The following is a 144,179-nucleotide window of genomic DNA, read 5'->3' on the forward strand; positions in this document are numbered from 1 at the left end:
TAATCTTCAGTAAATTTTTTGCTTTAGTTGTTTATTCATGGACAAAAAACTCCTCTGTCTTTCCCTTTAAAAGTTTCTGCTCAACTTGCCAAACATCTTCAAAATCTTCATCACCAAAATACTTAGCCCTACCTGCCACTCTAAATGACCTAAGAAGGTCAGGAGGACAGTGAAAATGGAAAGGAGAAATTAAAGATAACTGTCTTTTAAGGCAAAACAGGTAACATTTAGCCTGGGAAACTGGAGTCCATTTTTCTATCAGTCTAGATATTCTCTGAATCTCAAGAAGAAAAGCAGGACCTGGTACTCCTGGCTCCATTTTAACTTGCTCCATTGCACTTTCTGAAAGAATACTGATTTTGAATAGTTCCAGTGATAAAAGTATAAAACACATGCAGACCAAGGGTCAGGATTTCTGACCCAAATGATGCATCTGAACAAAAGATAAATTTAAACACCAGTAAGGACTTTATGTTGCAAAAATACAACTGCTAAAATATAGCTCATTCTGAGACATTATTAATGGTCCTCCTCTTAGCTGCTACCTATGTTAAATATTGCAATGAAAAATTAGAGTATGCAAAAGATATGGGATAATAAATCTGAGGGTAAAAAACCAACACTGTTAGAGAGATGATTCTTATTTCCTTCATTTCTCTCAATAGTCTTCAGTCTGATCTGCACAAAGCTGCCATGTGTGCATCCCTAGTCCTAAGGAGAAAATCATAGAATGGTTTGGCTTAGAATGGACTTCTAAAGGTCAGCTAGTTCAATCCCTGTGCCATGAGCAGGGACATCTTCAATTAGGTCAGGTGCATCTAAATGATCTATCCAACCTGACCTTGAATTTTTCCAGGGATGGGACATCTACCACCTCTCTGGGCAACCTGCTCCAGTGATTCATGACCATCACAGTAAAAACTTCTTCCTTATATCCAGTCTAAACCAAATCTCTTTTAGTTTATCACAATGGGCTCTGGTAAGAAGTCTGTCTCTCTGGGAATCCACAAAATCAGTGGATTTCAAAAGGCAGGCCCCAGAGGCAGTAGAACTGTGATTAGAGCAAAGCAGCAGCCATGAGATTGGTCAGCAGAAAAATTATTTAAAAAGTAGAAAAGCAAGGACAAATAGAACAATGGTCTGTGTATTAACGCTTGTCTAGAATAACTCCCTAAGCTACAGAAAAGTTTATCTAGCAAGATATTAGGAAGTTTGAAGCTTAATAATGGAGATCTGTGCATTGTGTTTTAAGGCTTACAAGCAGGTATTGTATTTGAAATAAGCAAGCATTGTTTAACCAAAGGTACGTGTGCTTATAGTGGTTGGATAGAACTACTGTCAATGTGCTTTTGCTTTGTGTGACTGGTCAAAAACCTTTTAAAGCAAGTTGTAACATTAAGTTCTTTGTCTGCTGCCTGGGATGTGAGCTGCTGGCATCTTCCCATTGTCAAACCATGTAATGAGACTGATGCTGGAAAATAAAACAGTTCAAGGCACGTTACACAGCAGTCCTGTCCCGTTTGTGATTTGTACACAGACTCCGGCCAGCGATGCATCTGCACCCTTATTATAAGCTGCCATTAAGTATTAAAAGGCAGCAAGAGTATTCTTCAGGCTGAGCAAATATTTTTCACAGCAAGAGGTGCTCCATCCCTCCAACCAGAGGGCCATCTTTGTGGCCTCCTCTGGAGTCACTCCAACAGCTCCATGTCCTTCCTGTGCTGGGAGCCCAGAGCTGGATGCAGCAATGCAGGTGGGCTCTCAGCAGAGCAGAGGAGAGAAGAGGGACAGAATCCCTCCCTCCCCTGCTGCCCACGGTGCTCTAGATGCAGCCCAGGACACATTTGGCTCTCTGGGCTGTGAGTGCACATTGCTGGGTCATGTCCAGCCTCTCTTCCACCAGCACTCCCAAGTCCTTCTGGGCAGGGCTGTCCTCAATCTGTTCATCCCCAGCCTGGATTGATACTGGGGGTTGCACCAACCCCATCCAATAAACACTGCTGTCACCTTTCCTGCTGAGACACCACCCCAGAAGCAGCACGAAGCACCTCAGAACGGCAAGAACAGAGATTCCTTCCACAAAACAAACCAAAAAAGAAAAAATAAAATAAATAAATAACATAATTTTTTAAAAAAAGGGCAAATCCCATGGCTGGAGGAGCTGGAATTCGGAGCTGGGCTGACACTACCATCTAGTGGGGATCGCTGGGAGAGTCAAAGCAGGGAGGCAGCACAAAGCAGCTGAGGCAAATCCAGTATCCTCCCAGCTCTCTAATGCGCCTGCAATTCGACTGGAACCACGCTAAAGGCTAAAAAGTAGCCTTTAAGCCTATTACCCCTTCTCCTGTGGCAAACAGTCGGGTGTTTTCCTCAAAAAAATAGCACATTACCAAAAGAACACTGGTTTATAAAATATTGACTACTAGTGTTGCCTGTTGCCTTATTGGTTTTGATTTTTACAAAAAAGTAAGTTACAAATTACAAGTTACCAAGTCTCACAGTGTGTGATGCTTTTCAGGGGGGTCCCAAACGAAGCAGGAAGACTTGATGGAAAATATTTTATTTGAGAAAAAAAAAAAATCAGGACTCTTTAAAAGGCTGTCATGCACAGGGAGCAAAGGATGATCCATGCACTGTTTCTAGGCTATGAGAAACAGCCCATATCTGGTAAAAAAACTCAGTATTTCTTATTATTGAGTCTCCCACTGAATTATTATCACTACAATTGCAAATGAAAAAAGCAGAAAATTACTTTATTGATATTTTTAATTGGGGTTTTTTTCCTTTTTCTTTCTTTTTTCCCCTTTCCCTTCTGGGTTGGTTTGGGTTTTTTGGGTTTTTTTGTTGGGGAATTTTTGCTTATTTGTTGTTGTGGAGTTTTGGGGTTTTTTTCTAATTGGGTGTTTTCAATGTAAATAAATAAAACCAGAATGTCTTTTTCCTTTTTTTCCTGAAGTTCTGTTAAACTTCAGGAGGATTTCTGTTCTAGAAGAAATATCTTCAGGCTTCCTGGTCCCTTCCAGTACTAGGATTTAGCACACAAGGAGAAGACATTTTTATAGACAAAATACACAAAATACTACGCTGGTGGGGACCTTCTTAGTCGGTAGCCTGTGCATATGTGGCTGCTACAAGCCATAAATGTAGGAAAATTATGTTGCTCCTCATGGTGGTATAGGATAATGAAAGTGTTCAAACTAGAAAAACATGATATAGGTGTACAAGTGTCCTTGGAGTCTGAAGACATCATAAACTACTCATGTTTTTATCTTTTTACTACCAGAACCCCATAATGCCTACATAGGGCTTTCCCATCAGTTTTTCCTCAGTTGGCCTTTTATATGTAATAGATAAAAAACCTCTCATAGCTACGGCTGTAATATTCATCCATGTAGTACCAGTAAGCAAGAAAGTCTGATTTTATTTCTTCTTCAGGAAAACTGGTGGCTTTTAATCCTTGTTACTCTTTGGCACACATGAATGAGAAGTTAATATTCCTTTCAACAAACAAAAAAATTTTAGGTAAACCAAATAGCTACTAGAATAAATCTTGAAGGATTTCCCCCTGACATGATGATGAATATTCCAAAGAACCAAGTTCTATATGAGTACAGGAATTTTACAGCCATTCAACAATGTAAGTGTAAAACCACTGCAAAATGAAGGCCAAAGAAACTTTGTATATATTTACTTATCATACTTCTAAATATTTTTGCCTCTTTTATGCTGTTGTCTTCTTTTTCTTGTTATTATTTTCTTGTTGTTTCTGTATTTGGTTCCTGCCACTAAAGCATCTCCTGTTTGTTTTCTAGGACATATTTTCAGTCTGGAGTAACATATGCAACTTATATTTAGGTATTCTGATAATGATTCTTGCTTTGGATTTGGGGTTTTATTTCCTTACTTGCTCAATGGTTTCTTTATAGCATTATATGTCAAAACATGCCAGAATCTGATTTTACTAATAGATCATCTTGTTTGCAATTATATGGGTGCATGATACAATATTCTTCATCTTCCATTCCAGGAGAATTAAAAAGCTTTTGGTTTAATGGAGTTTTGGTTTGGATTCTCAGAGGATTATGTAAAACATTCCTCTAATCTGAATGTGATATCCTGGAATTTTATTGTTCACAAGCACATAAAAGGTCTGACCCAAGCGAAACTCTATCTGAACTTGAGTTTATTCTGAAGTCACATCACCTCTATCCAAACTTTTTTTTTATTTTTCTAGATACAGAATTTTAAACCAAGTGAAATTCAATTCACATTCAACCTACCGTCAGTGCAGTCACCTGAAATGTTTGAGAAGCTTAGAATGGTGGAACAAGCACTTATATTTGTGAGCTTTAAGGTAACTTAAATACCATGCAAAAATAAGTCCCATGGCTCTGGAACATTTCACATTCCAAAAGTCTGAACCACCACAGCTGAAGCATCACTTCAATTTACATGTTTCCATTTGTTTGCAAACAGATCACAGTGCTTTTCTGTTAAACCCACCCAGGAGTGGGAATATGGACACATTAAGAGCCCCCAGTTCCTGCTTATGAGAATCAGCTGATGTCAGTGGAATTGGGTAATTTACACTGTTTGAAAATCTGGCCCTCTGGAATTTTCCATCAAATAGAGCTAGAGTAACAGTTAAATGGCTAAGCATAAACTAACTGATAGTGAGCATAAATAAAACAGTTGTCCATTTTGTAATTGGCAAAGTAAGAAATAGATTTTTCCGATAAGACTTAGTTCTTCATCTTGCACAAAAGTGCATTCATCTGAAATTTAGATGCTGAAAATACTTGACTATAACTTGCCTTAACATGCAGAACAACTTTAGGCTGGATACACACAGACCTCCCCAGCACTTAAACCATGACAAAGCCCCTGCAGTGTTCACCAGCCAGTGTTTCCCTCACCACTCAGGGATATGCTGAATTTCTCCTGCTGAAGTGGCTCTGCTTGCAAAAAGGGATTCAGTGTTAAATCAGAGAGGAACCCAGCTCAGAGAGATAATATCTCTCTCTCTTTCTCAGTAGTGGTAGAAACCAAAATCCCCTCAAGCCCCCTGAAAGCTTAGCCTGACACTGATAACCTCTCCAAGTGAGTCCAGAGGAGACCCAGGATTGTGATCATAGACCTGGAATATCTCTCTTGTGAAGAGAGGCAGGGAGAGCTGGGGGTGTTCTCCCTAGAGATAAAAGCACACCAGGGGGACCTTAAATTACCTTCCAGTACCTAAAGTGACCTACAAAAGTCTGGAGAGGGACATTTTACAAGGGCAGGTAGTGATAGGAAAAGGAGGAAGGGCTTCAAACTGAAAGAGGGCAGATTTATATCGGATATTAGGTAGAAATTATTTACTGTGAGGATGATTAGGCATTGGAAGAGGTTGCCCAGAGAAGTTGTGGATGCCCCATCCCCAAAAGTGTTCAAGGCTAGGCTGGATGGAGCTCTGAACAATCAGTCTATTGAAAGCTATCCCTGCCATTCTGTGATGCTTTGATTCATAGGATTTTTCTGCTTGTATGCTTTTTCAGAGCAGGGAGGGGTTGGCCAGCTTTCACAGCTGTGCATCCTGAACACACACAGAGACATTTCCCTCTCATTTCTGAGTAAGGTATCTAAACATTTCTCTTGCTTTCTGCTGGGCAGGCTAAACAGCTTCTTACTCAACATGCTGGTTTTTATCAGCCCCAGTCTTGGGCTTTTAAGAGATGTTTCCAAATCCAGGTGGTGCTATTCAAGGCAACACAGGTAGCAAAAGGGCTCTGGCTGTGTTAGCCGAGTCCACTGATGACTTGGCTGGGCGGTGTGTGCCCAGGGAGGCTGTGGATCCAACATAGCCATGCTACACCCAGTGCTCTGAGACAGAGTAGAAATTCTCCAGAGTAGCAATCCATTTTGATTTAGGTGAAATGTACATCTTTGAGTCTGTAGTTAAAAAAAACAACCCAGCCATCTGAGCAAAGGAAACTGGCTCTCCCTGCGCATCATCTCCCTGCATTGAAGCACTAATCCACTAATTGTGACCATGTTCACAGGGGTGTCAGATTGAGGGAAGAGATGAGGATCTGACTCCATGTTTCAGAAGGCTTGATTTATTAATTTATAATATATATTTTATATTAAAACTATACGAAAAGAATAGAAGAAAGGATTTCCTCAGAAAGCTAGCTAAGAATAGAATAGGAAAGAATGATAACAAAAGTTTCTGTTTTGGACAGAGAGTCCGAGCCAGCTGACTGTGATTGGCCATTAATTACAAACAACCAACATGGGCCAATCACAGATCCACCTGTTGCATTCCACAGCAGCAGATAATCATTATTTACATTTTGTTCCTGAGGCCTCTCAGCTTCTCAGGAGGAAAAATCCTAAGGAAAGGATTTTTCATAAAAGATGTCTGCGACAACTAATCTTAGTTTTTTTCTATGGCTAGAAAAGGTTAATTTGCATCCTGATGAGGCAATGAATTAAACTGGATTTTTTTTTTCTTTTGGGGGGATCTGAATCCAGACATAAAAATCTTTCTCATGCTCCTATCACCCCCTAAAATTTGTTCCATGTGTCTTCTGAAGCAGTTTTTCTCTGCTTCAATCATCACACCCAAATAATACAGTCATCTCCCAAGTGCCAGCCGCTGCCATCTTCTCAGCAGGAAAAAAGGGATCTTTGATCTGAGCTAATTATTCATCTTGCCGCACACCTACTACTACTGTTAAAACACATAACACATCAGAAGTAGATTGTGCTATATTTCATGAACATTCACTGCTGGCACTAAGGGACATGCCCATCTGTTATTTGCTCTTAACTTCACTTACTGATAAAACAGGAAAGACAGAATGCTGATGGGCTCTTTGAAGCAAAAGCCTTCACTCTTTTACAATTAAAGTCTATAAATTATTTTTTTTCAGTAGACAGCATGCAACCTTGCTCAAATCAAAATTACTTCTACTAAATTAAAACTAAGTACTCTGTACTTTTTTTTTTCTGTATCATGTAACTTTGAGTGATGGAAACTTACACCAGTGTGACTTTCTTTAAATTGTATTGGACTTTCTCCCAGCACAATCTGCCTTTCTGTTATCTGGATTTCAAACATATGCTCTAGTCTGTGTTTCAGCTGTGTCTTTGTAGAAAAATCTGTGAGGGGATTTGTGCATTCTGGCTCAGGGACCCAAGGAGGGAATCAAGGGCAGAAGGCAGAGGGCAGATAGGCAATGCAAATATCTGTAGGATGGAGGCTTTGACAGATTCTGTCCTTTCAGGGGTTCTTTCTGCTAATTTTTATGGCCATCACAGATCCCAAGAACTTCCCAGCACAGAGGACAGACAGCCTATAACACACCAGGAGGGAGTCACAACCCACTGGTAGCAGACATATATAGCAGGTGTTTGTTATAAATTTTCACCAGGCTGAACAAAGACACCAGACACGCGTCAGGAGGTCTTCTGTTTTCTTGTATATTGTCGCAGACATCCTTTATGAAAAATCCTTTCCTTAGGATTTTTCCTCCTGAGAAGCTGAGAGGGAGGCCTCAGGAACAAAATTTAAACAATGGTAATCTGCTGCTGTGGAATGCAACAGGTGGATCTGTGATTGGCCCATGTTGGTTGTTCCTAACTAATGGCCAATCACAGTCAGCTGGCTCGGACTCTCTGTCCAAGACAGCAGCCTTTGTTATCATTCTTTCCTATTCTATTCTTAGCTAGCCTTCTGATGAAATCCTTTCTTCTTTTCATATAGTTTTAATATAAAATATATATTATAAATTAATAAGTCAAGCCTTCTGAAACATGGAGTCAGATCCTCATCTCTTCCCTCAACCTGAGACCCCTGTGAACACGGCCACAGTACATCACACTCCAGTAAGTTTTCAACTCCCACCCACAAACTCCTGAAAGGTGCTGACTCACAAGCCACAACACACCTCCAGCATCTTAACAGGGATGGTTTTCACCTCCTGGAACATGCAGTAGGGGATAGAGCACAGGTTTTGTACAGGTAAATTGTGTTTTCAGAGCATGAGTCGCTCCCTCCTTTTTGTCACTCAGAGCAGTCACCACACTCCCAACCTCCATCCATCTGTGTATCAGCTCAGATTTAATCCCAAAAGTATTAAAAGTTACCCAGGAAGATTTCCAGTTTTCCCAGACACATAATGTGGCAGCAGCTCATCTAATACATGTTACCTGTGTCACCCCTCGTGCCCTAGCAGTGGATCTCTGGCCAGCCCTGGAGTCTTCATTCAGCACAGGAACACTAGGCAGCGACCTCTCTGAGGATCAGAAATACTCAATGTCACTCACATCAGTGACAGGGGACATAGACTTTCTCTTGTTATACATCTCAAAGCAATATTTAAAGCTTTTTGGAGGAAAGTTAATTTTATGATAATAATTAAACTTTCTGCATGCTGTTATTCTACAGGCAGGAAGTACAGGAAGAGCCATCCTCTGTGATTCACAGTCAGTGAGTTCTGAGCTTCCAGGATTCAGATGCACTATCCAATAAAGTGCAACAGTTAACAGCACCTTCTGTGTGCTTCTCACGATATTTGAAAAAAAGTAATTGTTCTGGCAAGGTCATTTCTACTTCTTGAACCAATTAAACTGCTTAAGGAGAAAAAAAATAGCCTGCTAAGCACAGAAAATTCAGCTCTAGGTTCAAAGTACCTGAATAGTTCTGAGTAAATAACCTTGTAACTTTGGGACAAATTTGCTAACACAAACGTCTCTGCACAACCACTGTCATTTTGCTCAATGGGATCAACATATAGAACACCTACAATATAGCCTTGTGGGTATGCACCTTCCATATGAGATACCCAAATAACTAGAACAGCAAAATTTTGCTGTCCTTCTTCGCCACATATTGCCCTATTGTCTACAGTAATCTACAACAGGACCAAAATCTGAGGCGGTCTGTTGACTGCTGAATTCTTACTGCTTTGGGAGGCTGAAGGTCTTTATGAACTGAGTCACTGAGCCACAGACATCATACTAAAATATCCTAGGAGAACACTTCATGGAAAAACATCAATGCTCCCTGATTATATTATTATTCTATCTTTCCCATACCAACAAGCCTTCAGAGAAGACTGATGATTCTGTCTTACTGTCATGACTTAACTCCATCCAGCAACTAAGTACCACTTAGTGAGCAGATGCTCACTCACTCCTTCCCCACTGTGAGATGGGGAGGGGAATCAGAAAAAGAGAAAAAACCCTCATGGATTAAGGTAAGAGTTTAATAATAGAAAAAAAATTAAATAAATAAAATAAAAATAACAAAAACCATTATAGTGATGAGGGGGAAAAAAAGAGAAAGAAATAAAATCCATGACAGACAAGTTGCACATGATAAAATTGCTTACCACTGACCAATAGGCAGCTCATTCCCAAACTGTGATTGCCCTTTTTTTGGGTAACCCTCTCCAGTTTATACTGACCGTGACATTCTAAGATATGGAATAGCCTTTTGGCCAGTTCAGTTGTCCCAGCCATGGTCCCTCCCAGATGCTCATGCACCTTCTCACTGCAGAGCCTGGAGCTGGAGCACTGAAAAGTGCTTTATTTAGGGTAAGCCCTACTGAACAACAGCCAAAACATCAGTGTGTTATCCATGCTATTCTCATACTAAATCCAAGCCACAGCATTGTACCAGCTGTTAAGAGGAACATGAACTCTGTCCCAGCGTGAGTAACAACTGCTCACATTGAAAATGTAAAAAAGTCTATTAAACCTTGACAAAAATACAACAAAGGACTACATAATGAAAAATTCCTCAGTGCTAGGAACTACCCTTGTGGATGCCACATGACCAGTTCATCTTCAGGATGGATGCTCAGTCTTTTATAGCCCTGGGGGTTGCATCAGCCAGCCATGGCCCCTCCCAAAGTCTGTCAGTCAGCTCTTTGCCATTTATCAGTGGAGACTGCTTTGTAACTGGGTTGGAGCTCAGGAGTTGCCATGCCTCACCCCCTAAGCAACCCCCTAAGCTTTTCCATTCCCAACTGCCCCAGGTAAGGACACATTTCTTTTTAACCTGTTCTAGACAACCCAGGCTGTCTGATGGTCACAATACAGGGGAGAAAGGGAACCATGGGGAGAACAGAGGACATCTAAGCTACAATAACATAACTATACATCACTAAAGCTTTTATTAATATTCACACAATAATTATCCCTTAATTGCAAGAGCAAATCATCTCATTATCCATCTATAACACCAGCCTGAACTAGGACACTTACCAGCACCAGGGGAGTGTTTTGAGATCCTCAAAGAAAAGCATGGCTGAAGTGCAAGCAGCAAGAGGTTTGGGCCAGCAGAGGAGCTGAGCAAGCCCAGCTCAGGCAGCTGGAGCCTGCCAAGGAGCTTTACTGTTCTTCATGGAGGGATAGGCCTCACAGCTGCAGTTAGCAGCTTCATCTGGTTGATCCCTAAAAAGTTAAGTTGGAAAGCAGCTGAAGGTAAATGCCATGCCAAGTGCAATCAGCCCCTTATGTGCCTCTGGCTGAAGGACTTGGTCTGCCTGAACACACTACTGATGGGTCAGCTGGACTTATCTGGACTTGGGGCGGGGGGGGGGGGGGGGGGCGGTACATTGGTACAAAGTCAGGATAACCTCACAGTGCAAAAATCTCAACTGCATTACTGCTTTGCCCGCAGCAATCGTTGTTATCTCCTCTGTAGGTATATCTGTCATTGTTGCAGCTGGACATAATTACATAGCAATTTGTCAACACTTTGGAAAACAATGCATAGTTTGCAATAGTGTGACCTCACTCTCACAGAGTGCTCTGACTCCATTGTTCTTCTCCATGCAGCATGCTTGTCACAGTTTTCTTCCTCTTGGGCAGAATAAACAAAAAAGGATACACAAAAAAACCTTTCCTCCTCCAGGCAATGGGTAGCCTCCTCTGGGCACTGTGCTTGTGGTGCACAGTTCCTCTCCCTAGAGGCAGAAAGGGCCACCTCTCTCTGCCAGTCCTGCAGCATTTCCGAGCCACTACAACAGAAAAAGGGATTTGGTAGCATCAGGTCATGAACTTTGTGTCATATGGAAAGGGCAAGTTCCTCTGCCCCTTCCCCTGCCTAAGAAAATTAACAAAAGGAAACAAGGGAAATCATGCACAACAGAAGTAAAAAAAATGCTGGTAAAAAGTAGGCAGGAATACCTATGTCTGTGCATTATTTTCAATGGGTTAACCAATGGTTTTCATCTCTAATCATCTAATACATCTTTTCTTGAAATACCCCTATATCCATGTCCATCTACACAGATACATATAACCTGGTAAAATTAGTTATGTTTTTAGCCTGCTTTCATGCCAAAAGACAGCTGGGAGAAATATTGGGACATTATTCTGAACTTATCAGTAGTCTGAACTTATCATTTCTTCCTTTCAAACAAGTATGGATTATTTATCCATTCCCTTCAAGTGTGAACACATTCTGTCATTCATTATTGTATGAACATCCTTAGGGACAACATCCTGCAATTAGAACGCCTTCTGTCACCTTCCTGCTAAGCCCGGAGATAATGCACTATCCAAACATCACCTGATACATAACTCGTTCATTTAATTCCCTGCAGTACACTCACTCCTCACCCTTCTTTGCACTTCCTAAAGCATTTAAATACCATCTTCAAACTATTGTTATGAGACTAGCCCACAAAACAGCACACAGGAATTAGATCAGTTTTTTGGAGATGCTGTAAAGACGACTTTTCTCTGACCCATAACAGTGTTTTTCATGGTCTTCTGGCAGCTCAGTCCTTTGAGAAAAGAAGGCTCAAAACCAAGCCCTTCCTAAAAGAGAGCTGCAGCTTTTTGCTTTCTCTGCTGCGTTTCAGTTGTTTCCAGGGCTTTACTGAGCATCCTGGGTCGTATGATTTCCTTTTGCTCAAGTGTGTCAACAGCATATCAGCTCTGTTCTGGTGGTGCTGCACTCAGCATACAAAGAGTACAGGCAATGAATTGCAAAACAGAAATGCTGGGAGCTACAGAGAATATTCTTAGTGTGACGATGTTCACAGGGGTCTCAGGTTGAGGGAAGAGATGAGGATCTGACTCCATGTTTCAGAAGGCTTGATTTATTATTTTATCATATATTACATTAAAACTATACTAAAAGAATAGAAGAAAGGATTTCCTTAGAAGGCTAGCTAAGAATAGACTAGGAAGCAATGATAACAAAGGTTTGTGGCTCAGCTCTCTGTCCAAGCCAGCTGACTGTGATTGGCCATTAATTACAAACAACCAACATGGGCCAATCACAGATCCACCTGTTGCATTCCACAGCAGCAGATAATCAATGTTTACATTTTGTTCCTGAGGCCTCTCAGCTTCTCAGGAAGAAAAATCCTAAGGAAAGGATTTTCCATAAAAGATGTCTGCAACATTCTTAGTTTTTTGAAGCATTGCCACAATGCTCAAACTTTGAGCACCTGCAATGAAACATCTGTTTGGAAAAGAAAGTTTATAATTTATAACAGCAAGAGTTTCTATTGTAAAACAAACAAAACAAAACAAAATCCCAAAAATAATCAAACGTCTGAGGGAGCAAAATATCAAGGAAATATCAATTCCTCCTCAAGCAACCTTCTGGAGAAATCAGCTATTTCCTTACAAGAGATGCCATTTAGGAGAGAAGCATTCTCCACTTTTCCTTCTCAAATGAATTTTGTGTTCAATAAAAGCACAAGCATGTGATGACATTACTCTTCTAACCCTTGCCAGTGCCTGGCTATAGTTAGTCTGCTTCCAAAGCCTGTCAGGTGATCCTATTTTCTCTGTTGTTAAATAGACTGTTTTGTGCAGTTTCTTCCCTCTGCACAATAATGAGTAGACTGGTGTGTGTCACTCCAGCACTGTCATTAACAGCAGGCTGGAATGAGGCCATGCTTTGCTGGAGCAGAGCCAGACCAGAGAAGTGTCTTCATAAATCCCAACACTTTTCTGAGAGAATACCCCAAACAAAGCAAGCCAGGAAAATTCCAGAAAAATATGTTTTCATCGAAATGTATGGGATTTTCCAAACATCAAATATTGGGTTTTATTAATTTTTATTAATTAACTTTTTTTAAAAAAAGCAAAATCTTGATTTTGGCGAGAGGGGCCTGAAGAAGTACAACTGGTTTCTTGTCAGATGAAGCAACCCTCAGGAGCCTAGGGTCTGTTCTGAAAATGTCATTGCTGATGAAAGCCCAGCAATTATTCTCTGATTCACAGCCAAGGAGCAGGTTCCACTTGCTGGCTGCCACATGTAAGAGCCTATACAAGTTTCTCAAAGAGGTTTTTTCCTCCTACTTTTCCCTAGGTTTTTTGGGTTTTTTTTTTCCTCAGGTTTATCACACATACTTCCCCTTCCCCCCCCCCCCCCCCCCCCGCCATTCCCCCCAGAAATAAAACAAAACAAAACAAATATCTCCAAAGCCCCAGGGCTTCTGAATTCCTCAAAACTGCAAAAAGAAATCTCTGTTTTCTGCTCACTCTGCTCTCCAACATTGACATCTCCAGAGAGTTCACAGTAAGTATGAAATGCAGGTCTACACAACACAACACCCAGGGTGACCATGCAGTTAAAAATGAAATTTCTTTGGTGTCTCTACAAGCAAAAGAAAACCCCAACAGTAATTGAGCAATGTTGCCTGCTCTTAGGTATTTCTCTCATTTGTTTCTCTTTTGGTGGAATACACTATACTTTAAATATTTCACTGGAGTCATCAGCAACACTGTACTGCCTCATATGGAATGAATTAGGCTCCTTGGAGAGTTAGTTTGGATTTAATGCTGGGTTTAATGGTCTAGCTAGTGTGGTTCTCTGAATAACCTGAGTGTCATTAAAACTCGCTCTGTGTGAAAAGATATAAAGATCCAAACCAGATGAATCAGTGCTACATCTGCAAAATTAGTGCAGTGTTGAATTCTGATCCTCAAAGAGTGCAATGCAGAGCAACCGCAGGGGTGACTTATGAGGCAATTTTTCTGTATTAATTTAGATGACATACTCTGCCCTGCAAACATAACTCAGGCATTCTTCTGTCCATGTCACAAGTGCAATCCGCTGAGTCAGCTCTTAGTGGCTCTTGATTTCAATGCCATAAATTTCAGCAGCTGGTGACAAAACACATACTTGTTCTTGTTCTTGTTCTTGCTGGCTAGAGCCAGAAGTTAGTTTTACTTTTCCCTAAACCTGGAGCTGGGTTTGGTATTACAGTGGTGCCTGGAGGTATAAGTAATTGTTCCTGTCCAAAAATTTTCCATAAAAACCATTCACCTTTTATATTTATAAATTTACAAGTGTCTGTGTTTAAAAAAAAAAATCAAAAGGTTTTAGACAACTGAAAATTCAAGAGATGTGAAAATCTGCTTTATAGTTGGTATGAGTGGGCTGTACTGACAGGCCTATTTAAAACTGTGGTCTCTTTCTGTTTTAAACCCCAATATTTTTGCCTTAAGCATTCCTTCAGCAGTGGCACCTATTTAATACAATCACAGAATCACTTTGGTTGAAAAAGTCCTCTAAAACTATGAGTCCAACTGCTAACCGAGTACTGCCATTGAAAAACCTTGTCCTTAAGCACCACATCTACTCATCTTTAAATATCTCTGAGGATGGTGACTTAAGGACTTTCCTGGGCAGTCTATTCCAGTGCTTGGTAACTCTTTCCTTGAAGACCTTTTTTCCTAATATCTAATCTAAACCGGCCCCAGTGCAACTTGAAGACGTTTCATCTTGTCCTATTTGTTGTTACTTGGGAGAAAGGACTTATGTCATTTATATATGTCAAATTCTAAAAGTAATTTTTTTTTTATTTTACTCTTAGTCTAATAGGAGCTTTGGTTGCTCTTTCTGCCATTTTAATGCTTTTATTTGCTGGCACCTTGTGTGCTGTCATGCCATGGCATGAGAGAAGTTTGCTTTCTTTTTGAGAAACCATAAACACTGCCTAAAGGTTCAGAGACCTTTACTGGTAATAATGTCCAATATCCCCAGTTCCCTCTGTCCTACTCACACACTTAGTATCAGCCGGTAAGCCAGACTCCAGGATGGACTGGAGCCCATCCAGTCCATCCATCCCAAATAATCTGTTGAGGTCCCTTCCAACCCAATTCTTCTCATTTGATTCTTGTATGCAAATATAAAAGTCCTACAAAGAAATGAAGCAACATACAAAACAACAAGAAGTGGTATAAATAAAGGGAAGAAACCAGGGCAATTTTAATCCTGAGATTAATTCCTCTACCATTTGAGATGGTTAAGTACTTCACAAACATCACTAGGAAAATGTCCAGTTCCTAAGGCTCATTTATAAAACGCACTAACTTTGAGAGAAGTCTTCCAGGATTAAATTCTTCCTCTCCTCACAAAATGTGCTCAGATTTTTTGATGATATTTCACAGAGGGACAGCCAGCCCTAGAAGAGCTGATTAATTGCACTTCCTGTTCAATGGGATAGGTGAAATGTTGGAATGCAGCCATCTGGCCTAGCAATACCAATTAGGATTGTAAAATGACTAATGAGATGAGTAATGGCTTAAAATTTCACCTTTCCCAGAAATGAAAAGTGGAGGGAGTTAGTTGCATTTATGTGCTAATTCTTCCTACACAGAGACCAGGTGGCTTTTAGAACTTGTTCCATTGATTTTCTCTATTTTTCCCAAGTTTTATTTATTGACATTCCAGCAAGAGAATTCTTCATTCATAGCAGCCACATAACTTATCTTTGCAGAGTTTTACATTTCTTTCTTCCCTCCCTTTTTCCTGATCATTTTTTTTTATAACTCAGAAGCCAATTTTGCAAAGTTTAACTGTAACAGCAGTGTAATGTTGTTCTTTTGCTTAACCTCGTTTTCACTTATAATAAACAAAAATTTGGCCCTCAGAACAGAGGTTGCCTGCAGGAGATAAATGATGGCTCTGCACAGCAAGTTGAAATCAGGAACAAAATGTAAACATTGATTATCCGCTGCTGTGGAATGCAACAGGGGAATCTGTGATTGGTCTCATAGAGTTGTTTGTAATTAATGGCCAATCACAGCCCAGCTGGCTTGGGCTCTCTGTCCGAGCCACAAGCCTTTGTTATCATTCCTTTCTATTCTTAGCTATTCTGCAGGTGAGTCCCATAGCTGTAACTCAATTCTATCCTGTCTCTTCCCACAGGAGTGCTGGGATTGACCACAGGGAGTCACCTCCTGAGTCACTAAGAAACTTTTGAGGTTTTACATATTGGGTCGGGTATTCCATTTCCAACAGTCTTCTTTTGCTGCAGTTGAAACCATAAATGTGATCAGTTGTTAATTCACAGTGAACAAGTGGGTGGAGGGGGCCAGTTGCCTTTAGTAGGCGACTCAGAGTCTTCAGATCTCTGGACAAGTGGTCTACCTCTCAGTTTGGAAGAGGTTTTAATGTTTTCAATTTATCATTCTGAATTCTTTTCAGTTGAAAGACAGATAGTCTGTTTAATGACTTGAATTTATAGCCTTCTGTTAATAACTTCATCTGATTATGGGGTGCAAATAACAATGGTAAAGACAGACAGTAGGCTTATAGCAAAATACCCTCTGAAAAATTGAGTTCAGTATATACTACTATAGCTATAAATAAAAGAACTAGTCTATGACATCTTTACAGAGGAAAAATACTTCAGCAGAGCTTCTTCTTATCACCTTTCTTACTGTTCCTTTTGTGATTGTTCAATGACTTCATGCATTTCAGAGAAGAAGTGCAGCAATGCCTACTTCCCACGTCAGTACTGAAAAAAAACGTTTCACATTCACCATGAGTAGTGTCTTGCCTGTACAATTTTTTTTCTCCTGGTACTGTCAGCCACAGAAGGCACAGTCCTGATCCATGCATTGCCAATGGGAAATGGGGAGTATTTGCCTCATATGAGAGGAAGATGTAAACCCTCAGGTGGGATAAGATCCCGTTTCTATTCCACACCTCCAGGAGCTATTTATGTTTCCACAGGTGGAAGGCAGACCAAAAACCACTGGCAGATACACTGGAGAAAGGGGGGTTTCTCACAGTCCTTCCCTCCCTATTCCCCTCCACTTATGGGCATTGCCTAAAAGACCTGAAAAAATCCTAGAATTTGGGGTTTCATTTGGAAGGGAACTTTAAAGATCATCTAGTCCAACTTTAAAGATCATCTAGTCCTCTACAATGAACAGGGACATCTTTAATTATATCAGATTGCAAAGAGCCCCGTCCTTCAGGCCTTGGATGTTTCCAGGGATGGAGCTCTTCCACCTCTCTGGAAACTTGTTTTACCACTCTTAGTGTAAAAATTTTCTTCCTTATATCTAATCTAAACAGAACCTGTTTTAATTTAAAACCATTACTCCTTGCCCTGTTGCTATAGGCCCTACTAAAATGTATTATGATGTAAATCACATTGTTTTGAAAAATAAAAATTTCCTGTGACTATTCAACTAAATAGTGTCCATAGGTAATGCCCTTAATTATGAATAGAACTAATCAAACCTTCTTGAAAGCAACAGTTCTCCTCATTCTGGACAAAGTCTTCAAAGTCTGTCCCATCTTTCTTACAAGCTTATTGTAAATACTGAAAGGCCACAATCAGGTTTCTCAAGAGCTTTCTTTTGTGCTGAACAATCTGATTTAGTTTATCCTCACAGCAGAGATGCTACATCCCTCTATTTTTTTTTTACAGAGAAGAACAAAGAAGCCTCCTCCATAACAGTGAGCTATTGCAGTTGATATTTATCCAGGGTCTAGACCTCACACCTGTCTCCTTCTTCAGCACCCTTGGTCTTCTTTTGGATACAAAGCATTTCCCTTGTACAACGCTTTCTGACTTGCAAATGGAACTTTGACTGCAGTTGAATTGTTGCCCAATGTTGCCCATTGAATTGTTCTTCCCATAGTAATACTGCAGTTCAGACACCAAAGTCTAACCCAAATACACCATCAGGAACTGAGGAACCAAGAGGGGTCCATTCCAAAGCATCACACAGGCACCTCTGCTACGCAAATATCTGGGTGTCTGTGTTTGCATGCACCTGTGGGAGAGTGCATGCATCCCCCAGTTGCTAAGTTACACTTTCTTCATAACTTCAGTCTGAGACAAATGAAATTGCCCCCCAAAAAATGCTGAAAGTCAAAATTATGTTCTAAGTGGATCAAAACAAGCTTAACTGAAATAGATGTGGGAGTTTATCAGACCTGATGTAGTAAAACACTAATAAGATCACTCCCAATTCATACATATAAGACTGAATTTTCAGCACAGATTGATCGTATTGCTAGGGTTTAATGGGAATTTTTAGTAACAGATTAGGGCTGCAAAACATTCTTTTTCTTGTCGCAGACATCTTTTATGAAAAATCCTTTCCTTAGGATTTTTCCTCCTGAGAAGCTGAGAGGCCTCAGGAACAAAATGTAAACATTGATTATCTGCTGCTGTGGAATGCAACAGGTGGATCTTTGATTGGTCCATGTTGGTTGTTTCTAATTAATGGCCAATCACAGTGAGCCGGCTCAGATAGAGAGCCCGAGCCACAAACCTTTGTTATCATTGCTTCCTATTCTATTCTTGGCTAGCCTTCTGAGGAAATCCTTTCTTCTATTCTTTTAGTATAGTTTTAATGTAATATATATGATAAAATAATAAATCAAGCCTTTTGAAACATAGAGTCAGATCCTCGTCTCTTCCCTCATCCTCGGACCCCTGTGAACACCATCACGTTTTCTAAGGAATAGTAGATTTTCCTCTTACTGCTAGCAAGTTCTTAATGCTTTTCTTTTGATCAGAACACTAGATGCTCTCTGAAGTGCTTATTTGTTTCAGGAAATAAACCATCAGTTCATTGTCTGCAGCATTTTGAACTGAATGGGACCAGAGAGAAAGAGTATGGGAGCAGAAAATCCTTTCTAGCCATGACTGTTAAAGCATTCCTCTTTTTGCTCCCTCTGCCTGCATTTATCACATAAGGGTTTGGATGAACTGAAGCAGCCTCGGGAAGGGATGGAGAGTCCCCAGCAACACTTCAGGGGTGGGAAGACCTGAACTGAAGGCCCCCATCACTGGCACTGACCACTGTATATTTGGCACCTTCTCCTTCAAAATTTGTGTTCGAGGTTTACTGGAAAAAAAAAAAAGAAAAAGAAAAGAAAAATAAAAAAATTAAAACCTCTTTTCCCTTAACTCCATGGCTATAAAACCAGCAAAATGTAGGTCACTCCATCTGCCCCAGTGACAGACACCAACATAACGTTTTGGAGAGGGACTGAAGCAACCTTTGTTCTGCATTCTCCCCAAATGTTTTCTTCCCTCTGCACATTATCCTGGCTTCTTACTCAGGCATGTGCACTGCTAATTGGATGGATAGTCTTGGGTTGGGTTTATCAATATTGCTTCAAAGAGTAGGATTTATTTCTCCTAAATTCTCAGTTGCCTTGGCATCTGATGTGTGACTTAGGCTCTTCTAATAATCTGAGTGTTCTTCGTGATCAGTGGGGAAAAACCAGAGTGCTCCAGCGGGGGTGAAGAGAAAACCCACCATTCTCAAAATGCTGTGAGCTGAGATGCGTCAAAGGGTGTGAAAAGCAGCCAAGTCCAACAGTGCTGGAGAGACAAAAATGTACAACTCCACTACAAGCAAAAGGCAGACAGAAAAATTCATCCTTCATAGAGCAGAATAGCTCACATTGCCTCCTGGGAGGACCAGTTTGTCTCCAGTGACCACAGAGACCTTCAGTCTTGTACTAAGTACTGAGTTTTCAGTTGGTTAGAGGCAAGTGAAATGAATATAAATATAAACATCTATATAAATATATATATATTATATTTAATTAATATAATATAATATAATATAATATAATATAATATAATATAATATAATATAAATATAATATAAATATAATATAATGTAATATAATATATAAATATAAAATAATCATCTTCAAAGATCCAGCTTCCACAGCTCTGAAGTTAGCTCTTCATCTGCTCTTATTTTTTTCTGGAAGGCTGTTCATGCAGATTTTTGCTGCAGTTTGATCTACTTAAGGGAGGGGAAAAAAGGAACAAAGAAAAGTATTGTCCTGGCCATTTACATATATATGTGTAAATAAATGTATCCAAAAGGAGACAGTCCTTACAGAGCTTTGCCTTTCTTTGTGTGACTCCTAAAATACAAAGAAAACAGAAGGAATTGCCAAAAGAAATCTTGTCCTTTGGACATGGGGAGAAAAAATAAGACTATAAAGTTATTATAACTATAACTTTATTTATAGACTAAAAAGAAAACTATAAGGTTTGCAGATGAAAAAATCCATGTTTTGACTATGTAAAAATTTGTTAATGTGGGGAGGTACTTTGTGTACCATTACACAAAGGTTACAGTTTTTTGTAACCGAGGCTGACGCTGGTGCATAATCTTTGAAGAGATGCCTATTATTTTGATACAGAGACATTCAGTAAGGAATTTAGTGTGTTCTGGGATTACAGCTACCAGAACACTTTTGGCACCAGAGTGAAGAGAGCTGAATATTCATATTCCAATCTATAACATTCGGAAGAATGTTGCTCTGACTTTTTAAGATTTTCTAAGCCTTCTGAAGTTTACATTCTTGTAACAAACTTTCTCACACACTTTCTGTAAATAACTTATTGTTTTGCTTTCTTTTATAGAAGAAGAGAAAATTGATGGACTGTTGGTTTGTCCAGTGTCATTGGAGAGGTGGCACTTCACCCTCCATTCCACTGTCACTTTTGGAAAACTATAAATGTTAGAGTCAGAAAATAAACTTCCCTTTTCTTCACCTTGAGAGCAGCAGTTGTTTCATGTTGTTTCATATCCTATAGCGACAGAACAAGAAATAGAAAAGCTTGAGATGAAATTATAACACAGCACAATTACAGGTCTTTCCTAATGTTTTTTGTAAAGCAATATTTAACAGGGTCGCTTCTGCTTTTTAGGTGCAGAACCAACCATAGATCATCAAGAAAATGGAATTCCTACACATTTGCATTTATAAAAGTATTCTGCTGAGGTACTCATAGATTCATAGACTGATTTGGGTTTGAAAGGGACCTCAAAGATCATGTATTTTCAACCCCTCTTCCACAGGCAAGGATGCATCCCCCTAGAAGGGTGCCCAGAACCCTATCCAACCTGGCCTTGAACACTTTCAGAAATGGGGTTTAGAAAGTGTGTTGCTGATGTGGCAACATGGGGTAGGTCACATAGTGAGAATTACCATGTAAGGAAATACTGTGCCTTGAAAAAGTGTATAAAACCAGCTCATTTCATTGGATAAATGATTCAGATTCCCTGATGGTCCTTGCCTCGGTCCTTCACAATGGGGCATCCCCAGCTTCCCTGGGCAACCTGTGCCAGGGCCTCACCACCCTCACAAGAAAGAATTTCTAACTAATATCTATTGTAAACCTACCCTCTTTCAGCTGTAATCCATTTCCCTTTGTCCTATCAATAGTCTGTTTGTAAGGAAATCCTGTAGTTGTTTACAAGAGCAAACACTGAGTACCAAGGACAGCAGAATGATGCTGAAGGTTTTGGCAGAAAAACAAAAAAAACTGCAGACTGAAATGCAGGACTCTGAGAATTACCAATTATTAGAAATAAACTTAATGAAAACCAGAAAGAAAATATGAAAGATAAGATTTTCTGGACTAAAACTTCTAAACATAAATTGTTGTCTTAAAAAAAGCATAGTGAAAATGTCATATAATAGATAGGAAAACTAACTGGAGTCACAATCAATTTTTGTAAAAACAGAAGCATGAATAAAAAAGCAGCAGTATCATGATACTCATCCAACCTGTATTTTGGTAATGAAGAATAAAGGATTTCTGCAAAACAGGCTGTTAATGTAAAATCCACAAATCTGCCTAGACTTCAGATAGCTGCTTCTGGAATGATAGCTCCTGGTCTGCTCCTAGCATTGCCAAGAATGCAATAATATGAACTGTGTAGAAAATAAAAGCAAAGCATTTTTTTTTAATCAACAAAATCTTTTAGGAATGGACTTGAACTGCAAGCAAAAATTTCAAAGTGCTTTTGGAGCCCCATGAGCAATATGAACTCAGTTAAGAGGAAAAAAGATATTACCTTTCCAAAAAGAGTCTACAACTTCTAAATTATGGCTCTGAAGGTTCCTCTTAAATTTGAATACTCAGTTACTCAGTTTAAAATACATCAAATTAGATGTTTCAAAAGAAATCCAAAATCTGTGGCTGTCTTTTAATTTATTATTTTATTACTTCAAAAGTGTAATTGTAACTGAAGCTTCTTCCTGTTATCCTTTGAGCATAAATGTTTGGAATTGAATCATAAAATAGTTTGGGCTGGCAAAGATCTTAAGGATCACCTTATTTCGACCCCCTTGCCATAAGCAGGGTCACCTTTCATCAGATCAGGTTGCTCAAAGCCCCATCAAACCTGGCCTTGAACGTTTCCGGGTATGAGACATCCACAACATCAATAGGTGCCTTAGGAGAAAAGAAACAATATTATGTGCCTGTCTCAATCAATCAATCACAATTTTTTATGGATATAATTCCTCAGTTGTAGACTAAAGATTTCAAAACAATATTTCTCAAATACTGTTGAATATGAGTTGACTGTCAAGAAACCACAGTTTGTCAATTAGTACAATGTCACCCACACTCAAAAGCATTTGTTGCCTGAATGTAAAATGGGGAAAAACATGGAAGGCAAATCAGATATTTTTAAATGTTTATATGAACATTCATTCTCTATTCATACAAACAAATCCCACAACAGCTTGGGCCTCTTTTCAGCTCAGTCCTGGTCTTATCCCAGGCAGTTCTTACCTGCCCCCAGGTTTCATACAGCAGCCACTCATTTCTTCTGGAAAAACACATAGGTCTGTATCTCTGGCATCCCCCTTTAAGGGGAATTTAAGTCTGTAGTTTCCTCTTCAAGACACCAGGACTTGAAATTCATAGGGAGAAAACTCTGCCCATTCTCTCCTAGAGGTGATGACTGTTGGCACCCTGTCCTGATCCTCTCAATTCAGCCTGTCTCCCTACTGTTACCTTTCTCCTTTTCTCCAGCCTCCTAAAATAACCCAGCTTTCCCTACTGCCCTCATGAGCTGAGGCTTCTTTTTTTATTTTGTATTTCCTGAGATGTGTTTAGCTCTCCAGGGAGCTGAATTACTTATCCCCCATGGAGACAGCAGCACAATACTGACAGCACCTCTATGTTCACTTTGGAGCTAAATTCCTTTTACACAGTCTGTTGGAGCTCGATATAAAAGACTTCCTGGTTTTAGAGCTTCCAGTAACTTACATTTGTCACAAACATGGGCTTCTGGGTAGGTTCTCAAAAGCCACCTATTTTTTCCTAGACTGTTCTCACTATATTTCACAGTCCCACTGGGTATGGGGCCGCCTCTCCATGGGGGCTGATGACTTTCCCAGGTACATTGCACCTTTTCCACCACCCAGACAGGAAAAACCACTCCAGCCAAATTTCTTCACAGTGGCAGCACCTGAAAGACTGATGCTGGAAGTGCCTGGGAGAAGAGACAGGAATATCAGAGTCCCAAAGTTTTGGCAGCACAACTCCCCTCCTGAAGCACTCATGCCTCCCCAGAGTTTCAGGATTAGTACACAGAACATTGCTCTTATGTGTTCTTCCACTGCAATGCTTTATTTCTTCTCTCATGCACACGTATTTGTCTGCTTTTATTTGAGAACAAAATATTTTATGTAAGTGTGGAGAAATTGTTGGGTTTTTGTTTCTTAAATATTTGCAGTAGTACTTCTGAAGCATCCCATCATCTGACAAAAAAGGAGAATTTAATGCAAACCCATATTTCCATCTCTCTCCCAATATTGCTGCTTCCTCCACAGAAATTGTTTTACTGACTCTGATTTTTTTTAAATTAATTTGGTATTCATGAAAGAGCACAGATTGATAGACTAGAAAGTGATGGCCAGATTTCTGCACAGAACTCAGATAAGCAAAACTATCTCAGTTTTAAAAAGCGTTCTGGTGGGATTTTAGTTCTAATCCACAGGGAAACATTTCACCCCTGTGCACAACATGATGGAAGGCAGTGTCCCCACTTCTTCCCAGGTTCATTTTAAAGGCTTGTTGCCTGTTTGGAGTGCTGTAAGATAGCAGACAGATAGCAGACCCTACCTGGTGACTTTGGGAGGCAGCTTAATGAGAGATAGCGGCCAATAATGTGGTCAAACAGTGATTTAAATAGCTGATCTAACATTAAAAAAATGATTTATTGCCTGAGAGATTGAATCTTCTCTTTCATCAGTTTAGTTAGAAAGAAAGGAAATAGTTGTATTTTAAGAGCAACATTGAAAAATATGGATTGGATGAAATACAAAAGAAAAAACTTTTTAATTTTGAAAGTATCAGTGAAGAATATCCAGTCTTCCAGTAGTGGTTACACCCTCTGAAGGAATTTCACTTTCTACCTACCCAAGGGCTATGTTCACATGATCTGGTATGCACAGTCTCTTTGATATGAGAAAACACAGGTGCAGATTTGCATCAATCAAAAAAAAAAAAAATCTGTTTAATGTTTTTCCAACAGCTCCTTTTTATTAACTTTTCCTTTTTTATCCAACTTTGTTCCAAGACCAAAATAACAAGCCTTCATCCTATGCATGCACAGTTGCGGTGTTTGGCAAACTAGGGGCTGGTATGATACCTTACCAAAAAGATGTTCCATTCTTAAGGAGAAGAGGGTCTGTGTTCTTGTGTCTCATTGATATTGGAGAAGAAAAGAGTGCAAAGTACTATAGGTTTGCTACAAAGAGCTTGAAAGAACCTCTTGATTATCATTCAGTGCTTTATAGATCCTTGTTAAAAGTGTTGATTTCAATTATCTAAATGTTTTTCTGGCTTGTGTGTCATTTGCAGTAAAATTACCAGGGCGAGATATACTGTTGTACACCATTTGCTGTCTGCAATTCCAGCCTCAGTTTTAGGGCTGCTTTTTGTTGCTGGAGTGGTGCACTGAGCTTCTTAATGATTCTGGCCTATTGCCTATTCCCCACACATTCTATATCAATTTATTAATCCATGGTGGATAGCTGTGTACTTGCTGCAATTTACTTTAGAAACAGTATTAAATAAGAAGTTGGCATGCATTAAATAATACTTCATTGATCATCTTAAACTTGCAACACAGGAGTGCAGCTCTGCATCACTAGCCCTAAAGAATAGACACATACATGTATATGTACACACAGAAAATTGTTTGCATTATAAAAGAGAAAGCCAAATGAAAGCCATACAAGCCAAACATAAATGCATCTCAAGTAGCATCTTGAAAAATTGTGAGAAAACCCAACACAATGTGCTGCACCACTCTGTAGTTTTTATGCAGGCATACTCATAACATGAATGAACTGCAATTTCTCCATGACAGCAGCTTCCAGATGAGTTCTATTCTTATGACAGATGCACAAACCCCTCACCAGCAAGGCAGGACAGGGAGATAGTCACAGGCTGCTGCTTCTTGCTCCCTCTGCCCAGATAAATTTTTGTCTTTCAGGTCCAAATTCGGTGTTCAAGACCAGAGCCTTGGTGCAGACATCCATTGCCAAGAGCCAAACAGCAACCAAACTCAAGTTTGTATGACCAGAGAGTTTCTGATACTTGAGTAAGCAGTTTTTTCTGAGGTAGGAAGAACATCAGTGTTTGCGTGACCACCTAAACTTTTGATAAACACATAATGATTTCATTTCTAAAAGCTGCACTCTTAGTGAGTGCAGAGATGAGCTATTTTATTACCCACATGAGTCTGCTTTAGCTAAAGGCTTTATGTTTCCATTTTGGAAATGTTTTTGAACAATTTTTGTTTAAAATATGGGTAAACGAATAAAAATGGGGAGGATGGATTCAACACAAGAGAGAATTATTACCATGAGCTACAACCTGAAGCATTTTAGCAGACACACGCCACTAAATAAATGTGACAGTGGTGCAGCACTGTATGCTGTCTTCTAAGCCAGCCTGCTTCTCATCATCCAGATGCCTCTGTATGATCCAAAGCAGGGCTGCATGAGACTTGCAGTCAAAAGCAGTGCTGTCAGAAAGGTAGGATCAATCATCTCTGCCAGCCTGACAGTACAGGATCTGATTTATTCTGCCTCTGACTCCTATATTTATTACAAAATCAAAGGTAGGGCTTAGGATTAATACAAAGCACTGGAGTTTTGTTCAATAGTGAGCTGTTGCATGTGGAACAAGCATCAAATCCCCGGATGTTTAATGATTCATTTAAAATATATCTGGTACATGAATTAGCAAACAGAGATGGGAAATACTAACAGCAGCCAAAAGTAAGTTATGAATATTAAATTGCACTGTGCAGTACGTGTAGAGAAAATACAGTGAGAATTCCCTTAAAAGCTTCTTTGTCTGCCCCAGCTTTCAAGCAGAACACCTGAGGGAGCTGTCCTGAATATAATGCTTAAAAACAAAGGAAAGAAATATGAAAAATAAAAGGAAAAAAAAGGGGGGAAAAAAGGAAAAAAGAAAAAAAGAAAAAAAAAAACCAAACCAAAACAAAACAAAATGAGAAAGCAAAAAAAAGAAAAAAGAAAAAAACCCCTGAACTCAGGAAACCTGAAATGTCCCTCTAGAACAGTAGAACAGATATTTTTTAATGAAGCTATTGGTAATTGAAAATATACAAGTAATTAGGTATACATAGAAGGCTAATCATAAAATTCACTGCTGTGCATGTAGTCTTTCAACTTGTCCAAATCTCTCACTGTCCCCACAGAGTTTTCATAACCTTGAGTGGGTTTTACCATGTGCCCAAATTTTCTAATGCCAGGTTGGCCAAGTCAGGACCTCTAGTCAGGTGTTGGAGTGCAAGTGCAAGGATTCTATTAAAACACCGCGCCCTTGATACCTGAGAGGAGCTGAGTATTTGCTGTGATAAACTTTAAGGTCCTCTGGCTGCAATCTGCAAACAAAACTATGAGCCTGTTAGGAGGAAGCAGCTTGGAACCCCTTTAGAGCTTTATGTGACTCTAATTTATGACTGTGTTACTTTTCAAAAGTACTGTTGCAGCCTGAAAAACCAGTTTTCTATGACATGACAGTTTTCAGGTGAGGAAAAATAGGAGGTTTAAAAAATCACAAGCAAATGGTCAAGAATAGCACCCAGCTTAAAATTAAATACAGATGTTTCAAAGAGCTGGCTTGCAGAAGAGACACTGAATATAAATGCTCTCAGTGAAAATGTATTTGTAGCTTTCAGTCAGTGTGAATGCAGAAAAAAGCACTGGGGAAATCATCTGCCTAGGAGGTCACATTTATACCTCTCAGATTTTCCTCATTTTCTCCCAGAAATTTTGCCAAATGTGGAAGAATGCGCACTTATATAGAACCTAAAACATCTCAGGCTTTGCACTCATGGTGTGCTGGGCTGTGTCATAAGCCCTTCTGAAAGCCTGCATCCAGTTTAAGCCAGACATCCTGCCTTGATGCTTATAAACAGCTTGATAGCATGAAAGCTCAAGTTCCCAAGAAGAGTTATTCATCTGCACCAGTCTGACTGCCTTGCTATGCATATTCATTGATGGGCATCGTTAGAAATCAGCTGGAAGTCATAAATAAGACAGGCCAGCATTGCTAGCAGCAAATTATAGATGTGCTTTAGATCCAATTACACTGTAATGACTGAGTAGCAAAGAGATATTGGCAGCTGAGGCTGCATCAAACAGCTTTCTTCAGGCAGAGCCAAAGGCACAGGGTAAAATTAGAAGATCCCATAACATTTAACTTCTCATAACTAACAGGGAGGGGGGAAAAATAAAAATCACATTCCCGCACATACACACACAAAACCACATTTTAAAAACAGCACTAAAATTCCTATCTAACAGTTTTACAAAACATTTTAAGTAAAAATTAGAGAAGTGATTGCAAAAGCCAGCTTCTTTTTAAAACCCGGGGTTCCAACTTCCCTTGAACAGAACAAGCTCTGGGCTTAGCAAAGGGCCTGTCTAGAGCTAAGGTCACCTGCTCACATCCAGGTCTAGGGGCTGAGGTGCACCACAAAGGAAGGGATGGCATGTCCCTTTCAAAGGGGATGTAGGTGAATTCCTGGATCTGAAAAAGGCCTGTAGAAAAGCTCAGCAGTGGGAACATTTAGTAGCCTGGCTTGGGAGCAGAGAATGAGCTTGAGGAGCATAAAACTGTCTGTTGCCACAGCATTTTTAGAACCATGTTGGATCATCCCCAATAGCATATTTAGAAAATATCAAAGCTTTGGTATACATCACAACACCATAGACATTCCTGTTATAGGGAATATGAGGAGGATCCAAAGAGGATCCAAACTCTCCTGATAAAGTTAATCCTTTGTTGGAAGAGGTGTTTTATCCACTTGGTTCTTTGCACTTCAAGGAAAAATTATTTCAAATGTTTCTTTGAATAAATAAAGAAATAGGAAAGCAAATGTAAACAGAAATGGTGCCCATTGTTGACATGTCCCCCAAGAGTTCCTTGGCAAAAATACCATAGAAAACAAATTAAACATGGACTAACACACAGAAGAAACTTCTCCAGGCTTCTGAAGGCAACAAAAAAATTCCATGAGTTTGCCAAGTCTCAACAAATCCCCAAAGGTGTTTAAGGCATGGAGGCTTCCATCAGTTACTGCAGACACCACCAGAGAGGAATGGTTCAAAAATGCAGGGGGAGGTTCAGGAGGCAAAAGAAAAATCACAAGTGATGTCTTCTACAGAAAAGGCACGGGGATATCTCAATCTGCCATCTCCTTTTGACAGTACCAGCCTTTCCTGACACTTTTCCTGCCAGGGGAGAGCCAGGCTAAAGGGACTCCACAGCACCTTAGGCAGGACACAAACTGGCATGGGCACAAGTATTAATTTTTAGGATGCTTGTCTAGCAGAAGTCTCCAGACTCAATCTGCCAAATCACCATTAGGGGTCATCACACATTGTCCTGCACTGCCCCCTGACCACTCCTGCCTGGGTTCAAATGCCAGACTTCGTACTTTGCATCCTTGGCAGACATGAATACAATTTTTGTATTGGATTTCAGTATATTCGTTACCTGCTCCATGCTCTGCTGTCCAAGCTATCTGTGGTCTGCTGGTCATTAAACACCATATTTGATAGGTACAATGAAAAAAAATGAAATATCTAATTCCTCCTAAGAAAGATCAACACCCATTTCTCGAAGACTTATGCTAATTAAAATCTGCTTGGATTGTGATGTATGGCTAATTCTTAAGTCAGAAATTCTGGAGGCACAGAACATAATGGGAAATCCTCTTTATCTTGTTATATCAATTATGCACCCTGTGGAAATAGGTAACTACTACTTTCTTCCATAGAAAAATATTTGAAAATGATTCTTAAATTGAAGCCTGATTTTCCTGTGAAAATCAAAAAAGCAGGAGCATACACATTCAGACAAAGAGTTATATTTATATACATATAGTGAAAGGCACGTGAACCTTTGGCGAGCAAAGATTTTTGGTTTTTTTTTTCCATTCAGATTGAAAAATACAGAAGATGTAGTGTGGTCAAGAGAAGCCTCTGTTTCAATTTGAATTGAAAATAAATAATTCTTATGGGGGAATCATGATGCTCCAGATTAGGAGATGCAAAGGCATGTCAGCCCCTTCAGAGCTTGAGGTGCTGAACAGTTTCTCTGTCTTATACTAAACCTGACCAGTATTTGCTACTCACATAACATACACATTTCTCTTGCCTTCAGTGAAATTTTTACCTATACTCCAGAAAAGTGACAAATTCAAAGAAGAAAAAAAACCAGGAACAACCACCTAAACAAACAGGAAGATATCTTTTGGCACATCCAGTTGATATACAAGTGCAAAAGGCAAGAAAAATAAGAACTACTGAATATCTCCACAGAAATGGTCTCATTGGCTGACCACTTCAGGCCCTAATAAGAAAAAGTATACATAAAGTTTATTCTTTATTCTAGAAGAATTTCCTCTATGACTCTGAAAATAAATACTTAACAATCTTATAAGAGAACATGATGCTTTAAGAAAATATGGTTTTCCTCCATTTCTGAAGATATGGCTCACTTTCGAGTGCAATAGAAATCCTTAATACTGATTTTCATCATACTGTGGAAACCCAACTATATTATTTTGTATTGCTTTTGCATGTGCTAAAGAAACTAAATCTGAAATTAAAATCCCTGTTTACCTTCAAAAACCCCAGATTTTTATTTTCCTTGTAATTTTTTTCCTTCCTAAAGTATACAACTTCACAATCAACAAGTCCTAGGATTTCCCTTGGGAAAAATTAACCCTTTACATGAACTAAAGTTAGTAAAGATACATTCACTGAATCAGGCTTCAGAAACATTTCTAAACTTTAAAGACCACAATGGGAAAATAAAGCAACATTCAGTTATATTTATGGAGGCCATTTATTTCTACAAGTTAACACTGCCAACAATCCAATTTTCAAGTAATGTGGCACAACAGAAGTGAATACATGGGAACGAAACAGAGTGAAAAAGTCACATCCACTATGGCTCTGGAAGTGTTTTGCTCTGGATCCCATGCACTTTGCATTCATTAGGGGAGGAGTGGGTTAGGTGCACTCCTGCAAGGTGCCAGACAGTTTATTTCTATCAGAGAGGAGCAGAGTTTGTGTACTTTAGAGATGCTCCATGGTGACAGAGGCCAAACCCCAATGAACCGGGATGGCAGAGGATGGCCTCAAAGGCAGAATTGTGACCCAAAGGTAAGTACTAAATAAACCCACCCACTGTCAGCACAAAAAACCCTCTCAAAATGTTTGCCTAAAAAAATTTCAAATAACACTAAATTACTGTAAACAGAAAACATTTAAAGAAAAACATTATTTGCAAAATGCTTTCTGTGTCTTAAATTACTGCTCTTCTCCATAAGCAGTTACTTGCATTTCCCTACTTTTGTGAAATTCCACCACGGAGATACAAAATCAAAAAACATGTATACATTTAAGACACATTACTGTACACCTTTAAAGCAGTAGATATTTTGGATATATACAACACATATACAATACACAGTCTCCCTTTACTGTAGTGGTCTGGCTACTAGTTGTGCTTTTCTCCCAATTTAGGAAGTTAAATGTTAATTCTTAGTTCCCTAAGAATTTTCATGAAACGTGACTTGCTGAAAGCAGACAGCTCAAATAGTAGTGCATTCAATAGTTAGGTGTTATTTTCTTAACAGAGGGAAAATAAGCCTTAACCTTAAGATTGGGTAGTCATTAAGAATATAAAATTCAATTTCTAAGTATTAAAAAACTTCTTCAACTATACAATTATCTTTTTAAAAGGGCAAAATTTCAGCTCACATTTGAGCCAGACTTCAGCTCAAAAATAGCTGTGGAGATTAATTTAATTTAATTTTATCTGTTTTGAAGGCCTTTCTCTGTTTCTGCTGAGATAAAACCCATGAGAAGACAGGAAAAGCACATGTTTCTCAGTGTTCCAAAGCTCTGTTTACTGGAGTGTGCTTGAGTGAAAAGCCCACAGATCAGGCACACATCCTACTCAAATCAGCAAATCTGCTGTAGCCTGCCTTATGTCTTATTCATAAGTATTGCATTTATTGCCATGTCTGTACCATTTCCCACCAAGTGACATCTATTTCTGCCCACCAACACTGATAGAAAACTTTAAAATCAGGTTTGCCTGACTGATAACTGCAGGACCATATGCTCCTAGATAGGAAATATTCATACAGCAGTGGAGGTGATCTTCAAATATTTTGACTCATTTGAAGGTCAGTGCTCAACTTGCTGGATTTTGTGTGTGTAGGCACACAAACACTGGTAAAACCAGTGATCAATTCCAGCCTGGTAAAAAAGTTAGTGTGCATAAAGTTACTGCTAAAATTCCCGTGCTAAAATCTTTCTGCCCCACTGGCAGAAATATTGAGTCACAGAAGATGTTTCTGTTGGCTATGGTTTAAGAACTCTGGAATGAAGAAACCTGAAGTTTGCCATCACAAAGGTCTGAGGATTGGTTCTTCTGCATCTGTGCACTGGGGCTTCCAGCAAGTCAAAAGAAGTCAAATCAGGCTGCCAAAGAGAGTGATGGCAAGAATGTAGGATGTGAAACTCAGCAGCTTTATCTCACCCTTGCTCTGGTGAGACTTGAGATCTCCAGGGGCAGAAAGCAAGATCCATCTTCACAGTACACCCAGCTGTTACACATCACTTAAACCTATCTTCAGTGACAAGGCAAACAAAATCCCAGTATGATGAACCTACAGACTGTTAAAATAAGACACTGTACCAAAAAAACAGTAAAGAGTTCCCTCATAGCACAAGTACTTGCTTTCTACATATAGATCAACCATGTTAAAAAAAATGTTGCAACAGCATCATAGAAGACAATTCTGGTAAGGGACTTGTTCAGTATCCATTGCAACTGTGACTTGTTCCTCCAGTTTGCAGCATGTTAGGAAGGGAGATAAATCTCCCTACTCTTTTTATTTCAGGTAGAAATGAAACACCAAGCCAAAAGCTGTGCATGATGATCATGATTTTTGATTTTCCTCTGCTGGGATAACTTCCAGGAGGATTTGCAATGTTGTGGTTACCCTGCCTGCAAAGATAAAAGCATATACATGGTAAGATTTTGCAAGAGAGATTAAGGAGAAGCAGTCAAGAAAATTATCTTAGCTTCTATGAAGGCTACTTGCACATAGACTTCACACAGGTCATATACATTTATCATTTAAACTCGACATTTTCCTATTAACTGTTTTCCATGCCTCTGATCCAAGGCTATGCATATACAATAATAATAGAAGGCTTTGGATGTGTAATCTTATTCAATAAAAGTCTGCATGCTTTTAAAGGCTATCTTAAAAAAAATTACTACTCTGCATAACTACTTAGCTTTATCAAGATTTTATGTTGAAATAAAAGTCTGGAAAAATTCAAATAACTTAATTTATCTGTGCCAAGACCTGCCTGAGCAAAAAAAAAAAAAGTCACTCATCCAAGTAACTTCATGTTTTCTTTTTTTTCACTCTGAACATTTATTTCCTTCTGGTGCTTTTGGTGGTTTTCTTTTTAGGGTACTGATGCATAAATGGCACAGTTAATTCACATACAGCACATAGAGAATAGTAAAAGAACATTTTCTTCCAATTTCTTTCACTTATCACTCTTTCTTAATATCCTATTTCAAATAAGCAGAAATTGTTGCAAAAGAAAGTTCTCATTTTCCTTGAATGTCTGGCATGAATGTTGACATTGACACAATGCCAGGAGGGTAAAATAGTGCAGCTCACAGAAGATATGAACTGAAACCGTTTCTCTGATCTTCTGTCTAAGGCAGATTCTACCATCCTTTCCTCTTTTCTCTGGATGTCACCAGTTCAGTGCAAAGCCAGGTTGCCCTTAGACTATAAACTGATAAGGGCAGAGAGGCCAGGAGTCTCCAGGCTTTGCATTTTCCTCCCATCTGCCTTCCCTACCCATTGTGGGGACATCAGAGCTGGGCTGAGTGCAGCGGGGATGAAAGACAGGAGGAAAGCCAGCAGCAGGAAAACAGCAAGGCTTCACCCCTGCCATCCCAGCCCTTCCAGCTTTGAGGGCAAGCAAAGGGAAAAAGAGAATTTTATGAGGCTGAGCAGTGGCATGACAGTTCTTGGGAAAGGGCACAGTAGCAGAAGGAAATCCTGGGCATCTCTAGAGCTGGCTGTGATTCTGTTCACCTAAGTGGACAGACGCACCAGCAGCAAGACCTTGCCCAGCTCTCCATTTCCATGCAGCAGTTTTTCTCTCTCCTGGGATGAAGCCACAGCGGAGCAGAAAAGTTGGGGGAGCTGGCATTCTTTGCATTTTTTGGTTGCAATATACTCAGAATAAATCAGTATAAGGAGCATTTTCCCCTATGAAAATGTTCCAATCTGTTTCCAGTCAGTACCTACCTCTATGTTGTCTGCTTGGAGCAGTACCTAGAGTTACAGGACCGATTTCACATTTGTCACAAGACAGCTTAACATGCCATGGCAGTGCAGATAACTTCCCCAGCCCATTTTAAATCCTAATTATCCCTTTTTGATAAAATTCACTGCAAAGGGGTCCCAGGGGACAACCTTTATTAAAAACAAAAAAAAAAAAACAAAAAAACAAAAAAAAACAAAAAAAAACAAAAAAAAAAAACAAACAAAAAAAAAAAAAAAAAACAAAAAAAAAAAAAAAAACCCAGACTCACATATATATGACTGGACATGAAATCTGTAACAAAAAAATGTTGAGATAATCTCCTATGGTCCCACCACAAACTCGACAAAGAGAAGCAAATTGAGCATATAACACTTTGTCCTAAGTGAACAAGTGTTATCCTCTGGAACTGCTAAATAACCCTGGCAGATTTTTGCTATATAAAGAGATCTCATTTCCATCAAGGGCTCAGCTATGAAAAAAAGTAGGATTCAACTTTTTACCTCTTTGCAATTAAACTAATTGTAAAGGAAGAAATGTTTTTAAGTATGAGTCTCGGGTTGGGTTTTCAGCTGGGGAAGTACAGATAGAAGCATTCTCATGCTGGTGATGCACCCTTTTACATACTGATTTGCTGCTTAGGAATTGCTAGGCTCAACTTTTTCATTTTCACATTAGTTTTACAAAAAGAAAGAATGCAGCTGTCAAATGAAGCCTGTACCAGCTCAAAATTATTTGTCCCAGCACATCTAGTTCTACAGCAGAATTCCTTTGGAAGAGGACAGAACAAAATGCTATTCTCATTGCAAAATACCATCCCGGAATCTACAAACCCTGAGAGCTGTAAAGTTACCTTTTGTTCAATGCAGCAGTTTTATAAGGAGAATGGGCAATGTAAATGCCCTAAGTACAGAACAAAGACTTTCAGTCTTGGGAGGGGATTCCTTGGGTAATCCATTCCAGGACTCTGCTCGTGTAATCAGCCTGAAACTCCTTTCAGAAATACATGTATTTTCAGGCTGGCTCTTTTATCCCACTACTCATTCTGGCTGCTCAATATGCCTTTTCTCTGATCCTTACAAAGCCTATTCAGGATATTCCCTCTGACCTTATGTGGGACTGGTCTGTACCCATGGGTATTTGCACCTTATGGGGTTTATGAGCACCAGCCATCTCTCTCTGCTGAAGCACAGCTGGGCAGCTGAACTAGTCAATGCCTCAAGGAGGTGACTTTTCAAACCCACACCAGCTGCCCATGTGCTGATCTGGGCACATGAAACAGCTTGGCAATAGTATTGGTAGCACAGTAGTGTGTCCAGACTAGCAGGCTGCTACTTCTCCTCTGGTACCACAGGAAATGCTTTGGTCAAGTGTAAGTAAATTGGATTCATCACATTTGTAAAAAAATTTTTTAAAAAATCATTTATCTTCTCATAGAAAGTTACCCAGTTACTCTGGCAAAAATCTACGTCTTAAATGAAAATCCTATTTTTTTATGCTGTCCTTTACCTTGTGTCAGGAATTACACTTTCATGCCTATGCAAGACATATTGTTTCAAGGTTAGAATATCAAGCTTGCAGCTGCCCAATTTCTTTTCTATATCTCACAGAGGTACCTTAAGTGAATTTATCCTCAATCAATACCTTTTTTAAATGTTCTCAGGCTCCCAAAATAATGCCAGCTTAATGACTCCACACAGAAGGTTTATTGCTTCTTCTTAGGGAAAAGAAAAATCTGTTTGTTTCACAAGTAAATCTCCACCCTGGCCCAGCTCAAAACTGTCAGCATCAGTTTTCTGTCATTACTGTTGTTATTTTGGGGATAATAATTGCAAAGCAAACAAGCTATTTCCCTCACTGACTGGCTTCTGTTGCATTCCTCTCTGAGCCAGTACACCATGCCCATCCATAGATATGACACAGGCACACAGACTTCTTTCTAGGAGGAGAATTTTGTGTTATCTCAAATCTAGAAATTATTCACCTTCATTGTCACAGCTGGCATAAAAATCTTCACATCTATCCAGTCTGCCTTAAAGAGAATATTCTTTCTCTTTCCCAAGTAATGTAGTTCAACACTGTCATCCCGTGGCCAAAGATTCAAGTAGCTGTACTACTCCAAAACCTCTGAGACACAACAGAAAATGCCCAAAAACCTCCTGGATTTGATGAGGGGAAAATTCCTACACCCTAAATGTCAAGACTGAGAGATTATAAACAGACTAAACCCCAACTACTTAATAGAATGTCCTTCTGCATACAACTGCTTTAATTTGTACTGAAGATTTCTACCCATTCCAAGGACAATGCAAGTAATTTATAACATTTTAGCTATAAAATTAAGATTTTGCTAGTGCAAAATAACACCTTTTTCTGTAAATACTTCCTACCCTATTGCCTATGGACTTCCCAGAATGTATTGAGAGGGAAATTCACATATTCTACAGAAGATAGGATATAACTCTATAAATTATTTATATTGAGAAAATACATACAACTGGTTATACTGTAATTACATATAAAAGCACTATTCTTTTCTTGAGAGCAGCTCATTTTAAATCATCAATTAAGACTGAAGCACAGAACACAATATGCACTTTTAATTCAGTATCTATAGAAATCAACTACTTTTAGTTAAAGATTTCACAGGCTGAGTTTTAATTTTGCAGCAAAATATTTTTTTGTTGTTTAATAAATAATCCATGATTCCTAAAATACCTTGCCAATAGTCTTATTTGATATTTTGAAAATTCCCTTTACTTTAGAAGCCTATCATCCTAGTAACAAAAAAATGAGAGTGAAGAGCTGTAATAAATTATAAATAAATACTGACTTCTAATTGAATTGTTTCAAATAATCCTTCTCTAACACATCAGAACTTCCACAAATCCTTTCAAAACCTTCCAGAAATGGTACCGAAAGTATTCTCAGTGTATTTCAGGCATGAAATACTACTAGCCAAGTCACACAGAAGTCATTCTTCATGAAGCACAGAAATCATTTCCATAGAGGCCATGGTATATGCTGCTACCACCCTGTCAGGAGCCACTGCTAAGGACAGTATCCCATGCCCAAGCTGCCTGAATCTTCCAGACACTTCCAGTCCCATTCCAAAGACTCCTCAGTGGTCCACAGACACATGGTGTCAGTAGGGAACACCAAGTTCATCCTGATATCACAGTTGTTTTGCTCAAGATTCCAAACAGATTCTCCAAGGAGTGCAGTACTGTCTTTATTAGCACAGAGGCAGGGTCAGGAGAAGATGATGGTGATTTAAAAGGAATTAGATGTTTGTAGGGGAGGGCAGGGAAGAAGCATCAGTCCTTTAAAGTCAATCACTGGCTGAGGAACAGCCTTGCTGGGAATGTACCTCATTAGTTAGCGGACACTGATTGCCATTGGCAGAGCAATGCTGGAGCACGTGCCCAAAAGCAACTTGTGCTGTCACCCCCCTGCCTCACAGCAGCTGAGAGGGTCGATCCAAAGGATTTCACAACATGGGGAGAGCTCTGAGAAACTCCTGGAGTCAGCATGAAGGACAGAAGTCCCACCCCAGGACTTACCTAGAAGCTTTCTGAACCACTTTGGCTTGTTGTCCCATACAATGAAGAGGTAGTAGGCAGGAATGCCAGTCAGGGTTATTGCAAATCCAATCCCTGTGTTTACTGGGTCAGAGTAAAGTGACAGCGCAACCATAAAGAGGCAAGTGAAGGAAAACAATGCTGGAATAAATAAAGGAACCTGAAAAATAACCACACAAAGGACCATTAAATAGTAAGGTCATTGTAAAGTAATGACCAAGGCATTTAACTTTCCATGAGATGTGAATTGGATAAGACCCAGCAGTACAGGACAGTTCTGGAGAAATAAGGGTATCTAGAACAGGCACACAAAATGTCAGTGACTGCAGAAGCCAGGCCCTGCCAGTGCTATGCAGTAAGTACCACAGAAGTGTCTTAATTGCACTCTAAAACACTTCAGTGTTTTACTTCCTTTAAAGTGTAAGGACTGTAAATAAGTTACATTGTAAAAGTCCTTCCTCTAATCCCCCAGCATATAAGCAAGCAGCTCTAACCACAGTAAAGATTTCCGTTTTGATAATTACCCATTAGAAAACATTTTAAAATACAACCAGGAGCTCAAGTCACCTTTTATAACTATTAGGAACATATTGATTTTCTTCCTAAGGTAAAAATCAAAATCTAGCAGGAAGAGAGCAAATTAAACAGCAATTTGACTAGTGATAAAGATATTTGATAGTGTTATGCACCTGATAGGGATTGAAAAAGCACTTTCTGACTGTATGACTGATGGCATTGCCAGTGTCACTGCTGAAAGCACACAAAGTAACCATATCAAATTTATTTGCTCAATTTTCAAAAGCACCAATACAATCACTCTCCTAGCAAGTCTCTGAAGGAAATGCCTACAGGCATGGCTTATGAGACATTAAGTGTAATGGAAAATTGAGAATTCCTTGGAGATTGTTCTCTTCTTTTCATGCCTCAAAGCATTACTGTTCTTCTTTTGTGTACTGTCAAAGCTTTTTTTTTTAATCAAAGCAAAATAGGTTGTACTTATTTACTAATATACCTCCTTATTTACTAATATACCTACAAGAATGCAACAATACACATTCTTAGTTCTTCACAAAATAGTCGTCTTGGCAGCATCTAAACAGAGATATATTTCCCAGTTTTTTGATGATGGATATTACCTTTCTGGATACACAATGGGACAACTTACTTTGTACGATGCTACTTAAAACAAGCAAGAAAAATAGCAGAACCAAGGCCAAAATAGATACTATTCAAGGGGCTGGACTATTAGCATTTTCTTTCAGGGTTCACAATAACTCTGTCTGCCAATCCACTGCAAGTGCCAAATATTACAATAATCACACTAATCACTTATTTGCACAGAAAATTGGCATACTTGATATTGGATATGCAATGACATAAATGCCCTCTCTCATAAATTCTTGTGCTTGACATGACTTTTTTGATCATGTTATTGTATATTTGATCATAAAATTATCCAGGCCTTTATCAAAGGAGACATTAAATAGAGGACTGGCAGAAAATCAGGTCGGCTCAAGTAACCCCAATATTTGCAGTCTGAGCCCTCTGTGGCTGCAGAGTGCCCATGGTATTTTCACACAGCTTGCATCACACAGCTCACATCAGACAGCCTGAGCACAACAGACAGGCAAAACTGAGAAAATGTCTTCATCTCAGCATAGCACCTTCAGTCTCTGCTCCCCAAGCATAGGGAAGAGGGAAGAATTCTTTTCCAGGATGGAACACAGCTGGGGTAGCACTGGGGACCTTGCAGGAAAACTCTCACTCTTCACAGCAAAGCACTGTTTTCTCTTAGATCGGTTTTTCCTGAGAAAGAGGTTAGCTTGTTCCATCAGAAAATGCTCCCTTGCTGTCTGACTGCAGGACAGAGAGGAGGGAGGATTCATGTAAAAGAGCAGAAAGCAGATGTTACCTTGAAAGGACGAGGCATATCAGGACGTTTATATCTGAGATAAATCAGCCCAGCAACTACCAGTCCAATAAAAAGCCACCTGGCAAAGCTGAGGAAATTCAAGAGGCTGTAGAGATCCCCGTTGAATAACATTATCATTGTGAGAGGATGCTGCAAAAGAAATTCAGAGCATAAGAGGGGTTTAGTAGATCTATCTCTATTATTTTACAGCAGTGATGTCAAAGTTTTCCTCAGGGACAAACAGCACAGCCTTATGCACACACCTGAGTGCCACAGACTTCAGGCTTGCCTTTGTCATAAAATCAGGTGTGTGATCAATGTCTAGCTGTCCCTTGAGACCATTTTGGATCAATATATATCTGTCCTGGGTGGCCACACATAGTCAATACAGATCTGTCTCCTGTGACCCAGCCAAAAATACACAGGCACACTGCACCACCAAAGTGCTGGAGCACTCTGGGCAGCACTCTCGTGGGATATAAGCTCACTGCAGGTTTACTTGCTCATTGCTGATGTAAATAATAAGAACAGTTAAATTTTGGTCACATTAATCATATGAAAGCAGAAGTTTCTAGGTGTTTCTAGGTGTTTTGTGGAAGGAAAAGTTGTAATCACCCAGGCTTCATAGGGGAAGTGAGCAAGGAGGACATGGCAAGGGGCAGTTCCACACCATGAGATGCCAGCTGGGCACCCTGGCTTGCCACCAGCTTGGGTTTGCCTTTGTCCAGACTTGCTGAGTGTAGACTTACTGCACATTGTAAATGCAAATATTTATGAGAAGAAGGAAGAATTTAGCTGTCACTCAGGTAGCTACTGAAGAGCAAGAAGGAGAGAGGGAGAGAGGACACCAGAATACATACAGTTCCTCACTAAAAAATTAGTCTGAGATACAAGGCCTCTGTGGGGCAGGCAGAAGGTTATGTACAAACTAGTGTTTTGTTGTGAGTTAGATGGTTAGGGAAGGCTACATGGATCTATTTCAAAGGAGTGTCTGGAGAAAAAAAATGTCCTTGCATTTGGGCATGAAGGAGTAAGTCAAATTCACCATATCCCTCATTCTTCAGCAGGAGGGAAGATCTTGGAAGTGAGAGGTTTATAACAAGGCCACAGGTGAAATCAACTGCAGGCGCAGTAAAACACTGGGCTAAATGTTTACACATAGAAAACTAACTTGTATTATTTACCTAGATTCACAGCCACACTCTCCTTTTTTACAAAGGAGTGCAGACAACATGGATTTGAATCAGAAGGATCAATATTTCAAATGTGGGTTTCTGGCCTCTAACCTGTAATAAAGTACTTGGTTCCCTACATATAGATAGTAAGCAAACTCCTTTGTAAATGTCAAGGGAAATTGTACCACTGAATTGTATTGGGCAAGATTTCTTCTCTGCAAACTCAACCTCTAAAAGCTTAAAATCTCAGTCATAACTGGAACGCAAGCTATATACAATAATGAAAGTGAAGGAGGGCTATCAAGAAAAAATACAAGAAAGCAGGATTACAATCAGATAGCATGATTTCTATGAGTCACTACACACATCTATCAAATTCCTCATGTTGGTGAGGAATACTTCTGGTCCAGGTAGCTCAGCTTGCAGACTGAGATGCAGATTGAAATGCAGGCTGAGCTCTGTGTAGAAGCCTGAGAGAAGAGGCCATGAGTAGCCAACTTTTGTGGCAACAAAGAGTACGAAAGATTGGTGACTCCGGCCAGATGGACAGATACTGGGTGACACAGCAGGAGCTGGGAATTGCTGACCCTTTGGATACCAAAGCAAATGAAGACCAGTGAAGACAGCAAAGTGGATGGACATGGAGATGGAGCAGGAACCAAAGACTTGGGAGGAAGAGCAAGACTTGTGGAGAAAATGTGGGCTATAAAAGGCAATGAGATTCCTTTGTCAGGGGTCCTTCCTCAGGGGCACCAGCTCAGCTGTTTCTGTGTTCCTTTGCCAGGACTAAGTGGCTTTATGAAATGAGACATCTGATATTCTGTCATGGGAAACGTGGGTTCAAAGCAGTGGGGAAACCTGGCCTGTGAGTGGGATGTGCAGGAGTCCAGCAGTGACCCATTGAGTCACCAGAGTCACTGCTGGGAAGGGGCTCTGGTCCAAGCAGGGACATACCTGGCACTGGGCGTGTGCTTGCCAGGAAGTCTCATGAATGGTCAGACTGGAAAATTTCTCTAGCAACATACACATATAAACAGATTTCCTAATTTAAAAAAAAAAGGTGTTGGTTTGTTTTGGTTTTTTTTTTTTTTTTTAATTTAACAAGCCTCAAATGCATGCTCATTTTCTCAGTTTATCCTCAAAAGATCTTTCCTTTTTTACAGTGTGTAGAACTTGGAAGGAGAAATAAAATAGGGAAATGCTAAAATTACTGATGTAGAATATATCCTGCCACTGCTCTATTTGCAGTAAGGTGAGCTAAAAAATTGCAATCTTTGAAGGAAAGTGATCTTCATACTAGAATCTGACTTTTTCGAAGGAAATCAATGCACTGGTGTAACAGGACCATATGCAATAGCAGAAAATGTCTGTCAGGAAAAAAAAATATATTAATACATTTTGTGCATTTCATTCCACAAAAAACAGTCAATGCAATTTACCCTCAAGGTATGACTACACCAAAAGAAATAAAATGCAAACTAAATGTTTATAGAAAATTAATTTCATTAAAACGTTTCACCATAATCACACTGCCTAATTTTCAAAACTTCAAAGCCTATGGTTATATGTGCACATATGAAATCCAACAATTCAGCAATGAGCTTATAGGCTTCAAGGGCAAAAACCAGTTTAAATTCCACAAGGATTTGCTCTTAGTAGCATAGACTCATAGGTGCATCTTTTGCTTTGGCTGAGAGTCCTTGATTATGGCAGAGGCCCATGCAGATACACTGCAGTCATTGATCCCGAAAGTGGGGCTGAATACCCATGATTATGAAGACTACATGTTAAGTGAAAATCTTCCTGGCACTATGAAAACTGAACTTTGAAGTTGGCATTTTGACATTCAGTCCTAACATTTTACCATAAAAATTAGTCTGCAAAGCTAACACATGGCAAACATTTACCTTTGCTGCTTATTTTAGAAGTCTGTAATAGGATTTCCACTGAAGCACCAGTGGTTTTCCTTAGAAAATCCACAGATTATTTCACAGGCACAAGTTCTCTCATTTTTTAATCACCACTATGCTGGACAGCTGAGGGTTCTTCCTCCTTTATCTTAGTTGCAAAACTGCTTGCATTTTTTACTATAAGGTAGTATAATGAGCCCTTAGGGTATTCCCAGATGCTGGTGTTTAATTCAGCTTTCAGTAAACTGAATCCCTTTTTTTTTGTTTAACTAGAATTTGTTTCTCTGAAAGGCAACTAGCTCACCACTAGCAGGTCCTTAGAAATTCAGAGCAATAGGATGTGAATTAGATTGCAGTGAGAGACAAGAAAGCAAGGAGGAGATGATAGAATAAGAACAACTCACAAATCTCATTCCTTTCTCCTGTCCTCCACCCTGCCCAAAGCCCATGTTCACATTAATAAATGAGACTCAAGCAGTGCCCAAATTCTGTTTGAATCCTTTAGAGCAAGCCTGTAATATGAATTCTAGTGCAGGAACATTTGTTTGTATGATTTACCAAAACAATGACAGCTGGCAGAGGAGTGTGCTTGCGGACATGAATCATGGAGAGAATTTCTGGAAGGTGACCCTCACGGGATGCAACGAAGAACATCCTGGTGGGAAATAAATGTGGACAGACTTTAAATGTGCTCATTACTGTGAGTACGCAAAGTGGCTCATGAAAGTCACAGAGCAGAGCAGAACTTCTCAGTCTTGTTTGAGGTGTTCTGAATGAAAGCACTGGCAGGAGAAACCCCCACACAGAAAGCAAAACCATCTCTAAAGGTGTCCCTTGACTGGTACTGGGAAGGAGTTAATATTTTCCCTCCGGTTTTCCTTCTTTACATGAAAAAAAGCAGCCATTGATTAAGGGCTAGCCTCAGAGACATTCATTTCCAAACGATTCAAAGGATTTTTAAAATAGTATCCCACACAAAGTGAGAAAAAGCCCTACACCTGGTAAACAGTGTAGTCATTTATCCCGCTAAAGGAATAAACCCTACTCTCCCTTCCCCTTGCTTCCATACTTTCAGTGTGTCTCCCAAGCCCTGACCCCCAGGAACATCAGCAGTGCTCACCTGGAGACTGCAAAAACGCCACCATTCATAGATCCAAAGCACGAGAGAGCAACAAACACGGGTACAGCTAAAGAGAAGTTTCCCATCAGTCGTTCGGCAAAGGTCTGTTAGAAAAGAGACAGAAACGCACAATGATTTTTCATAAAATGGGAAAATTATTTTCCTCTATTAACAAATTATCATGGTGTTAGTTATTCCCCTTCTCTGCATCCCTCACTGAAAATTGTGCAGTGCATTTGTTCCTTCTTTTGTGAGAGTTCAGCTACTACAGCTGAGCTGTCCTATCCCCATCCCTGAGGGCATGTGGAAGGACATGGCTCCAGTTGAAGCCACGATGAGGAGGTGGAATCAGGCCCAGACTCATGTCAATTTAAACCATTATGGCTCCAAAGAAGAAGATCAAGATCTGAATGGATCAAGGTCTCATCTGCACACCTAATACCCTTTTTCTACAGCCTTCATTGCACTCAGTTGGTACTACCCAGTGGTATCATCTATCCATTCAGGCTTTAGTGATTTAGACTAGCAGAAGAGCCTTAATTGGAGTTTGGGGCACACAGGCAACATGCATAATTTTTGTCATGTTTATAAAATGTTTTCTTTCTAGATCTCCCATTAGCTACAGAATTTGGTCATTTTTCAAAACTCATGTCAATTGAAATAGCCACAGGCAGTATCACTACTGGAAAAGAAATGGAACTATTTATTTCCTCATTGTGCCTCAGATACCAGAAGTATAAAAATCAGTGTCATCACCACAATTCAGCAAGGACAACCGAAGCAGTGTTTCCTAGCAAGTTTGCCTTGCAACTCCTTCCCAAATGAGCTCCAGTACTCACAGCAACCCCCTTCCCAAGTATTCAGGACACACATTGTGCAGAGACAAAGTTACTGTATTCTGCCACTCAAGATAGTTCAGAGTTCTCTCTTCCATAAATATCTGTAATTCCTGCTTCCTAAGAGCTGAGTTTAGAATTTAGCTCTGAATTTTTCAATCATGTACTTGGCTATGAAATGTAAATCCTATGGACTTAGTTATAAGAGGTAAATAAATACAGTCCAATGTTACATTATAAATGCTACTGATGACCTGAACTGCAATCCCACTCATCAGTCAAAAATCAAATTTCACTGGGATGCTAATAAGTGCTGCCATACTGAAACCTGACTGGATGTGTCCACCCAATCTTTTTCCCCCCTGAAAACAATAATATCAACAAACATAACTGCAGCAGGAATATATCTTTGTATTTTTCTTCTGTAACTTACCACTGCTACAGCTTTTGAAAGCAGCAATTCCCCAGCACTGATTGTAGTGAAATAAGCCACGTTTGTTAACACATAGCCAACTGTGACGATAATCATTGAAATGCATATTGCGAGGGGTATATTTCTGAAATACACAAGGCAGCTCATTATTTTGCAATCTGGTTGCTAATCCCTGAACATGAAACAAATAACATGGGAAAAAGCCACTAATGATGGTGAATGCACATTTAGAGATCCCAAAATATCATCACTAGAAACTACCAGGAAAAAAAAAGAATAAACAAAACCCTCTGGACAAAGGAAATAGGTTTATAATGAAGAGGTGAGAAACTATTTGAGGGAGGAGTCCTTTGGGGACACCAAGAGGCTTGTGGCCCTCATGCTTCTCATTGGTCCCCCACTTCCCATTTAAGTTGCCTACTCAGATTATTGACCTGAAAGCTGAACCCAAACACCTGGAGGTGTTTGACATCTTCCCCTGGCTACCAAAATATCCAGCATGCAAAATTCTGCCCTTTCCTCCTGGGTGTATTTCTTCTTTTACACACCTTACCACATCCCAGTGATCTCTCTCACTATTCAGGGGAACATGAGAGCAGAATATGACACAGAAAGGGAAACCATACAAATTTGTAAATTTAGTACAGCACAAATGGTACTGAAAAGCACAACCCCTCTGCCATCCTACTAAAAGATGGAACAACAACAAACAAAAAAATAATAATACCAAACTTTTATATAGCATGTCTTTCTCGTCAGAAAAGTGGAATTATTTCTGTTTTTAAAAGGAGGAACAGAGGCACAGTGAATCTGTCCAAAGCCACACTGCAAGAAAATGTTTGAGTCAGGAGAAAAACCCGGGTGCCTCAAGTGTTAAGCTAGTCTCTTTCCACCTAATATTATTGATATCTACATCACACCAAGAAAAAACTCAGATCTGAAACCAATCCTTTAGTTCCAAGGCTGGTATATACAGTCCCTCTGAGGAGAGCTGAGAGCTCCTCTTTCAGGGCTGGTTCCTTCCATCTTTCTATATTAAGGCTGCTTTTGGAGGGATGGTGGCGTTGCCATATTTAAAGAAGGTCACCCCAGCAGGTGGCTAAAGGAAAGACAGAACTAGGAATTCTGGTATTCCAAAGGAGATCACAAGCACATTTCTCAAGGACTATTGTAATCACCTCAAAGGAAAAGGTATTTTAAAAACCAACACAAAGACCTTTCTTTTCTGATATTTTTTCAAAGAAACATAGTCAGATAAGAATTTAAGGATCTTCTTCACTTTATTTCTCAAATAGATCCTTCACATCATTATGGCTGTATAGAGCTGAAAACAAGCTCTAACCTGAGACTGAATAAATAAATGTATTTATAAATAAGTAAAGCAGGGCAGTATCATTGTTGCACATCTTGCCCACGTCAGAAACCATGGTGTCAAATGCTCCCATTAACCCAGACACACAGGTGGGTAAGAGGATCGTGCTGGTAATGTAACACCAAATCTGAGTAGGCATCATGATACTGTGTTAAGCCACAGCTACCTCATGCACACATCTCAGGTGAAGAAACTAGAAGGAAAGCCAGTCATCTTGTAGGATGTGTTTGTTGGTGGAGAAGATGACAGCAAGGACTAGAGCAAAGAGCCTAGAATACAGGTGCTGTATTGCTGGAAAACCCACAGTTATGGACACAAGAAATAACTGCAGCTCTGTGTGATGATAATTCATGCCAAAATGAGGTTTGTAAGTCAGATAGATAATATAAGGCAAAATGGGGTCTGTAAGTTGCTAGATATATTGCAGTCAGTTGGGTTAAGCTTCTTACCTGACCTGGGTGTATAAATTGAATTCAATCCTCTTAGCATCTGATTCAAGGTAGGGATACATGGATTTAAAGCCTCTCAGAGCAGGTATTTTATCTATATTTTCTGCATCGCGGATGAATGCTTCAACCACCAAGCTTTTGGAAAAATCATCCCTGACTCCAACCTTAGAAAGAGTGTTTTCAGCCAAATATAGCAAATTTGGACTTTTTTCACAAATACCATTTAAATGACTGAAAGCATAGTGCTAAACTTAATAGATTATCTTTGTCCTAACTCTTACTAAACACCTTATATACACATCTCATTCAAATCCCAGTTTAACTTGTGATAAAACAAAATGGCAATTCAAAACAGGGGGGAGGTGGCAGGGCAGGGGTGGGGCTGCAAAGAATCATGCTTCCAAATGTGCGAAGAATGCATATTTTATGATTGGCTTTTCGCAAATATTAAAATGAATATTATATGTGTTATCTTAGAAAGTGATGCTGTATTAATTTTCTTAAGTAGCGTGTTAAATATAGTTTTAGGTTAAAACATAATGTTAAAATAGAAACTATGCTATGTAGGATACTTTTTTTCTAAAGAAAGGACTCACACTGAGATAGCAGCCACAGGACATCTAAATCTTTAGAGAAAGAGAATTTATTGCTCCCTTACCAGAAGAAACGAACTTCTTCCTGCCTTACTCAGCCCTGAAGACACCGTTAGGATTGAGAGGAAGAATTTGACACTGACCAGACAGAATCCTTTGTTTGAATGGAATTTATGCATCATGTATGAGATGTATGAATATGCAACAGGCTGTTGTTTTTAAGAGTTAATCCTCTGTTAAATTGTGTCCTTTTTCAGGATTATTTTGCCCAGAAAAAGGTGTCTGGATGTCCATAAGTCTTTGTTTCTATTGTCTCATATTGTCCTAATCCAACTTGTCCAAATTTTTATTACTCTAATTATATTACTGTTTTTATAATCATGTTATTACTCTTAAACTTTTAAAATTTTAAAAACAAGTGATTGGCGTTTTACACAAAACGTGACCATTATCTGAGCACTGCAAGTCCTGCTTTGTTAAGCTGAAAGGTGTTAACGCCCTTGGATAGTATACCAACAAAGAAACACACTCAGAAGAATAAAATCCCTGAACAAGCCAGAACTAGTCAGGAAGCACTATTCATTAAAAAGCCTGCAAATCATAACCCAGTGCCTGGAGCAGCACAAGGGATGCTGTGACTTTTAAGTTCCCAAGTCCCTGTTCCTGGAGGAAAGAGTGCTCAGGCTGCACCACCTTTTGTCTCCTGGCAGGAGTGAGCTTTCAGAGGGCTGTGGTATCCCTGCACAGCCCTTCCAAGTGCTGCTTATTACCCACTGCTTCCAGTGACAGATTCAGAGAGAAATAAAAGGCCAGTTTCAAGATTTCAGGGATAAGCGATGCAGTATGGTTCACTTCTCACTGACACCTCCATTCAGATTCGTGTTGGTTCTCAAAACACCTGAAAACACGGGCAGACAGTCAGGAACCATATGCAAAACCACTGAGTGAGAGCTTAAATTGTGTCTTTTCTATCCATCCAGTTTAAGAGACAGCTCCCAATTTGCAACAGAATCCCATTATCAGATTCTCTGCTGTGAACTACAGTCTCCATGCTAGAATAAAAGCTATAATGCCATTAGCAATAAAGACTACCTCCTTTCCTTAGAGGATCACTGTACCAATTTTCTTGGAATATTTTAGATATTATCCAGACTTCCAAATCTTGTTTCTAAATAAGAAAAATCATACCTAGGTTCTAGTCTCCATTAAACTGCCTCTACTGATGCAGTTTCTACCTTTTCACTTCTGCATTCTATGAATCACACACAACACAGAGTGCCCACAATACTGATAAGCCATGTTTCTGATGTAAAACAAATACACAGCTGCCTCACAGCTAGCTGAGATTTTTGGACTACAGAGAGAAAATTCAATAATTATTTAGAAGAGGAAGCTGCTGCCAGGAAAGTCTTTTTGCAATACTCATGTCTTCTCCCAAATCTTTGAAGAAAATCAGTATCAAAGGGAATCTGAGGAAATCTGAATCAGGACAATGTTGACCCTATAATTAAACAGTCCTTTAAAAAGTGGGTGAGAGACAATTAGTGGGTGAGAGACAATAACTTCTATGTAGCTGAATGTTGACTAAAATTGAATTGAATCTTCATACCTTTTAAGACTTACCCATCCCTAGTTGCTATTCAAAGCTAAATCTTCCCCTTCTGCCCTATATACAGAGTACCTGTAATGAAGAATCACACTTGAACAAAGAGTGCATTTACCTTGTGATTCCCAGAAAAAGAGCCACCAAGGAGCCTACCATCACACAGATGTTCAGGGTTGGGAATACAGATAGCCCATCCTATGCTATACAGGGCTGAAATGGTTGCCAAGCAATGCTGTATATTGCTTGGAAGCAAATTTCCTTCCTCTAGAGCCTGTAAAAGGCACCAGAGTTAGAGCATTTGATTCAGTTAATCAGGATAACCACTGGGATTTGCATTTAACCTTTAGTGCTGCAGAATCATAGATCTTCTAAAAATCTGCTCTAGTACATCTCTACTCCCACAAATATTTTTGCAAGAAAAAAACTGAAAGCAGAGCAAGCAAGAGAAAGGGAAAAAAAAACAATATAAAAGGAAAAAGAGAGAAAGCCAGAGGAAGAACCTCAGGGTGACAAAAACCTTGTCAATAAATCAGCTGAGGAACATTCCTAGAAATGTACAGCACATATTCCTGGTTAATGGCAACTTTTATAACAGCAAACAGAGCACTAAGAGCCATGTCCACTGAGGGCTGTTTTCCCTATGAAATGACAACCACACAGTCAAAGACACCCCTCCAAGCTGAGTTCACAACAGTGAAGCACCTTTCTGCCACGTTCTTTGTCACTTAGAGGTCATACCAAAACCTCTTCTTTGCATCCATATCAAAGCCAGGTTTTACAAATACTCATCATAGTCAACTGTCCTGGACAAAGTTGCACTAGCAGGACCCAGCCAGGAAACATAAATAAAAAGGTTGAAATAAATAACTTAATTACTGATAAAGTTACATGAAATTACATCTTCACAATAGCAAGAAAATTGTGGAAGATAATTTTGCATATAAATTTAGAATGACAATAACAAAGAAGGAAAGAAATCCTAATTCCCTCACATGATCTATGGGCAAGGATTTACTTAGTTTTCATGAGCATGATGCTGTATATTCTGTATTTCCTTAGCTGAAAATTTACCACCAGAGGAGTTTCAAAAGTTCCCTTGTGCAATAATTTATTCACCATTTGCAATCTGCTAAGCAATTTTTCAAATGAACTCTTTCCAGATTTTGGCACTCTTAAAAAAAAATCTAATCATCCACTGCACTGCCCATGGCACCAAAACTTGGCAGAAAAAGAGCAAATTTATCACAAAAGTAAATTTATCCAAATAACCTGACACTGAGAAAAAAAAAATCAAATACAGAAAGTGGCAAGAGAAATTTAATATTTCCAGGACTTCAGTGCAAGACTAGAAGACATACAGGCTTGCCTTAGTAAGCACTGTGTTCCAGAGTCCAAACTATGTCTCTCACCATTCCCAGGTGGTCATTCCATGAGCTGTGACAATCCTAAATCCTGGACAGCAAGCATCACATTTTGATATAAACTCACTTATCCCTGACAAGTTTTTCATGTAAAAAGCAGCCTATAAGACAAGACTTTACACTGAAGGGATCAAATCATCCTCACCATGTCAACAGGTGAAAGATCCACAATCTCATCCATCTGCTAGGAGAAAAGGAAGATATTAAACTTCAAAGGAGGTCACCTCCCAGGACTGAATCAAAGCCAGGAATAGAGAGACAGAAGGGATGGGCATCATCACAGCACCTCTCAGATCCACATATTTCTACATGCTAACCAGTGTCTCAGCAACTGCTGACTTCAGTGACAAGCTATTATTTTGTTTATTGAAGATTCCCATCAGCAAATCATCTCTTCACTACCTTCCAATATGTTCCATCCTTATGTTCCAGATCAGAGGAACTTGCAGTCTGTGGGCTTGCAGCTTAGACAATATTCAATTATATAACTGCCCTTTGTCATCCTGTGATCTTTTTTTGATTTTGAGAGGAGGAATGAAAGAAAGGAAAGCCCAGTCATTAATATGCACTCTCATCTACACCACCACATGCTCCATGGAAGCTACTGCTGGAGTGAAGTTTTAAAGGACTCCCTATATTCATTTCCATGCTTTGGTTCCATATCTCTTACTTCAGAGACACAGCAGCATGACACTGGGATAAAAGAGTGAAGAATCAGGCTACAGTCTGCATTTCAAAGCCTTCTTGCCTTCTACCACCTAGCAAGAGAAGAAAAGAGCTTCTGCTGTGCTAATTACTTATTGTCTTCTCAGTGTTTGGCTTCACTGGTTCAGATTATAATTGCTTACAGTTTGTAAATAGGGTCTTCCATGACCAACTGACTTTAAAGGGTCATGCTGTGTATTCCGTGTGCTGCAAAAGGCAGGAAATTTTATTAACTTCTCAGATGTTTTCAGCACTTTTTCCAACAGGTTTTCCTCAAAAACTGATCAGCATAAATACTGCCTTAAGACTTAGGTATTAATTGCACAGGGTAACACTCTTCCATAAAATATCTCCTTTCAGGCAAACTCTCCCAACTCAAGTCTCAAGAGGCAAATCTGTCCACAGCCCTTGAGAAACTGAGAATAGTTGTTATGCTTACAAGGAGATTTGCTTTATTTTAATAGATGTTTAAAGTTGGCTATGATGTCTTTGTGTACACTCAGGTTGCCAAACCAGATATCTGACCACAGTGCTCATTTATATCAAGCCCCACCTTGTCAAGTCAATACCTTTTATGAAATATCTTTCTTGGAAGAGCAGAATGAACTCTGAAACTTGGACTACCAGCCAGAGACACTCCTCATGGTCAAGCAGGATCCTGAATCATTTTGCATGGAATGCATAGCACTACTGGCATTCCCAAAGAAAACTATGCCAACACAGCAGATGTCAAAGATGACAGCTAAATACACAAAAGACTTTTGAGATTACAGCACTAAATATTAGTCCCTCTGTCTCTGCTTAGCCTTTTCTTGTATAGCAGGCATGTGAATGTTCCTAGGAGCCAGAAATTAAGCATAAGAGGCAGCACACAGAGCTACTATGGGGACTAATTTTTAAAATTTCTTTAAAAGAAGAAATGGAATACAGACTTGAAACAAAATATCAACCACCTCCTGTGATTTCTCAGTCAACTCTATTTCCATAAGTACATCAAGTGCCAGTGTTCAACATCTTCATGTTGCAAACTTATTGTACTAAGTTTACAACTGTTTCCAAAAGACATGTGAATAACCAAATGTGGCTTTTACTTTGCGAAGTAACTTGACCCCAAGTTACAGTGCAAAATAAAAGGCATATTTGGTTACTACAAATGGCATTATTACATCCCTCCTGACAACCTGAAAGTCCCAAGAAGCTTGCTTTTCCTTCCTACTACTACAGTCATACCTGCAGGGAACTAGGCCTACCCTAGGAACTCAAGTGTGCTTATTGTTAGGAGTCTGGGAGGCTTAACCAGAGAACAGCCAGGTGCCTGGAAAATGCAGGATCTCTAGCAAAGGATCTGCATTTTGCATTTCAGAACCTGAAATGGTAATGAAGATGGCCAGAAGACAATAGTTATTTATCTAGTGTATTGCAATAAAAGTGAGGTTTAAGTTTGACCTAAACTAGTTAAAAGGTTGTCTGCCACTCTCACAAAAGCTTTCCATTTAAAAAGCAGCAAAGTCTAAATTCAGAGGATTCAAATACAAATATACTGCCACTCCTGGGTTTGATGAATGACTTCTATGTTTCTATCTTACTTCATCATTTAACATCACCCTCCTTTAATTTCATTTGTGGGGAACCTTAATGTCCTCAAGGAAGTTTGTGACCTTTTCCACCAGAGAGACAAAACCTCAGATTTTACCTTTATTGCCCCGCTCTCTCCCAGCCAGAAGATGAAAGGAGCACCTCTGCTCTCTCAAAGAAAGTTTCAGCATTTTATTTTCTCCTGAGGTCTATTTGTGGAAGTGCTCCCAGTACTGCCAGTAGTGTAGATCATGGTGAGAAGCACTAGTAAATCATGGTGCTTGCTTGGAGGCAAGGAAGCCATAACAACAAACCTGACACAGGTCTGTAAAAAATAAACATCTGCTTGCACCCAGCTCCTACATGGAAATGAAGGGGGAAGGGGCAGAGGCACAGTCCAAAGCACTTCCTCCAAGCTGCTTTATTTAGTGGGTCTAGTGGGTCTAACTTCCTCTTACTACTCCATATCATCACATATCTCATTGCCAGACTTAAATAAATGCAAAAGGGAAGAAGTGAAGTGATTGTGTATCATAAGTAGTTCAATTTATTACAGCGGTGTGATGGTGTTCACAGGGGTCTCAGGTTGAGGGAAGAGATGAGGATCTGACTCCATGTTTCAGAAGGCTTGATTTATTATTTTATGATATATATTACATCAAAACTATACCAAAAGAATAGAAGAAAGGATTTCCTCAGAAGGCTAGCTAAAAATAGAATAAGAAGGGCTTATTGATAACAAAGGCTTGTGTCTCAGACAGAGAGTCTGAGCCAGCTGACTGTGACTGGCCATTAATTACAAACATCCAAGATGGGCCAATCACAGATCCACCTGTTGCATTCCACAGCAGCAGATAATCAATGTTTACATTTTGTTCCTGAGGCCTCTCAGCTTCTCAGGAGGAAAAATCCTAAGGAAAGGATTTTTCATAAAAGATGTCTGTGACACAGTGGGCTCTCCTGGGAATTTGAAATTATTAATTCCCTGAGCACCTGATTTATGAACAGTGTCTACTTTCTCCACACAGGATCACTTTTCTTAGGAAAGATGGACCACTGGCAGCAGTTGGCAGTGGGGGAGTGAGGGATATTTAGAATTATAAACAAGGGAACCTGATCTGGGAAGTGTGCCTATCAGGCCACCGTAGCTGAGAAATCTAACCCATCATCTCCTGCATAACAATATCATGTCCAGGGAAAGAGATCACAGTGGCTGTGAAAGGAATCCCACTACAAACAGTGCTGCCTGCCACAGTACCCTCCCCACACTGCCACAAGTACCTCAGTGTTTGCAGGGAGCGGGGCTGGGGTGGAAGCAGAGCCCTGCCTCGATCTGTGAGTATTTCTATTGCCTACACCAACGATACAGGTTTGTAATTTGGGTCAGGGCAAATGACAGAGCAACATTTTGAGGAATGCAAGGGAGCAGGCAAGGCTGCTATCATTCCCAAAATGATCTTCTCACACTCACAAGCTGGCAACAAGCAGCCTGAATACCAAACTCCTCACTCAGTTCCAGTGGAAGGTACAGGAAGCAATGCTATCCCTTTAACCCCTCTAAAAGCTGGACTTTTGGGGAAGCATCACTGGTAGCATATTAATGACTCCTTACAGGAATAAAGGAAGGTAAATGCTTAGATGCACAGAGCATAGAGGGAAGAGCACACATCTCTGTGGGTATGTGCATAAAAGGAGCCAGATTTTTCATACTTGCTAAATTCCTTGACATTTAATTTTGAGCAGAAGAGTTTCCACAATGCCAAGGATCATAAAGGAACAATTTGCTGCTGTATGTTACCATTGATATTTCAGCATGAATGAAAATTGCACCATTTGGTGATGAAAAGAGCAGCTATTTGTAATAAGGAGCACCATGGAAACTGAAATATCATTTACCAAGACAGGCTCTTCTTCTGAAGAAATTCAAAACAAGAAAAAGGGTAAATGCAGGTGCTTTAAAGCATTAGCATTTTTAAAGATACAAAAAGGTGTAAATGAAATTAAAAGGAGATGTCTTGACAATACTGCACCGCCATGAAGGTGGCTATCTGGCAGATAAATTGTTTTCTCTGCAGAAAGCAGGGAAATTCTGGTCTTGTTAAAGGACAGCCCAGCAGAGCACCTACTGATGTGGGACAGCCTATACAGCCACTGAAATAACTCTGTAGAGTTCTGACAGAACAGAAATCCAGAAAACTTCAAATGTGAGCTTGAATATGCCTTTGCAACACACAGTAACTGGAAGCACTTGAATGGAGTTCAAATGGGAATATCAACTTTTTCTATTTTATTACCTTCTGTGCTTTGAGTAGGGAAACAGTAAGCTGAAATCCTCTCTCACTAAAACTTCATAATGCTGAAACTACAATCACAGGCATAGGAGAAAAGCTTATCCTTGTCTTTTTTGATGAAGTGATATCATGAATCAAAATATGCACAATTTTCAACATGGCCAGTAAGGCTGAGGTTTCCTTTTTCTGTGTTCAAACTGAGAAATCTTAAACATAACCTTAAGCATAACCTTAGAGAGTTAACCCTGAAACTCTGCTGCAAATCAAGTTCCCTGCAGTTGATAGTGACATGAAAAGCCAGATTTAGTAGCCTATTTCAATTATCTTGGACAGTATAATCAATGAGACTCAGGATTTTAAGGCTGACTCACCTTTGCAATTGCACATTGTTCAGTGGACCCTCTGCAAAAATGCCCTACTCTTCCATGTTAAAATCTTAAAATGAAAGTGATAATGAGGGTTCATACAGAATTTACCACATTATCTCTTATCCTGACCCATAACATCAGCTTAAAAGGACCATGTACTGGCCATCAAAAATCCCGACATTCTGGCACTCCATAGCAGCCTATCCAGCACCAGCCTCCCTGACTTCTGCATTTGAAAGTAAACCTAGATAATCATAGAAGTATTTGGGTTGAAAGGGACCATTAAATGTTATATAGTCCTACTTCCCTGGGAAGAGCACAGACACCTTCCACTGGATCAGACAGCTCAGAACCCCACCCAGTCTGGCCCTGAATGTTCCCAGGATGGGGCATCCACCACTGCCCCAGGCAACCCATTCCACTGCTTTACAATTGTAAACCCCTTCTTCCACCTAGCTAATCTAAACTTATTCTCCTTTGGTTTAAAATCATTACCCCTTTTTCTATACATTGCAACAGATCCTGATAAAAATTCTGTCTTCACTTTTCTTGCAGAACCCCATTAAAAAACACCAGCTCTGGGGAACAGAGACAAATGTATGTGTTAGTTTAGCAATAGTGCTTGCAAGACATTTTTTCAGTAACCAAAGCAAATGGCAGCTTTTGGGCCTCTGTGGGCAATATTATATTCTTAAAAGCAGAGAAAATATGTAATTCACTGTACTCCAGGGTCATTCCAGTACAGCACAGCGACTCTGTCAACACTTAACACCAAGCTGAGGTGGCCTAAAGCTTGGATCTGTTCATGTCTGGGATAGTCTGCAACTAAGAAAAAGCCTCTCCTCATGACTTTTACAATCACCAAGCAAGAATCTTAAAGCATTGCTGCTTTTTTACACATCCATTGAAATATTTCTTCCTTAGACTCACAAGCAGCTTATCCTCTAATGGGAGTTTTGTCCAAGGAAAATTAATTTCATGGTCTTCTACATTCCTGGTTTTGCTTAGCAACTGTTTTTTTCCTGTAATAAACAAATATGATAAACTAGAAGTGCCTGTTATTCCTTTACAGTGCTAGATGAATGTAAATGTTCTTTCCTTCAAAACACCCCCACACAGAAGTTAAACCCCTTGCCATATCAGAGTGCTCCTATTCATTATCCATTCTCATTATCTCTGGAGGAGGTCTCTAAATTGCTCTTAGACCTTTCCAAATGATGGTATCAAAACTGCTCTTCTAAGGGATTTTCCATTCCATCATAATTCAAAAAATTAAATACTGTTATTATATAGTCCACTTTTTGACAATAAACAAAACATAACGTCAGGGTGAAGATGGAAATAACAGCACTTGTTCAACAGCAAGTGCTACAAGTGAATGAGGATTGACATAATAAACCACAGCACTGCTACTTGTGAAATTCAGATTATTCACTTCACAGCACCCCTGGAGCATTAATAATCTGATATAAATCCTCTTCGTTTACATTTCATGGATATAGGCTGTACTGTAATTTAAATGACTAAAAACCCTAATGGTCACTTAGTTAACAATAGTCATTCCATAAATAAAATATCACTGTCACTTTGTGTTTAAAATTCCAAGATATTCACAGCCAAATATCAATATGTAAGTGACCAGAACCTGCTCCCAGAACATCTGCAAACCCAAAGGCACTCACAGAAAACAGCCACGATGCTGTGAAGGAGTGTGCAGGGGAATAGCAATCTTAGCATTCACTAGGTAAAGATCAATTCTCCCCGACGGAAATTCTGCTGTAACACAGGAAATTATGTACTTATCTATGGGAAAGATATACAAAGCCAAATTGTCTCATTTTTATATGACTATTACATATCTTAAATACAAGCCAGCAATCTCACTACCTATTAAAGATGAACAATCAGATAAGAGAACCCCATTTAATGTCTCATACAAAAAGACTGTGTCAGAGTAAGTCATTGTGCTGGCTGAAGTAAGTGGAACATATTCCTTTTCTTGTGTGTGTAATACCATTGCTATTGGAATTGTGACCATGCCAACTACTCATGGTGGCATGGCATGTGTTAATGACTCTTTGTGCATTATAAAACTCCAATCTGATGTGCATGACTACAATAAAGATCATATGGCCCTTGCAATTTTTGTTGCCCATTGCTGTGTTTGTATTTTATTCTCCGATTTTGTATCTTATCCCAGTAAAAAATGCTGTCTTACTTTCTCTGACAGTCATCTCACCATCTCTGTCAGATGGTGCTAGCCAGCATCAGCCTACTGGTATACTCCAGTAAAAGATTTACTGTTAATGGCAAGCAAGATGCTGCTACATGTGCTGGTATAACACCCTGATTACCTAACACTGCCCTAGCACTCTGCTCTTTCTCATTTTTGAGGCTCAGCATTAAAGAGAAAATGAAATAAAAAGTGGCAGAAGAGGGTCATCCCCTTCTGGCTCCAGGAGAGGATGTACCACATACAGATGACAACATTGCACTATGAATTAAAGTAGCTGTTGCTGCCCTATATAAATAACCATAGGTAGTGGGGGTCACTTGCTTACACAAATACCAGGATAAAAGGCTGTGAGACCTCTTTTTCTATACCCAGGCTGTAAACCAGCACTGACAGTACCCATGAGAAAAGGCTGATCTGTAATTTCATAAGGAATTTAAGGGTTTTGGCTGGGGCTTACAGCAAGATTTCAGGGCCATTTGAAATGCAGATTTAAATCTCAGACCAAAACATTAGGGTGAGTGCTCTGAGTCACCTCCACAAGAGCTAATGCCGTTGGTACACACAAATAAGAGCTCAAACATCAGACAAAGCCAGGTTCCAGTTTAAAGTGGGAAGGAGAAAATCTGGGAGAGGTTTACCTACAACACAGAGCAGCACCCACACTAGAAATTCTATAAAACACACTTGCTTTCACGAAGTGCAACACCCCTAGGACCCAGGATAGGAGATGTGAGGTGCAGCTTCAGTGACTGCCCTGAACCACCTCAGTTGTACTTGTCACCCTAGTGAATTTACTCATTTTTCTATCTACCCCTAATACACTCTTGCCCATTCTACAGTAATTTCAGCCAGGCCCCCTGCTTATGAACCATCAAAAGAGAATGAAAATGTCTAATGGAACCTTTGCTGTGGCCAAGAGAAGAGCTGCTCAGCCCTGAGAAACCCATCATCTCTCCAGTAAAATACACTCTGTTCTGCAGCAGAGCATCAGTCTTGCAAGGGATTTTTATTCCCATCATGAATATTTTGCTGAGCAACCCAGGTTCCCCATGAAGAGGAAACTGTCACCCTTCTCTACAGGTACTGCTATGTCCCTCAGTGAAACAGAAATAGATGTTAGAACAGTTTTGCATGTGTTTCAGCTAGTAAAAATGAAGGAAAATCCAGGGCAACGGAAACTTCGAAGGTTACAATGTTTTGTGTTACATTACCCTGCTGGTAAAGTAGATTACGATTTTTCCAGCTTCCCAGAGAGACTGTGAATAAATATTTGTTTTACTTCCTTAGGAGAGCTGATTCATGGTAACCATGATTCACATAAACAAACAGAAGTGGTTTTAAAAAAACAAAAAAGTAAAACCAGCAACAGGAAAAAAAAACAAACCTTACACTCAGCAGGTTATCACATTGGCAAACAAAATGAGCCACGAGGGCTAGAAAGGAGCAATATGTTGTGCAGGGGCGCAACACCGTACACCACACACTGAATAGCCACTGTGGGGACAGACAGCCACTGTGGGGACAGACAGGGCCAGCACACAGGCTTGTCACATCCTCACACCTTGGAGACACCAAAGCTCCATGAAACAGAGTGGCTGCAGGACCCTCTGCAGCAGCCAAGCCACAGTCTTGGCACCCAGGACACACCTTCTCCACTCCGGAGCAGGAGGGAGGGCAGGGAGCTCCACCTGAGCTCCCTGGACTTTGCTTCCTCAGAAGAGGTGCCACAGGCTTGGCAGAGGAAAGCCTGTTTGAGGGCTTGTATCCTAAGTGTGCACCTCCATGTAGATGTTTGCCCCTTTTGTGTACACTGCAAGCAGAACCTCACCCATACCTTCCATTGTCACCTATGAACTAAGGAAAACAGTCAGTTGTAAAAATCAAAATATTGAAATCATGCAATAAGTTTGGTTGAAAGGGACCTTAAACACCATCTAGTTCCACCCTCTGCCATGGACAGGGACACTTTCCCCTTGACCAGTCTGCTCAATCATCATCCCCTCAGAAGAGATTAGTCCAGACCCCCTTTCTCCACTGGCCCTGGATAAAAAAAAAAGAGATAAGGACAGGCATCACAGCAGCCCAGGCATTCACATGTCCATTCTTCTGGTGGCTTTGCAGGAACCTCTCCCACCCTCCCAGGATCCTGCCCCAATGGTGCATTTTTAGAACTATCAAATAGTTCTAACAAATAATCTTCAAAAAGTATCAGTCATCTCCAGGATTGTGAAGGAATTAATCCAGTCATTTTCATTTCAAGTTTGTTCTTTTATCTTAAGCCACAGAGTCTACATAAACAGAAACAAACATATCAAAGCAATGGCTTCTGAGGTATTGCCTTAATGTAGATCTGCCTTAGAGGAGGAGGACAATCCCTCAGGCAGCATGCATTCCCACCCTGCTTTACCATCCTCCCTCCCAACAGTACACACAGAACAGAACCACTACTGCCCCTGTGTCCTGGGATACAGCAGTATGGTATTACACTCTCTGCCCTTGCAATTTATCTTTTTCCTTCCATCCTCCACCTATGTTTGCTGCATAGATTTGATTTTTCAGGTAGCTGACTACTGTGTCACAGACATCTTTTATGAAAAATCAGTTCCTCAGGATTTTTCCTCCTGAGAAGCTGAGAGGCCTCAGGAACAAAATGTAAACATTGATTATCTGCTGCTGTGGAATGCAACAGGTGGATCTGTGATTGGCCCATCTTAGATGTTTGTAATTAATGGCCAGTCACAGTCAGCTGGCTCAGACTCTCTGTCTGAGACACAAGCCTTTGTTATCAATAAGCCCTTCTTATTCTATTCTTAGCTAGCCTTCTGATGAAATCCTTTCTTCTATTCTTTTGGTATAGTTTTAATATAATATGTATAATAAAATAATAAATCAAGCCTTCTGAAACATGGAGTCTGATCCTCATCTCTTCCCTCAACCTGAGACCCCTGTGAACATGGTCACAGACTACCTTCCTGATTTCTGACTAATGTCTTGGCAGTATCCTTATTACATTTTTGAGACATAAAAGAAGTTAGAATCAGATTCTATACCAGCCAACGAGGGGGAAAAGAGCAGAGGTAGCACTATTAATTTCAACTCACATATTCACAGATAAAACCCAGCACAGCAATACTGTATCTAACCATGCATCTATAGCACTCATTTTTATTCTGCCATTTTCCCACTCACTCTTCTCCAACACCCATGCCAGGTGTGTGCTATAAGTTAACTCTGTATGAAATAATAATTCAGTCGATTAAAATCAAAAAAATACATAGAAAAAGACAGCTACTGTGTTTCTTTAGTGTGCACAAAACTTTAGGTATGAAAACTGCATTGCCTCATCCTGAATATTTCCACAGCCTTCAGCATGACTTTTATGTGAGTAGGAGTATTTTATACAAGGAATATAAATGTTAGAACAGGCAATTATACAAGTGACCTTGCCTTGCTTCATTCAATAGTGAATTATTAGTCTTCTCAACTGCAGTTTTATAAGAGATCCTATTGTCTTAATTAATGATCAAGGTACATCTTTGAAATCTTTACAGACACTATAGATTAGATCACTCTCTTTTCTAATTTACTCATATTGACTGGCATATCAGTTTAAAGCCTGCCACACGTAGGTCTTCACTGCAGTCAATTTCTAAACAGAACATCACTTTTCTTTTTTTTTTCTTTTTTTCTTTTTTTTTTTTTTTACACAAAACAGAAAGATAATAAAGTGGAAGAGTGGAAGTAGGAGTTAAAAAGACCTGAAGACAGCTGAACCAATTCAAATGCTAAACTGTGGTTTAGAAAGCAGCTGCCAATGACAAAGATACAGCACCCGAGGTAATCTCTCCCATGGTGTAGAATTTCACCACAGGACTCAACAGTGACATAAGCACCCAAAAAAATGGGGTAGGGGGAAAAAAGCAAGTAACCGCACATGGGAAAAGGAAAAATAAATAAAAATATCTGATAATATGTATTGGATATGTGTCACATACACATCCCTGAACATCATAGACTGTAACAGCATCTCTAACTAAATGCCTTAGGAAAACATGCAGCCTCTGGAAAGCAGCAGGCACACACAGTGGTTGCTTCTGCCTGTCTCAGAGGAAAGGAAGAGGAACAGTGCCCAATGAAATCTGCAGCCCTTTTGTTATCCCTGCTGCTGGAGCCTTTGCTCCCTGTGATCATCCAGGTGAATCCATGCAGTGAGTCATCTTCCCAGACCCTCTGCTGCCCGCATATCTTGCTCTGGTGAGTTCAGAGCACTGCTCAGACACAAGGTGCATCTGTCAAAGACAAAGCAGGGGATGTGCAGTGTTTTCTGCATACATCTGGATCCCTCCAGACTCAGGCTGCACAGCACACTGTGCTCTCCATTCCCTCTCTCTTGTGACACAGCGCTGCTGTGAAGTAGGACCTCATGCACCCATGGGGCAGGGGACACTCAGGTGAGGCAGGAGGAATTTGCATTCAACAGCCAAGAATAAGGAAAACAAGAACAGAAGGACCGAATCTGCATCCTCAGTTAGTTGTATATGGTAGCTACTATGTTGAAAGTCTCAAAAATTACAGGGCCAAAGAAACATCTTCACCACAAGACTACAGGATAATCCACATTATCAAATCCAAAAATCCAGTCCAATGTAATTGAAGTTAACAAAAAAAGAAAGAAACCAATTATTTCGATTTTAGTTTGGGTTACCATCCAATTCCATTCTGACTCTTTCCCCATTTTTACCTCAAGCTGGTAACACAGTTAAAATCACAGTTTTACTTCTTACTCTGGTTGGAAATATTTTGTGGATTCAGTGACCCCCTACAAATCCTATCACAGACAGAGCCAAATTAGGGCTCACAAGCAAGTTGCAATCCTTGAATCATTTGTATGTATTACATGAAACTCAATCATATTTTGTCAGCAGAACCAACAGATTGTCAAGATTAGGGCATTTATGGCACATCTCCCGAGGGTGGGATGGAGAGTAGTCTTAGGTTACAATGTAAGATGTAACCAAAAGTTTGTATTCTATGACCACCTGTTAAAACCAGGTGGGGCAGCGTTCTTTATCTCTTCTATGACTCATCCCTGATAACTCCAGGGGATATCTTCTGTTAATGGGCCATCAAAGTCTCACTGCATGACTCTTAAAATTACACCATCCCATTGGGAGATGCTCTGCCCAGGGGGAGGAGCCAAGCATTCCTAACTGGATATAATCTGAGAATTGGAGCTCCACAAGCAGCCTTATCTATTGGATTCCCACAGGATGAGTACTACAGAACCACCACTTGACATTCCAAGGAGGACCAGGCCTTTCTATAGGATCACTGCTTCAACAAAGCCACACCTGTCACTGCAGGAGGACTGCAGCCACCATTTAATGGGACTGCTACCAACACCCTCACCCACAGGGTGTCAGGTTGTATCCTCACTCTGTCAAGTTAAGCCATTTTTTTTTTGCATTTATTTTAATTTTCCTATTAAATTGTAGATCTGACGTGGAGTCTCTTACTGATTTGCTTTCAAACTAGTGCAAGAGAGAAGAAAGGAAAGGTTGGAGCCAGAACTCAGGAGTATTAAAGGCCAGGTTGGAGGGGGCCCTGAGAAGCCTGGTCTAAAATCTCCCAAACTAAGAGTGAAGAAAGAATATAAATAAAAGGCAAAGCAACTCAGGATAGTTGAGTCCCACTCATAAGAGAATTTCCAACTTCCAGCAAGAGCACCATCCTCCAACTAAAAAGAATAAAATAAATTTATGAAGGGAGAAAAGTTTGTTCCCATACTGAGATGTCAGAAATCATGCATTCAAGACTGAAATACTTAGTTTCAGAAATGAATTATTAGTAATTTCTAAAAGAAACAATAATTAATGAGCTGAAGATGTGAGTCATAGTAGGGAGCTAATAAAATTAGTGAAAAAGCAAAAGTAAAGGAAAGATCACTGCATTAAGAACAGCTGGTGAGTCAACTCCCCTGAGAGCTAGTAATTGTCTATTTGTCCCTCTCAAACACACACAAATACTACTGAATTACATTATTAATTAAATGTTTTTCATACATTTTACAAATAGCAAAACCCATGCTTGGTTTCCTGAAAGTAGATTTGAGTAGTAAATTAATTTGTTTTCTTTATTTGGCAGATTCAGCTCCCCATTAAAGGATTTTCTAGATCTGAAAACACTATTTTATCACTTACAGAGGGCAAAAAAAAAATGGTTGAAATTGTTGTTGAATTCACCAGGTTTGGACACCTCATCTGAGATGCCTCCCAGATAACTGAAAGAATTTAAGCAGACTGCAATGCTGTTCAACACAGTCAAATTTAGAAAGTATAAAACTTCTGTTAAAGAGACATAAAAATAGCTGGGGGGAGGCTAATTAGAACATCCTCATTCTACGATGAAGAATAAGTATTCAAGTGCAAAAAATCTACCAAGACACGAATAATATATAGAGGAAAAAATGCAAATGCTTACTTAACTGACCTGGTTTTCCCTTTAAGGTAATCTGATGGATTCACATGAGCAAATGGGCTTTACAAAATACTGGAAAGATTAGCATTTGTCTCTTTTCGTTATCTTCAGGTCAAATATCACAATGTAATCCTATAACTTCTGCACTGAATATTTGGCACTGTAGCTTAACATGAAGAAAATGAATTGGAATCAAATGTATCTCTCAGGAATAAGCAGAATATAATGATACAAGAAAGATTTCAAAGTCCAAGCAGATAAACCTTTTAAGTGTCTAAGAGTACCGATATTAATATTCCTCTTCAGAGTAAATCTTGTCATTAAATTATAAAATAACAAGCAAAAAAAATGTAAGAAGCAGAGAGGCAGAAATATCAAAGGTTTGCATCCTCTCAATTAACACTGAAAAGATTTTTTACTCTTTTGCTTTCTGGGAATCTGATCCCTAATCAGTGGCTAGATTGACAATGAGCAACAGTGCAATTCAAGTTTCTGACTGACTTTGGCAGGGGGCTGCATTTTAATGAGAAGTGCCAAAAATCAGGCTGCCACAAATAACAGGAGAGCTGGAAGAGTTGTAACATCTCAGCCACCATTCCCCTCCCATCCATCTGCATCTCTATAATTCTCAGACAGATTGAAGAAAACACCCCTAATATTTTATTTCTCTCACTCAGTCCTCATAGATGCGAAGTTGACTCTATAATTAGAATGAATGGGCAGCACACATTAGCTAGACATGACATTCACATTATTTAAAAACAGTATAAAAATAGATTTTATCAAACATTTTGATATCCTGATTTTATAAAATGTCTGATGATATCAAGCTCTGGTGGCTTGCTATACAGCTACTGTTCCTTGGTGTTTTAGAAAAGAAGGAATAAATGAAGTGAGAAGAACATGGAAAAATCTAATAGACAAACTGACTGATCTCAGACCCCAAGGTCATAGCAAAGCAATTCATTTCTTGGTTTTTCAACAGCACAAGACATGATTTATCAATCTGAGACCATACTTATAAACACTATACATCTCAATAAGACGTTCTTTGCACTGTGTAATTTTTTTAAACAATGATAGATTGCCTGGGCTGGACCAAAGTTATTTTACAAACAAAAATGAAATATTTGCAAATGAAATGGTTCAGTGAGGGGAGGGGGGGTGGGGGTGAAGGAGAGAAATGGAAAAAAAAAAAAAGAAGAGATAGAGAGACAAAAAAAGAAAGGATTATGCCAAATAGCAGCTGTACTTAACTGCAACTGCAAAGTAATCTATGGTGTAAAATGTTTTCAGAATCCACATCCTCTGAAATTCTATTATTTTTGTCCACTAAATGAAAAATATTTCCTAAGTTCAACAACACCAACAAAAACCTACACTGCCAAAGAAATAAAATTATTTAGTAAAACAAGAGCCATAAATTAACATCTCTCTCAAGTTGCCCACTTGATGACAGACAGCCTTGAAGTCAGTAAGGAATTTGAGTCTAAGTTTCCCTCCCCTTAAAGTGAAACAATATTTTCTCTCTCTTCCAACACAAGCCTAATCTTCACAACTTGAAGCATTCAGGCCAATCATCTACTCATAGTGAGGATAGAGAACAATTTTCTTAAAGTGGGATTCACTTTGGCCAGCATCTGACATAACCTGGCTCTGACTTTGACAGGGCTCTGAAAGTGTTGCTGTGATGTGAAAACACTTCTGCGTTAATCTTCTCATCTGGAGGCTGCCAAAATTCTTGATGAACTATAGCACTGATCCTGCACTGCTCAGCCTAAGAGGGAAGAGGGAAGTGCTCTTCAGGCATGAGCTGCTTTCAGGGTCTTGATTGAAAAAACTCAGCCTGTTTCTTGAGAGTACATGGTGGGTGTGACCATGTTCACAGGGGTCTGAAGATGAGGGAAGAGATGAGGATCTGACTCCATGTTTCAGAAGCTTGATTTATTATTTTATGATATATACTACATCAAAACTATACTAAAAGAATAGAAGAAAGGATTTCATCAGAAGGCTAGCTAAGAATAGAATAACAAAAAATGATAACAAAGGCTTGTGGCTCAGAGAGTCCGAGCCAGCTGACTGTGATTGGTCATTAATTAGAAACAACCACATGAGACCAATCACAGATCCACCTGTTACATTCCACAGCAGCAGATAACCATTGTTTACATTTTGTTCCTGAGGCCTCTCAGCTTCTCAGGAGGAAAAATCCTAAGGAAAGGATTTTTCATAAAAGATGTCAGTGACGAGAGGGTGCTCAAGAATACGGATGAGATCAAAGACTATGTACAAGAAATGAGTCTGGAAGTTCATGCATGATTTCTACTCCTAAAAATTTCCTGCTCCAGACAACATGGCTCCTGTCAATTTTCAGGTGACAAACTCCCTCAGAGACCTGGCTGTTCCTTCATTACCCTATTATTTAACAGTAAGACCTCAGTTTGAGACTCATCCTTATAGTGTAAGAAATCAAAAAGATCAAAGCTGCAGGTGATATGGCTGCACAAGTTTGTTTTGGTGAAGTTCTGCTTCAAGGATTATTTAGGTATTTTATTTGAAACAACAATTGCTATTGACCCAGCCTGCACATGCAAAGCATAATTTTCAAAAAAAGGAAAAGAAATTTTCACACTTTAATGTTGTTCCACATATTCTTGATACTAAAACTATTTCAGGCTATTTTTAAAAATTATATATTAAGACTGCAACCACAGCTCCTTCTAAAATAAACATTAACTTTGTGTTTCTTTGGGTGCTACTAATAGCTGCATGAGAGAAGGAGAGAAGCATTTGAACAAAGAGGAATAAAGAAAGGAGTTCAGGCTTAAAAGTGAGACATCAAAAGGTGGTTTAGCGAGAGACAGAAACAGCTACTTTTACATCTTATGATAATTGGGGTTATAATAATGTCCTTACACAAAAGAAGGAACAAGGGCATTTCCAAAGTGAGAATTCAACACTACTTCCAAAACTCTGTTCAAAAAGTAATGACAATCACTTTGAGATTTTTTTTAAGTCTTTCTGTTCTCCCTTCTGCACTGTAAAGGGTGCTTGCTTCCGCTTTGCTCATTCCCACTGTCTCTGTTTCTGCCCTCCCTCTCTAGGGTTTTGTATTGCTTCAGCATCCCAGTGTTTCAGACCCAGAGTATTTATCCTACTTATAGACCTAAGTGTGGAATTTATTGCACCTGGGCAGGCAGCTGCACCTCTAAAGATTCCCGCACCCTCAAAAGCCCTTCCTGCCTCTACAAACAGCTGCTTGGAGCACAAAGGGGACTGGGCAAGGTCATAAGCATCCCCCTTTCCCTGCCTCTCTCCTGCATTCCCAACAACACATGCCATATTCCAAAAGGTCTCCCTGGTGCCATACACCACAGAAAGGAATGCAATCCCTATCTGGGAAACTTAAAGTCTAATAGCAGATGCTTCCACCTTCCAACACATCTCAGGATATATTCTAGGGCCCACCTCCACACAATGTTTTGGGTTGGAAGGGACCTTAAAGATCATCTTGTTCCAATCTTGTTGCCATAGGTGGGGACACCTTCCACTGGACCAGGCTGCTCAAAGCCCCATCCCCACTCTCTGCTAGAGCATTCCTGCCATCCCTCTGCTGTAAACCTGGCACATCCCCTTGGTACATTCACTGGGGGTTTGCAGCCTGCTGGTTCACATGGGGATGGAGCTGATTATTCACCTCAGCTACTTCCAAAGCTGTTGCGCATCTGGAAATGCACAACTGTGACTGATTCTCAGGCAAACATTTACTTTGACAGCTGCAGGGCAGAAGACCTCACTGTGCTCACCTCCTTTGCTGTAAGTAATTTGCATCCATCTTAACCATTGGAAAACATTACAAATTGCACATCTGGATGTGCTACAAGCTCTAAGTGGTTCAAGCCTGTACTTTCCTCTTCCTTTTTAAAATCAGCAACATCATACCAACAGAAGTACCATACAGTAGAATCACAGAATAGTTTGGGTTGGGAGGGACCTTGAAGTGGTAGCTCCAAGCCCCCTGCCCATGGGCAGGGATACCTTCCACTAGACCAGGTTTCTCAGTGCAAGCTTTAACATAAGGCTCACACAAGAATGAAAGACAGCATTTTAGGTTAAAAAAAAAAAAAAAGCAGTAAAGCAGTTTAGTCTTAATAAATGCCTACAACAGCAGAATAATCAGTGGCTCATCTAACATTTGCATTGGGTTTAGTGGGAGCTGAGACAGTTGCCAGTGAGATTAATCCACACTATTCTCTTGCCCTGTAGCTTTGGGAACAATGGTGAAACAGCCCTTGGTTCAGGATATCTTTCCAACAGGGCCATTCACAGGTGACAACCAAATTAAAAATATGTTCCAAATGTTTCATTGAATTGCTTATTTCAGCTCAAGGGAGTCCAGAATCCCCCCTTACAGGTGGTACAGAGGTCTCTGTCAGCACAGACAGTAACAACGCATTTGCCCCACCATCACCTGCCACTTATTTAGCAATTTTTAATATCCCACTCTCTTCTAGTCTATATTATACCTTAGCATGGAGATTGTAAAAACTGGGAATCTCATCCTCTCAAAGTGCAGCCTCAAAAGGAAGAGTGATGAAGGGAAGTTTTAAGAGCCTTGTGATAACATTGCACATGTAATACTGAGGTGTTTTTTTTTCCAGTGCCATCCTGGAATACACTCAACCAGCCACGTTACGTGGTTTGCCCTCCGGTCCCACATCCTCACTAGCAGCACACATAACTTCAGCAGCTCTCCAAAGATAACCTAGAGTACAGAGAAGTTCTCCTGAGATGGGAAAAGACAGTCTTCTACCCTCACATCCTAGCTGCAATGGAAAAAAATCATCAGAATTGAACCAGCACCACTTCTCTTTGCTGAGATATATCATGCTTCAAGGGGTGCTTAGCTTTTAAAAGAGAGAGGAGCTATGCTTTTCTGTCCTATGCAGCAGAGAGCAAAATGTTCAAAAATAGGCTCTCCTCTGACTTCAGTCACAAAAAACTTAATAGATATAAAAATAGCTATAATGAAAATTACCAAGAATTCCAGTCAAAAGAACCACAGACACAGAAGTTGTTTGAAAAGTCACAAAGGGTGTAGACATCTGCACATTTAAAAAGATCACATGGTATTGGTGGTAACCACATGATAATTTACAAATTCTATTGCTTCTAGCTGCATTTAATCATATCACCAAGACTCTGGCTCCTAACCTATCTCCCCAAAATTTCCTGAAGAGCTAGATGTCCTGGACCAGAATCCCTTCACAGCTACATTTAGTTTCACATTTAAAATCAGTCTGTGACACAACAATTTTTCAAAAGTAAAAAAAAAATCTGCAGGTTGTCTTTTGGTTTTAGTGTCTGTCTCTCATGATTTTATAAAGAGAACAGATCCTTGGTAGTTAAACCCTAATCATCCAGCTTGAGTTCATTTGTGTCCCAAGCCTGGGAGTCTTTAGCCAGCTGCTCTTTGTGACGGTGTTCGCAGGGGTTTTTGGTTGAGGGAAGAGATGAGGATCTGACTCCATGTTTCAAAAGGCTTGATTTATTATTTTATGATATATATTACATTAAAACTATACTAAAAGAATAGAAGAAAGGATTTCATCAGAAGGCTAGCTAAGAATAGAATAACAAAAAATGATAACAAAGGCTTGTGGCTTGGACTCTCTGAGCCAGCTGACTGTGATTGGTCATTAATTAGAAACAACCACATGAGACCAATCAAAGATCCACCTGTTGCATTCCACAGTGGCAGATAATCACTGTTTACATTTTGTTCCTGAGGCCTCTCAGCTTCTCAGGAGGAAAAATCCTAAGGAAAGGATTTTCCATAAAAGACGTCTGCGACAGCTGTCCACTGATACAAATGCCTTAAAAGCACAGAAGCCTTCAGGTTTGAAAAGAACTCTAAGACCACTGAGTCTAACCATGAAACCAGCACTGCCAAGTCCACCACTAAACCATGTCCCCAAGTGCCACATCTACACATTTTAAATACATCCAGAGTCATGTTTACTAAACCACAGCTCCTAAAATGGCATTTTATCAGAACTGAAGATTACTAGTGAAAAACCTATTTGTACATAGGTATCTGTCATAATGATTACTCACAAATATTAATGCAGTATTTTCTACCTGGTCTCAGATTTCGGTCACAGAATCCTCACTCTACATATCTAGATCACATCAAAGAGACTGCTAAAACACAACACGTCTCAAAGTCACTGAAACGATGGAAATCTGCCAGTGTTTCTACCAGCCTCATGTTTTATCATCCATTTTCTTATAATTTCAGGCCTCTGAAATAGCACCAGGTTTGGTTCAGACTTCAAAGAAACCAACAAAAATCTTCTGGATGCTCCCAGTCAATGGCTTGGGGTTTTCTTTCCCTACATGTCTCAGATTCATATTATCGGAGTGTACAGTGCTGGGGGTCCTTTTAAAACAATAAGCAATTTGGTACCCAGCCAGCTATCTTATTTTAAAAATCTAAGAAAATTTAGCCATTAATTTCTTTGTCAAGTAAATAGTTTCTTTTCCTCAAAGAAAACAAATTGGAAAGGCACATTTTCTTTAACTTTTAGAAAAAGTTAGTAGCCTTTTATTACTGTCCCCATGTACCAAAACACATCTACCAAAACAGATGGGACAAATCAAATTCTCCCTAACAGGACAACGTTCCATGTTTTCCAGGCAGGTGATGTGGGAGTATTCAGCTCTGATTGGAAAGAGGCTCCAACCCATATCCCCTGTTCAGTTTAATTAGATTGGATGCTTTGTGACATGTATTCAAGATCCTGCATTTCTGAGACATCCAGAGCAAGTAGAACTAAGTATTTCATTAATATTTAAACATAGCAAAACTGACAAATATTGCAGCAGATAAGTTTCTTGGGCAAGATTTCCCTGACAGGATATCAGTATCTTCCACTGAAAGGAGCCGCTGATGATTACTTGTATCCTGAGGGGGAGAACCAGAGCCCTAGAGATAGATCTACTTAATCCTGGAATGCACTAAACCAGCCACTCTTTCAGTGCAGATAAAAGCAGAATACATAATAAGGTCACAACAGACCAAAAATAGCAAATTTTCAAGCAGTTGTAATTCAAATAGATACCAAATCTGCTGGAAGGCAAGCAACTTGACCAGCATACAGAACTTTGAAGATCACTACTTTTACAACATTTGAAATTTCATGACCATTTCTCAAAAGTCAGGCAAAACATTAAGTACATACTTTTCAGGGTTTTCCACTTCTTCGGTGACAAAATTCAGGTAAAACCTAGAAAATAGTTATAAAATGTATTATAAGATTTATTGCTATATTTTTATTCTGTATTTCTTTCACTAAGAATCAAGAAAATTATTTTAGTTAAGCACTGCTGTTAATTACAGTAGGCTTTGCAGGCCCATGTTTGGATTAAGAAGAGAGGGATATTTAACCTTCCCTTATCCTCACACTTAGGAAGGGAATTCTCAGAAAAGACAGCAAAGCAGGAAAAGAAAAAGACAGTGACTATGTACAGTCAGTATGTAATTAATTTTTTCCCCCCTGGCATACTACACAGTTAATGGTTTACCGTAATTCCATACACACACACACACACACACACACACACACACACACGTGCACTTCAAGCTTTATATTCCATTTGTGCTTGCTGCCTTTTACAGCTTCAGGTTAGATTGGCAAAAAGTCTCATCAGAGTACTCAGCGAGGGCTCCTTAACAATACAAATAACTGAAGCCCCTCCTAAACCAAGAGCTTTCACACCAGTTTGTTGTACAGAATCTAAAACACAGGCTGCTAGCTCTGCATGCTCTTGCACAACCCCCAGTACAGGTTGCACTCTGATCACATTCCAGCAGCATTCAAGGGAGAGCTCTGTATGGGATTCATAGGAGCTGCTCACCAGGCACAGCCTTGCATGCAAAGCAGCCATAAGCCTCAAGGTCACTGAACCCTCTGTTCTACATTTATTAGCACTCAGTCTGTGCCTGCCTGGAACACAATGGTGTCTGGCTCAGAGACAGGCCCAAAGTCATCAAACAGAGCAGTCAATACAGCACCTATGCTGGTCTTCTGATCTTGTGCAGAAAGACAAATGAAAGGGACCAGTGCTGAGCCAGCACTGCTGCTGTGAATAAACCACTGGTAACCAAGCTGTCAGGAAGTCTGGGAACTTTGCCCCATCACAAGTCTTGGAGCAGAACTGGGTTAGCAGAACAAGTTAACCCTGGCTCGTGGCTTTTTAAAAATAGTGATTTTGTGACTGCACAAGAAATTCTTTGTCACCTTATGCAAAAACATCAGTACTTGTTTTTAAACTTTCTAGTGCACAGAGCACAGAAGAAGATTTAGGTTAGATATATGGAGGAAAGTCTTTCCAGTGAGGGTGCTGGAGCACTGGAACTGGTTGCCCAAGGAAGCTGTGGATGCCCCATCCCTGGAAGTTTTCAAGGTCAGGTTGCATGGGGCTTTTAGCATCCTGGTCTAGTGGGAAGTATCCCTATCCTTGGCAGGGGGATTGGAACAAAATTATCTTTAAGGTCCCTTTCAACCCAAACCATTCTGTGATAGTCCAGCATCAGTCCTTTCATTGATGCAAAGGCATGTTTCCTCACATTCTTTTCTCCACTTTTTCAGCCAATATTTTACATGCCCCATAGTCAAAACTTGCTCTTGGCAGGATGAACCCACACACAGAAGAGATACTGCTTTTCTTTTCTTCAAAGCTGTATCTTTAAAAGTTAACAGTTAAAATTTAACAGTCTTGTGAGCTATGCATAAAATTCTGCCTGCATCCCAGGACACATCACCAACACTTCCAACACTCCTTCATATTCAGCTAATTGCATTGATTTAGCCCCATGAAACTGATAGTGCAAGGATATTGCCACTCCACTTAATGGTCTGCTCCTCTGTGATGAGGTGATGAATTTTAGTTGATAACAAAGGAAAACAGACAGCAGGGAAGAACCACTAGCCAAATTAGGTCTTTTTCCTGCTAATTTCTTTTATAAGTAGCAAATAAAGACCTTGAAATAAAAGTCAGAAGGTGTAAAGGGGAAAAAAAGGTCATTTTTATTGCAAGGCTTTGAACTGTTAAGTGAAAAATGGGAAAGAAGCAACAGAATAACAGTATTTTTGATGAAGCATTTTGCAGGAAAGAAATTCTGAATAATAATAACGAGCTTTTTAAATTGCTTTCATACAAAAACCTTGGTTAATATTTAAAAAGTGAGAAACCATCACATGCATGGATATGAGAGACAGAGTCAGTTACAGAGAGAGGGGGAAGAAAGTAGAGATTCTCCACATAATCAATTCCATTTCTTTGAGGCTTCAAAATGCCAGGCTCTTTTCTTACTTATCTATCTCAGATAAAGGCTTTGGATTTCTTGGATTTCTCTTGGGTTTCTTCCCCTGCTGCCATTTAGTATATAAAGTTCTGTTCATACTTCAGTGTGCACATTTATAATGCTCCTGCAACCGGGGAGTTACAGATGGGCAGAGAACTCCAATGCCCAGCCCACTGTCCTTTCATATTAAATAAATAAACCCCTTATCTTGCAGCCCTCGCCTTTTTGTGCAAGGTAAAGGACTTGGCTGCCTGTGAGGCTACGGAGAGCAAAGGGAAGACCTGCAGACAAAGCTATCTCAAAATAAGCCCACTCTGTGCGCTGTAGTCTGCTTCCTTCCCCCCAGGCTGCTTCTGCTAAAGCCTTTTGGCACTGCACAATGCAGAGCCCTGAGGAGCATGAATAAATTGTAAAGGCAGATTCTAGAAGGGGCAGCACCTTTCAAACCAGCTGCTGTGTACTTTGGAGGGAAAAGAGAGAAAGGACTTGAAAGTTCTAAGCAGGATACCTGAAGGTAGATTCTCATACCTTTGCTCACAGTCAATCACACCTGACTTTTGTGGAAGCCAGCTGCACTTCTTTTAAGTATGGTCCAAATCTCTTAGACCAAGAAGTGTAAAAATCTAAAGATTTTTATTCTGTTTTGTGGCCCATACCAATCTCATTGTTTCTTACTTGTAAAATACTGCTCTTACAAAGCAAGGCTAAGGGCCATTTTGTAACAGAATCATGGATTTGATTTTTATATAATTACTGACTTCTTCAAAAAAAATTAAAGCTTCATTTGTACTTTTATCCTGTTATTAAAATATTTAATGAAAAAAATGAAGAATATTCCATTCTTGTGGTGTGATTATTGTGGTGGTCAGTACATGCTTATATATTATACACTGAAAAAGGAAAATCTTTCCCTTGCAGAGCTGCTTGCACAATCACAACTGAGCATATGGAACAGTGGTGACAAATACCCTAGCTGTATGATGTAGCTTGGCAAAAGATGTAGAATGTGCTACTTATTGCTTCATATAAATAAATAGCTTTGTTAAAGCACATTAGTGGGTTTTTTTCAGGACAAATACGTATAAGTTTCATCCACTTACCAGCCTGAATAGGCATACATTCCTGAATAGAAAGCAAGTGGTAATCCCATAACACTGGCATCATTCCCTGCAAAGGCATTTCTAAAGTGCTGTGTTTCTCCTGCAAAATCAACAACAAAAAATGTTGAAAAATAAGCTATTTGGTCATAACTAGTTTAAATATATATATATATATATATATATATAACACAGCATGGAACATTTAATCACCCAACAGTTCACTGACATGAAGTTCTGCCCCTTGACCTTAAATTCTTACCCAACCCTCACAGCCATAATCTGCCAGCAATTGTAAAAGGCTTGGTGGAATCTATATTCATGTAATAGGAGAATTTGACCTATTAGTTTATTTCAAAGCATGCTGAACTTGATGACACTCACTGCTCTGTCATTTCCAGCAGTGACTTACACCAACATGAAAGAGCAGAATGAGCTCAGTAGTTTTTGATGTGGAAAATTTACTTGTTCAACATTTTAATCAGAAGGAACTTTGCTGGCATTTCATTCAGAAGAAACATTTATAAGATAAATAAACCCAAAATCCTAGAAATTTCTAGCATTGAAAAATGAGTTTAGTAACCCCCTACCATGATAATCAATCCTGTATTAATATTACATCGAGTAAGAATTATCTATATATCTATAAATGCAAATATGCAACACTTTTGTTATGCTCTCATTCATTTACAAAGTGCTTTATGGTTTGTAAAATGTCCCTACCATATCCCAAATTTCCTGAGAAGCAATGATCCTCCACAAATATGGAGCAGGAAGAAACTTAATTAATTCAGATTTAAATTAGCAATGAGTCAAATCCTCTATCCTTTGCTCTGGTTTTACTAAGCCCTCAGTCAAAATCGCCATTGAAGCAGAGGCTTTTTGGTTTAGGGAGAAACTGTGGCCAGAAGAAGGTCCCAGTGGAGAATCAGGGGCACTTAGCTGAGCTACTTCAGGGCAACAACCCCCAAGGGTTGGAGCAGGTTTGACCTGCTCCAAAGGTCTAGAAAAAGTGGGGTGGACGGGAACAGAGAGAAATTTTGCACATTTCATATGTCATGTGCGAGAGGCAACGACATTGCAAGTGCCAGAAAGAAAGTGAAAAACAACAAAAATAGTGAATCAGCAGAGTGCTACACAGCAAAACTTTTATTTCAGAGTCTATATTAACCACAGAGAGCCTCCTGTCCCTGTGAAACTGAGCTCACTGCACAGACTAACACTGTGCTCTTCACTTGGGTGGGACATAGCCCAAAACTGTGACAGTTTTTGTTGGATAAAATCTGCCACCAATACACTCAAGAGGGCTCCCTGCTCTGCCGCTGTGTGCTGCATTGCTGCTGGTACTCTCTGTAGTTGTAGGGAAGGTGACCCGGGGCTTGTCACCATCTCACACCTGCTGCTCAGAGGGCTGGAATGGGAAAGTCTCTACAGGTAGCTGAGCACCTGTCAGTGCATGTAGTGACAGGACAAGGGGAAATAGCTATAAACTGACAGAGGGCATGTTTAGATTACATGTTAGGAAAAAATCTGCCTCGTGACACTGATGAGGCACTGGAACAGATTGTCCAGAGAAGCAGCCCAGGATGCTCTGAAAGTGTTCAAGGCTTCGGATGGGCCTTTGAAAAACATGGCCTGGTGGAAGACATCTCTGCCATGGCAGAGGGTTTGAACTAGGTGATCTTTAAGGTCCTTTCCAACCCAAACCCCCATGTGATTTTGTGGTTCTGTGAATTGGGAGCCCTCTCTAGCACCACACACACATGTACCATGACTAGGGACTAGCACAGCCAGAGCAGCCATCCTGCCTGGGCTAGGCATGTGCTCTGGGGAGGTGCATGTGCATCTACCTGCCTTTAAATCCCACCCTGCCCCTTTCACAAAGTTCAGGCCAAAGACAGATTCCAGAGAAGAGCAGTCCATTTGCTCCTTGGAAAAGCAAGTCTGATTGGAATAGTCTCATTGGCATGCTGAAGGAAATACCATTTCATCCCAGCGTAGTTCCACTTCTTATCAATGACATGACAGTACAGAGCCTCGGTTAAGCAAGCACACACTAATTAAGAGATTTTGCTGCTATAAGCATTATGTGGTGGAGGCAAGTGGGGAAAGACTGCTGAGGGTAAAGATAAAAGCTCTTTTAAAGCATTTACTTTTCATTTCATACCTTTAATTAGCTGGATAACTCCAGGGACTATAATTATCAGAATTGCTACAAGCTTACAAAAGGTAAGGAACATCTGAATGCGGGCACTCCAGCTGACACTTGTGCTATTCAGGACCATCACCAGTGCTGGGAGGGGGAAAAAGAAAAGTCAGAAAGAAATAATTGTCACAAAGTTCTTTGCCAGCAGAGAGGTCACACAAACAACAGATCCTGATACATTAAAGGAAATACACCCTGATAACCCTCTCCAGCTCTTGTCCTCCCTCTTCTCCCATCCCCCTTTGAGGTACCGTACCAAAGGCTTGAGCTGAGCCCTTGTCCCTCACCCACTGCACTGACCATCCATCTGTCCCTTCTCTGCCTGACATCCTCCACACCAAATTGCAGCTTCATTGACCCAGAATTGTCAGCTGCTGGTAGACAACTGGCTGCCAGGACACTTCTTCAGATGAAAGAAATTAATTGCCCAACTCTTGTCACTCCAGATTTCTTTATCAGTGCTGCTTTGAGTAGAGATTTGTATTTTTCATAAACAATAACAATTAATAACCATATTGAACTTTCTCACCCTCATTTAGGCCACACATAAATTTGTAACTGCTTTACTTCTGGTCCTCTTTTCCATGTTCTCCCCACTTTTTGCTGTACCACCAGAGATGCAGGAGGGCCAGAGTGCAAGTACTGTGCCCACACTTGCTGGTAATCAGTGAAGAAACAGAGACCTTTTACTTCTTGAAAACAAAGCCCAGGTCTGCAGCTCACCAGCATGTGGAGAGATCAGTGAGAAGGATATTTACATCCTGCCTGGTCAGCTTGCATCTCCTTCTGGGTCAGGGACAGCATCCTCTAGCATTTCCTACAGCACTGACTGACAGGAGGAGGGCAGGTCTTGTCATTTTAGTGCCACTTAATCTAGTTTACTTAAACAGAAGGAATTTAGATATTAAAAATAAAAATTTCCATAAAGAATGGAAGATAGGAGCCATTTTACTAGATAAAAAATCTCTTTCCCCTGCTGCTCCAGGTAAACATGGTCAAGCATGTGCCTCTCTTTCTTGCCATCATAGGGAGCTAATGAAGTAGCTCCTCATCTCAATCCTCCTGTAATTCAAGCTCTCTCAAGAGCAGCAGTTTGTGTAAATCATCAGCCACATCACACATCTCAAGACACAAAAAGCACAATTTGCTAGTTTGTAGGAGCTAGCACTGTAAATCTGTCATGGCACAGGCTTTCTGGAAAAAAACCCCACTGATTTATCTCAAGTCTTTTATACAGTTTCTCTTCACCAGCGAGGTTAAAAAATATTTAAAAATCTTCTCATTTCAACTGAAAGTAGTTTGAGTTTAATGGAACCGGGGAAAAGTTCTGTAATCTGGATCCCAATGTATTTTTCATATATTTTAATAAAATAAAAATTACAGGGGAAAAAAAAAGTATTTCTCTAGAATTTTTATTTGGGAGATACAGTTCCACTCTCCAATGAGCAATTTACAAGTCAATATATATTCACAACACCACCTAACACAATTTTTTCACCAGAAAAGGATCTTGGAGATCAAAATATTTACTCAGTTTTGTATCTCACCCTATTTCAGAGCTGAAGTGTTCTGAAGTCACAAAAAAATTGCTTGGACTTCTGCAACATTTCACTTGAGACCCAAATATGCAATGTTTTACTTGAGACTGTCTTGAGAGACCCAAACACTTTTTTTTTTTTTTTTTTTGCTTATTACTTCCTTGTATACCTATATTTGACAGGCAACAGAAAATCCCAGGGCCTGATTCATTACTCTGTTGTTCCAATATTACACTGACATATCTTGACTCATTTAAATTTTGAAAGATCCCTTTAGGTTGCTGACTAATATTAGCGCTCTTTGAGTTTCCCCTTCTTTCCCTGAGGCCTGATTACCAACAAGACTAACAACTGTTATTTAAGCAAAATATATTTAAAATATTCATTTGACCAAAAGTGCTTAAGTTAGAAAAATCTGGTGCCATAGTCAAGCACTAGCTTATTTTAGTTTTCCTAGAAGACTCAGGATACAATACTTTTCTTCTGTAGAAGGTGAAACCCAGGCATGGACCAGAGCACAAGAAAATGCCAAGGAGGAGTTTTTTGTGTAAGAGAATCTGCAATTTGGTACCCAGTTTGCTCAGAGTTCAAGTTGACTGCAGCAATCAGTCTGTCAGCCTTACACAGGTCAGAGTAGGTAACATGAGTGGGGAGAGCTTCTCCAGGTTTTCTGAGCACTGGTTTCACCTTCCTGATATGCATATGAGAAGGTTACTAGATGGTATGGCCTCAAACACTTCAGGAATGGGTCAGCCACAACTTCTCTGGACAACCTGTGCCAGTGTTGTCCAGAGAAGTGTCTTACCAGCCACATCAGAAAAATTTCTTCCATATATCTAATCTAAACCAGCCCTTTTCCAGTATGAAGCCATTTCCCCTCATCCTGTTGCCTTGGTTTAAGCCCAAATGGAAATTAAACCTGGCAGCAGCTTGCTCAATTCCCACCATTCTCCCTGCATCCACCACTGGAATGAGGAGGAGAATCAAAGTAAAACTGGTGGGTTGAGATAAGAACAGTTTAATAATTTAAAACAAAGTAAAATACAGAAATGATATATGGATATAATAATAATAATAATAATAATAATAATAATAATAATAATAATAATAATAATAATAATAAGAAAAAAAAAGCAAGTGCTGCCCAATACAATTGCTCACCACCCACTCAGAGCCAGAACCCCCATTCCCAAACCTAGATCAGATGCCTTTTCATTTAAATCCTCCCAGTTTATATACCAGGCATGATGCTCTGTGGTGTGGAATATCCTTTTGGTAATCACCTGTCCTGGCTATGCTCCCTCCCAGTTTCTTTTGTGAACCTCCTCACTGGCAGAACATGGAGGCAGGGAAAATTGTCCTTGACTATGGGTAAACTGGACTTAGCAAAAAACCAAAACACCAGTGTGTTACTAACACCATTCTCATTCCAAATCCAAAACACAGCCCTGTAATAGCTACTGAGAAGAAATTAACACTTACCTGGCTGAAACCAGGACACCTATCACTGTGTCCTTATTTGTAAATAAGTCCCTTGTAAAAAATCCCTTGATAAAAATGTCCTTTGGTAGTCCTTCACAAGAGTAAGTGCAGAGCTGGAGGACTGCAATAGTAGTAATTCAGGCTGCAGAGCTGAGACTTAAATGCTTACAAATGCTTAGAAAATTTGAGGCCATTTTATTTTTTTTAATTTTATTTTATTGCACTTATTAGGCTGTAGGAGTTTACAGTCCTCTTTATCATATAATACTACATAATATAAATGCATTATTGTTTATTGTAGACTAATAATAATAATAATAGTAGTAATATTTAAAAAAAAAAATATTCAGTGTTAAGGGTTCTGTGTGCATGACACTTGTCTAGAAATATGGGGCTTACACCAGTACCATGTGCCAGCACCGTAGTACTGATTGTGTGAGCAACTGGGTAGTGAAAGGCAATGGGGAAGTGGAATCATGAAGAAAGCTGCTAAAAAGCAAAAAAAGATGATGACAGCTGTGCCAGGGCTCAGGAAGGACATTATATTCTGGGACTATGGCCATTAGTCAACACCTCTCTTCAGAATAGGGCCTATTGGAGATATTTAGAGAAGCTGATTGCAGACACTTTGATAAGGGATCACAGCAAATATCAGAAGGACCAATTTCTCAGAAAAGGGGAAGTGAAAGGAGGACTCAGGTCTAACTTTTGTAACTAAAAGACAGGCATTGAGTGTGGCTGCAATCTCAATGAAGAGACAGTTAGCTCCAGAGGATGAATAACAGTACCTCTGTGAGATGCCTACCCCAGATGAGATAGTTTACCTTCAGGAGGTTCCTCTTTCCTCTTTTTCCACTGTATGGGGAGCACAGGAGATTACCTAAACTAAACACCTTGCTAAGATGAATCCTAACCAAGCGTAGTGTGGAGGGAGAACAAAATGGGTACATGAACAATCAAACACAATGGAAACACCAAGCATGTTTTTCACAATCTCTTCCCTTCCACAGACACAGCTATAGAGAGATAACAAGATCTAATGGGAGAAGCAGCAGTGAGCATTACATCCTGGCCTACTTTTCAGAATATATGTACCATTGCCTCAGCAGGAGACCAAGAGAACTGCTCTCCCATAACTTGTCAGACTTTTAGGGTCAAGGCATTCAAAAAATGCCAAAAAATACCCTCAATTTGCAGACCCTAATGAGCCAATTAAAAGTCATAGGAAGCACAAGAGCACCTATCAGAGCATATCTGCAAGAGGATATCAGAGCAGATCCCTGCAAGCCAAGAGATATTTTAATGTAAACTGTTTGTCTGAAGACTGTCAGCAGTAGAGAGTGGCATCTGCAATATCTGCCATGATGAGGGGAAAAAAAAGGCATCTAATTATAGACTCACCTAGACACCAATAAAACTTGGGACTGGAGCATTTGCCAGCAAGCACTGATAGACCTACAGCTAACCACAGTTTTCAAGCATAACTTTAGCTCTAACAGCCAAAGTTTGGGGTATTTGAGTTTGCTAGCAGACTTCTCAAAAGAAAAAAAAAATAAAAGAGGGGAAATTATATATTATTGCAGTGTAAAATGCCCAAAATACACGTATGAATTAGTGCAAGAACTCATGTGAGTTGGTAGAGTTAGTAAGTGGTTTTCAGTCTCACAGTTTTTAAGGGCTGAAACCTGTTTATCTGCTTTCTGACATGGAGGCCATGTGAAAAGTTTGGAAAAGGCTCAGTTCTATTCAGGCTACATATTGATAGAAGAGTTTGATACCTTTGCACAGCCCAATTTATCCCTTCCTGTTACCATTATATTTAAGTTTACCATTAGGAAAAGAATTTATAAAACAAAGCAATATATGAATATAGGGCCTTTTTTGCAATGATAGGCATCGTGACAGGATGTTGCTTCATGTCAAGAAACAACAAATATGGAGGAGTTTATCAACTTTCACTTCAAGAGGTAAATGAGTTTTAAACTCTTTCTCTTAAAAAGACTACCTTCAGCATCAGAACAAATGTTGACAACATCCCTTTGCTTTGTGTCCTGGAGCTATTTTGACCTGCTGGAACAAAGCAGGGAGTTAGAAGGGCTAATCTTGCATTTTCTTCAGCTGTCCTTCCCTGTGCAGGAACCCATCCAGCTTCTCTCTCCTCTAGCTGGCCATTTATTTTCATAAAATTGTAGCAATTAGATCCTGTCTCTGGAAGAGTTCAAGGTCAGGTTGGATGGGGCTTTGAGCAACCTGATCTAGTAGAAAATATCCCTTCCCATGACATGCTGATCTTAAACATCCTTTCCAACCAAAACCATTCTATGAGTCTATGAAATGTATAGTGTAATAAAAATCTTTGAGACATCTGCTCCTCTTTCACATACAGTTAATTAACCAAGTTGAGAAAAAGTTCATGGCAGACTGACAAATTGAGATCTGCATATCCAGTATTTGATCTAGGTTTTTCTCCTTGTGAAGACTTGCTTAAGAAACACCAAGTGAATTTAAGTGATTTATAAGTTTGAAAAGAACAGGAAGGTTTTGCTCAGAGGTTCAGAAAGCTGTGGCATCTGAATAGAGACTCCACACCAGCATCCTTCTCTCTACAGAGACATTGAAATGTTTGGACATTTTAGTTGGTTGGTCGTGGTAAAAAGAGAAAAACCATAATAAAGGCAACTAAAAATGAAAGCAGCATATTGTGGAACAGAAAATTTGTTTTTACAGATCATTCAAGATTGCTCTGAACAGGTGATTTTGAGGGGAATTTTGTGCCCAGCATATGTCTTTTTCCAATAAATAATACAGCCAGGACAAGGGGTTTTTTAAATGTCACCATGACCTGTAGTTGCATTTTAACTTTCATCTGATCTACCTCTCCTTTGCACTGTCTTTCCTTTTTCACCGAAGAGACACAGAGGTGGGGAGCAGAATGGCTCTAGCCCCTCTATAAGAAATATTTTTTGGCAGCTGGTAGAGAAGCAATAGTATTTGCTACTCCCCAGCATAATCCTGGTTGCATCCACCTCAGTCAACCTTTTGATAATAGGCTTCAGATGCATCAGTAGAGATACAGGTGGGCAGAAAAACAAAAAAGGAAAGAGAAAAGCTGTATTGTGACAAGGACAGAAAAAACTGGGCTACATTGCCAGTGAGGGTTTAAAAAACTCCCATGCCGGAGATTTTAAGGCCAGTTTTGGCAAACATCTGTAAGAAATTGTTTAGATAACACTGATTGTGTTTGGGATCAGAGGATCACCTGAAGATTTTTCAAAATTTCTCCCTCTCCTTTCTAGTACAATGAGAAATGACAAGGTAAAACTTTCAGCCGAGGACAGAGTTCAGTGGTGCATGCCACTGCCTTTCCCCATGCAATAACGACATATACACAATCTGTGCTCTCTCATCAGGCAAGGAAGGAAAAGGGAGCAGGCATGGGTAAGAAAAAGGCATGTCATTTCACTTTCTGATTAACTTAAAATTTGAAGTGGAAACAAACACTACTTTTTCCACCATTATATTGGATTCCAAGATCTCCAGAGCTCCAAAGTGTCTGTTCAGCTCAGCACCTTAATCTTACCTCTGTCACTCTGCCTACATGCCCAATACCAAACATTTGTAGCAATTACCACCACAGCATGATTCTTACCACACAAGGATAACATTCAGACACTCTGGGATCCTTGAGGTTAATTGCAGCAGAAGTTCTAAGAACTACTACAAATGAAACTCCATTGTAGAACATACTGCAAATAATGAAGCCCCAGTCTGGCATATCATTGTTTTTCTCAGCATCATCCCATTCACCACTACAAGTTTTCTACTAGAATCCCTTCTTTCAGTGAAATGCCAGTTCACCCTAACTGTGCTGTACAGACCCACTCTGAACCGGAGCATCTGACCTCCCCTCTCTCTTTAGGCTGTGATTATTTCAGCCTGACTCCACCTCCCCTGCAATGCTACTTATTTGTTCAATTATTTTGCCAAGCCCAGGCCTATTATACAGATTTTCACTTAAATTAAAAGTAATAAAAACATATTTCAAATTGTTCACCTATTGTGCTTGAATCACATGCAATTAACAAAACGCCTTGATGGAGTCCTCACTTAATATTCCTTTTGTCTCAGTGACCTTAATGTTACTGAACATCTGTTTCGCTCCTATCTTGCACTGAAATGTTTTAGACAGATGTAGCTGAAAAAAGTCATTGACTTCAAAATTCAAACCCCTAATTCAATTATTCCTATGAAACCTATAGTTTGTGCATAATTAAGTTAGAAAGGAATGCAGTCACATACTGATTTTTTAACACTCCCAGCAGAAAGGAAATCTTACAGACAAAGCTCCCACAAAAAGCCACAGTAACCTGGAGACTGGAAATTTAAATGTCAATTGAACTCCTTGCCCCGAAGAAAAAAGTCATCTGAACCTATTATTGTGCAAAACTGAAGGGGTCTCCTGTGGGCCTTTGATCATTTTGCATGTCTTAATTCCTTTTTCCAGTCTTTTTGTTTCTGATATGTGCACTGAGCAAATTTAAAGGAACAACCTGTTACTAATTACTCAGGTCTACTCTGCACTCCCTCCCAGCACAGCTGAATTCCAATGTGTGCCCACAAGGAGCATTCTCACCTGTGACCAGGCAGACCTGGAAACAAGCCTCTAATGCTACAAGCTCCAGAGTCCCAGTTCCATTTTTTTTGTTCCCTCCCATTGCATGCATCCTCCACACCAGCCCAGGTACACTGTAAAGCCTCTGCTCTCAGGGTAGTGCCCCTATTTCCACTGCAAATATTGGCTTTCTGTGACCCTAAATGATCCCTTTTACACTAGGGAACTCTTTTTACAGAGTTAGCAAGTGTAGGACAACAAGCCAGCAACAACCATGCACCAGGCTGTATGTTCTGCTCCCAGAATTCAGTTCCTGCTTTCTGAACCACAAGTGCCTCAATAAGGATTATTGCCAGGATGGAAAGAGTGGGACTGGGGAAGATGACCTCATGTTGCTGTCTGCACTCAAGAGAACGACGTTTCTTCATGACATCATATTTGGCATTCAATTGCCTCCTAAAACCAAGGTAGAGCAAAGCACTTAAAGAAGGTAATCATTCTTCCATATCTCTGACACTGCCTCGCCGTCTCTTAGGGACTGAAATTGCTTCTACAAAAGTAATGACAATTTGGCCATAAATTCAAGTGGCAACAGAATCAGCCTTGATAATAAATTTTCCCAGCCATTGATAAAGTCTGTTGTTCTTTTTGCTCCTGCCTTTGTTCACAAACACACACACCCAGGCAAAATGTCACACAGGTGCCCCTGGCATTGGATGCACAGTAATTAATGATTTACATCAAGCAACAACCTGCTCAGTGTGCTACATATTTTTTTTTTAATTTATATAATCTTTACCCTCCCCTGAAACCTAAAATGGAACACTTACTGATGCCGACAGCTGTGATAAGTTTAATCGCAAGTTCTGGGATTTCACACTGCATAAAGAAAGGCTCCAAGATGTAGCGTCCAAATGCCAATGATATCACTGCTGTGGCAGCAGGGCTGGAGGGAAAGAAAAACAAAGTCACAAAATTAATCTGTGATAGTACATAGTTATTATTCTTACTGGATCATACTGTAACTTCACTATCAGAGAACTGTGAACCTTAATTTTGGTGCTTCCTTGTAGCTTTGCTGACATGCACCACAGTTTCTGAATGTAGCACTACTGAGTGATTCTGATCTTGACAGCAACACTTCTTACCAGGGTGGCTCTTACAACTTCCATGTTGCAAAGCAGTTATAATCGAAAAGGAAATGTATCAACAGAAATCTTCATTCACTCACTTGAAGTGAACATAGCCAGTGAGAGGAATAGCAGATTTGTGTTTACAAACCATCTGTGGGTCTGCTGGTAGATAAAACTAGCACTGGGAGATAAAAGAAACGATGGGAAGGATTCCACTGATTGATGAATGGAAAAAGATATTTGCTTTTACAAATGAACTTTAGGTTTGCTGATAAATGAAATTAGACATTGAAAGGTGAAAGAAACAATGGGGAATAAAAACCCCTAAATTCCACAAGAATTAAAAATTAAAAGGGAAGGTTGTACATTAGAGGGGAATCTTCGGTATCAGGCGTATGGGGAAGTCTGTACCTCTCAAGTACCTTAGCCAATGGGGAAAGAGAAAAGTAAAATGTGGCTGGGAAATTGGGATAAAAAGAAGGCTGTGTCCTCCAAAAATCTGAGATCCCAGGGCAATGCCTCATGGCTTCTCTGTTTTTTTGAACAAAGTAAAAGGATTCCTCTGTCTCCTTCTTGGACATAAACCTCTGATGTTTGTGGATTAATTTTCCTAACACCAGGATCAGATTACATGGGCAACACCCTGCTCAAAAGTCAGTGAATTTTAGTGGCCAGCTATACCTCACCCCTCAGAGACAAAAGCAAATGAAATGCATTCACAGTGAGAATTTTGGTTTACTAAAATAAGCATCCAAAATCTACCCAGATCTTTTATTAACTTCTGGGACGGTCCAAATGGGATTTTCTAAAATACAAACAGAATATTTTCCTTTTATTGACTAACAATTTCCTAATACTGCAGCTAAAAGCAAAAATCCCTGTAGTAAACCATAGAATATCATAAAACAAAGGAATATGAAAAAATACATAATATTTCTTTATTTGGTCAGTTAGTGCTTTTCATAGTAAGAATTAAGCTCCCCAACACCCCACAAAGTTGTTGCATTTACAAATTTGAAATGCTCATAATATTTATACAGCCTTTCCCTTTGAGGGAAGCTAATTGTTTGACAGAAGCCTTAGCACTGACACACATTAGTAGCAAATTAGCCTGTGCCTGCATATTACTGTTCATGTTCCACTTGGGAGGACATTTTCACTCGTTTTAGGACATTTGGTGGCATCTGTGTTTTATCACATACACACTGTAGGACAAAAGGACACATGATTCTCAAAGGATCTCTGAGTTGAACAAGAGTCCATGCAAATTTCTTGTGAAAAAATCTGCAACACCTCACTTCACAGAATTTTGATAAAAATTCCATGGAACAGGGTAAAAATTCTGCAGAGACGTTGTTGTTCTCCATCAAACAATAAAAGAATTTCCCACAAGGGAGTTGCACCCTGGAAACAAAACACTCTTTGTGCTATGACTCAAGCCAGAAGTCATACACTGTGTTGGACCAAGCTGCAGAGCAGGACAGAACAGAACAATCTGCCTCAGTAAGTTTCTGCATGGATGAGCAAGGGCTGCTGCATGAGCATCTCCCACACATGGGGATGTTCTTCTCACTGGAAAAAAAATGGCTTTACAAATTTTGTCTGGGTTTTCACAGACATTTATTGACTTCACCTATTTCTAATTCATATCAGAAGATCATCAGGCTTCTGGCATTCAAGTACTGCAGGCAGCCTGCCATAAGTGGTTTTGGAGTACCCTAGATCAGATGAAAGATCAGATCTTTGGAGCTGTCCCAGACTTTTTTCCTTGGTCCCTGCTCCTTTCCCCAGAACTTGGATTTTGCCCTCCTATTTCAAGGAAAAGCCTTTTTAAAGAAGCAGTCACTGCTATCTATACCACCACTATGTTTCTAAAAGCATAGCTCCTAAATTGCACCTCTAATAAATAGCTCTGACATTCCCATGTCTTGGGGGAGATGTTGCTGGCAGCACAGACAATCAGTGGAGGGGGAAGTTCAGAGAGTGAAACAGTATTAAAAAAAACAGACAGATGGGCGTTTAGGGACATAGCTGAGTGGTGGACTCAGCAGTGCTGAGTTAATGGTTGGACTCAATGATCTTGGAGGTCTTTTTCAACCTTTCTGATTCTATGCTTTTCCTTTTGCTACAGTGCTCAATAGCTGTGTGTTCAGGAGCAGGTAGAAAGTGCATGACCAGCTTTCACTGAAGGGCAAGGATATAGGAAGACACCAGATGAGGACCAAGACAGGGTCCCAGCACATACCACAGGTGAGTCAGGCACCTGGCAGCACACTCTGATCCAGCTTTTGTTCGGCAACCACCACAGTGAAGCTCTACAGACAATGCAGTCACACTGCTGTCTTTCCTTATTTGAAAAGTAGTTGTTGGGGGTTTTTTAAAGGTATATAAATATGTATAAAATACACACAACGTGGCTTTGGGAAAGAAAAAGGTTCACACTGAGTGCACTGAGTGAGAAGCAATGCAGTGCAAGGCAGAACTAATTGGTATGTGGGCAGAGTAGTTAAGTGTGTCCTCCACTGTCAAGTAGCAGCTTTAAAGAGATAGATGAGAGCAGGAAATGTCTATTTTGGTTGTGACTCCTCTGCCAGCCTATGAGTGTGATAATCCTGCAATTTTTCAGAAGAAAAATCAGTCTAGCTGAGACGTGTGTGTGCAACTTCATCTGCTGAAAACAAAAAATAAACACATAAGCGGTCACAAGTTCTTTGATGGTAGCAATTAGTTTCCTGATGCAGGAGTCAGATATAAAACTCCACACAGAGTTTCAGCAGTGCTGCTCTGGTCATTGCAAGTTATAACATGTATGGCTTCCTCACAGCCTCTCAGACTGGGTGATTAAAGAATCCGCTGATATTCTCTCCCATGCAATGCGATTATTTTCTGGGTGTGGGGCAGATCACGATGACTAAGAGCATTTATACAACACTCCTGGGACACTGTTGTACGTAAAAAAGTAATTATTTTGTGAGGAAAGGAATTTATGAGGCCTGGTTTCTTGTGGGTGTTGTGCTAGGTTAATAAATTCCCTCTGCCGAACCAGGTGCAGATTAAGAGGAAGATTTCTATTACTGTTCCCTTTTGTTGATTCTCTAATGTGAAATGATATAGCTGTTCAACCTGTGAAAACATAGTTCTCGTTCCACTGCCTGATTTTCCCTCTTGGCAAAGAGTTCATACAGTTGAGACATCTGCCCTTTCATCACATTTGATGGAAATGATGCAGTTAATTCAAAGGTTACATTTTGGTGGGGAGGTTGTGTTGGACCATCTGACATACAAAGCTATTTCCTCTGGAAACAACACAAGGATTTATAGATTCATAATGACTCAGCACCGTCAGCACTTTTAAACTCAACAATCTATGCTAGGACTTGTCAGTGTTATGTAAACGTGGCTGTGATTTGAAATCATGCTTGTGCCTCATTTGTGACTAATCTGCTGATTGCAGAAGAGGGGGAAGTGCTAACCAGCCTGAGGCAGGGGATGGAGCATTCCCAAAGTCATTTTGTATAAGTGAGTTGCCCTGCTCTATATGTATCAAGATCTCCAAACTCAGCACAACTGTAAAAATAAAAAGGTAGGCTACACGTGAGTTTGAGACATTGATCCATTTACATTATGAAAGTTTATTTTATACGATTCAACACTTTCATATTGTAATTCTTCTGCACAAAGGCTGCATGAGTCACAGGTTTACACACCAAGGCAATATATTGGACATTTTAGGGATGTGAAGACAATGTTTCTTTATTTGGTCTGTTAGTGTTTTTCAAAGTAAGAGTCAAGTTCTCCAACACCCCACAAAAACAAAATATCGGGGCCCCAATCTGACATATAAATCATACATGGTGCCCCTAACTCTGAAAACTACTGGACAATAGTCTCACCAGGAGTTATTCCTGTATCCATAGACAACAGTAATTGCTCCAGAAGGTAGTGCCAAGACTGAGAAAAGGTAAAGGTGACTTCTCTCTTTCACTGTACCATATCTAGGTATGGCTAACAACATTATTAGTGACATCAATGGACATAGTAAGCTTACCAAAATGAAGGCAATTTAATGAATTTTTGTGGCAGGGAGTTTTCTTATTTCCCCCATATATACACACGTGTCTCCTTGAACATTTCAAAGCTGATGAGAAGAATAGCATTTTTAAACTCTCTGAAGCAATCATAGTGAAAGAACACAGTTAACTAACCAAAATATATTTGATTTTTCTTTTTTTTTTTCCCAGCATATATCAGAGATTTTTCTTTATGATTGACATGTGCATGCCATCAGAAAAGAAAGAGTCATGATACACTTACCGAATGATGAGGAGTTCAACCCAGACCCTCACAAATGCAGGTAATGGGCCAAAGGCCTCCAGGATATAGGTGTAGTGACCACCGGATTTCTTAATGCATGTTCCTAGTTCAGCATAGCAGAGGGCACCTGTGAGAATTCAACAGTGCCAACATGAGAGATATCCAGAAATACCTACCAAAACATTTATAGCCTAAACAACAGAGCTTCCATGGCATCACAACTACTTTATATATTTTTTAATTTTTTTCCAACTAATTTTGTAAGTTTTAATTCACTCAGTTAGACACGCAGTAAACCAAACCATTTATCCAGTTACATATAAAGCCTCTGGACAAGCTATTTGCAATTACTACTGTGCTACTCAATATCTTGTGAAGAAGGACAAAAAATTGGGGTGACACACCAGCCACCCTACTTCTCAGGCAGCCAGATTGCACTACTAAATGCAAGATTTCTGACACAATTGCTTGTTATCAAAGGCTGATCTACTCCTTTCAGCCTTAGAGATGCCTGGCTACAATTCTGAAGGTCTGAAAACTATATTGCCTCTCCTCAGCCATGGGCAAAAGCAACCAAATGGCCAAAATTTGGAAACAGGATCTGCAGAATAAGGATTTTCCTCAACACTACTCCTAACATCTTCCATACAAAACTCGGGAGATGGCTTAGTCACAGCTTTTCAACGCTAATGGATTGTTTTTTGTGTACTGCAAATGCAGTGAAAGGTCAGGAACCATGAAGCAGTTACAAAGCCGGGGATTCACGGCTCCACACATGGACCACATCAATAGCGTTCCACAACCAACAAACACAGCCAGCCCTCTTGGAAGACTCTGAGAAAACAGTAATAAACAGTAATAAAGATTGTTAGCACTGCATCACAGAGGCTTAAGATCAGCAACATACAGGAACTCATTTCAGCTCTATTCCCTGCACGCCTTTGCATCACAACACTTTTAGATAAGTATAGTTGTCAAAACCACATCACATGTAGCAGCCCATCAAAGCTGTACCACATGATGACAAATTTTCCAGCCCTGTTCATTTGTTTTGCTTGGGACTTTGCAAAAATGTGGCAACTTTTTATCTGCTATTCTCTAGCTTACCTGAAGATGTGTTTAAAGGAATTCTTACAGCCACATTAAAAAAAGGTCATTCTGAATTTTCTTTTGCTAGCCTCTTCTGCTGAGATTCAGGATGAAATGAAATTGTGTTTTAATATAAGTTATAAACACAGCCTCAGCAAGACCTTACATGACCTCTACATGTGATTTAACTATAACTAAGTCACACAAGGAATGAAAAACCAAAATATTAAAAAAAAAGCAACAACCAAAAAAACAAACAATCAATCTGTAACAGGTCCATTCTGAGAACAAGATACTATGTTTTGCTGTGCCAATTTACACAGTTCTTCATATCTAGAGGTCTGGAAAATGACCTAAAAAATCTGTTTGATAAAAGAGAGAGGGTTTTTTTTGTTTTTGTTTTGATTTGGGGTTTTTGTGGGGTTTTTGTGGTTTTCTGTTTGGGTTTTGGTGGGGTTTTTTTTGTTTTGTTTTTTTTTGGTACAGACTTTATCTCACAGCCAGAATAACTTTACTACTGCTAAAGTTATAGCCATAAATGTAGTGCTTCAGCAAATTCTGGGTTAAGTAACTCAAAAGACCAAGGTCTTTTGATAGGGATACAAATAGGATCTGAGGTTTTTCTTGATAGCGGAATTTTGTTGCAGGCAGATCTTCCATATTTGTACAAGAGATTATGCTGCACATTTATCACTTGACCCAATGGATCCTAACTTACTCGACTGTTTGGCCTGGGTGGGTTTAGCCTGTGAAGAATATTTCTTTTAAGTTCAGAGCCAATTTACAAGGTGCCATTTGCATGTTCTGCCTATTAAGTAGACACTTAGTCCCTCTTTGTCCTCTTCACCTCCTGCCAGTAAACAAGCAGTTTCCCTTTTAAATAAAGCCAATATTCATGTCACTTCTTCAGTTTCTTTGAGATTAACTCATTAAATAGGTCAATGAACCCTCTGTCCCACAGAAGCCAGGGTGGGGTTTTCCACTCTGAATGAGGGTTTTGTTTTGTACAGAACAACTTAACTGGACTTCTTCACAATTCAACACTCTCCAAGAATACAAAGAATCAAACAAAAACACTCCCACAATATGCAGGCCAGCAATCAAACTCCCAGGGCAGATTTGCTTCCATCACACTGGTTTTTGTAGCCAAATCTTTCAAAGCAACATCACGAGCGAGGAAGGAAGAGCTGGGAAGAGGGGTTATTAGTATTATTGTTTCCCTCCCCTTCATGCCAATACAGCTTACCTACAGTAGGAATTATTCCTCTCAGACCTTGCTCTAGCCTCTGGGGAACTAGGTTGAGCTGTCTAAGCATTTCAGTGTTGTTCAAGAAGTGTGTTCATCTAGCTGCCAGGTCTTTACAAGCAAACCATAAATACGTCTTACAGACAGGAGAAAAACATACAGCACATTCTATAGGGAAAAATGCTCATTTAGTTTTCCTGTTCCTTTAGGGACCCATTAAAAAAAAATATAAAATTTGTGCTTCCAGCTTTCACCATCTGGTGCTGGGAGTTGGGGGACAGGGGTTGCAAATCTTTGCACCCTCCACAAACCCATCATGAAGCACAGACCTTCTGTAGTCCCATTGGTGCTCAAGCTCTGCACTCTGACTTTCCTATCCAATAGTAAAATCAGAGAAATAATCACAACAATTCTCCAGCTGCCCCTCTAGACCAATTAGAAACTTTTCAGGGACTTACCAAAAAGCGAGAGGATACCACACACTGTCCAGACAGTCAAGGACATGCCCACGCTGCCTGTGTTCTTCAGGATGCCTTTGGGAGAGATGAAGATGCCAGCTCCAATGATAGTGCCAATTATGATGGATATCCCCCTCAAAAGCGTCACTTTCTTCTTCAGCACAACTTTTCCCTCCTGGGCTGGCTGTCCGCTGTCCAGAGAGGACAACTTGCCATTAGCTTGTCCCTGCAAGTAGCTTCCATTAGAGATTGTGGGCACAGCAGCTTTCCTAAACATGCTACAGTGCCACCAGCACTCTGCTGGCAAGCACAGGCAGAAAAGTTTTCAGCAGAAACTGAAGAGGTTTTTTCCCTCTCTATGTAGCCAACTACTTTGTCTCTTCCTGTTTTATCTTTCCAGCTGCTCCTACACACAGGTAACAAGCTCTTAAAGAGTCTGTGAGCCCTTCCTGTGATCCAAGCCCAGCTCAGGAACACCTGCGTTTTCACACTGTGGTACTGCCCTATCATTGGAAACCAGCTCAGCTTCCGCATGGACTTGTATTTAAGCTCTTGTCATACCAAGTTACTCTAGCTGAATGATGATGCAAATTCTCCAGGTTTGCATCAGCCATTTGAGAAACCGCTGGCATTACTCAGCATTTCTTTTTTTTTTTCCTTCTTTTTTTGGTTGTTGTTTTTCCTTCCCCCCCCCCCCCCTTTTTTTTTTTTTTTAAACTGTAGGGGCATGTTGTGCAACTGACCTGGGGGTGGTGAGAAGAACAAAGCACTTGCAAGCAACTCGAGCCAAACCTCACCAATCAATGCAAGCATATCAGCCTCGACACCCTGAGACACACTCCCAATTTTTTAAAGCAGCTCAGAGCCAGAAACAAAAGCCTGCCTAAACATAAAGCTCGTCAGAGCAAAAGGGGAAAAGAAATCAAACAGGATACGTCATCCCTGGGTCTAATCCAATTTCATTCTCGAAAAACTCTCAACAAAAGTTCAGTTTGTGGGGGCTGAACTTCTAGCGTCGCAGTTGATCTGCCTCTCTCACGTCTCCATGTTACAAATTTGGAAATCTCCGCAGGGACCAGGACCCACTGTAAAGGATCCATAGAGCCCCGGTGTTACCCCCAGTTACTTAGCAACATCCCCCAGTCAGCCTAAGGAGCACACAGGCGTGATTTCCACAGAACAGCAATATTCCTAGGTGCAGCTGTTTTCCGGGATGTCAGGAAACGGCACCATGACACCACCTTGTTAAAATGCACTGCAAAGGTTCACAGCCACCTGGCATGTGTGAGCAGGCAGGAACAGAGCAACACCCCAGAGCACAGGATCTCCAGGAGCTCAGGAATCAGAATGGCATTTCTGTGTTATCCCTGATAACATAAAAATCCGTAGCCCTCCCCATGCCAGATAAACGGGTAATCAGGTGCATAAATACATTTGCTTCACCTGATCATTCAAAATTCAAACGGAGCATTTAAAGTGTTAAAAAGAGGTGCCTTCTCCTAAAACAGAGCAAAAATCAATAGCCTTCAAGCATTTTTGACCTAATCAAGGGACAGCCTTTATAATATATGCCAAAGGGGAAAAATTCTTCGTGGTATAACTATTGCAGCTGCTAATAGCTTCAGATTAGATCAGTGTAGTGAGAGGTTATTGCTACAGTTACTGCTCTTACAGGTATTGCTTAATTAGTACCTTGGTTTGGGAGTAAAAAGAAGATCAGTTAAACCATTTTATCCTTCAAAAAGAAGGCACTCAGCTCAGAGCACAAGTATGCTTTCAAATTTATGTGAGAAAGAAGAGATACCAACATGCTGCAGCTGTAAAACTTGAGTGTTTTTAAAGCCTCATATTTTCAGTTATAACTCACTTGTAATAGTTGGCGCTGAGATAAAAGAAAGCATAAAAAAATGCTTATCTGGTTTAAATGCACGCAGGTGAAAAGCAAAGTGATTGTAGCTTTTGACTGCAGAGCAGTCAAGTGCTTGTCCGGTTGTCCGAACATATCCTACTTCTGCCTCCCCCTTTTGATGTGCTCAGTAGCTGATCCCTCAGCTGTCAGCTGATCCCCATACAGCAGCCCACATGTGACTGCCCAGACTGATTGCAGACAGGATCTTCCCTGTTACCCTGCAGTACAAACCAAGCCAATTTCCATGGCACCAGTGACCAGTAAGGCCAGGATTAGGTGGCATGCTGTGCCAAGATGTTTTCTCTTGGTGCACGTTCCATGGGCTGCCCCCCAATAAGATCAGGCAACTGGATCAAATCAAACCAGAAAAAAGCATTAACCAGAGAACTGAGTTGGGCTGGTGATTTTCAAAGGCTTTTTAATGAAGAAGCACATGACATCTTCAAACATCTGATACTTTAATGGAGACATTCTTAACTAATGTTTAGCCTTTATTTACACAGGAAGTTGGTTCCAAGATCAAACAAAAGCTCAATAACCAGACGACCCCGAGGCAGCTCCCAGCAAGCCAGTTGTCTGCAACAACCATCCAGTACAAATCCTGGGCAGTATAATGGCTTTCAAATAACATTTGATTACTAGCCAGGAGAATACATGTTTCCCCTTTGGGCATGGCAATTAACACTGTCCCACGCAGGGAAAAGGGTGCTTGCTCCTTCAGTGGTATAGGGATAGCATGCATGCAAATCTTAGGACTTTCTGAAATTCCCAGGGAAATTTATAAGGTAGGACCAGAGAAAAGCTAGATGCAGAAAACTCCTTTTCCTAACTCCTGGCAGCTTGCTAGTGATCTCATTATTTGCAGCCTTCTCAGGGAGTATGTTTGTGTACTTCTTCTTCATAGCTTCTCAACTCTATTCACTAAAAATAAGTAAAATAGGAGCTTTTCTCCTTTGAGTTCCAGCCTTACTTCCAATTATTAGTTCCACTCAGGCTAAGGAATACTTATTTGGTGTTGGGGGATTATTTGTTATATTCTGGGAATTTCATGAGAATTATCCATCAACTGAGCCCAGTCCTAAGGAGGTCACAAAGCTGGAAGAGGGTCATAACTGTATGCTGACCCCACTTACAGTATACTCACAAAATCTCTTCTGATTATTTGTATCTCACCGTCCACTTTTACTTCAATTATTCATCACAGAGCAAGTACCGCTATGCAAACACAACAAACAATGCTCAGTCTTTTCAAAGAGCTTTTCTGAAAGCACAGGGGTTAACCTGTCCAACACTCAGAACACCTCCATTCTTCCATAAAAACTCACTCTAAAAGCAGAACAAAAAGGTATAAGGTGCCATTTTCTTTAGAGTGATGAAATTTTTTGAAGCAGTGTTTCTAAAAAAACATGTTCTGAAAAGAAACCTTCAGCCTCTAATAGCATCTGGCATTGTGCATAGCCTTTTTATTTTTTCTCTCTGGTTGTTTTTCTTCTAATTCATAGACATTTTCTCCTGAACAAACACTTTAAAGCATAACTGAGATCATCACTGTGAAACAGTTTCCTTTTGACTCTTACTGCCAGCCCTGATCAATCTATCTCACTGTCTGTTCCAAACAAAAATCCTTATCAGAAAAGCCTACAAGTCCTACACCTATACCCCGCAAAGAGCTAAAACATCAGCCAGAAAATTCAGCAACCGAGGTTGCCTGAATGCCATCAGTGGCCTCACACAGTGTGAATAACCTTGCTGGCCAGCTGCACCTCTCTTCTCAGTGCTTGAACATCACAGGGAATAACAACAGCTCAGTACCACAGGCTGAACACACCTGACACGGTGTTAGCCCTGCTTATCACACTAACAGAGTTTTTGCCAACATCTGGACACAGCTGTATCATTCCAAAAAAGCTACAATTTTGGTATTTCCTCTGGGGAATGCTACAGAACACACACAAAGCATTCACCTTTATGGTAATGCTACAACAAATGCAGCAAAGTGAAGAACCTAAAGTTCAATCCTGAACTTGAGTTCCCAATTCTCAAGCCCACAAAAACTCTATAATTTCTAGATGTAGAAAGCATACCTTGACAATGTTTCCAGGCATTTGTCTATCAGCTTATTGCATCAAACAAATCCAAAGAGTCACAAGTCGAGCCTCCAGCCACACATTGCCATGCTGACTGGAAACACAGGAATGAAAGAGGAAGTTCAGCCAGACTGAAAAGGCGAGGAAAGCCCCAAACTATTACATGTGGGTGGCATGGCATGAAAAATGTTGTTTAGAAAACTGATCTGAGTCTTCTGTGTACAATGCCAAGTTGTTTGTGAGCTTCAGAAAGCAGCCCTGCAGAAAGGCAGCAGTCTGGTTTCAAATGTCAAAGGATGGGAAAATACCTAAAATAATTTGTTTCATGTAGATAATCTAGCATTGAGAAGTTTTGACTGGGGATTTCAGCTCCTATTGTAGTGTTGAGAAGGAGTTTAACTAGCACTGGGGGGAGAAAATCTATAAGCATTTAAAAACTAAGGTGTCACTGAGAATAAATCATTATGAAGTAACAAATATCTCAGCAGACTGGGAAAGATTTTTAAAACTTTAATGCAAACATAGAACTGAGAATATCAAAATACTTTGTTATCTCTACTACAGGTCCAATCTTCAGTTAAAATGGAACTGCTGAGAATGTTGGGGGGGTTTGCTATTTTCTAGTCAGAGTCTTACAAATCACTCAATTATTTTGCATTCCCCTCTGTGCTGGATACAAGTTTATTTAGCAGCAAAAGGAAAAGTGAGAAGGAATGAAATACACATAGAGCTCACAGATTTTAAAAATAAGATAAAACCTCTATAAGAAATCCAAAAGCAATTCAAATATTTTTTCTTGTATTCTCAGTCAAAAGCTTCCTACAAAATGCAGGAAGCAAATAAAAATCTGATATCCAGAAGACTGCAGGCAACAGCAGTTTAGAAGGCAAATACTTCTGAAGGTTTCCCTGTGTTCAATTTGCTGATAGCTGCCAGTCAATTTTCAGCTCAAAAAGAAGGAAAGAAATTTGGAAGTCTCTGCAGGATTTCTGAAATCCCTCCTATTTTTCTCACTATTAAAGCTCTATTTCAAAAGACATGATGAACTTAGCTGAATGGTTTGACAGTTTAATGGGTCTTTTTTAAGCAGACAGGAATCATTAGCACCTTGTATCAAGCATGAAAGCTCCACATGAGAGAAAGCCAATTCTCACTGAAGCCCTGTGGATGTGAAAATATGTGTGTTTTATACTATCCCATTTTTCATATTTGGGATATATGTAATCATAATCTAAGCAATGCTGTACATAAATATTATTCTTGAGTTTTCTGTGTTTGCATTTCTCATTAGCAGAATGAAACAACAATTTTCAGAGTCCCCATGTTATTTTTCCTCAGCTTTTGGATGCAAACACTGAGATACCTCATGGCACTCAACAAATCAAGACCTCAGGGTAAATTTCCATTAAAACTGCATGTGCCAGATACCTGGCACGATGGCAAGATTGCTGGCAGCTTCAGGGAGTCAGGATTTTATTTCAGATGACTCAGGCTAGGCTGGGCATGTGAAGAGAATTAATTGGCACTTCAGAAAAAAATCTTTGACAAACTCAAATAGAGACAGAATTAGCAGTGAGAATGTTTTCTAACCCATTTCCCCCTTTATCGTGGGAGAATCCTTCACAGCAGATAAAAGCTTGTAATGTGAAGAAAACATACAACAACTGCATAGATTGTCAAATATTACCTTGGCTCTTTAGCAACTCCATATTCACTTTTATGGTATTTTTCACACAATTCATACAGTATCATTTTCCATTTGCATTGCTCTTCTATTTGATCAGGTGCTGAACTTTCTGGGAATTATGATTTTCCACTATAAAGCATATTTTTCTTTTTTTAAAAAGGGTTAATGATACTTACCCCAGCTTCACAGGTGTGACAGGTAGATTCAGCTGCTGAATTCTGTTATGAGAAGAATCTATGCAAAATCTTGGAGAGAAGAATTCAAGACCTTAAACAAAGTTTTAATTTACTGACCACTAAGTGGAGAAATCTTTCACATCCCTTGTCGTGATCTGAAGCCCAGTTCCCTACCTCCACCCTCAACAGAAGGTCACCTGTCTGTCCCACCAGATTAGGTGAGCTCCTTCCCCTTCTGCTGCATACAATTTAGACTAAATAGAGAATATCTACAAAGTTATTTGATTTTTCTTAAGCAGAAAACTACACTCTTACCCAAGAACAATTGTGATGGGAATTGTAGGTCCCATCTTGTTCTCATTCTGGTCTCAATTGCCATATGCAGCAATACTCACACTTTTTCCCTTTTAATATAGATTTTTCCCCTTTCTCATTTAATGTAGATTTTTTTTTTTTTTTTTTGTCTGGAGACCAAACAAATCTTGATTGGGGCATTGTGCAGGTCATGCAAGGTCAGGTTCAGTCAGTGAGCTCTGGGGTAGTCATGGCTTCTTTAGCAGCAATGGCACAACATCTCCATCAATAGAGATGGACAGAAGCATCTCAGTTAAGGATTGAAGCAGTGAAGCAGTGACAGAGTTTGCCACAAGAAGAGATTTAACCTGCAGATAAGCAAAAGCACATACATGCCTGGAAATGACTGGCAGTCAATCATTCACACAGTCATAGCAGTTTAGTGTTGAAATGCAGCCTGTGGATCATACAGGGAATCATTTTATTGGCATCTAAAAACACATACTTTGTCTTCTTGAAGTATTAAAAACTCCATCAGAAAAAGCACTTGCTTGGAGCACTGCCAAGGTGCTTCAGCAGCTTGTACTAGTGCAGCTCCATATATTATTCCTACACTTCAAAAGAGAGCAGCATTTTAGTGCTGAGGTCAGCCTCTGTTTTTACTTTGAAAGTGAAGTTCCTATTTTCCACATTCACAATCTATTCTTCAGAGACACAGCCTACTCAAGCATAGTAATTTTACCAAGTTTTGTGACATTTAGCAAAAAGATTAAGAAGCTGATGTGTGACAGATGGACACAGTGTCTGGGCTTGATGAAGGTACTTCTGACTTGCCACTTCTAGACTTTAAAATTTTGTGCAAAAGAGCTACCATGACAGAAATATGCCCTCTTCCCCCTCCCCACATTTGTGAGGAGGTACAGTTTACCCAGATCCTGAGAAATTCAGTCTCCAGGACAACAAAAAGTACTGACATGGATTTCTAAGCACATTTCAAGCTCATGCTTCACATATAAACTTAGAAACAGCCAACAGCTCAACCCTCTCTGTGTATAATGCACCACTTCCAGCATTTCTCAATTCCTTCCACCTTTAATCTAGTTCAAAGATTAAGAGAGGAGGCTTTCCTATCGAATGTTTCTACTCTTATTATAGGCTCTTTTATAACAAAATGGACACTAACCTCAGATTTTATTCTTCTTTGTTGCAGTTCAAAGAGGAGAGTTGAGAGGACTCTGTAAGAGAGCACAATTCGAGGGCTCTTGCCTTAAAATAAATGAATATAATCAGTATTGTTCACACTTTTCCAGAGGCTTCGGGGCCCTAACAATCCCCTCACACGAGATGGTGGCAGAGAGGCATTCAACGGGATAAAAGACTCTCACTCCTCTTTAACACACACAAACACACACACACGCACACACACACACACACACACACAAGAGTGCTGAAACTTGGAGCTAATATACACAGTAGAAAACTTAACTCTATAGCTAAAGCAAACTTATCTCTATAGCTAAAGCAAATCCTTCCCACTGCATAACCTCCCCCACACTGAAGTGGCCCTCCCCTTGAGTATGCAACCCTGAATATACAGATATCTCCTTTACTGAGTATCCATCCGCTGAATCAAAATACAAATTGTACTTGAGTTAAAACAGCACACCAAGTAACTGTGGTCATTTTTGAGTAGCACAACACATCCCTGTAAAAGATATTCTGTGGTAGACAGAAGGGATGCAGAGAGGGAGTACAGAAAGATGGTGCACTGTAAATCACATGAACACTTCCTGCAGAATAGGTCAAAATGCCACAGAAATTTAGATTGGGGAAAATTTGAGCGGCTTCTGTATCAATTTCTCTTCAGGTTACACAATGTAGGCTTTTATTTATTCTTAATTTAAACAAGAAATAAAGGAACAGGACTATAGGTTAAGCAGAGAAATTTCGTTAATCATCTGCATACAGCTTTTGTTAATAATTATCTTCAATTTATAAAACCCTTCAGAGAAACTAAGGAAAATAGCCCAATTCAGCTTCCTGAAAACAACATATATTTAAAGGCCTCTCCTCAGGCATGACAGCAATGAATCTGCTACATAAGGAATATCCTGCCATTAATTGTTGCTTTATTTTAGTTTTTGATCTTTATTTCTCCCCTTTTTTTTCCACCTGAAGGCACATACTCAGTAAAGTCTGAACTAAAGTAGGAGCCATTCCCATTTGAATTTCTTCTTACTTTCCATATTTTTTCATGCCCCTTTCCAGGAGGCTGTGAATGCCCAAGTCTTAGTGAATATCCATGAATAATATAGAATTCACTCTTTGATCCAGATAGCTCAGCCAAGAAAAGCAGCATAATCCAGAGCTTTTCACTGTCCTTCCTGCCCCCCAGGCTATGCCAGTTCTGCACATTGGAGGAGGAGGACACCACCAGCCAGCTGAGCCAGCATTGTGTGTCCACACCAGGGCACAGCCAAGCAGAAATCTTGGTGAGGAGACAGCAGTTCCCAGATTGCCTTTTGGCATTGGTGCACTGCCTGTTTCCCACCAGAGCAGAGTCAAGAGTCTGGAGATAAGAATTCCTGTTTTTCTTGAAGCAGAGCAAGAATGAGCAATATCGTTAAAATATGAACTACTCTATTAGAGGTAATTAGGGAGTAATTTCTCTGATTCTCCTCTTCCACTGGCCCTCCCCTTCCAAATGGGAAAGGCTTTGTTGCTTCTTTATCCTGAAGGGAGAATGGAAGAGGCACTAATCCAGAAGTTCCAACAAATCCCTTAACCAGAGTAGGGAGCTTTTTGAAGTGCTCTCCTCTCTGTATGGACAGCCTTGATATTCTCCACAAAATGGAGGATATCACCATGGAGCACGATGTAAAGGACTGAAAGGTCAAAGCAGTAAAGAATTTTATTTTCTATAATGTATTTCTCATTATTAATGTATTTCTCATTATATTTCCAATACTGCTTCTCCTGACAAGAGCTATTCTGAAAACACCGGGCAACAAAATAGAAATTCTACCTCCTGACAATTGTTCTGTCAAAAAACTGGAAATGAGAAACAATGCTCTGAGCCACAGTCCATCTTCCTAACTCTCCCTTCATCTCCCCATGAAGGGTACAAAGATCAGTTTTTCTGTAAGTGCTCCCTTTCCTCTTGGCTTCTGCATGGCAGCCATGTATTTGGGAACTTACGCAAATTTCAGAGATCCTGTTACATACACTGTTTTATTTTTATCATCTGAGCTTATTCTACCTTATCTATCCAGATATGCAAAATCCACAGCTATAAACTTCAGAATCTCCTAAGAAGTGAATTCATCTTGGTGTAAAAGACTCATGCATTTTTATTTCTACTTGCATGATCTTGCATTTAATTTCTCTTCTTCCCTTCTGATAATTAATTACCTGGGAGTGTGGAGAGCAGAGGGAAAGGTGAGGAGAAAGCCAGGAATTGTGCCAACCTCAGGTTTGAAAAAGTACTTTTCTTCTCTATTTTGGCAGCAAAGTTTTGCATTAGTTGTTTTGATTTCCTTAACTGTAGCTGTTACTACATTTTGTTTAGAAGGAGAAATTGTCAGAGTATGCAAAAGCAATTCCAAAGATAAAAAGCAGGAATTGCTAAGCCTCTATGGTCTGGATTTCAATGTCTGTTGTCAGTTTCTGTAATCGAAGCAGCAGATTCACAGCTCAGTACCACAAAATACAGAATGAGCTGCAACTACTGAAGTTTGCTGGGTTAAAAGAAAATCTGCCACTATTTTGTTCAGAAAATAAGTCCCAAAAGTAAAGGAAAAAAAAATCTGGGAACAAAATCAAACATGCATTGGTTTGTTTCTCCCCCAAAAATAAATGTCCAGGTGCTCAGCTATCATCCAGAGAGTGACATTTTGGCACACCAGGCATTGTGCACTGTAAATGAAGGAAATTCTTCTTCCTTCCTCCTGCAACTTGCTGACAGACTACTCTGTATATTTTAACAGAGTATGGATGATGTGCCCTTGTCCCTGTTCAGGAATGGAAAAATCCAGCCATATCTATATGGCAAAATCCATCACATTGAGAAAAGGATGTTTTTCTTTTTCCCTTGGGTGAAGACAGATGTGCAGTTTAAACCTCTCAGTTGCTACAACATCCCTCTTACCTAGGTGCCAGATGAACCAGTCACATTTTCACTGTAGCCTGATAACATGAAGTGGAGCACAACTCTGGTATTTGAAATTAAGTAGTGTCTTTACAGTCATGCTCAGTACTTAACTTTTTCTGCATGGCTTTTCTGCTTCCATGCTCCCCTTCTGATCTCAAATTACAGAAATTTATTTGCATTCAGGGCTTCTCAACATACTCTTGGTTCTTTTTTCTGCTCATCAGAAGGATAATTTCCTCTTCTAGAGTCCGATGCCATCCTGAAGAGCAAACAGAAATAGATTACAAGCAGCGTGCATTCAAATAAATTACATGTTTAAATGTGTCAGTTAAACTATAATGCTCAATTAGACAGCTAATTATGCTGAAAATGCAGTGCATAAATTGGTGGCCAGGCCTCCAGCCTGCCTGGCTGCTCCCATTCACACATTGTCCCTTTGTAAATTTTATCTTTCATATATCACACACTTTAAGGTTTATCTAAGTGCAGTCAGACATTGCTTTACTGTTATTTCATTTTAAAATATAATTTCAAGTACAATTCAACCTTTGCGCTGAGTTACTACTTGCCATCAAAAATTTAGTGGCAGTAGGATTTGTGGACCAGCTCCCCAGACTTCTCAAGGTCATATTCCCAAAATGCTTTTCCTTATTTATGATCAATCACTTTCCAGGATGCTTTTTAATCATTCTCACTGCAGCATTTTACAAGGAAAAACTAAATTTCTTTTAAATTTATATGCACATGTGAACTTTAGAGATTGACCTCATAGAGAAGCAGTTCATGAAACTAGAGATGACACACTTACATTTAAAAAACACAGTCTTAAAATTGTCACTGCATTCATGAATACTAGTTACAACCTGGAAATCAGTTAGGAAGAAGAAAGAATCTGTCAGCATGAACAAAAAGGTTTCATTTCAGAGTGATATCTTGGTATGACAAAATACGTCCTTGTACTTAATTCCTGACATATCATCTCACAACCATCAGATAAAATAAATCTTTTCATATATATTTTCTGTGTTTTACCACACATTCAGTTTCTATAGGTTTACCAGTTTTATTGGCAACCAATCTGACTGAAGCATTTATACACAGAAAAACCCAAGCTCTCATAATTTATGAGATCTGAGAAAAGATAAATTATTTGTTTGGTGTTTCCAGACAGCTACACATTTCATTTCTCACAATATGAAAGGAATCATACAACAACAAATTTCATCACTATAAATGCGTTAAAAATTTAGGCAAAATAAATACAACAGGATAGCACCAAAGGGATAAAAATATACTTCACCTGAGCTCAGCATAAAATACCATTTCAAGCAGACAGCTGTTCTCTTCAGTTCTTAAGCACAGATAATGCAGAAAAATTAATGGTTAAATAAAAACTCCAAACCTGACCATTTCCTTTCTTTTCTAGGTTGTTTTTACCTCTGAATTATGGAAGGTGTAAGTTTCATTTTAAAGTCTAAAACCATTGTCATACAGTTAATCCATACAGTTAGACTATATGAGCTATATTATTAGTGTTCTCAGTCAGCCCACATTTCCTGGTAATATATTTAAGATCCCACACAGTAAAGAAAAACTGAAATAACCCCATGCCTGTAGTTCTGGGTGTATATGGTAGTAAAATCCAACTCCTCGAAACAACCAAAATTAATCTGGAAAAGTACTGAAAATAACAATGTATGATCCTGCTTCAGCTTTGACAGCCTAAGAGACAAAATGATCTATTGTATTACACCTTCTTTCATTTTTTAAAATTTGTTACCTCTACAGTCATTTAAGAGGGAAAGCTTTCAGCACTATGTTCTGCTTTGTCCTTTCAGGACTTTTAGTAACTCCTGTGAACTACCTTAACAGCTGAAATCCAGGGCATGTTTTTTTTGGCACACACTACAAATTATTAAATTCAATTTCAAAAATAAAAATTCTGTTCAAGTCTCTTTTCAAAAATGGCATTAAAATCCACACATCCATTTCTGACATGTCATTTTGAACCAGTAGTCCTGGAACAGACTAACTGATATATATAAAAGCAGGCTTAGTATTTATCATTTGGTCCAAGTCACTGAGCAGTGCTAGTATGCCAGCCTAGAGAGTCAGAGAGTGACACTGAGAGGGGCTAGAAACTGCTCAGAGATTTTTAAAGGTTCTTATGACTGTCACTAAGCTCGCTGCTTCACAACAGGTTGAAAAATGTGAGAGGTTTTCCAGCTGAGGTCACATGTGTCTTAAAGAGGATTAACATGAAAAGCCAACTAGCAAATGCCAGGTTTTTTTTCTTTCCATTTTTTAAATTCTTCTTTCTTTTCTATCCTGTAATAAAACTTTTTTTTCAACTTTTTTTCTGCCTCTTTTCTATATATCTCCCCCCTTTTGGCATAGCACATGAGGAAACTGCAAGTCATTTAATAGATGCACTTAGCACAACAAAGCTCTGTGCTGCAGACTCTGAAGATACAGAGTGCAAAGTCTTTGAATGAATCTCACTCAAAGCAGGGGGTATTAAATCATATAACCAGTGAAATAGTTCAGGATCTCACCTGCTCTTTTACACATTTCAGTTGTGGCATGCTTATCTCTCCATTCTCTACTATCCCCGATCTGTATATCAATAAAACCTGTTCAGGCTTAAAAACGCCTTTGGCTTAGCTATCAAAACTCTTTGCAGAAATAAAATAGAAATGCTTTGGATGAATCACACTAAAAGGCAGCCTTCAAAGTAACATCTCCATCAAGGCAGAACGCAGCACCCTTGCACAGCCTCATCCTATCAGCTGGCCAGCTTTCAGCTACATCTCCAAAACATTAAAGGCATCATGGTTTGACCCAGTTCTACAATTATTGTTCACACACAGTATGTTGGCTGAGTACAGCAAAAAAATCAGAGAAACAAACATTTTAACTAACAGATGTCACCATTTTTGCAGATCTGAGTAGTTTAATCAATAGTGTCCTACTTATTCATGTTGAAGTCTTTCCACAGTAACCTGATGGTCTCTTGATGCACTCTCAACTGAAAAAGCTCACTCTTGAGCTTTCTCAACTGAAAGCTAAGAGAAAGAAAAGATACCAAGCTTTATTTTTTTTTGGTGGAGCTAATTGAGACAAGAGGCTAATACTGAACTGGTAGTGTTCACCTTTCTCTTCTAGGATCATCTCTTTCCACAACAAAGTAATTTCTTGTTCCCTTATTAGCTGCTGTACACTAGCTTAATGTCACCATAGCATTTTATCATAGCAGTTCTTCAAAGCCTGCCAAACTGGATTCCCCAGCAAACACTATCCACCTATAGGACATAGGCTTGACTCCAGCTGCAGTCCCAAGAGCTCGTGACACAAAAATTGCATCTGAATTACCTGTATTTTAATTGCCAGAACACCACTCCACCATGAATTTGCATAAGTCCCTTTGAGACATATTTAATGCTGGTGAAAACAAAACAAAAAAAATGTTTTCCATATTTCTTATAAATATATGTTTTATTTTAGACCATCCACTCACATTAAAACTCCACACTATCCTGCTCTTTAGTTCATTTCCTTTTAGTCTAGAGGAAGTTTTCTTAGATGTATTTTTCAACCACTTTAAGGAATAAGATATGAAGAAAGAAAGAAGAAAAAAGAAAACCAAATCTTGATCTTCACCAATATCTATCAAAGGACTTTTCCCCCTCATTAACACTCTTGAATATCATTCACAAAGCAATTTGACATCTGTATGCACTTAAACTATGAACATCTCAATTTCCTTTTAAATTCCTCAGGAACTAATGGTAAGGCTTAAATGCTAAAGAAGAGGAAGATAAATTTCTGAATGGGACCTCTGAGAGACAGATTATAGCACATTTCACTATTACATTAAGCTTTCTCCTGGCAATAAAAAAAAAAAAAAGCCAAAGTAAAGGAGACCTCTGAGTCTCCCACACTGTTCGTTTAGGTCAGAAAACTGTAGTGCTTAAATATTTCAAACCAATTCTTCCAGAAAAACCTCGAACAAGTAATATTTCTCTCTTTTTTGGTAGAACTCTCTCCAAGTTTGGATGAGCCAATCTGAGCTGTAGACAGGAAGTGGTACATTAGTACACTGAGGGACTGATCTCATTATAGTTGCAAATCAACAGATTAATGCTTTAGTGCAATACCTTCCTCTCTTGTCCTTCTCTCTGCAAGTGAACTATATATGGACCAATTCTGCTCTCAGATCAGGCTCCAAAAATTTGGATGTCATAATAAAATAAACAGTATTTTTCTCTACTGTAGTTGTTTCATTTCTTGTAATTAAGGAATTCTTCATTAATTGCTTACAACAGAGAATTCATCAATTTGGACTTCAATGAGCACACAATACCCTTCAAGAGATATTTGTTGGGTGTGCTTAAAGCTTGAACTATTTTAATTCAGTTCTCACAGCTTCAGCTCTTTATTCAGGTAGTTTTCTACACATAAGAAGCACCATTTCATCAGAATATCAGCCATGACCTTTTTCAGCATCTATGCAATAGCAAATTAAACAAAAACAACAAAAATCAGACAGATTTTTATGGATTAAAATAAATTTAGCAGTTCCTCATTTTGAAGCTAATGATTGTGTACATGGAAATAGCTACACCTACTATTACTCCTAATATGTGGGTATGAAAAATTCAGCTTTATGTTCTCTTGGAAGTTCCATAAGCAGCTGCTTTCATCTAATTGTTCATAGGAATGTGCACTGACTACGTGACAATCTCTGCCATGAACCATCAATAAAAAATAAACCTGGTGATATAAACCACCTCTTCTGCAAAAGTGACTCCACCAGCTGGCAGCAGTAACCAGAACACCACACATTTATTTATCATACCACCAAGCTGCATGGAAGGAAAAGGAAGTAATCACTATGTTTACATTCAGCACAGCAGTGCAGAAAGAAATACTGGTGATTTAACTATACTTACTTCAAAAGCTCATCCAGTGAAATAATCATTGACTAATCCCAGCATGCAGTTGTAGAGACAATGATGGCACTGGACATTGATTTTACATGGCTATCAAATAATTGATTTTGGTTTGGATAGAAGGCAGTCCACCCCCCTTTGTCTGTTGGCTTTAGTTATGCCCATTAACAGTAAATAAGTTGCTTATATTGCTTTTCTCATAAATTTCATCATGATCTTGCACTTTTGACATCATTTTTGTTGTGAACATCATTACGTCTTGGTGAATTACAAATGGAAAAAGAAGCTTCTTTTAGAGTACATGTCAGGTTTTCTAATGCAAAATTGTTATAATTTTCTCAAAACCTCCCTGAGTAACAAGCAAAAGGGAATGTTTCACTCTGCTTTTAAAATGAGGAAAACACTTATTAGCCTCCAAAAGACAGTGGACTATAGGTAGAGAATCCTTCAACAACTTCTCTTTCCACCACCTGCCACATCAGCTTTCTTGTATTTGCAGCCAATATCTCCAGTCCCACTGCCTGCCCAGTGACTCCTACACTTTATTTTATTCCACTAGGTATTTTTTTTAGGCATTCCACTAGGTATTTTTCAGTTGTATTAAGAATAATCAAATTATTTAGGTTGGAAAAGGCCTCTAAGGTCACCAGTCTAACAATCCAGCACTGCCATCTTCCTCTTTAAGCTATGTCACTAAGTGCCACACCTGGATTTTTTTTAACATTTCCAGGGAGGGTGACGTCACAGTTTCCCTGGGCAATACTTGACAATTCTTGACAACACTTCCTGTGAAGAAATCTCTCTTAATATCCAATCTAAACCTCCCTGGTGCAATTTGAGGTCATTTCTTGTTGTCCAATCACTTGCTACCCAGGAGAAAAGACCAAATTCCACATTGCTACAAATTTTTATTCCTCTCCCCCAAGCCTTCTTTTCTCCAGACTGAACCCCCCACCTCCCTCAGGCACTCCTCATCCATCACATGCTCCAGACCCCTCCCCAGTTCCATTGCCCTTCCCTGGGAATGCTCTAGCACCTCAATGTCTTCCTTGAGGCAAAGGGCCCAAAACTCAACACACAATTTGAGGTTGCAAAGCCTTTAAGGCAGGAACTGGCTCTTCAATTTACAAATATAAACCAATCAACACAACAGAAATTCCTCAGACTGCTCTGTACTCAGGCACATGCAGGCATTTTCTCATCCTGGTATACACATTCCTGTGGCTGCTCCAGTGCAAGTGTTCATCCCAGCTGTTCACTGATTTGACAGACATCTCTCCCAGCTATCACATAAACACACCAACAAGACTTGGTCAGTTCTCAAAGCCCAGATTCAAAGCTACAGAAAACAAAGCCACAAAGTTTCTTGTCCAGCTCTACTGATGGACCCTAACCAAAGGCTTCCTCACAACATGGGGAGTTGAGCAAGATCACTAAAATTGGTGCAGTGGTGACCACTAAAAGCCTGCACCACCTTCTGTCTCTTCCCTCAAATATTTTGCAAAAGGGGCTCTTTAGGCCACTGTAATTCCTGTACTTTTGAGAGGAATTACTGTTCTTTTGAGAGGATACTAACAAAGCATAACAACTAAGTTTTCAATTACAACCACATCCATTGGCAGTGGAGAGAACAAATCAGCCTAAGCATGGATGGCAAAATCCCCAGTGTAGAAAGAGACTCACTAAGAGCCGAGTACTTTTGCAGGCTTAGGTTATGTCATTTGTCATTTTTTGTACTATGGAAACACTGCACCTCTGCTAGAACACATCTCCACCTCCACCATGTTAGCATCATGACACGTTCCAATGTAGGGTACCTCAGCCATTCCAGTGCTGGCAAGATCAGCAGCTCAGCAACTCTGGCTTTTTATTTTCTCATTTGCATCTTTTTTATTTTTTACAAGGAATAAAAATCCTGCCTGGAGAAAGTTGATTCATTACAATATTTCTCCTTTTCTTCTTTCATGTATGGGTCATTGGAGGCAGACAGAGGTCAGGCTGGGTTTATAAAAAAGATGCAGAATATGTAGAGTATGCTCTAAGAGCTGTCTTGTTTTCAACTTTATCCCTGTTCTGAGTTAATATGAAAGCTGTGAGTGAGTAATTTTTTAAAACTTAGAAAAGATGATGCCTAAGGCATCTCTAATCAACTCACTGGTGAGGCACATATAATTCTGCTGAGTCCTACATGGCAAATAAGTTATGTAGAATTTTAATACAGCAATTACCATCTGCCAATTCAAGATAATGATTAGCTAATGACCCATTTAAGATGCATGTGTAAGTTGCAAGCTATCGGAGAAGAGGCAGCAGAATTAGGTGTTTGCCAGATGAACTACACCTCAATGCTTCAAGGAGGGTAAAAATAGAGTGTGTCCACTTCAAAGCTTCAGCATCAGGTACTAGTGACACCAAAAAAAAAAAAAAAAACCCAAGAAAAAGAACCACCAACAGATATAAGAACTCCTAGCCTTAAACTGAATCTCATAGACTGACAAACAGACTGGCATAGGCATATCTTTGGGCAGAGAAAACATTAATAACCAAAGAAACAAACACAGGGAAAAGTGGAAAGGAGATTTTTGGAGGGCATGAATAATTCAGGAAAAAGAGGAACTGTCACAGTAGAGACAGACAAAACACCTTTCCTGCATGCAGCAATAGCCAATCTTTATTGCTCACAGCTCATATTTATATGGTTTTCTAAAAGCATCATGTTTAATTTTAATCAGTTAGTAACTTGCTGCTACCCAGTTCATTGGTTAGCAGTTGCTAGTGTACGTGCTTACCAAACACTTTCTTCCCAAAGATGTTTACATTCTTTTTCATGGGTACAAAATAATTCTCATGGGTAGAGAATCTTTTTCTCACGGGTACTTATAAGGTTTTATCTATATGCAACAAGGAACTTGAAAACATGTCATCATTTTCCTTTCCTCTACTTGCCTTTCTGACCTGTCCCTTAGCTCCTCAGGTTTTAAGGCATATCCCTATAATCTTGGACCATAAAAGGCTCTCAAAACAAAAGGTGATACAGTTACTCTGCTTATCTAGCATTACACAGCCCAGCTTTAAACCAGAGTCAGAAGTCACTGGCTATCTTTAAGCTCCATCTCTCCAGGAAAAACTTTTCCCATGGTTGCTAACTATCAGAGGAAGCAATTGTGTGTGCTCTAGTATATGTCAAGACATTGTTATGTTAGATAAATCTATGGCAAGCTTCTCTCTAGCTACACAAAAGTATCACTATGTATTATTATGACAGAGTGATGGACAAAATTTGGCAGAAAGACTTCTTTAAGGAAAAAAATGCAAGAAGCTACCCTTGGTGGCGAAGGAAAGCCCAAAACAAAATTACTCACAATAGCATGGCAAGGCATAATTTGCTCATACTTGGTACTAGTGGACCATGGGAACATAAAAGGAATCACAGAAGAAACGATTGCTGCATGCCTTTGCCCCAGCCAAGGGAGCAGCTTTGAAAAACAGTCCAGCTTTCTAATGACTTTCACAACAGCACACAGAGGTATTCAGAAAAACAAGAGGTGGCAGTGAAAAACATTGTGATGTATCAGAAAACTGCAGGGTTTTCACCTAGGGGTAGATGCTTCAATTAATTTGTTGCCATGAATCCTCTCTGTTTTTGTCTTAGAGTATGAACCAAATATGTCCACAAAATTCCATCCAAACTTTCAATCTCTGGTATTTTACATAGGATATATAAGTATATATAAAAACTCAACTCCACACTACTTAAGATTAGTAGGATGACAACCACTGAACCTGCAGACAGCATGAAAATTTCTACATAAAAATTCTCACTAGAAATTTCTGAACAATTAGTGGTTAAGTGAGAAATGGTATAAAACAGGAAAATTGAACAGAAGTAGTACAAATTATAAGAAAAATTCCAAAGTCAAAGTAGTACTAAAGTATGAGGCAATCACCCACTAACAGAAGCTGAGATTTTTACCAAATGACTTTGCAGAACAGATCTTCTCCTTAAAGCTTGGTTTGTCCTGTATTTAAGGTCTACTTTAAAACCAACACATAAAACAGATCAGGGGTGGAACTCTATAATCCAATGCATACCTTCTGTACTGCTCCTCTGTTGAAAACTCTCTAAATGAGTAAGCATGGGAGATGGACATTTTAGAAGGTTGGAGAATAACATGATACATTCCTCACTTTCCCATGACAAATGACTCATGGTTGGGTCCTTTTTCTGGAAATTGCCTATCACTGCATGACAGGTCCAGAAGATTTGTGGTCCAAGATGAGGCACTTCGACCTCTTCCAGCTTTGCTGTTAGCAGTTCTTTCTCCATCACACATTTAAACATACTTAAATGAAAGGTGCTACAGGATTCCTCCTCATATTTATGGATAACTAAATAATATTGTACATGCCATTTTTAAGTTTTACTTCCACATCATTTAAAGATTAGTATTTTCATTTTTGCAAAAATCTCTTTGCTAGTTAAAAGAGTAGCTGAAGAAGAATCTCAAGGACTGTCACATTCCCATTTCTGGATCTTGTGGTACTTAAAATTTTCTCCCTAAGCCCAGTAGTATACCAAAAGAAGAGTAAGTATTACCAGAATAAAATGTAAAGAAAGAGAATCAGCTTAGGCTGCAACTGAGGTCAGAACTTTCAGCAACTTCTAGAAGTGTAATAATTGCAGTAAGAAAATATACAGAAAAATCTATTGTACAAGGGAATCTTTAGCTCCATGTGAACGACCAGAGCCAAAGGCTAAGCTGACTAGTAACTTTGCTGCTCTGGCAGGTGATTCCAGGGCTAGGTTTTTTTGGAACAAAAAATTGTTAAAGCAGTTTTTTGTTGCCTCACATGGCAATGAGGCCATGGCAATAGGGACTTGTAATCTTGTGTCCTGTGGATAGCTTTTGATACTGAAGTCCTAAGACATTTGGCCTATTTTTCTTTTTTAATTATTTTTATTTTTGCTATGTCAGGCAGTAATTTTTTGTGCTAAGAGTAATATCAGGCAATAACAGCATCACTATTTCAAGCTGTAGAAAAAGGAAAAACAGTAAAGCTATCTACATTCTGCTTCAATGCAGTGTTAAGATTAGTGCTAGACAGTTGACACCAGCAGCATTTTTATCAAAGCAAAATAATTATACAGTTAGCTTTCCTTCAAAACACATTTCATAGCTTCTGTTACCTGCTATTAAGCTTCTGCAATGTGTGGAGTTTCTTTGGAAGTCACACACTAGGTAAAATAGGTTTGGTCTCCCTTTAACCCCACTGATAAGTTTTCAAAATTATGCTCTAGTTCAATTACATTATTTTTCTGGTAATTTACCAGGACATGAGAATGGATAGGAAATCATTACTCAAGCTTGCAGTTACACCTCAGGTACAACTTATTTTTTCATCACTGATTCAAGGAAAAGATGGTATCACTTTTCAAACCCAAGAAAGAAAGATGGAAAATTTCCACCCTGTACAGCTAGCTGCTTTGGGAAGATGTGACTCACCAGATAGCCAGCTTTAAGTATACTCTTGGGCTCAGGGCTCTGGCAATAGCTGCCAGCCCTCAACCTCTCTGCTGTTCTACCTCCCTCACCCAGGCGAGGCACTTCTTTGGAAGAGACACATACAGCCCTGTCAGCTATAGAGACATCTAGATTCCAGTCCTTGAACAGCTACTGGGACATATTGCCCTTTTCCAATATTCAGAGGAACAGACTAGATATCCTGCTTTGTTTGCTCTGTATCATTCATCCATAAGCAAAAAAGTGAGAGAAGTTGTGGTGGGTGGCATCCCTCCGCACACAGACATCTCCTGATAAGTTTGCTTCTCTTCCTGACTTACCTTCCCCTGTAGCTACATCCCATGCCATCCCAGCTGTCATTTTGCTGCTGAATCTGAGCTGAAGCTCTCCTGAAGTCACAGAGTCACAGAATGGGTCAAGAAGGGACCACAGTGGGTCATCTGGTCCCACCTCCCTGCTCAAGCAGGGTCATCCCAGAGCACACAGCACAGGATTGTGTCCAGACAGTTTTTTAATATCTCCAGTGAGGGAGACTCCACACTCTCTCTGAACAATCTGTTACAGTGTTTGGTCACCACATAGTAAAGAAGTTCTCCTTCATGTCAGGTGGAACTTCCTGCACATCAGTTTCTGCCCATTGCTTCTTGTCCAGTTGCTCAGCACCAATGAGCAGAGCCCAGTCCATCCTCTGACATCTCCCTGCAGACACACACAGACATTGATGAGGGCCCTGCTCAGCCATCTCTTCTCAAGGCTGAACAGAAGCAACTCTAAACCTTTCGTCATAAGGGAGATGTTCCAGTCCCTCATCATCTTCATAGCCTTATGCTGGACATGCTCCAGGAGCTCCATGTCCCTCTTGTACTGGAGGAGCCCAGAACTGGGCACAGAATTTCAGATGTGCCTCACCGGGGCTGAGGAGAGGTGCAGGATCTCCTCCCTCAACCTGCTGGCATTGCTCATTCTAATGCACTCTAATGCACCATTGGCCTTCTTGGCCACAAGGGCACTGCTGGGTCATGGACAGCTTGTTGTCCACCACATCCCTGAGGTCCTTCTCTGCAGACCTGCTTTCCAGCAGGTCACTCCCAGCCTGTGCTGGTGCAGGGGGTTATTCTTCCCCAGGTGGAGGACCCTGCACTTGCCTCTGTTGAATTTCAGATAGTTCTTCTCTGTCCACCTCTCCAGTCTATCAAGGTCCTTCTGAAGGGCTAACAGCCCTCTGGAGTATTGCTCACTCCTCACAGATTTGTGCCATCAGTGAGCTCACTGAGGAGGCATCTGCCCCTTCATCCAAGCCATTTGATGATGAAAACCACTACAGATGGTTAATACAGAGCCCAGGATCTGTTCTCTACTGCTCTCCTTCCTCCTTCTTCTCAGGATATTGAACCCCACTGTTTTGGACCCCACTGTAGCAGCCTGGGTGGATGGTAAATTGCCACCACCCTCCCAAAAGTGTCTCCAGGTGAGGGTGTTTGGGCAGGTGCTCTGACAATCACACAGTCACAAACGCTCTCACCACAGATAGCTCTCAATGAATGAAAAGGGGAATGGCCCTCTATATGGAGCTCTGTTGGAGGTTTATTGAATCCACACACCTAAGGGGCCAGGGATGGAAGCCAGGGAACAAAGGAGGGACCAGGGTAAGAGGGGGTGGAGCAGAGCATCAGGGATCAATTATCTGAGGGCACAGGGATGGTACACAGGGGCGGCAAACAGTAACAACCAAGAGGGTGGACAGGCAAGGACACAAGGGCCAACAGGGCACAAAGAACATTCTAGAACTGGGGTACAAACATGGTAAAAGGGGTAGGTGAGGCCAATGGACCATTAGGGAGAACAGAACTGGGGATAATTAACATTGTGCTGCAGAACACCATGGGAGAAGCCCCTTCCTCATCATAACTTGTGGGGAATGCCCAGAGCCTAAGACCTACCCTTCCATTGCCATTGCCTTTTCCCCATTAGGCTCATGGGCCTCCACATCCCACAGCCATTGTCCAGAGAAACTGCGTGTGCCTCATTGCTGGAAGTGTTCAAGATCAGGTTGTATGGGGTTTCAAGCAACCTGGTCTAATGAAAAGTGTCCCTGCCCACAGTAGGCGTATTAGAACACTATGATTTTAAAGGTCCCTTTGATTCCAAACCTGACTACTTACCACATCCCAAAGCCATATCTTCAATGTCAACAACGAGCAGACCTGTCTGTGCATCACACTAGCTGCTCATTCCAGTGCTTGAAGCAAGAAGTTATTCCTGATGCCCTCAACAAAACTCCTTGACTGTTTGTGTCCTGCCATGAGGAAAGAAAGTCTCAGGGTGGGTTAATAAGCTTGCTGGTAAAACTGTGCAGTTTAATAGTGAAGACAGCAGTGTTAGGTTAATGGTTGACCTCTATGATCCTAAAGTCCTTTCCAACCTAAATGATTCTATGATTCTCCCGAAGAAACAATAAATTCAGTCTAGTTGGGATCAATAAAGATCAGGTAGCAACTTTATAAAATTAACTGTGTAAGTGGCAGTGCTATAATTAGATTTCTATTGAGATTATGATCAGCAGTTCCTGCAGGCCCTCTGCTCCCCTATGCCTCTGCCTCCCTCCTTCTCTCCCTTCCTCCCTCCCTTCTTCCCTCCTTTCTCCATTTCCTCTGTGAAACTTGTCAATGCAGCCACACACTCCTAAGAGGCTACTGAATTTCAGGAGTGGCCAATGTTGACAGCTCAGTCTTTCCATGTGCTGTGGAGACTCCGTAAGCTACAAAAGTTACACCGCTAGGACATGTTTCTCTCTGAAGGCACCATAAGCTCTTAAAGGAATGACTTTATTATCTTCAGACTGTCCTGTGCACAACTGTCCTCTTTCTACATTCAAAGTTTTCATTATAAGGAGCAGAATTCCCAATAAGACAACTTGCATCAATTTTTCCTGTATATTTTTTCCTATTATTGCCTGACTTATACTACAAGTAGCCTTTCTTGGGCTCCAGGCAGAAGAGCTCATGAGCTTCTAACACATCCCAGATCCAGTAGACTTCACTAATAATTCACATCTACACACCTCCACCACTCAACCAACTAAATATCACCACATACATGCTAACGAAACACACATTAAAGTGAAAATGTTTAACTGTAGCACATGACATCCAGGCTCATTGATACTCTGTTGTTCTGCAGCTGCTTTCTTTTACTGCTGGTTTCTTTATGTTATATCTATTTTGGTCCACACAAGAAACAAAAGTCCTTTCCTACTTCTGAATAAATCGATAGAAATCTGTGTGGACATAGCACCTCCCAGACTGCAATCAGACTTAGGCAAGAAGTCAGGATCTATAAAGCTGGTGGCAAAATTTATGGCAGCACTTAAAAATAATAGAGCTTAATTAAAATGACATATGCTAGGGTGGATTTTCTTTTCCCCTTATTATAGTTTCATGGCTAGGCTGCTGTGGTAATTCAGGATTCATCATCTTCTTATGACCTTCATCGTAATTATTTGTCTTTGTTTATTGTTCAAACTGAGGTTTTTTTCTATCCTCTGGTCCATTTTACAGATTTTGATCTTATTAGCAGCCTGGAGAGCCTTTAATTCTTCTACATGTTAGGACCAAAGAAGAGAACTACTTAAAAAGAAAAACTTTGTGAGTACAAAGAAGGTTCAGGATGGGAGGGTTAGAAGGGTTGGAAGTAGCACAACAACAATAATCACCATTAAACACAAACTTTATACCTCAACTCAGCAAGCAGAGTTATTGACGCATCACTCCAAAGAGGATTCTCTTATCCCAGTAGTTCTGCCTTTCTTTACTCAGTCTGGAAGAGAGTTTCTAATTGTATTTTCAGGAGGCACTTGCGGATCTAAATTTCCTGTGTAATAACTTTAGGTCACATTGTGCTTCACAGGAATCCTCACATTACTAATTTTCCTAAAACCAGAAATTATTTATGCCACAGACTCCCCTCCTTCCCCCATTTTCACTGCAAAATTTCACCCAGTTTACAGAGTGTTATGAGACTAAATGTTAATGTGCAAAGACAGAAAGTTATATTGTAACCAGGGAAGCAATAGATTTGCAGGTTTTATTCGACTATGAGACAATTAATTTGAAAACCAGCATAAAGTTACACATAATTTCACTGAAAATTAAATGAAGTTGTTTGCTTTGACTGCAAAAAGGTGCAAATGATCATGTTGGCCATGCACTTAAACTCAGTGGCAGACAGTTGTTCTTGGCCAGTACTTAGCTATTGCATAGGTATAACTATTGTACAGGTATAATGTGATTTATGTCCTTTTTTCTGTACCATAGCTTTTGCATTTTTATCAGCTGTAAGAGCTGTCATTTTTATGAAAATACAGGTTAAAAGACCTCACATTTAAAGACTTCAGTAAAGAATAAAAAAAAACTACCAAAAAACAATACAGCTCCAAACTTTCCTGCTATAAAGGTCCCTATAAACAAATATTGAAAAGTAACAAATCACTCTCTGACAGTATGTAATTAAAATCTTTCGAATGAAAAAAGGTAATTTAACCATTTGAGAGAGGAACTGCTGTTATGTTTGGTTGTGATTTCAAAGGAAAATATTTACAATCTGTGACTTCTACAGAAAATGTTTTGCTGATGTTCTCTCTCTGACATTTATGAGATTCATTTCTATCTCCTTTAGGCACTAGTGTGTGTATGATCAATAGTTATTAAGAAATACTTACTTGAGGATTGTTATTGAAGATCTTTATTTTTTTCTTTTTCAAAAAGTACCTGACATTTGAGGTTAAAATTTAATTGATGAGCAATTAGCAGTACTCTGCATTTGTTTCCACTGCTTAAAGATGTATCCATTTTCCAAGAACATATTTTGGATGCAACTTCATGTGAAATCAAACTACTTTGGGGTGTCTCCAAACTGTAAAAAATTCATTGGCAATTAAAATCCCTTTAGAAGTTCATGGTTCTTGCAGTTATGTCAAGACTTTCCTCAGAAAATTAACTTCATGTCAGTAGTTTCCAAAGCAAGTCTTGATCACTTTGCAAAAAGCATTGCATCTATAGCAACTGTCAGTGCTGTAAGCTTATCCTTGGGCATCACAACTCAAACACACAAGTCATGTATTTTGTTCCTAGAACATCACAAAAAAGACAAGGATTGAACATGCTTGTTGTGTCCTGAGGAAGGACACAGTCGTCCTCATCAGGGTCAGACATCATATAATGTCTGGTCCTTCAGATGTCCCTAGGATTGACTACTCCTATGTGTAAGGATTAAATTTCAAGAAGTAATGAGAAATGGGGGATAATAATAGGATTAACTGGAGAACAGGAAAATGCATTAAACTTCCTGCCTATAGCCCACATGCTCAAGTGGGACTGGCTGACTTCTTCACTTTGCTTAGTTTGTTTTGCTTTCACAGAAGAGCTGAGAGTGACCACACTTACAGACTTGCACAGTTCCTTCTGGAAGCTTCCCTCCTTCAGCTATTAAATACCATAGCTAAGTATAACATTTGTTCTGGAAAAAATCCTCACCTGGCACGAGCAGTAATTTTACTTCTTCATAGATCTCATGACCTTATGATTATCAGAGTTATAGCAAACTAACTCCTGCCCCACAAAACAAGGCACCCAACATGTCAGTGCTCAGCAAAACTCTGGGTTAGGAACATTGTAAACAAATAAATGCATAGTCCTATAACAGCTTTATCTCATCTTCTTTTGAATTAATCAGATATTACTCATTTGGTTTGTTTCTGCAAGCATCACAGGGGGAGGAATTTAAAAAATATCTTCTATAAAAAATTAAGGTCATTAAAAACTTGAAAATTCTTTTAGAAAAGAAATTTCATTTTATGGCAGCTGTTTCACACTTGGGATTTTCTTTCTTACATTAACAATACATGATAGAGTAGGAAAATTCAAACCCAGGAAACTTATATTTATCTCTTTCAATTCCTTCTATCTTAATTTCCTGAACTTTTCCCATCTATAAAAGGTGAGCAGCTAGAAAATACAGCAGGTGACAACTGGAAATTTTTTATAGTTAGAATAGGAAATATGCCATAGCAAGTCAAGCATTAAGCATTTTATGGATTTTTCTTTTCCTTAGGTAAATTCCCTTGCTCTGGAGTACACTGAGGATTTTGGTTTTATTAAGAAGAGCAATTAATTTTGCTGTTTGGGTCACTGATTACATATTCTCAAATTTGATGATTTTGTTATTATTTATGTATCTTTTATTGCCCCTCAATACCTTCAAGCAAACAGAGTTCCAAAAATGTAACATTTTCTTTTAATAGAGAGGTACAAAGTCATTGCCTAATCACGACTACCTAGATAGAAATATCTGAGTGAAAAATTTCCAAACTTCCAAAACAGGATTAATTTAGTTGAAGGATAATCAGAGTTTTGACATACTTCTCCTTTTACCAATGTGTCCTTGATAAGGCACATATCAAGACTGCCACCTGGCTAACACATTTTTGAGTGGGCATGATATCTGCATGCAGAGAAAGCTCCCAGTCACTGAGTGACAGCAGATATTGCAGCCACTCATCCTTAAAGAAAACACATTTTCAGTTAATACCCGCAAGTGCTCAGCTAACAGGAGTTTCCAAAAGCTGTATTATAATGACTTCAACATGCTTTATTGACCTATTTTATTTCTTTTTTGGAACATGGGTAGATGAAGCTGGTATGTTTATATAATGTCCTGCCTTTCCCCTAAGCTTGGCGAAATCTCAGGCACAGCTGAAAGGCTGGATGTCATGTTAAAATAGAGTTTGAAAAGGCTTTTGAAAAATCATTCTCTGGCTAAAGGTCACTGAATACTGTTTAAATTAGATAAAGGGACTGGGAATTAAGATTATTCACCTTTGGCTGTTTTCCTGCTTCACAGAATGCAAGGGCAATTAATAATGCCAAGAGCTTATAGTATTTATTGATGCAAAGTGCTTAGCAGAAAGAAATGCATACCCATTTTATTTTCAAGCTGCCACATCAGACTGAACAAGTTTGCTGTTCTGCCTGCACAGGATATCATCTTGTTCCTTCATGATTTTTGAAAGCACTACGTTCACAACTTTCCTGAAGAAAACAAACACAATCCAAATTCCTCCTGCTTAATTATCTTGGTATCAGAGAATAGTCTGGGTTATAAGGGGGTTTCAAAGGTCACCTAGCCCAGTTTCTCAGCAATGAGCTGGGAACACTTTTCCCTAGACCAGGTTGCTCAATGCCCCATCCAACCTGGCCTTGAATGCTTCCAGGGATGGGTCATCCACAACTTCCCTGGGCAGCCTGTGCCAGTGTTTTACAACCCTCATCATAAAAATATTTTCCAAATACCTAATCTAAACCTGTACTCTTTCAGTTTAAAGCCCAAAGCTGGATGGCTCCATGTGCACTGCCTGGGTCTCATACTCATGTATGTTCTTGTTGGAGCAAGAGAGGCAGGAGCTGCAGAATTCAGTGTTATTGTAATGCTTCCCTGAGGAACTCACTCAGAGTAAGAGATCAGAATGAGAAAAAGGATGGAGCACAAGAAATAACAAAGCTTCAAAGGTGATAATGAAAGCATTTGGTTGGCAAATTTACTTACAGCCCCTCAGTAACAATTCTGTGGAGGAAGCTGAAAAGCTATAAAGCTGAATGTATGAAAACAGTAGTTGGGGAAGACTGGCTAGAAGAAAAGGGGTCAGAATAGCCAGGAACTTCAGGACTTTGGAATAGCAATGCCTTCCCTTTTCCCCACTCTCCTTCCAAGGTAGGTCATTGTTGTGGATTTTAATTCCTTGGTATGGTGTAATTAGACACATTGGAACATGCTGTGTGGCAAAAGGTTATATGGGAAAGAGTCTTGTAGCAATCTGCTGGGAGTCCACTCCAAGTCTGTCTGTGGCTGTGTTCCTTTTCCATCCTAGACTCCATGCAAGCCCACAGGAGACACCAGATGTTTTCTATCATCATCAAATAATCTGAAACTGAACAATTTAATTGGAAGGATGTGGGTGAGGATAGCAGTGGAAGAAGTAAGAACACGCCCAGCACCACATATGACTAATTCACTGTCTAGCATTCACTTCAGACAGAAACAGACTGAATATCTGATGAGCTTTATTCACAACTTTTCTACTAAATAAAAAACTAGAACTAAATAATAAATATTAATAACAAATAATAACTAAAATAAAATTTGGCGCAAACCAAAAAATTAAATTGATATTTTCCTGTGCTACATTAACCTCATCAAATCTTTCTTACACTAGAAGCCAAGTGATTCAATAAATTTGGGATAAAGAAATAATCTAGTTGATGGTTTCGATTAACTGACAACAAACAATCCCTTATTCATTTAGGGGTTCTGCAAAAGAAAGTGAGCAAATGAAATGAGAAGTGGAACATTTATTTCAGAGAATTAGCACAGATTATTCCTATCATGCAAGTGTACTTAATATACAACTAATTTGAATCTAGTCCTGAACTTCTACTTCTCTCATCCTGAGCAGACTAAAAATGAGTGAAGGTATACATCAGGTATACCTCTGCTGAAGTATATCTCTGATTTGGCATCTTAAAAGAATAATAATCTTGTAACTTTAAAATATCAGTATATGAATTACCTGTAAGGAAAGCATGGGGCTTTTGATAGAATAAGGTTTTAGTATAAGGATGTTCTTCACAGGGACTATTGCTATTTCCCACACTCCCCTCTTGCCTCCACATTCTAGCCATCTGCATCTTCATGCTCAGACTGTGCTCAGAATGACTGGGAATTGAGAGGAGATCCTCTCCAGGTTTTACATTCTGGCAGGGGTTGATCACCAGCAGTATTTCTTTGGTGTTTCTCACTAACTACTACTACTACTACTACTACTACTACTACTACTACTACAACTTATTATTATTATTATTATTATTATTATTATTATTATTATTATTATTATTATATATGTATATATGTATATATGTGTATATATATATATATATATGAGAAGCAATGGGTGGAAAACTATTTTAAAAATATTAAGAAAACCAGGAAGAAAAATTTCAGTTTCTGATAAAAAATTTCACAATATGGTTTGTCCCATTTACCATATCTCCTCTATTTTCTGATGTTCTTCCTCATTATGTATGTTTGCTGAGCATGTTCTTCCATAACATCCTACAGCTAGATTCTTTCAGTTCCACTTCCAATACAAGTAACTTCTTCAGCATAAAAGAAGAGAACAAGTGTCTGTCTTTTTAATGGATTTCATACCAGGAGGAAAGGCAATACTATTTACTATTTATTTTGTCATCATAAGCAGAAACAGAAGAAGTCTGAGCTGCATCTGTATTACCAGGCTTGGCAGGAGTGCATACCCAAGTGATCCTTTACTTCCAGTTCTGCATTCTGCATCCCAAGTGATCCTTTACTCCTGAAATCCCATCTCTGTGCATAAAACACCTGAACACACCATAGTTGAACCTAGTATGTAGTCTAGATGTATCTTAGATAAAATCCTGAATTAGGCAAACAGAAAAATTTCATTAAGCAAATCAATTTCTATCTTACTTGAACTTGAGAAGTTGATCAAGAAAAATACAAGCATAATTAGCAAATGTTAGCAACTTCTTCTTTACCAATGAAGACCTTGGCTGTGACTGAAATTTCTCAGATGCTGGCAAGACTTTTCAGATGATCAGGATTCCTCAGCCTGTAATCTGCAAGATATCAGGATATCATTCATTTATCATCATTAATAAAGCAACATAGAGACTCCTACAGATAAAAGCAAGCCACCAAACAAACTCAAATTACAACTAAATTTTTAAGGTAACTATTTTGCAGACAGTGCCCAGGACTGACTGCAAATTTTTGTCCATGACAGCTGAACCTTAGATGGAGAACAACTGGGATACCCTAAAACCAGGTGACAAGGACAAGCTTGTAGTATTTGGAAGGCTGACTGGTGCCTGCAGCTGAATGAGCATTGTCTTTAAGATACGAACAGGGAAAAGATTTCCTGAACCACATTAGAAAACTGCAGTGCCAACCCAGTAAGGTGGGGAAGATGTCAGAAAAACTGAAAAAGCAGGAAGGAAAGGAGTTTCAAACTGCAGCCCTCCCTCTCCATATGCTGAGAGCTGGAGAAAGCATTGCACAGCTCAGGCTCATCTGGTAGGAAGAGTTTGCTTTTGCAGTAAGCAAATATAGCCCGTGGCCATATGTCAGGCAAAGCTAGGACCTTTGATCCTGTAAACCTCAGTCTCACTGAGAACAACAAGCAGCAACTCTCAGTCCAGGAAGGACATTTTAATGAGGGGTAACGTGTGACCACACGGCTCTGGCAGACATGCAGGAGCAGAGGAAAATCAGGCAGCTGAAGTTGCTGCCACTCCCTGCCTTCCTCCCCCACCTGCCTAACAGATGTTGCCACCCCCAAGGCAGGGATGTCTGATCCACTCATGAATCAACTCCTAACTCATATTTTAGCATATTAAGGTAACCTGACACCAAAGTTAGTTGATGAAGTTGGTATGGAGCCCATATAGACAGTAACAGCTCTGGCTGTGTGATGCTAATTCACCTCTGCATTCCTTACAAAGCCTGGGCTGACAGCTGAAGAGCAGAATGGCAGTGGTTCATCCTGGAAGCAAGGCCCAGAAGGGCTCTCTCCATCTACGTGCAGATTTCCTCCAGGCTTCAAATAGGTCAGCAGCTTGGGGGAGAATTCACAAGTACAGGGAGATTTAAGCTCTAGAAAGATGCTGAGTCCTTTCTTTAAGCACAAACTCAGCCCTAAACATGTGTCCTTTTATGCTGTAATTCAGTGTTTTGGTGGGTTTCTAAAGCTAAACAGAAATAATGTAATGCTCACTAATTGATATCCACATATCACCTAGAGGTCCAATAAGCATCTTCTAGATAAGCTATTTTTGCATAATATTTCAACTATAAATTCACATATTACTTAAATTTTTATGAGGCTATTTAAAATAACTGCTCCAGTAAGGGGTTTGTTTTTCAATTTGCATTTGTGAGTATGTACATTAGGTCTTCTTTATGCATGCAAGAGCTTGGGCAAAATTTGCATGATAATATGCAAAGTTTCCACTACCTGTATTGACTACTCACTCCTCCTTCAGCACAGACTCTTCATTTAGTCTTTCCTTTCTAATCATTGCCCTACGGACTATATTTTTATAAGCAGCTCCCTTCAGAAGCCAGTCTGGACAGTCAGAGACAAGATACTGCCAGAAAACTAGCCAGTAATACAATGTAATTAAATTGGCACTCAGGATGCTTTATATTTAAATCTAATGACAATCTAAAAACACAAAGGTTAGGGGATGTGGATCTAACAGTGTCCTTATAAATCCTAAATAGATCAATGTGAAAATCTAGCAAATTAACAGTAATGTACAGAAAACAGCTAAAGAAGCTGTGCTTCAACTCTAAAAAAAGTCTTCCAGAGTGAGTTTTGCAACTTCTTCTCTGAGACCCTTTGTTGGGCTTTGGCCAGGTTTTGGTAGCAGGGGAGCTACAGGTGTGGCTTTCTGTGAGAGGCTGCAAAGGCTTTCCCCATGTCTGGCAGAACCAGTGCCAGCTGACTCCAGGATGAACCCACCACTGGACAAAGCAAAGCCCATCCGAGATGTTGGTACTGCCTCTGGAATAACATTTGTAAGAAGGAGGGTAAAAAAATTATTGCTCAGAGGAGAGAGGAGTAAGAAGATATGAGATGAACAGCTCTGCAGACACCAAGGTCAGTGAAGAAGGAGGGGCAGGAGGTTCTCCAGGCACCAGAGCTGATTCTCCCACGTGGTGCAGCCATGGTGAAGCAGCTGTGCCCCTGCAGCCCATGGAGGTCCATGGGGATGCAGAGATCCACATGCAGCCTGTGGAGGAGACCAGGCTGAAGCAGGTGGATGACCAAAGGATGCTGGTGACTGACCCCATGGGTAGTAAAGCCTGTGTTGGAGCAGGTTTCTGGCAGGGGCCTATGGAGACAGAAGCCCACATTAGAGCAGATTTCCTGGTGGGACTTGTGACTCTGTGGGGGACCCATGCTGAGTTCCTGAAGGACATCACCCCATGGAAGAGTGACCCACATTGGAGCACTTAGTGAAGAGCTATAGCCCATGGGAAGAACTCACTTTGGAGAAGTTCATGAAGAACATTTATTGATGGGAGGGACCCAGGGCAAGGACTCCACTCCCTGAGCAGCAGCAGGAAGAATGTGTGATGAGCAGACCACAACCCCCACTCCTTGTCTCCCTGCACAGCTTGTAGGGGAGGAGGTAGAGTGTGAGCAGAAAGGAGGGTTGGGTGGAGGATGTTAGAAGATTTTATTTCTTATTATCCTGCTCTGATTTGCTTGGTAATAAATACAACTAATTTCCCCAAGTCAAGTCTGTGTTGCCTGTCACAGTAATCAGTGATTGATTTCTCCTTGTCCTTAGCTCATTAATCCTTTATTATATTTTCTCTCCTCTCTCGAGTCGTGGAGGGGACCTGGTGTCTAGCCAAAGTCAACCCACTACAGTACTGGTAGATCTTGGGAAACCACACTGAATTAGACTGTCTTGTAAAACTTTTCAACACCTGAAACAGGTTGCTATGGAACAAACAACAACTTCTTCACTTCCATCCTGCCTGAAAACTCCCTGTGCTCTTAAATAGGTGAGCTGGAGACATTTGGCCAGAATTTCTACTCCCAGGCACAAAGAGGTGGCAAGAGTTCTTGGTGGCTGTAAAAAAACTCAAGACCCACCTCTGTCTCAGTATGAATCAAACTGAAAAAATAGTTTTGTAGCTATCCCAGACACTGTATCCCTGCTGGGCTCTAAAAGGAATATTCTGAAGGCAAGTTGCTGTTCTTTACTGGCATCTATCTGAACAACAGCCAAAAAAGTAACCCTAGAAAAGACAGCTATCCCCCCTCCAAAAAAGGAGGAAAAATATTTTAGAGGGGAAAAACCAAACACCATTAGGATATTGAAGTATGTGGAACTGATACACAGATAACAAAAACCTGAGCACATTGAACTCAAATTCTGCTCCTTAAAGAGTTCCTGTTCTGATTCTACATGAGCCCAATACTAAGGACAAAATTATTTGTAACATATAATAAAAGCAACTCTGATCCTTCTAAAAAGTTCGTGATATTGATCTTAGGTTCCCTATACAAGACAGTATCTGTTATTTTTCTGCAATGTTATTCTTTACCTTCTCTACCAGATCTACTATCAATTAACTCAGTTCCTCTTTTAATTCTCACTTTCCAAACACTCTTCGCATTTCAGTTACACTAAGATCATCAGATTTCATTGGAAAGATGAGCAGACATCAAAAGTCTGAGACCACTTACTAGAGTCAACAAGAAACACTGTCTTCCTTTAGACCAGCTCAATATTAAGTTCCAAATATTTATTGCCACTTCTAGTGATCACATGCCAGAGCTTTCAATAAGTCATTATAATGAAGTGTTTACTGGAAAGTGGCAACAGTAAATGAGTGAAAATATGTCCAAAGAGAACAGTCAATATCCATAACCCTTCTCCTATCTAGGGATTTCTAGAAGAGGAAAACAAGTACTTCTTTCCCGTTTTCCATCTAAGAAAAAGACTCACAAAAGGCTTCAAACAAAGCTCAGGGGAAGCATTAGGGAAGGAACATCATCCAGCCGAGCTAGGATAATCCTGCAATTATTATTCTGATCTGGAATTCCCAGCAGGTTAACAGCTACCTTTCAGAAAACACTGTTGAATTGGGTAGCCATCTGCTTCCTATGGAAAATAAAAGCAAACCTCAACAAGCTACGCTTAGATGCAATGGCACAAGAAAACTTCTGGCTGTCATCCCCAAACATTTCTCCAGAGAAAGTTTTTGTGTTTATATTTCCCTGATCCCTTCTTGGATCAAGCAGGGGTTTGTGCTGGTTAGCTGATTGGTTGTGGAATCCTGCTCCCACTGTTTCTCTTATATCATAGACTAGCCTTGTTTGTAATTCTGATGCAAACCACAGCACTATGCCAAAGCTCAACATTCCAGGGATCTGTCTTTAGCCATTATTATATGCTCACCTTTATGCTCTCCACTTTCAAGGGCAGCAGCTGCTATAAATAACCAGAGACAAAAAAAAAACCAAGTCCCAAAACAACAGTAGCATTCTTTAAGGGGCACCAAACAAGATACAAGTTTGCCCACTGACATTTTCTTCCTGTATAACCCAGACCAGGAGGTAAAAACAATGGCTGGCTAACAAGATAACATAGAGGGAAAAGGTTTCCATGAATAATGCAAGAGAAGAGCAGTGTGTGCACAAGTAATGTAGGAAAAACACACCAAGATGACCAGTAGGTTACAGGGGTCACACAAGAAATGACCAGATGATAGTCAGAGAAATTATTTTCTAAAAAAAAAATTTAATTTTGTTAACTAAGCATCCTTCCAAGCAGTAACTTCTGCTCCCTATTTATTTCTTTCAGAGGTAGAAAATACAAATCTACTGATGTTCTTACTTTGTTATTAACATAAGTAAGTGCATTGATAATCTTTCCAGGTGATTTTCCTTAAGGGCCCCCAACAAAACAGACAACTAGAGAAAAAGGAAAAGAGAAAAGAAGGGAGCACCTGATCCATGTGCTCAGGCAGATCTGGAGTAGAGGATTCCCTGTCTGTGGCAACAGCACAACCAGTGCCAGGTCAGCATATGATGCCACTCATCTCATGCAGTATTCCGAAGCCCTTTTTCCAGCCTGATTCAGTCTTTGGTCTAACAGATAGATACTGCATGAGATACATGTATGTTTACTACCAAAAATATTCATGCAGGAAAATATTCATTCCTGAAGGAATGTGCACTGACAAGATCAACTTCAGTGGTAGCTGAGAAAAGACTACATCCCACCATTTCCAGACCTACAAAGAACTGAGTGCTGGACAAAACAAGTACGTTTCATTCTCATAAGCAATATTGGCACATAACAACTTTGTGTCTAGTTTTGCTGTTAGCTGTACCTCCTGGTTTCCTTTCTTTGAACACTGATGTGGAAGCCTTGGTAGTGGAAATCCAAAAGCTCCTAAAGCAAGCAGTGCAGGCTAAAAGAAAAAATGTAATCTCCAGGCAGAACTGCACTTCAGCAGAGACTTGGAATTTTACCATTTGAATGGTGTGGATTCCTGATTTCTAATACTAATTCCATCAGCAGCATTCTGACCAAGAAAATGCCTTCCTACAAAACACACATAAATTTAAAGTTCTAGGAATGCCAGGTATTAGGAAATTGCAAACCTGTTCCATTTTCTTAAAGCTAACTGTTCTCTGACCCTTCCCTTACAGTACTGTAAATCAGGAATAACTTCAGTGAATTCCCATGAGTTACAGCCATCTAAGACAGAGACAGTGCGCAGGTAATCTTTATTACTAAACAACCCCATCTCCTACCCTTGCAAAATAAAAAGCAGTTTCTGGTGTCTTTTGCCTGCTTAACAAAAATATACTCACAAAAAGGCTTTAAATCACTGTCTTCAAGTACAAAAACAATTAAAGTTATTTCAGAACTGCCTTTGGTGAATTAGGTAGGTAGGTAGGAAAAGCAACCTCAGCAGTGTATCCTTCCCTGTGAGCTCTGTAGTACTGAGGGAGATAACAAAAGTTTCCATGTCCTAATATTCTGTCTAATTCTGACCCAAATCTTGTGATTTCAGTTGATCTACATTGTAGGCTACTGAAATAAAGACTTAATGGGACTTTAGGTGCAGCTTACCAAAAATAGCTGTTATCTACTTCTTTAAGAGCTATCATAAAAGATGCATTAGGTCAGAAGCCCATTCTGCTGTAATTGATGATGAATTGTTGATAATTGAAGAACTAACCAAGTTTCTTCCTTGCAATGTGTCTGAGGTGCAAGCATGAAAGGTGAAGGGAGAAATACAACATTTTTTTAAAAATTAAACATATTAGAAGTAATTATACTTACTTTAAGGATATAACCACTTCAAAACTGATAAAAAATTAACACGAATATGACAATATGCACAAATCAATTGTGTTGCTTTTTCTGCCATGTCAACATGCTGAAGAAGCTTTCCTGCATTTTGTATTACTTCTTTCTTTGAAATGTCAAACATTTTCCTCAAAAGCACAAGGACTATAGAACAGAGGCAGGTGAGATGCTCATACTCAGATCAATTAATTTCTAGCAATATTTCTAGCAATATCCCAAGACCTTTGGAACCTCATTGGTTTTATACATAGACAAATCCACTGTATGGTAAGGCACAAACCCAAAATTTTCTGGACTAAGCATTCTTTATCAGTGATGTTCCTACTGCACCCCCTCTTCTGACAGTGCAATATCTGAGGAGAAAAGCTGAAGGAAGAGGTGGTTCCAGCCAAGGAGCCAATGGACATTAATCCATCACCCTTTAAGAGCAATGAAGAGTTTTATATAAAGCTGAGCTTCTTTTTAACCGTACAGATATTTAATCTCTATATCAGAGCCATGTCATTGAGAACAAACAAGGGGACAAAGACAATGAATTTTGCTAGACTTGGTGTGTATGAGCTCCAACTACCTTGGGTTTACAAATCCACAGCAATGAGGAAGCCAAGCTGAGGGCAGGTAAAAGTGGTTTTCCTGTGACCTAAAGACTCCTTGAAAAGCATACAGAGAAACAGGCAATAGAGCACCAAAGGTTCTACAAAAATGTTGCCATAACCTGGTTTAAACCAGAGCAAGGAAGAGCAAAGAAAATTGGGTCTCTGTGAATAAAATGGAAAGAACTTTGAAGGTTCAAAATATACCTAAAAAATGTGGTTAAAACCAAACAAGGTTAGATGCTGGTGCCAAAAAAATATATTGGTATATTTTATGTAATAGCAAAAGAAGTAGAGAGAAATGTCTTGGGGATATTTTATTATCCCATCTATTGTAAATTAAAGGCGACTCTGACGAAGGGGAGAGAATGATGTATTTGATTCTATAAATATTAGAAAGCTAATTAATTACTTTATTATACTATATTATTTTATACATCTAAAACTGAATCTGCTAAGCACTTAACTTTGCGCACAACTTTACACACTTTGCCCTGAATCTTGTGACTGTCACTTGACAGTCCACACACACACACACTCTTGGCCTTGATAGGCTAAGGAAACAAAATATCTTTACTTTGGATAAACAATTTCTATATTGCATTCTACTTTGGTACAACACAGGCACAGCAAGTGATAAGAATTGTGTTTTGTCTTTCTCTGAGAAAGTGAGAAATCCCCCGCCATACCTCTGCCCCTTGCTCCAGGTTTGTAGCTTTTCACTGGAGGTCCTGCCCTTCCATTTGCTTCTCCTAAGGTTCCTGCTATTGCTCCTTTTGTGAGAAAGGAAACCCTGGAGATGAGAGCTCTTTTTTCAGAGTAGTAATTACTAGTTGATGTTAACGAAGTTGATAGCGTCTTAATTTGAAGTGTTGGTCTGTTAAACACTGAATGTTAGAGTTCTAGGACTTGCCTTTAGTTGCTGCTGTTAAGTGTTGCTATTTTACCCTGTATTTGTATCTCTCTCCATCATACTCTGTATTTGTACCCCTTTTCATCTCACCCCAGATTTGTATCCCTTCCTTGTATCCCTTCCCATCGGGAACCACTTCCCCTGCTCCCCTGCTCCCAAGAAGGACTTGTGCCCAGACTGAATTTAAATGACAGGCTGTGGGAACTATATGAACCCTCTGAAAACAACAAACCAGCACATAAACTATGACTTTAAGCCACCAGTACCACACTAAATCACCCACCCTTGACCACAGCCGGATTCCGTCCTGCCGCCATAATTTTAATAGTACCCAGCTTGGAGGCGTTTTGCAGAGATAATCAAAACTCCACAACTTTTGTGAAAGTTGTAAAGCCAGTATGTTTATTACAGTGCTGGACGCATGTGGGAATCGGTCTCCTCAAAATGACATGCGTGCCTCTGGGAACTTCAGGTCCTTTTTTAGTCCCCTCTCAGACACATATGCATACAATTTCACAATAGGTTCATACATATTCATTTTTACAAATTTCATGTGATGTTTGCCGCTAGTTCTTCTTTATTAGAAAGAATTCCTAGGTCAGGTTGACCTGCTCTCACAGCAGTCTCTCTGCCTCTCTCTATCATCCTCTGTCTCCCCCCCCTTATCTCTGTCCTTCACTGATTCTCTGAGCCTAGGTTTTGCAGTCAGGCAAAATAGCTATGTATTCTAACCACAGACTCAACTCAAAAATGTACATTTCACCTAAATCAAAATGGATTTCTACCCTGGAAAATTTCCACTTTGCCTCAGAGAATACCCCTAAGCTACGAGCCAACATTGTCTTCCTAAGGACTCTTGTGGGAACAGAAGCCCCAGCTCTGCCGAGCGACAAAGCTGCACTCTTCCTCCTCCTCCTCCTCAGTGTCCTCCTGTGGGACCAGCGGCGGTGTGCGCGACCCCTCGGGTTCCCCACCCAGAGCTGTCTTTAATAAAGGCCTTTTTAAAGGAGCTGGTCTCCTGGCCCTATTTATCTCACTTTTGCAATCTAGAGGGGACGCCGGCTGTCTTTGGGGGTTTTTAAAGGAACCCCCTCCTCCATCTCTTTCCCCTGGCTGTGTCTGCCATCATCTATATGGAGGGGCAGCCAAGCTTGTGCCACAGCACCCCTGCCAAGGTGCGAGGACAGGTGCAGCTGGCTGCAGTCTCTTAGTTGAGGGGACTTCTCTTGGGAAAGGCAGAAACACCATGAGATTTTGGGTGGGGACTGAGGGCTGGGCTCATCCTCCACTCAATGAGAAGGACCCTCAGCAATTGCTCAGGTGCCTCAGGGGAAAACCCGGGACCCCAACCCTCTCCCCATTCCTAGAGGGAGAATCTCCATGCTGTGTGCAGCAGCAGCCTATGGCGGCCCATCTGAACTGCCCAGCCCTGCTGTTTTCTGATGCTGGTTCGGGCTTTTTGCTACACTTTAACCCAACATCCCATGCCCGACTGGAGACCTCGTGGCGTCTGGCAGCTCCAGAGTCTTTGCTACTCTTTATTTGCTGCCCCAGGCGTGCTCGCCTCTGCTGTCCCTGCCTGCTGCTCTGAGGTTCCTGCTGTAGTCCATGACAGACCCAGAGGTGCACTGAGAGCACCTCCTTCCCGTGGCTTTGCAAAGGAAAGCCCCTTCTCTCCTCTTTTTCCTTTTCTGCCGCCCGAGCCGCCATGGCCGCGTGGAGAGGCGGCCGAGCTGGCGCCACAGCGCCCCCTGCAGGCATAGGGGAATCATCGCACCCGCCCTGCCCGGCCGGGAGCCACCAGCGCCCCTGCTGGCCGTGCCCGGAACTGCACCGGAGGGGAACGCGCCTAAGGAGCGGGACGAGACTGTTCCCGGAATTTCTGTTCTTTGTAGTTGTTCTGTTACCTTTGTGGTTGTTTGCTGCCTTGTTATACATACATACACTTGTAAACAACTGTTATTCCTTTTCTCATGCCTTTGCCTGAAAGCCCCTTAATTTTAAAGTTATAATAATTCAGAGGGAAGGGGGTCATATTCTCCATTCTAAGGGAGTCTCCTGCCTTCCTTAGTAGGAAAAGGGAAAGGGAAAGGGAAAGGGAAAGGGAAAGGGAAAGGGCATGGGGTCTGGGGGGACAGGGAGAGAGTGACACGGGTAAGGTGGAAGTATATCACCCTTCCAGGTGTCCTAACAACACTCATTGCTCCCTCCATCTAGTCTTCTTGGTGATGAGGGTCCCCCAATGCAATGCCATGCTGTGCCATGAAGAAGGGTAGAATCCAGTGGATTAATATATTTTTTGGGCAGGTGCTTCCCTTGCAGGGGACCAGTTTGACACTGTCCCTTGCAACACTGTGGATGCATTGCAGCATGAGCAATGCTCTGCTGCAGGGTCTGGGGATCCCCTACGGGGGTCTTTGATAGGCCATGACACCCCCTCTGCTGTGGATAAGCTTTTCCCCATTGAAGGGATCCACAGCTGAGCTGCTGTGCACAGCAGAGGACGGGCACTCACTGCACCTCTGACCAGAGGCTTTTCCAACACACTGCACCTCTGACACAGAGGCTTTTCCCAAAGCCTCTCTCTCCCCCCACCCACCTTTTGATATGAGGGTCTGTGCAAACTTGGCAGCTGATAACCTTGGGGCTGTCGTCTCTACCCTGAAGATGCTAAGCTTGATCCCTGTGTAAATGCACTCTTTTCTCCCCAGATCTGAGTTTACTTTACCTTATCTCCATCAGCAAGCAGTCCAGGGCCTCAGTTAGAAAGCCTATTCAGGGTGTGATGGTCTTCTCTGCAGCTTTTGTAATACAGTCTTTGCTAGGCAAAAGTCCTTCATGAAAATGTTTAAATCATAAACAATAATATTTCAGTCTCTGACGCATGTCAATTTAATTATGGACTGGCATGCATTTTTGATTGCTTATTTAATGAATGAGTGAATTCAGGCAGGTGTTAAAGGACACTGTTTGTGTCTTGAATGTTCTGTTACACTGTCAGATTTTATTCACACGACTTGAGTAATAAAAATGACAGAAATCAAAGTTTAGCTGAGCACAAACAAGAAAACAATACAGTGCCAATTTATGCAGTGATTCTAATCGGGCCAGTTGTCCATTTCTCTGCTCACACAAGCTGATACCCTTAAAAAAGCAAACTAAAGGGATGCAGAAAGGGCAGGCCAGTGAATGAATACTGATGGACCTACCTTCAAAACACCTAACCCAGCAAAGAGGGTGACAGGGTACAAAGGAGGCCTGCACTCCTTCACAAGCCCATACCTGTGCAAGTCAGTATCAGCAGCTGTTCTGCACTGGGGACCAGGGAGTAGTGAGGGCAGCTGGGGAAGGGTATGGCAGCCCTTCAGGCTCTTTGCGAAGGAGACAGAGACCAAGAACAGCCTCAGCTGCACACCAGCACACATCTCTTAGTGTTAAGCCAACATCTGGACTACAGTGAAACACACCATAGAATCCTAGAATGGTTCAAGTTGGAAAAGGACCTTGAAGACCATCTCTTTCCAGGACCTTCAACTAGACCAGTATTGTATTTGCAGGGTGCCCTGATGAAGGCAGGAACAATGAATCTGACTCCTCCATGTTATCAGAAGGCTAATTTATCATTTTATGACACTAAATTATATTAAAGAATACTAAACTAAACTATACTAAAGAATACAGAAATGATACTTCCAGAATGCTAAAAATATCATCATGAAAACCCGTGACTCTCTCTAGAGCCCCGACACAGCTTGGCCCTGATTGGCCAAAGAGTAAAATAACTCACACCAGAAACCAATGAATCACCTGTTGGTGAATCACCTGTTGTTGGATAAACAATCTCCAAACACATTTCACAAGAGAAAAACAGAGGAGAAGCAAATGAGATAATTATTGTTTTCACTTTTCTCTGAGGCTTCTCAGCTTCCCAGGAGGAAAATCCTGGGTGAAGGGATTTTTCCAGAAAATGTGAATGTGACAGACCAGGTTGCTCAGAGCCCCATCCAACCTGGCCGTAAACATCCAGATCCCATCTCTCCCAGTCTCATGCACACCTGTCCCAGATTTACACACTGATACAAAAGATAAAAGAATCAGAAGAGGCCATGGTTTTGCTCAAGACTGTTTTACACAATAGTCACCCTAAATCAGCTGGGACTCCCTCCAACCTCACATCCTGAATTTTCTTTGAAAAGCAAATAAAGGAACTTTGCATAAGTGAATGATTAAAGAGCAACACTAGACTATTGTTTGTATGACACCTTCTTTTGTTAAGGTGATCTCCAAATGAAAGGTGGACTCATAACTGAGTGATCAGAAGAGCACACTGCTGAGCACCAAATTATTCAGATTCTATTTAATATCTGAAAGATTATCTCAATTTATAACACACAAGCAGTGGGAAGATGAGAGTAATTGTCTCACAAGCACAGGAGCTTTCTGTTCCTGTAATCCACTGACCAAGAAAAGCATCTGACCTACGCAGCAAACAGAGAAGATTAAACTGTTAGCTGGCACAGGCAAGATAAAAGGGAGAAGTCATTTCCTGTGCCTCCAGTTGCACAAGTTCAGTTCCAGCACACAGTCTTGTCAGTTCCTGGCCTTATAAATTCATTTACCCCTCCTGAAACAATCCCTTTCCTCAAATGCCTTTTAAAAATTTTTTTTCTTCTGATAGATCCCTTTTTATTGTATTGTCAAGGTACTAGGGAGGAATAAAGCTTTTACTTTCAGGCTTTTCCATGTAAAAGAGATGAACTGATAGATCTAAAACAGATTCTTCTCTTTTTCTAATAAAAAATCAGGGTCTTCCCTCCAGAAGTCAGGGCTTCCAGAAAACTGCAAAAGTTTCTGATGAAATGTTGGCACTAGTTAACAACTCATACTATTCTCTGACATAATGGAGAGAAACCAGTAGTGGAAGCTACTTTTGACACAATATGTCATTATGAATGACATTCACAATAACCATTAATTAACTTCTATTTTTTTAAAGTTCTTACATGAATCTATGTTTAAAACACAAGAAATTGCTTATTCTGTATGACAGAAAAAATGTGGTGAACTGAAGAGAATTGCAGCCTTTCAGGCATTTGGCATAAGCCAGTCAGAACCAGCCACAACAAATTTTAGTACCATTCAAAACCTCTCAAGTCAAGCATGAACTATTGGGCTCATGGCTGGCACAAAGAGTAAATCTCCATGGGCTGAAATACTTGTTTTTCTATAAATACAAAAATATTGATTAGTATTCATCATTTAGATTAGCTCAAGAAGTTTCAGAGCTGAGACAGTTTTTTTCAGTGTTGTCTGATTTACCAGACAACACTGGTAAACTTAAAAATTTTTAAAGATTTCTTAAAAAAAAAAGGCAATTCTATATCTCACAAATTAACAGGAAAGGAAGCTTTGATTGTCCTTAATTGAAACTAAAAAGTACAGAGCAGACCTATTCATCTGTGTTCACTAGAAAATTTCAGCCATCCCAACCCAGTTCCATTTTGTGGCTACAGTTCATACCTGTAGGGTACCCTGAACTTCTGAAATTCTCAGAACCTGTACTTTGTAGCTGAGAAAATACAAAATAATGAAGAAAATCTGGCCAACAGAAACACATAAAAATTGAACTTGTAGGATTTTCCTTTTTATGCTATTTTTGCATGCATTAATGTGTTTGTATGTGTGCCCAGAAGCAGCACTTCATCAAGAAACAGCATAAGCCAAGGTAGTTGTGTTTGAAAACTTTGATTTCAAATTAAATTCTAAGGGAAATTTTTGCTTTACGTATGTATTTAGATTATCTCATTTCCTCTAAAACCAGTGTTATAAGTTCACTCCTCTACTCTGCTTTCCTGTATTAGTGAAAGAAATCAGTTTGTGAAATATGCAAGGACAACACTCTCTAAAAATGTCAATTACAATACAGCAATGCATCATTCCTCTGACAAGATGGATATACCTATATCTGGTATCCCATATGCTCCTGGACTTTAAAGTTAGAATCATTGGATAGAAACAGAACAGAGAATTGAAGGGGCTGTAAAACAGATCAGGATAATGACATAATTGTATCAGAGAAGTCCCAGATTCCAGCAATCATAAAGATATACACAGAGAAGATAAAACAAAGGGAAAAAACCAGAATAACCAGATGGAATACTATTGCTGAGGGCTCCCAGCTTTGTCAGCTAGGAGCTTGTCATTTGACTTAGAATAATTTATTTTTTTTTACAAGTGCTGTATTATATTTACAATATATTCTGATTTTAGAGGGACAGACTCCCTCCAAAATTTAATCAAGTTTGTTTCACTTGTTGTCCTGCAAGAAAGATGTCTTTCCTCCATAACTCTGTTTCTTATTTTCCTCCATTTTTCAATTCAAAGCCGTCTAAGCATGTCATTGCAATTCCATACCCTTATTTTTAAATGAAGGATGTGTGCTATAATTTTTAAGGTTTGTACTAAACTGTGTCCTATGGAATAATTTTATATGACTAGATATCTCACCAGCAATCTAAAAGATATCTTAAATTGCCTCTCTAAAAATGCACTTCAAACAGAGAAGGGTATATAGCTCATACATTTTGAGCAGCTACTAAACTGTTACGCAAATGTCTTTGCAGAATGGGGACTTTAAACTATAAAGAAAGAGAGGATTGATTTTATTCTCCTAGGAATTTGTTTTAAAAAACCCCAGCTCATAATTAGATAATATTCAAGAACTGCATGTTATTCTAAGCTATTCAGACCCCAGGTTTCTCAGAGAATACAAAAAACTTCACATTTGTTTTAATCTCCACTACAGATTCTACTTCCTAATAATATACCATGAAGAAATGGAAATTAATTAAAGAAAACCTTTAGTACTGGGAGAGAAGAAAATTTAACAAAATGTAAGCATTCTAAAAGTACATTGAAAAGAGAAGAACAAACTTTTTTTTTTCAATTTTAATTTAATTAAAAAGTTCTTTTCTTTTTCCTTAAAAAAAACCAACTAAAAGTGGAAAAAAATGCTTTGAAAAATTATAATATACCTAATTATAATTAAACAGCCATCCAAAACCCCAATGTAATACTTAGTAAATTGCATTTCAAGTAGTGACTGTTTATCTGGGGATTTATCATACCATCCATTAACTCACCTAAAATTAACAGTAGAACACATTTTACTGATTTGCCTAAAGTGAAACGTTAGTTCCAGACCAGTCTTTGCTGTAATCATAATTCCTGAAAGAAAAATATATAACCCCTTTATTTCTGTAAAGGTGTTCTGCCCTGTCCTAGGACATCCATCTCCCATTGCTGGTACTGCTGTTTCCTACTGGAATGTTTTGCTCACAGGTGGTGACTATATCACCACACACAGATCTGGGAGCAGTTTTCAATGTAGGGTAAGTGTTCTTATACCTCTCCTTCATTATGAAAGATCTGTAATAAGATTTGCCCCATACTGTAAATTATGTGATCTAGAAAGCCAAGAAGTTTGAATGTAGGTTTGGGATGAAGTAACAACCCAGCCTAAATCACTCTTTAAAAGAAAATCTTTATTTTAAAAAGCTGCTCATGGGGCTGTCTAGCTTACTGTTTCAGTCTCATGAAATTCCCATTTCAATATCGGGCTCCAGTCTGTAGCTGCTCATTGCAACACATCCCCTCAGTTCCTCTCTCCTAAAAGGGGAGGGCATATAAACCCAATTTTAGCATATTAAATAGTCCAGCAGTTTTATCTTTACCAGTAGCTGAGTCTATTTTCCACCCTTCAAAGCCCAGTCCAAATGAAGACTCAGGTCTCTGGGAAATGAGGCCCAAACATGCCCATGAGAGCTGTCATTCACCCAGGTACCCGGCACTACCATCCCCCAGGACAGGTCCAGGTCATGAAGGAACTGTACAGAGATCAGCCTACAGGCGCCAATTAGGGTTCAGATTCAGGCTGATTCAGTGTCAGCAAAGAGGCATAATCCTAATTTCTGTGTACCAGAAATTTTCTGCTTTCTTGTGCCTAACCTGTAGATATTATCATGCTTCATATTTAAGACCATTTTTTCTCCCCCCTCAACTCCAAATATAATTACTGCTTCCTTAGACTCCTGTCTTTTCCTACTTTTTGTCTTACAGGCTAATGATCTGTCAACTAATATTAAATTCTTTGCTCTCCTAATTGCCTATATTCAAATAATAGATAGAGGAGGAAGGTGGCTACCGTAGCACTTTCTCTGTACATTTCAAAAGAAGAAAGAATTGATGCATTAGAAATGAAAGGCTCAAATCCCAACATAGCTCTAGTCCTACTTATAACTCACATGAATGTATTTCATCCACAATATTAAAATATTTAACAAAATTTCTGCAGTATTTTTCCTTTCCTTTCCAGTATCAGTTACTTTCATTCCAAAGCCTATGAGTTTTTCTCATTTTCAGATCAAACATTCAGAGCATCCTGAAAATTTAATACTGCCATAATGCTGCATTTAAAAATAAAAAAAAAAGAGAAAAATATTTGAATTAAATATTGAAAAATATTGAATCCACTGATATTTTTTCCACCTTGTAAGAATTCTTCCTGTATGCCAATACAAAAAAAGAAACCACAACCACAGACAGCTGACTAGGTTACCAGTTTGAGATGAGTTCAACTGTGTGACACAGGGGCTACGCAGATTATAAACTTCAGAACATAAGCTTTCCAAAAGTTAAAGTGACTCTACTGATGAGATTCTCCCTGGAGAGTTTTTTGTCATGTTAGACATTAAACATGTAAATGTATTATCAATAGCATATTCATTTATGCCTAACATTTATTTATCAACACAGGCAGAAAAATAAAGCACAAAATAACTGGTAAGACCTTAAGACAACCTGAAAGCTTTAATAACAAATTTTAAAAATCCTAAAATAACTTTCATGTTTTAAAAATAGAGAACTTCAGACATGTAACTTTGAATTTCCTTCCATATGACAGTAAATTTCTAACAAAAATATCTTCATCTGTCAGCAATTAACAGTAAGTGAATGTAACTTCCCACAAACTTAATTACAAGATGCTTCATCTCTAACCTAATGACCTAATGAAAAGGTGACAGAGAAACACTTGCATTGCTTCCACCAGCCCCTTTGTCCTTAAATCCATCAGCATGACAAATGATCACTGAATAACCATCTTCATGTGCCTGCATTCCCAGCAGCATACAGCACTTTCCCAATCAAGGGAAGTGCCCTGTAATCATGTTTCATGATCAGTCTGAATCACGGACTTAAGACTCTTCCACAGTACTTACTGTGAGGGAAACTCCTAGTGAAAAATAAGCACTAAGCACTTTTTTAGCAATGCCTTGCTCACATACTTAGACTCACATTTTCCAAGTGGCTAACAATAAAATCAAATAACATTAATATTTCACACATTACCTACTAAACTCAGAAAAGCACATCCCATTCTCTTAGAAACTCCAAATTTGCTGTAGTTACCGGGGGGAAGGTGGGGGGGGGGGGGGGGTCACAAAATCAGAGGTATTAATGAAAAATATGTTCCTTGTCCATATCCTCATGCTCCCTTGATTTAGGTTTTTGAGGGGTTTTTAATGGATTCTTTTCCTCCACACAAGAATTCTAGTCCCTGTTCTACAGTTTTTATGGACTGCCACTTTAGAGCACATTTCCTTCAAAGAAGGAAAGAGCTTGAAGATATAGTTCTTCCAAACAGAGGCAGGTACTGACAAAGACAATGGATAATAATTATTTTTAAAATTTATTCCACTCCAGCCTCAATGAATGAAATAAAATTTTACTAAGAGTTAAGTGATTCCAGTATGAATTCGAGTTTGGGCAGAGCATCAGGTAACCACTAAAAGCAGGAGGTCATCATGCTCTGCCCTTATATTTCTGTAAAAAGTTTTCAAGTCTCATCATCCCCTCCCTTGGAGCCAAAGCCAGACGTAATTCTGGTTTTACTACCATGGCAAATAATAAAAGAGAGGCCATTTCTCTTTAATTTAAGGCTTATGACAGAGAAAATTTTAATGGAAGTTAAATTAACTATTGACATTTATCACAATAATTTGTTCCATAGCCTCTGACCTGCAAGACAGCAGCAGGATAATAAAGATTCAGGACATGACTGAGCTGGGAGAAGAATCCAAGTAAGCAGCCTGTCAAATATGAGACTTCTTTTACAGACACAGAAAGTCCAGTGATGACTGGATTTTCCTATTTTATCTTTGAGATATATTCACACACAAGCAATCCAAACAACATTCATATCTGTTCATTTTGTCAGTAATGAGGTCCTGAAAAGTCTTTTTAAAGGAAGAAAGCTGAATTGCTACTGACCATTGCAGCATACAAAATAACCAGAATGATCTTTATGAGAAAATGCTTAAAAACTTTCAAGTTCTAAGCTTAATTTCAAAAATACTCTACCATATGAAGGATTTATGTTTTAAACATGAGATCTGAGATAATAAGAGACAACCTTTTTGATTTAATGGTCTGTTCCACTTATATAGAGAAAAACTGGAATTTTGCAGCTTTCCTTTCAGAATAATTTTTAACACTAGCTATTAATAACACATTGCAGGCTGGCAGGTCTATATTCATCCAGTGTAATTTCACTGTATTTTGCATCAGATAATTGTAAATGCATTTTTTTATATGAATAAAAGGATAATACCAGAGCATATAATTGCTAAAACTCTCCACTCCAGAATTTTTTAATTAAAATGCTGGTACCATATCAACATGACAGAGCTTGTGCGGCCCAGGAGCAAAAATATGCTAATAAATACTCGGTCTACCATATAAATCCTGTGGCTTTGCATTCCTGCAGGAAGCCTCATCTAGTAGCAGGAATCAACTCTAGATTTTACAACCAGATCCTTGCCCAAAACTGTTCTGAAACTATGAGTGTAAATTGGCTTTAACATCACAGGGCAGGATAACTCCAGCATGTCAAGCCGAACATTAGCTGACTTTTTCACAAAAATATTTTCCTAAGTAAAGAAAGCAGAAGAGGCAGATTAAAACCAAATCCTGTGTTTAGGCAACGAGCAGCATTTATTTAAATATACCCTTTTTTGCAATTATGCCATCCTGTGGAGAGGGAGGGACAATGAAGCCAATCATACAGGCTTTAATTAGAAGAAATTCTACTGAATTTAAGAGAAGTTTTGCCTCTTTAAAACTCAAACCTCAGTTGGTTCCAACACCCAGCAGATGATCATTGTTTCTCCCTTGAAGGCCATTAATTGCTCATAGAATGTAACTTCTTTCCTGACTTGTGTAACAACTCCTTTTCACGTGTGTCTTATCATTTTTATTACCTAATCAGGCTATTGGCAACAGCATTGTCCTGCCTTGGCAACTTCTATAGATTAAATAAATGTTGCATGAAAATGTGTTTCTCTTTATCTATTTTAAATTTGTTGCCTTTAATTTCATTATCCCTTTGTACTTTTATAATGAGAAAGAGCAAAAAGAGAAGCATCTGACTGAGCTCCTCCACACCAGTTCATCTTTCATACAGCATCAACATCTTTTACTTCATCCATCTTCCTTTAGGTCAGGCAAGCCTTAGAAATGTCTCTCTGTTTGATGGCCCCTCAGTCTGTCATAATTTCCGTCTGTGAGGGTCATATTTACTTCTTTTCCACAATTTTGAACTATCTGTTCCTATGCTTTGGTCTTTTTGAATCACTTCCTAAGGCATTGGTCATGTCTCTTTTATGGGTGTCCATTTCTCTTATAGATAGGTTATCTTTTTTACACCAATAAGGCAAAAATGTAGCCAATGATTACAGCTTCTCTGCCAGAAGTTATTTATCAATCTCAAGAGCCTGTTGGCCTTGGGGTTATTAAAAAAGTGTTGTTTACCTAATGAAGGAGCAGCTTATGTCATGTCAGTAGCTTTCAACACAGTTTTTAATTTAAAAAAATCCAAATACTTTAGCAGTATTTGCTGTTTTCTGTTAAAGACAATATGGTATCGGATTTACATTTAGTACACCACTGCCCCTAAACCTGTTCCAGAGTTCAAGGCATAGCCTAGAAGATCAGTAAGGTGGGTATAGCAGTGAGCCCAGCACTGAACTTCAGGGTGGAAATAATGTCAGCAGTTGCAGCTGCTCCTTGGCCTGACCACTGGTGTCATGGCTGCTCATGGCAGGTCTGTGTGGATCTGAAGTTCCTTGGCACTGGCTAATTTTCAATGTGCCAGAAGACTTTCTAAGCAATATTACAATAAAACTATTAAATACAAATATATATTTTTTTTTTAATTTTGAACCCCCTTTTTTTTTAATTCCTCTCCTCAAGAGGGGATTTGGAAGGGGAGGTTACGCTGGTATTTTTGAATCAGCTAATCCAGACACACAATCACACATCTTAGAGATCCCACAGCTGGAGAAGATCAGATGTTCATCATCTGATGACAGGTCATTTGTAAAAACAGAACCTTAGCTATGGAACAATCTGCCAAGATCTCACTGGGCTCTATGACACTTCATTCTCAGAGACCAAACTCCACATAACAAGCAAAATATAGTATTTTATTAAAAGGAAGTGAAAGATGTTGACCTCATTGTACTGTTAGTACTCATGGCCCTTCCTCACTCCTAGCTGCGTAACGTATTTCAAATACTTCAGTGAGAAATTCTTTTGAAATATCATGGACTGAATTAGATTTGCAATAGGTGATGATGAAAGGTAGATGCCTAAAGAGAAAAAAAAAAAAAAGAAATTAGACACGGGTGCCCAGCACCTGCCTGAGGACTGAGGGCATATATTATTGGGACATTAGACAGCAAGGCAACATCCAAACACCTCCAATAGGATGAGATGTGTATGACTTACTGTACCAAAACCACTTTTCTTCTCTCCTACATCCTCACTTTGTTCAGGTTTCAGGGGCAGAAAATCAGGACTCTTGGATTAGGAATAAGCAGTGGCACCCCCTGGCCAGTTTGACTGTGCACATCTTGAGGAAAGAGATTGCAGAGTGCACCAGGGATGTTTTAAAGTATTTTTAGATGCATTTTTTGAACTCATAGAATATTTTTATCTTTGTGGAAAAAAAAAAAGTATGTTGGCGAGCTAGGAATGAAACAGAAGTTGTTTTGTGATTTCTTACCCTGCTGACAGTTTCTTGGGTTTTTTTGGGGTTTTTTTTCATAAATATTCATAAACCTTTAAGATCTCTTTGTAAATCTAAGAGAGGAATTCTGGGATTTGTATGTGAAAAACAGATTTGGACTCTACAGAAAACTGAAAAGACCTATCAGAGTGCTGTCTATGGCAGCTGTCATCTTCATTTCAATC

At 39.7% G+C, this 144,179-nt stretch overlaps 1 protein-coding gene across 4 annotated transcripts; it reads right to left on the bottom strand.

Annotated features, from left to right (window-relative positions):
• Positions 1-29,453: 29,453 nt before the first annotated feature.
• On the bottom strand, positions 29,454-98,592 carry SLC7A11 (solute carrier family 7 member 11). 4 transcript variants are annotated; one of them, XM_071455327.1, is made up of 14 exons: positions 98,450-98,592; positions 96,584-96,680; positions 92,591-92,816; positions 89,798-89,924; positions 85,181-85,296; positions 76,680-76,805; positions 74,516-74,615; positions 71,290-71,334; positions 44,950-45,073; positions 43,681-43,784; positions 43,119-43,215; positions 39,476-39,625; positions 37,546-37,723; positions 29,454-32,630 (listed from the first exon to the last, which is right to left on the bottom strand). In XM_071455327.1, the coding sequence occupies exons 2-14, from the start codon at positions 96,602-96,604 to the stop codon at positions 32,563-32,565; spliced, it is 1,482 nt and encodes a 493-aa protein (XP_071311428.1). In that variant the 5' UTR covers positions 96,605-96,680; positions 98,450-98,592; the 3' UTR covers positions 29,454-32,562. The 4 variants fall into 4 exon arrangements, with proteins under 4 accessions (XP_071311428.1, XP_071311430.1, XP_071311429.1 ...); XM_071455329.1 differs by lacking the exon at positions 98,450-98,592 and having other exon boundaries at positions 92,591-92,665; positions 96,584-96,682; XM_071455328.1 differs by lacking the exons at positions 96,584-96,680; positions 98,450-98,592 and adding an exon at positions 93,334-93,436.
• Between the last annotated feature and the right edge of the window lie 45,587 nt (positions 98,593-144,179).

Source organism: Agelaius tricolor, unplaced genomic scaffold (genome assembly GCF_023055355.1).
Source record: "Agelaius tricolor isolate 1412-34295 unplaced genomic scaffold, bAgeTri1.0.p SCAF_47, whole genome shotgun sequence".
In the NCBI taxonomy this organism is placed as follows: Eukaryota; Metazoa; Chordata; class Aves; order Passeriformes; family Icteridae; genus Agelaius; species Agelaius tricolor.

Coding starts and splice junctions, on each gene's coding strand:
- SLC7A11 (XM_071455326.1), bottom strand. CDS start 92,867: ATGTTTAGGAAAGCTGCTGTGCCCACAATCTCTAATGGAAGCTACTTG. Junction 76,806..85,180: donor TATCACAGCTGTCGGCATCA/GTAAGTGTTCCA, acceptor TCCCCCTCCCAG/CACTGGTGATGGTCCTGAAT. Junction 71,335..74,515: donor ATGTATGCCTATTCAGGCTG/GTAAGTGGATGA, acceptor ACTATTTTCTAG/GTTTTACCTGAATTTTGTCA.